Raw genomic sequence first — 144,179 nt, forward strand, 5'->3', positions numbered from 1 at the left:
CTAAAAATGTTCCCACATACCACTCCCACTTTTCATACAGTATGTGATGTACAAAAGAATGAGTCATAAAATATCTGTGTAAAGGTCTGTAATATTATGCCTATGGATAATCACTATAAAAGTTTCAGGTATGCCAAAAGATATTGGTAAAGGTAAATTTTTATAGTAATAAATATTTCAAATATTTAAATCACTTTTAAAACATTTGCCATTGCTGAAATTATATCCCAACAGTGTTTGTTGGCTCATAAATTGAAAAATTATTTTGGCATAAAAACTTCTGAGCAGAGCACCTGCTGCCAGCATCTACATCAGCTGGCACCTCTCCCCAGGTGCGCCAAATTTTGTAATTTTCAGTGTGTGCTGTGACATGACAATGGTTGGGAAGCCCTACACTGTACCATAGGCAATAAGACGTATGTGTAACATGAAGAATGTCAGGGCTTCTTCATTTAGATCTTTGAGTTTATTTTGGCAATAACCATGAAATGGTTCAACTATTCAAAGGGCAGACCTTTTCCTAAAAGACTTAGCATGCTCTGAGAAAAAAAATAAACTTGAAACTTGGAAGAGATTTTGTTCCCTGAATATTAAACATGTCAGCCTATGATAATCTAGAAATTTCTATGTATACCCAGATATTTAGTTAAAATTTTATACTTCTCTCCCTTACATATACGAATAATTAGTTTGTAATGACTACTGTAAGCATCACCAATTTTAATTTAAAATAATGGCAGGGGGACTTCCCTGGTAGTGCAGTGGTTAAGAATCCGCCTGCCAATGCAGAGGACACGGGTTCGAGCCCTGGTCTGGGAAGATCCCACATGCTGTGGAGCAACTAAGCCTGTGCGCCACAACTGAGCCTGCACTCTAGAGCCCATGAGCCACAACTACCGAAGCCCGCATGCCTAGAGCCCGTGCTCTGCAACAAGAGAAGCCACCACAATGAGAAGCCCATGCACCACAACAAAGAGTAGCCTCCACTCACTGGAACTACAGAAAGCGCGCGCGCAGCAACAAAGACCCAACGCAGCCAAAAATAATAAATAAATAAATTTTTAAAAATAAAAAATAAACAAGATAAAATAATGGCAGGCATTAGATGATCATTAATCTTTTTGCTAGTTTTTATTATACTATATAAGATTTGTATTTCCTGTGATCTGAGAAACATCAATATTCTATTTAAAATTTGTTCTTAAAAATATACAATATTGCACTTTAATTTTTGGCAGTTTAATTAAGGAACAGCTGAGTAAAAAAAAAATCATACAAGAAACTACAGTTTTTGTTTTATAATAAGCAAAGAGCTTTGTATAAAAGCAGAACTTACAGTAGTGCCAAATAAACCAAATATTTACAGTGTTGCTATTAAAGTCTTACCTCTAAAGGAAGATTCAGTGTATTGGATGCAAACATTACTAATCTAACAAAAGTACACTCTGCCTCCCTGCCTTCTGCTGAACAATTTTACGCTAAAGGGTATTCGTGTGAAAAGTTTTTGTAATTTCTTTCTGAAGAGAAAATACATGGAAAGTGTGCTTGTTCCTGAAGCATCAAAACTGCGTCACTAAACTCTTTCACAGTTTCCTACAAGACCTGAAAAATCTCTAAACTAAGAATCAGAATCCCAAGGTAAGCATGAGTTTTAGTTTTTCTGTAGATATCCTTTTTTACAATTACAAGTATACAAGTTAGTTGGTTTTTAGTATGATTTTAAGGTCAGCTTCCTGTACTTTTTCTAAGATACATAAGATACTGACTATGCATCTGCCTGAATTATTTTTAACTTTCGTTACATTGTAGTAAAACTGTATACATTTATACTGACCCATAATTTGCTATTCTACTTTTTAGTTCCCAATTAGGTAAATACTCTAGACAGTGCAATATTTTTTACTTATCAACCAATTAGGAAGACAGTTTTGAATAGCTATTTGCAAAAACAAATATCAAGATTTCGACCTACTTAACAATATATTAAATATTCAAAAGACCAAAAAGAACATAAATAAAACGTATTGGTAATATAAATACATGACACAGAGATATTCGCTTTTGGCACCGCCTTAAAAAACAAAATCCAGCAGTACTTTATTTCCCTTCAGAGCTTTGGGAATACTTAAAATTTCTAAATTTCTATTGAACTTTTACTTTTCCTCCAGAGGAAAAATAATTCATAAATTTGAACTGGTATTTCAAAGGCATAGGATTTCCTTTTGTTACTTCTTAATTTGATCTGCAGAATGGACAGTTACTCAAAGTGTTAGCTAGCAGCCAATGGGTTAACTATGCTTTTATATTTTAATCCTACCAAGAAATGATAATGTCAAACAGTGATTCATTATGGAAAGATATGGTTTCTTCTTAAACAACCATGTACCAATTGCATAGTTGTGATCTGAGAACTCAAAGTAGAGAGCTACGAAGGCATTAATGTATGTTAACTGAACTGAAACAGACTGTTAAAAAACAGTCTATCTTGGGTAGATGTTAGCATAAACCTAGAGGGAAAAAGAAACAGTCATTAGCAAAAAAGTTTTCTTTAAAAATAGGTTAATGCTAAGAACAGTAGCTTTTAAAATTTCTGTTTAAAAATAAGCTTAATAAACAAGAATACAAATTTTAATTCAAAACTTAGTTCTCTGAAATGCCCTATTTTCTCGCATACAGCAGAAAATACATTTTTCATAGTTTTTAACATTACACGTAAAAATGAGGCACTAGTTAAACATATTTGAATATATTCACACAAACAGGAGTTTCCATGTCATCTGTAGGCTTATATTTGCTCAATGGGTTCTTGATGGCAGACTGCTCACAAAAATAAGTCTTCTGAAGGAGGTGCGTAAGAGAAACCAACAAAGGCGTCGTCGGCCTCCAGTACGCTGGCGTTCACTATGGAATAGTCAGAAGACACACACACGGAATATGGAACTGTTTCTTCTGTAAACGCTGCATCAAAGTTCCTGATATCATCTGGTCCTGCCTAAAACGTCAAAAAGCATACTATTACTCACCTTACCTTACCTTTTTTCCCCTTATTTCAGTCCCTCATTAAAGCCCCTTCATGAATTTGTCTATTTATTCCTGGCAAGTCTTCCTACTCCATCAATGTCTTTGAAACATTTCCTGCTTTTCCGTTCCTGACTCTCATTATTCAGGTCCTTCTTACAGTTAGGGTTCTCGTTGTTGGGTGGTGGGGGGAGGAAAGATAAGGGTGAGGAAGGCTAGCGTGACAGGGTCCTCGCCTATGTTAATTTGAATCTTGGTTCCGGCAACTGACCCACTTTCTCTCTACCCATCACCACCTCTACATTTAGAAAAGGGGCTCAGGGAGGTTTTCAGGAGAAAATTTTGCATCTCCGCTTCCATAAAATGCCTGACCATCCAGTTTCTCATTCTGGGGAGGTTGAAGCCTTTTGATGAAGAAATGAAGGGACAGTAAGTAAAATTATGAAAGGTGACTCTTGTGCTACAGACGTCATTTCACTGAGCATTCGGCTGTGACACCCTTAGCTCTAGAGACCTAAAGGGACTGGAACCTGGGAAATGAAGCATAGTGGCTACTTAGGCTTGAAGGTAGCGGTCAATCTTCCTTCACGAATCTGATACAAGCTAATGGACTCTCCCCTTCCAATTTATTTACAGATTAAAACTGGGATACAGATTCAGGTGATTTACTCTTAAAGCCCATCTCTGAAGCTCTAGGTTATCTCTATTCTAAGAGGAAGGGAATCCTTAAAATGTTCAAGTCATCAAGTCTAACCGAGGTAAACAGGTTCAGAGCACATATATAAACCAAGGACACAGTTAGCCTGGTGGTCTACAAACAGCAGAGCAGAGACCAGGGAAATTCGGGATGCTAGATTCTTCCATATGAGAAATTCCCCAACAGAGGAGAAAGAATGCTAGAAATTATACTCATGTATATATAAAAAAGTCATCAGGACTTCCCTGGTGGCGCAGTGGTTAAGAATCCACCTGCCAATGCAAGGGACGCAGGTTTGATCCCTGCTCTGGGAAGATTCTACATGCTGCGGAGCAACTAAGCCCGTGTGCCACAACTACTGAAAGCCTGAGCACCCTAGAGCCCATGTGCTGCAACTACTGAGCCCAAACGGCACAACTACTGAAACCTGTGCACTCTAGGGCCCACGTGCCACAACTACTGAAGCCCGTGTGCCACAACTACTGAAGCCTGCATGCCTAGAGCCCATGCTCTGCAACAAGAGAAGCCACTGCAATGAGAAGCCCGCGCAACGCAATGAAGAGAAGCCCCCGCTCGCTGCAACTAGAGAAAGCCCGTGCACAGCAACGAAGACCCAACGCAGCCAAAAAAAAAAAAAAAGTCATCAAATTCTCATTTATAACCTTAGAAGCAAGGGCACTGGAACAAGACTAAGGTTTGAATTCTGGCTGTGAAATTTGTTAGCTGTAATTCTTTATATAAACTACCCTATCTCTGTGAGTTTACTGTGAGGGCTGGATGCGTTAATACATAAAATTCCCAAAATTTGACACGTAGAAGGTGCTCAATAAATGATGAAAAATGTTCCTTCACTGGACTTTATAAACATTCTGTGAACGCCCTGATGGCTCCTGGCCAGTACTGAGAGGGATAAAACTGTACAACTTACGTTAAGAGTGAGAGAAGACTCTCTCCTTAAAGCACCTGAGCTCGAATTCTAGGTCTGCAATTTTAACTTTAAACTTCCGGCAAGTTATTTAACCCTTTCTGTGCCTAAGTTAACTCATCTGTATTACGTGGAAAATAACGGTACTATTTCGTAGGATAGCTGCCAGGCTTAAGTAGAAGGATACAAGTACTGAGGGCAGCATAGGAGCTAATTTTTTGATCTTTGTTTGTTACATGAGAAATGGCAACACGTTAGGGTTTTATCTTGCATTCCTTAAATGTCGGTGAGTTAGAACATCTTTTAATATATTTAAAAAACCATCTGCATTTATTTTTCTGTAATTGAATATTTTGTGTCTTTTGTCCATGTTTCTACTGGTCGTGGTCTTTCTTCTCAATGACTTATAAGAATGCTTTATGTGTTAGGGAAATTTCTCCCAGTTTCTTCTTTGCAGTGTTTTTTCATGCAGACATTTCTAAATTTTATGTGGTCAAATTTATCAGTTTTTTCCTCTTACAGCTTCTCCGTTGCAGGTCTTGCTTTAAAAAGTTTAATTAGTTGTAGACCAGCAGGGATCCAAACGTGGAGGTGCCTGACTCCTCTGAAGTCAACACTGTTTCCATTTTCAGTGTTGCTTAGAAGGGGTCCCTAATGCTTTAATGAGCCTGATGACACGTTCATTTGAGGATAACTAAACTCAGTAAGACTTTCAATATAAAGGAGAAAATTCAATAATTCTTAAAGGTCCTGGGTTCCTACTGCAAATTCTAGAAATGAGGACAGAAATTATTACCAATGGAGTCACTTCTGAAACAGACACTTCTGGATGAGCTACATGAAATAAATCAGTCTACAAATATCGTTACATTTATAGTGTACAATATCACATCTATTAATTAATTAATACCAGCTATCAGCAATGTACTGAAACTGAGCTTGAATGAAATCTGAGTACACTAAATAATACTTTCCTGAAGTGATTTTCTTATCCTGCTCTAATTTTCTAAAAAAAAGTGTTTCACGAGCTTCACAGCAACACCAAAAAATTTTAAATAAAAGAAAAACAAATTCAGCTATGATCGTGTAATCTCAAATCAGTCTTGATTTATATTCTCTTCCCATCCTTACCTGTTACTTTTACTGCTGTAATCTTATGTCACAAAAATGATAATTATCATGTTTTCATTTAACATTATAAGGATTTTCCAAGCATCTACTCATTTTATATTTATTATCATTATTATCATTTACTTAACAAGAAAAGGAAATAGAGAGTAAGAAAGCATAGAAACAATAATGACTTTGGGATCAGACACAGATCTGAATCTCAGGTCTGCTACTTTTAACCAGCTATGTGACATCTCTGAATTTTCATTTCTTCATTTATAAAACATGTATAATAAGAACAGTAATAGCAGTAACTTGGTAGCTTATTTGAGGCATAATTTACATGTTGTAATGCATAAAAATTATATATGCCTACATATAGGAAGCTATCATTAGTAACATCATTATTGGCCTTCTGATGATTTATTAATAATCTCCCTAACATTATATATTTATTTCCAAACATTTCAACATTGTTAATCCTTTAAGTAAAATGTTTCCATCAGATTTAACAAGTCAAACATTATTTGACTTTTTTTATATCAATCTAGAAAAAAATTGTGCGTTAGTGTTACTTAAAATGTCTGTTGGTTTATAGGTATGAAAATGATGCCTCACAGTTACTTTAATTTGCATTTTTTTAAACCTGTTGGGCTTTCTTACACATGCTCTTAAGAAGCACTTCGCAATTACTTTTCTGGAAGATATTCTGATCAATCTAATGTAACTATAATCTTATGGGTCATCTTGAAGTTATCAGTTGTACTAGACATCCTGAGTGACATGTTTCATAAGTACTAGGTACTGATTCAATTTGATTCAGGTTAGATTTTGAGATCTATTGCTACAATTACGATGAGCTACAGTTCTATATTTCACTATTTTAGAAAGAAAGATTTGGATGTAAACATACCACATTAGGATTAAACGGTGGTGGAATCTTCTTTTGTACAAGATCAGTCCAGCTGAGTGATTCAAAAAAAGGATGATTCTGAATTTCAAGCTAGAATAGTAAAGAAACAGAGTTTTTACTAATGCTGAAGAATATATTAAGTATGCACTGAAGAATTTTATGAAACCGAACCATTTCTACTTTGTCCCTCAGAAGTTCTTTTTAGGGGCTTCCCTGGTGGCACAGGGGTTGAGAGTCCACCTGCCGATGCAGGGGACACGGGTTCGTGCCCCGGTCTGGGAGGATCCCATGCGCCGCGGAGCGGCTGGGCCCGTGAGCCATGGCCGCTGAGCCTGCAGGTCCGGAGCCTGTGCTCCGCAACTGAGAGGTCACAACAGTGAGAGGCCCGTGTACCGCAAAAAAAAAGTTCTTTTTAGGTACATGTTTATCTTATTCAATTTGGCCAAATGGTGTAGTGAAAAGACTCCCAGAGCAGACATGGGAGAGTTATTCAGAATGACGGATTTAAGTTACATCCTCTTCACAGTCATCGTTTCCTCACAGGTACAGTGGGGTTAACATTTCTGCCCTAGATATTTCATAGGTTGTTTCAAGAATCATTGGAAAATATGGAAATAAAAGTCGTATGAAAAGAATAAAGCACTACATAGGTACAAAGAATTATTATTACTGAAAGGGGAGGTAAAGATGTTAAATGAGAGTTTTTTACACAGTGGGGCAGGGGTAAAATCAAGGTGACAAGCTCTACTACCAAAAATGATTCCACTCTGGGCTGCTACTGTCAAAAGTCGGCACAGTATTGATTCTAGCTTTTCTTCCTACAAGGAGGCATGAGAGTGTATAAAAAGTAGGATCCAACCTAGTTTGATGGGTTTAAAAAGGCTTCTCAGAGAAAGTGGTATCTGACCAGAGTTCTGGAAGATAAGTAAGAAGCAGGCAGACAAAAAAGAATGAGGGGAGAACATTCCAAGCAGAATACAAAGGGCCTGAGGAGGCAAAGAGCTTAGTTTGGTCAAGAAAATGAGAGCCCCATATGGCTGCGGTATAGGAAAGGATTGGGATTGTCACACAAAGAGGATCTCAAGAGGTAAATGGGCTTATCACACTGGGTCTATGCTAGGAATTTTGGATTTTATTCTAGGGTCATGGGACTCCATCAAGGAGTTTTAGGAAGGGGAATGTCACAAATGTGGGGTTTTTTTTGTTTGTTTGCTTTTTAAGATGACTCTGACTAATGGGAGAATGGACTGGGGAGTCATGATGAGAAAAAGGAAAACAGCTACTATCGTGGCCACAGAAGATGACAATGCTAGGAAAAGAGTGGTAGCAGTGGGAGTAGAGAGAGGTGTCTGGATACGGGAAAGATCTAGGAGGCAAATATACTACGGTCTGGCTGTTTGTTGAATATGGAAGAAAGGAAGAGAGAAGAGTCAGGAATGACTCTCAGATTTCTGGCCCGAAGAGCACCGAAGGAAGACAGCAAGGGTTCAATTATGAACATGCTGAACTCTCCAGAATCCATGTGGTGGTGTTGAACAGGCAGGTATTCTTTGAGTTAGAGCTCAGTAGAGAGGGGTCTAGACTGAAGATATAAATGTCAGATGAAGACACAACCAAAGCCATAGGGACAACTGAGATTGTCCAGGAAGAGAGCGACAGAAGAAACAAGGGTCTGGGGCCAACCATAAGGAACTGCAACACTTAAAAGTCAGGGTGAAGAGGAGGAGCTTACAGAAGAGATTCTGGAGGAGGGCTCAGAAATATAGAGGAAAGCACGAGAGGAGTGTGTGCTCCTGCAGAAGCCCAGGAGAGGGCTGGAAGTTGAAATGCTGCTGAGAATGCAATCTGAGGAACAGAAGTACTCAACAATTCTAGTAACTATTGTGGGGTAGACTGAGAAATGAGAAGAGATTGGAAAAGGGAGAATGAATATAGAAACTTTCAACTTGGTTTTCTTTTTTTTTGTTTTTTCTGCGGTACGCAGGCCTCTCACTGTTGTGGCCTCTCCCGTTGCGGAGCACAGGCTCCGGACTCACAGGCTCAGCTGTCATGGCTCACGGGCCCAGCTGCTCCGCGGCATGTGGGATCTTCGCGGATCGGGGCACGGACCCGTGTCCCCTGCATCGGCAGGCGGACTGTCAACCACTGCGTCACCAGGGAAGCCCCAACTTGGTTTTCAAGTCGAAAACTTTCTAACTATTCCCTTGGCTATGAAGGGAGAAAGAGACAGTATTGGAGGATCCAGGACAAAAGAGAGCAGTTATCTGTGCAGAAAAAAGCATGCACAGGGGTTCCTTGCAAGGGATCAGGATCCAGTAAAGGCAGAAACCGACCTTTTCCACTATACTAGGAAGAAGGAAACAACTGGGGCAGTGCATGTAGGTCTGCAAATCTGATAGCAGGAAGCTGAGTGAGTTCTGCTCTGCTGATTCTATTTTCCCTATAAAATATCAATAGAAGGCAAGAGCATCTGGTAAAAGTGAAGAAGAAAAGGAATCTGGAAATTTGGAGAGAAGGTCTAAAATAGTTAATACACAGAGTAGGAGCATAAACTGGAGAAGCACTGAGGAGACTAATGACTAGACTTCACAGCACTTCCAATGTTCCCAGTTGTGCAACGGTCATCAGCACTGTTCAGCAGCCCAGGGGTGACAGCTGGATTCATCTAGGGTTGCAATTTCTGCCAACAAAAGGACCAAGAGACAAGGAGGTATGGAGCATTAGCAAGATTGCCCTGAAACAACGGACTCTGGAATCCAAGCTAGAGGGAAAACTGGACAGAGCTACCTGCTGCACTGGGGAGTGCAGGAGGGGAAGAGCAGCAGCAGATGAGTTTATTATTCACGGCTCAAGTTCAAGACTGGTAAAGAGCCCCCAAAAATCCCTGAGAAATTTTAATGAATTTTCATTAAAATTTCAAAGTTCACGTTCCTCAGTAGTTCATGAGTTCATTAACATAACACTGGTAACTGCACTAGCAATTAGATTACCCTGATTTGAAGGAAAAAAAAAAAAGCAAACCTGCAGGTCCCATAATTATTTCAAGGAGGTGTCACATTTAAATTCTCAGGAAAAAAAGTGGTTTAATGACAGTTCAAGCAAAAGGTATTACCACATGCAGTCAGAAGGCACTTACATTCTTGTTAAACAAAATGATCTAAAAGTTTAGGCAATCAAAAAATGCATGCCACGCATTTTTTTTAGAAGGGGGTAGGAAATTCTAATAAATAATAGGGTATGAAAGCTGGATATGGGGGATGAAAAGGACAGGATCAAATTGTTATGAAGATCAAATGAAATAAATGCTTGTACAGGAGCTTTAAACACTGTACAGTTCTATGTAAACACTGGTGAAAACTGTTGGAACAAGCATGCTTCTTTTTCATGGTGCTATTCTTTAAGAGCTGCATTCATCCCATTAAATACCACATAAAATAAGGATTTATCTTCAAATTATAAATAAGCTTAATAAAGAGGATACTGGGAAAGATGTACATACGAAGTCTTCTTTGGCACCGAGTCGGTTTTGCCTGTCTTTTTCTAGGAGTTCTTCCAGAATTGACCAGGCTGTAAGGCTCACTCCTGGCCTCAAACTTAGGGGCTTGTGAAGAATATTGTCATACATTTCAGCAACATCTCGGCAATAAAAAGGAGGCTGGGGGTGGGGGGGGGGAGAGGAGAAAGTTAGTACTAATTGAATTATGCACAGATGGGGTTAAAATAGTTAGATTTGGCCTTGATGTACAAAGAGCAGTCTGGCTGCACAAGTACAGAAAAGCACAGGCCTCTTTGGGTGTATGAAAATCTACAGTGTGGCTTTCCATGTGAAGAGATTTTAAAACCCAGCACGCTATAGAGCTTAATACATGTTCACGAAATGAATTAGGGTCAGTTTGTTCAATAACTCCTGCAGAGAGGTGTAAATTGTATATAAGTTGCAATAGGATCTGCTTTAAAGAAAACCACTACCAACCTCATCATTAGGCATAATGATAGAATTAGTGGAAATAGAGATTCAACACAGATCAAACAAATAACTTCTTGAGACCTGGGAATAAACTAATTTAAAAAGATTTCTAGTGGAGATGGAGACCTAACCTGTGGCAGTGACAGTGTCCTGCAGAATTAAAATTTTACTCTCACAGCTTAAAGACCTGAGGTACAGCTCCAACATGAGAATTAGCCAGTTAATTTTTGAGTTACAAGTTTAAAGTAAAAATAATTTTTAAAGTTAAGGGAGTTACAAGCTTGTTATTTTTTTCTTTTGTATAGGAAAGAAAAACTTCATTTTTTAACATCTAATTTTATTTTTAAATTGTTAATATAAGTCTCATTAATGAAGTGTGTGTTTCAAATGTTCCCCTTTGAATCAACTACATTCTATATGCAATGATAATATTTTATACTTTCAAAGTCCTCTAAAGAAATACAAAGGATTTGGAAATATCAGGCTGACGAATACCCAACACTTAAAGAAAGTAAGGTATAAAGTGGTTATCAGGTCTTCTAAGTCACCAGCATAACCAGAAAACTAGATCTTTTAACAAGCAGATCATGGTCAAGGGCAAAGAAGAGACAGCATTGGCTGTCATTAGGAATCTATCATTCAAAGTTAGCAACATGAGACAAAAGATGCTCTAAAACATACCTCAGGGACTGAATTTCACTGAGATCGCCTCCATTTTCAGGGGAAACACACACACACGTACACACACAGAGCAAAACAAAAAAGCCAAGGCCAGCTCAAGTCTCAGCGGATGGCAGATTTAGCTTAGTGGGAGCAGCAGTGTGGGTGATGAGAGCCTGGTCACCACCCTGAGGCTGCTGGTCACTCACGGGCCCACAAAGGGAACCTAAAAACTATTCTGAATGTTTAAAAAAGCCTAAAGAAAAACATACATTATTCCTGCAAGGATATGTAAGCTAATTAAAGTGCCTAAAATTGTTTGCTTTTGGTTGGAATGATGTTACCTCAGTGTAGTGAAACAATGTGACTCGTTAATCAGAAGCTCTGGCTAACTGTGTCTTTAATTAATAAAAACTGGGGAAACTGATTACACAGCACACATCACTTTTTTCCAATGAAATATTTATGACATGATGTTTATGATAAAGGGAATAAAGGGTTCCCAGTAATAAAAAAAAGCAGAGCACCAGTATACTTATTAAATCCTATAAAAACAAAACACGAGGCAAAACCAAAAGGTATTATTATCTTCTGAGAAATAAAATCTTTTTCTTTTCATCTTTTTGAAATTAGGCAGAGTGACTGGAGCAAACTGAATGAAAGTGGGTAATTTTAATGTTACAACTTGGTGTCTATTTCTTAAAAATGTAGTGGGATGAGAACGTTTGAAGTAGTGATTAGTATGATAGAGAAACACAAAAAATTAGTAAGAAAATGAAAAGTTTTTCTTTTTTGTGCATATCCCTAATGTGATTTTGGATTCATTTAACCAGGTTACTACTGTTCTGTTACTGTTAACTAAGTGTCCACGAGATTACTGAAAGAAAGAGAAAACCGAAATCACTTTTAACATACTAGAATCATAATGACAGAGGAGAAATACATACCAATCCATACAGCATTTCATACAGAACAGCACCAAGGCACCACCAATCTACAGTATTGTCATAGGGCTGTTTTCTGATTACTTCAGGTGCTAGGTACTATAAAAAAGATTAAATATTAGAGCAACTCAATAAATAGCTGAAGACAAAATCTAGGAATAATTGAGAAATTTAATAAATTTTAGGTGTAATATCACACTAAATTAAACACGTTATCTAGATTTTCAGTGGGTTGGGTATATTCTATACCAGGGGTTCTTGGGTGGCACTAGTCTTCAGAATCAACTGGGGTAATTTTCAATATACACATATTCAAGCATTTCTCCCCAGAAACTATGATGTAGTTAAGACAAATAGAGGCCAACAAATGTACAAACTGTAATACTAAGTAGGTAAAGTAGGTATTTTTTTGGAGGGGGAGTGGGGGGAGTCTTTCTCAAAATTAATTTTAGAAATTCTTATGGCCATTATTCATAATTGATTCTCCTGAAGAAAGAATTTTTAGTGTGGCAATTACAATTCATTTTTTTCTTTTTATTGAAAGAAAAAAGAATAAATTGCATTCTTATTTAAGAATTACAATAGCAATTCTTTAACATGTTATTTAGAAAAGTTGCTTAAGTTATTATATGGCTATTTACATTTCAAATTGTAAAACATTTAAACATCATCATTTCACACATATAAATGGTGAATTTGAATTTTAGATTCCAAAATACATATTTCCTCTTCCCACATGAAATATATATAAGGAAATACATTCTTAAGCTTTTTTATGTGATCCAAAGAAATGGCAACATATATAAAAAGGGTTTAATAATTTCTGATCATATTTAGGTTTAGATGACCAAAAAAACTTCTATTTCCCTTCTAAAAATTACAGGACTTAAAGATTTTGTTAACTATTAAATGAATATACATCCATGAAAAATGTTTCTTCATACATAAACCAAAATAGAATTATTACAAATATATACAAGAGCTAGGGTTAGATTAGCGAGAAAAAGGAAGAAAAAATACATTTCAAAGTAAATAGTTGTACTTATAGATACTTTAAGTTTCTCATCTTGATTAGAAATCTGATGTGAGCTATTTTATCACACATTTTTAACATATTTGCAATTACTCCACAATCTTAATTACTCTTAATTAATTGCAATTAAGATCACAATTAATATTTTAAAATTAGAACACTTTAAACTAAACGTATGTATGTGTGAAGTTAGAATAACAAGGCTTTCACATAAATTTTAAGGATTATTATTACTGTCTCAAACAGAAAGATATATTTTCTGCTAGTTAAAATGATTAGAGAATAGGATGTTCTGGTTAATAAATTCTGATTTGTAATTTTTTCCCCCATATCCACTGCTTTATTTTCTTCCATTAAACAATTTTTATTATAAAATATTTTAACCATACAAAAAGTATAAAAATATAACAGAAACCAATAGTGCTGCCACCCAAATATAGGCAATGTTAACATTTTGCCATATTTGCTTTAGCTTATTTCTTTTAAAAAACAGCTTTATTACGATATTCACATACCATGCCATTCACCCACTTAAAGTATACAATTCAATGGCTGTTAATATATTCACAGAGTTGTCCTAACATTACCTCAATTAATTTTTGGACATTTTCATCACTGATTCATGACTTTTTTGTTGTTTTAAGAATTAGAAATGTAATCAAATGTTTGAAGAAATCTAAGGTAAACTTTTAACATTAAAAACAAGCATAATTCATCTTTGTTGGGTTATCTGTGGTATCTCAAAATCACAGTTAAAAAAATATCAACTATCAATAAACTTTAAATGTTCAGAAGGGATGATTATCAGATATTTCCAGCTGGCTGGAAGCTGAAAATATTTTTACTCTACTTTTCTGATTTCAAATTTTATATATACAAATTTTATATATACAATTTGTGATTCATTTTAGCATTTTATACATGAGTACATGAATGAGACATATTTCTTACCTCTGGTGTCCCACAAAATGTTGTTGTGGTGTCAGAAATAGCAATTCCTTCTTTACAAAGCCCAAAATCTGTTAAGACAACATGTCCCTAACAAATACAGGGGCAGTAAGATAAAAGAATGCATGGACATAAACTGACACTTATTAAAACCACTGGATTTTGAAATAATCATAGATTAAAAGGAAATTGCAAAAACAGTACAGAGTTCCACGTCCCCTTCCCCCAGCTTCCCCCAATGCTGACATCTTATATAACTGTAGTAGTGTCAAAATCAGGAAACTGACTTTGGTATAATACTGATAACTAGACTGCCAACTTTAGAGAAACAGAAAGAGAAAAACAAATACCATATGCTAACACATATATATGGAATCTAAAAAAAAAAAAACCAATAAAAAGGTTCTGAAGAACCTAGGGCCAGGACAGGAATAAAGACGCAGATGTAGACACCAGACTTGAGGACATGGGGAGGGGGAAGGGTAAGCTGGGACAAAGTGAGAGAGTGGCATGGACATATACACACTACCAAATGTAGAACAGATGGCTGGTGGGAAGCAGCTGCATAGCACAGGGAGATCAGCTTGGTGCTTTGTGACCACCTAGAGGGGTGGGATAGGGAGGGTGGGAGGGAGACGCAAGACGGAGGGGATATGGGGATATGTGTATATGTATAGCTGATTTATTTTGTTATACAGCAGAAGCTAACACACCATTGTAGAGCAATTATACTCCTATAAAGGTGTTGAAAAAAAAAATCATGCACTAGTAGATTTTTAAAAGACAATACTTACTACTGAATCCAAAAGAATATTTTCTGGTTTCAAGTCTCTATCGAATTAAAAGGAAAGAAAAGGAAACCTGAATATGAACTGAAATAAAATAATAAAAAGACATTTTAGAAGTGAAATGTTTAAAATTTACCTGTACACTATTTTGATGGAGTGCAAATAACCCAATGCACTGGCAATTTCAGCAGCATAAAACCTAGCTCTGTGTTCAGGAAAGGACCGTTCTCTTTGTAAGTGAAAAAACAGCTGTAAAATTGAAAAAAAAAAAAAAGAATATTAAGATCATTCACCCATAAAGTGAAACAAATATATTCTAAAAATACAAAAACAGGATTTATTTTTGTTACTTTGAACGTGAGATAAAAATGCACCAAAGCACAGAACCGTGACTCCCCCTTGCCTATGTATCCCCTCCACCTGGCAATCATGCTCTCTTCAACCACAAATCTTTCCCTATCTGTGCTTACTGCTCACTCATCTCCCATGTACCCCTCAATCCTCAGTGTGGCAGTATCCTCATACCACTCCAGGCAACCTCCCTGGAAAAAATTATTAATGGAGACCAATGATTTTGATACTGTCATGTAATTATCTCATTGGGCCTTTTCTGACTGTTCTTTCATTTGAAAAAACCAAACACTATTTAGAGATCGTAAACTAGTGGCTGGAAGATCAAATCTAACCCACAGATATAATTTGTTTGAACCAAAGAATGTTTTCAGAAAAATCTAAAATAATTGGTAACATTTTAAAACTGGGAAATTTTTTTTTTTTGGTTAAAATTCATAGTTTTGGTTTCTTCTGGGGAAAAGAAAAGGGTGGGGGGAGCTCTGCACCATTAAGCCTAAATTCAATATGGTAGCAACTGGCTGGAGATCATTGGCAGCTGGACTCTCCAGTTCATTTCTTACACTTCCTCCCTAATTTTCAATGTATTTCTCACAACCTGTCCTCTAGTCATCAGGTTACCTGCCTAGGCAAAGTTTGCTCTAGGTCCTTACTCTAAGTCTTTGGGCTTCTAAAACAACAATCTCTCGTTGGGGGCTTTCTTCTACCTTGGACAGTTCCATCTCCGCTCCTTTCTGGGCCCTTATGCTGCAGGGATTGACAAATTGTCTGTCCTAGGTTTCTCCACTGTTATTCTTTCTCTGGATACCTTCCCAGGCAACTTAATCCATTCCAATGATTTTAACCACCACTCTATGTTGATGTCTCTCGTGTGGACAGCCCTCTGCTTGGAGCTTCTACTGCAAAAATCTGCTGCCTGCTGCTCTTTCTTGAATATTTAACAAGCCAACAAATTCAATTTGTCTAACCCAGAGCCCCTGGTCTTCTCTTACAGACTTACTGCCACTGCTGTATTGTCTCATTTAATGATATCACTTTCTACCCAGCCCTCTAAGCCATGGGAGGCAGCAAGGTAAAGTGGAAATAGATTGTCAAACTGAAAAGATAGTTGATCAGCCTTGGGTTCAAACCTTTTTGTGTGTAATTCATTTAACTTGTTTGATTTTCAAAGATTGTCCCCAATTGTTTCTTAGCCTCTTCTGAAAGGTGATGGTGAAGATCAGTTACAATAGATCCTGACAGAGTAGATAAATGGGGCTGACCTGGGATTCACCTCTACTGCTCCTTTACCCTTAGTCCCTATATCCAAAAAATGAATAAATTCTTCTGTTTTTATCTCTTATTTATTTATGGGATACTCCCCCCTTTTAACCATTACCACTGCTTTTATTAGCTGCAGCTTACTCTACTGTAATACTTTATTTATTGACCTTCTGATCACATCTGTCTAATACACTACTACTGATGAAAATTACCCCGAATGAAAATCTGATCATTCACTAATAACAGCTAACAACCACTGCTTACTAAATCAAAGGTACTATGCTAAAGACTATATGCTTGTATTATTCAATCCACCCACCTATTTTGAAGTAGGAATTGATGAGGAAGCTGAGACTTAGAAAGGCTTGTTTACATGCCCAGTATCATAAAACTTACTTGTTTATACTCTACCTGACTCCAAAACAGATCTGAAGTAGTATACAAAAATAAATATCACATGTTAAGGTTAAATGCAAATATGAACATTGGGGGGCAAATAACAGTAATAATAGGAAACACATAATGAAATCACACTCCTCTTGCCTCTGTCCTTTCTCATCCTTATTCCTCTTCTACCTGTTGCCCCATTCAACCCCTGCACCTTAACATTCTGTTTTTTCCCCCCATTATCTTAGTCAACTCTATCTTTTAGAAGACAAGCCTACTCCCTTCCACCTTTGCCATCCAGTTTAGGAGTAGTCACTGTGTAATAAGGGCTCAGAAGCAAAGTCCTAAAACAGCATTAACAAACCACAGACAAGCAGGAAACGTGCAGCCAGTATCCCACCTGCAGTTAGATTTCTGCACGACATTTCAAAGACATAGGTGGTACTTAAGAATGGGCTTTGCAGTTGGGATGTCCAGGTTAAATCCGGGGCCTGACAAGTACCAGAGCACAGTGATACTGAGAAAGTTACTTAACCTCTCTGAGCCTTAATTTCCTTACCTATAAAATGAGTATAAGAGTGTTTATCTCAAAGAGTTGTGATGATAAACTGATATAACACATGTAAAATAATTACAAAGTGCCAGGCCTCAATAAATTCTTGTTATATGTTAGCACTCCCCACATACAAATAAAACCACACCTTCAAGGTGGGAACGATGTGGGGTCATCCACATTCCTGAATCAGGGTGCATGGGGGATTCATAATCCCGCTTCTGAGGAGTCTTAAGGCGTATTTGCCATAGATGTAAGAGGTTGAATAATGATTCTTTTTATGACCATCCCCAAAATGATCTAGGTATGTCTGATCTTTCAGGTTTGTAGAATAGAAATCGGTCTTCTGTGTAGTTCCTTTATTCTACAGATAAGTGTACTATAGTAAGGTTGAAATACACTTCTCTCTTTGCTCTGGGATTAAGGGATGGAAGATCCTTTTGTAAAGATATAATAACATTTACCAGTTAAAATAATTTTTAGAGACATTTACAGGTCAGAGATCAAACAAATTAGAAAAGTACGAGGATTAAGAAGCAGAGGAACAGGGGGTGGTCAGCTGCCTCGATCCTGGAATCAGACTGAGCTCAATTCCTGGCTCCATACTTACTAACCCACATGGCTTGATCAAGTTACTTAGCTTCTCTGTACCTCAGTTTCTTTGTCTTATGCAACACAACTGTTGTGAAGATAAAATAATATGTATAAAAAGCCAGAGTGCTGGGCACATAAGGATGCTCAATACATGTTAACTACTACTGGAATTATTATCTTAGCAGCATTTCCCAAAATGTATTTCAATATCCCTCTGATCCAGAGTTTTGGGGAATACTGTTAATAGATTTGGTTCAAACAAAAAACGGGACTGTGTGGTAAAAAAAATTTTTTTAAATAAATCCAGGCTTTCAGGCATAATTTCTCAAAGTCTTTAACATGCTGAAACATTGTAACTACCACGAAGCACACTGTTAATCACCAAGGGGATATAACAGGAAACATTTTCCAAACTGGCTTCACCACAGAACCCTTTATTACAGGATCATCTCATCTGATTAATAGTTTGCACATTTTGGAAAATGACAGGCTAGAGTAATATTTATATGCAACTATTGAAACGATAATTACCAAAAATTACAAATCAAGTTTCATTCTAATGTTTCAGTATATATTCTTGCTATATAGCTCAGTGACAAAACTACCCATCAAGTCTGTAGCTTCGTATCAAGGTTCTTTTATGAACCTTCCCACCTACACCATAAGCTGCTTAGGAAAAGAGCTTTATGTCTCACTTCTCTACATTCTGCATTGTGCTGATTAGCCAGTGCTTTAAATACTGCTGCTACTCAACAAACAGCTGTTTATGCTGGGCTTTGCTTCCAACACTGATAAGAGAAACTTGAACTCTATTTTTTTTCTAAACATTATCAATACTAGAAAACTAATTATAAAACTCACCTCCCCTCCATTAATAAAATCCAGAACAAAATAAAGCTTTTCAATTGTTTGGAAAGAATAATGTAATCCAACCAAAAATGGATGTTTCACATTTTTCAAGAGCACATTACGTTCAGCCATAATGTGTTTTTGCTGTTAAAAAAAAAAAAAAAAGGTAAAAAATCAGCTTGTATTAGACACCAGAAAACAATTCTGTTAACTGAGAAAACGGGTTTAGGAGAAACAAAGCTATTTTATTTTACCTCTTTTCTGTTGAGAACTATCTTTTTCTGTAACACTTTGACAGCATAAAATTTTCCATCCAGTTTCCGTTTTGCAAGAAGAACCTGTTAAAGATTGTACCTACTATTAGAAATTTCAGTGTTTTGACAGGAACAATTCACTTATCAATAAGTCAATACTTAAATTTTTAAAAAATAAAGTCCACAAAGGACCTAGATAATGTGGTGTTTTTATTTTGAAAATTGAAAATTACTGAATTTATTTCTCCAATTCCACTTTTCCTTAGATATTTTAATAAAACCAAAAAGTGTTGATGATTTAAATGGCCAGGCATCATTTCTTTGTCACTTAATGTGCTAATGTTTGAGGTTTTTACTAAATTTAAGTGTCAAAATCTATACTGCTTGAGAACTGTGTGTGTGTGTGTGTGTGTGTGTGCGCGCGCGCGCGCATGCATGCTAGCCCTGAGTCCTGAAGAGTGTCTTTAGAAAATACTGAGGCTATAAATTTCATGTCTACATAAAAAAAGGAGAGGAAAATGGTTTCTAGGTGATCAAAATGTATTTTTGTTTTAACATTTGGGTTTCTCTTACAGGTTTCAAATTTAGAAGCACTCAGAGCAAGAAGCACCATGTATAGCTGAGATTCTATAATGGGCTGGGGTGCATGCAGACACTTCATGGATTTGAAGAAACTTAGAAGATCTTGCCCCAGAAAAAAAGGCAGACATACTCAAAGGTTTAGAAACAAATTTTAAGGGATTCAAGACACCCTACAAGTTGTGTAACTATTAGATGATATATTCTAAAACGTTTTGAGATGATCTGCCACTAGTGACAATGCTGGGCATTACTTTTGAGTACATCTGTGGTCTTCCTCACTAAAACCTGTAACCACAGTCTAATCATGAGAAAAACACCAGGCAAATTCCAAAAGAGATACACAATATACCTAACCAGTGCTTCTCAAAACCATCAAGGCCCTCAAAAACAAGCAAAGTCTGAGAAATTGTCATAGCCAAGAGGAGCCTAAGGAGACATGACAACTAAATGTAATGTGGTGTCCTGAATGGGACAAAAAAAGGACATTAGGTAAAAACCAAGGAAATCTGCATAAATGATGCGCTTTAGTTCATAATAATGGATCAATATTGGCTCACTGGCTGGAACAAATGTACCATACTAACATGTTACTAAATAGAGCAAACTGATGGCTTGGAAATTCTCTGAACTTTCTCTTTACTCTATTTTTTTTTTTTTGTAAATCTAAAAAGGTTCTAAAAAATAAAGTCTATCAATTAAAATGTTTGTTATTCATAAAAAAGGAGTCAAAACATCTTCGGGGTGAAAATGTCCTGAGTTCAATTGCTGGCATCTTTCTCATTTCTTAGGCTTTTGTTCTTTACAATATTTGACTCTGTTGAATGTTCCTTCCTTCTTACACTTTTTCTTTTCTCGGCAGCTCCCCACCGCCCTGAACTTCACTTCTCTACTCTGATTGGTTCATCTTTAAGTATATTCTAAGAAAATAATTCAAAGAATGTGGCCATTAGGAGGTACATTGAAGGGTAGGCATTTTTTCAGCAGATTGGTAGATGTGGAAAATAGGTGGTTAAGAAACAGATGGGCAAATGGAAAGTGGAACCAAGACCACCCTTTGTAGAAAAGCTTAGAATAAATATGAGATTTCCATTATTTATTTTACTTTATCATGTATATTTTTCAAATACATTGTGAATCTGTAGTTCTGCTTGCTTTTCCTTCTTTTCTGTATTCTGCTTTTCTTTGTTTTATTGTACTTTGTTGGTTTCCAACCATTTTGCAAGATTTAAAATTTTTATTAAACATAACACGTATATAGAAAAACTCATAAACATTACAGCTCGATAAATTATTCCAAAATGGGCACATTATGTAACCACTTCCAGGTTAAAACAAAACCAAACACTGACAGTAGCCTGAAGCCTCCCATTTGCCCCATTCCAGAAACTATCCATCCCTGTTCTTCCTCAAAGGTAACCACTATTTCCATTTGCAATAACACAGGTTAGGTTTTGCCTGTTTTTGAATGTTATGTAATTAGAATCACCTAGACAAAGTGATCTCTGCTTGACTTTTTTCACTCTAAATTATGTAATGTGCGTTCACGTGTGGCAGGCGGCACAGTCTTCATATTTTCATCACTGTGCAGAGTACTGCATTCTACAGACATACCACACACAATTTATCCACTCTCTCACTGACATTTTAGATTATGAACAATGATGCTTACGAACATTCTGGCACACGCCTTTCCTAGCACGTATGTGCTTGAATTACTGGTGGCTACATAGCTTGGAGGAGAACCAATGTGTCACAGGTAATGCATATATTCAGCTTCAGTATTTAACACCAGTTTTCACAGCATAAAAAATGAAACACACAGGAACAAATCGAATTAAAGATGTGTCAAAACTCTACACAGAACAGTATAAAACATTATTGAGAAAAGTTAAAGATGAATTAAATTAACAAAGGGATATGCCATGGTCACAGACTGGAAGACTTGATATTGTTAAGATGACAATTCTCCCCAAATTGATCTAAAGATTCAATGCGATCCCAAACAAAATCCAACAGAATCTTATGGAACTTGACATGCTAACTCTAAAATTTAATATTGATATGCAAAGAGCTAAGAATAGTCTCTTGAAGAGGAACAAGGAGGGGAAGACTTGTTCTGTTGGATATCAAGCTACATTTTCAAGACAATGTGGTACTCATGCAAGGATACACAAATAGATTAATGAAACAAAATATAAAATCTAGAAACAGAAATATAAAACAAAATCTAGAAACAGATCCACGCATATAGACACTGGATATATGATGAAGTTTACCATGCAGAGCAGTAGGGAAAGAACAGCCTTTTCAATAAACTGCGTGGGATCAGTTGAACTTCCATGGGGAAAAAAATGAACTCGACCCTACACCTCACATTATAAGCAAGAAGCAATTTCTAGTAGACTCTAGATCTAAACATGAAGTTTCCAAAAGATTAATGCTTTTTGTTTTTAACAACAGACTATCTCTAACATTCCAACAGACTGTGAGCATTTTGAGAGCAAGATCTATTTCGAACTTTCTATTGCTTATATTATTAGCACAATGCCCAGCATGTAGCAGGTGGCAAATATACATTTGCTGAATTAATGAACACACATGGGTGTAATTTTATGGTCGCAGTTTCTGGTCTCTAGGGAACTCAGAAAAAAAAACTACATCTAGATATACTGAAAGCTATGAATACAGCACACTATAATTAAACACATACATATTTATTTTTACTACAGATTGAAGTATAATGCAAAACATAACTTAAATATATTTGATGATTCTGACAACTCCACCTATGATGCTTCTGCCCTTAGGGATTCTTCTTGCTTGGTACGGTCACACTGTCAAGCTACGTGCTTCATCTGACATTCACTGCATGAAGGGAGACAGCGTCCTCAAACCTCCCTTTCCTTCTCCAACTGCTATTTACACAGCTGCTCACTGTTGTCTTTCCGGCCTCAACTTAAATAGCACCTCTTCAAAGAAGCCATCCTTGACCAATTCACCTAAATAGGGATTTTCCTCTCACTGACTATTTTCCTCTGTCTCTTGACTCTAGTCTTCATTTCCTTCGTAGCTCCATTGCTACATGTAATTATTTACTTGACTGCATAACTTTTAATTGACTATTTCCCCCACTAGGTTGTGAGCATCACAAAGGTATTAACCATGTTATTTTTGTTCAGTACTATCTAACTAGGCCCCAGAACAGTGCTTGCCACATAGGAGCTCAACAAAATCCTTATTCAACAAATAAATTTTGGGTTAGAATTTGAGTAGATGCTTAGTATCCTGAATTATTCTGTCAGTACTTTGAAGGCAGAGAAAGCATCTTAATTCCATAGCCTGCATACCAACAAGCCCCGTGGTCTTGCATGTATAAAGCATACATTCCTTAAGTACTTACTTACTGAATGAAAAAATAAAAACACTCTTACCTTGCCAAAGCTGCCTTTTCCAATAACTTTTAAGAAATCAAAGTCTGTTGGTTTAGCACTGAAATAAATGAACAATGACAAGAATTAGCCTCCTAGAAATGGAAAGATGTTAACTTTTCAACATTTTTTAGCACCTCACTCTTTAATAGGTAAATCTTGGGTACACTTCAGCATGATAACTCCAGCTTTCACAGCGGTAGTATCTCATCTTTAATATAAAATAGGTAATAATGAACAGTAATACTATCTACTTTCTGATTAAATAAGACATTTTATAATTTTATTTAAGCCTTGTTATGTTTGGCTTAAGAAGGACTTCAATAATAGTCTCTTTGGGAGAGAAAGATCTTTCTTTCTTTCTATCTATCTATCTATCTATCATTTCTCTATCGTTTTGAACTCAGGGTAGCAAACCACTTTTATTAACCATAAACCTCACCAATGCTCTTAATGAGGAAACTGAGTAACTATATAAGTTAGTGACACATTGCAAGGACTAAGTAGTCTGGTAATTATTCTGAAAAGGAAGTTACTAGCTGGAATACCTAGTAAAATCACTAAGAAGATTTTCTGATGGAGAAAAAAGTCATCACAGTGTTTTGCATACATATCACTTGTATGTTAAAGATAAAAGAACTCTCTACTTATTCTCGTGGATGGTAACGTAGGAAAGCCAGGAGTCCAGAAGGCAGAAGGTTATTTATTTGCACCTCAGGTACAAACAGCATTGGCTGTATACAGGCAAAAGCACGTGGCTGCAGAAAGATGAACTTAAGCAGCCACAAGAGCTGTTTTCTTTAACGTGGTATGAATTCCTAAGTTGTACTAGGGAGAGTGAAATAACTCCATTTAGATTTTAAACGTCCTTCAATTCATTACTGAAAGAAACAGTCAATTCAAACATAAGAGTAACACCAGGTCTGGGTTAAATAATAACAGGTCAAGATTAGGGAGATAAATACTTAACTAAGCTTAGATGTTTTTCTTCTTCAAGAATCTGCTCTTTGGACTAGTTATTTTGTTCTTTAATGATATGCTGAAATACTGAAATAATTTTTTGAACGAACGTAATAGTGAAAAAACATGCAAATCCCTCAAGCAGTAAACACGCCAACTGAGGCCATACTCAAGGCCCCACTGTTAACTGTTGGTGATGAACCCTAATTGAAAGCAAATCTCCATTTTGTGCTGCCTGACAAGCTCAATGCAATAATGATAGAAAAGATGCTCAAAACCAAATTTCCTCTTCCAGTTACCATCCCGTTTCTTTGCTGTCCTTTGCAGCAAACCCATCAAGTAAGTTGTCTAAAATCACTGTCGATACTTCCTATACCTCCTATGTCCCCTCCTATATTTCTCTCCTGAACTCTTTCCGGTCAGTCTTCTACCCACCGCACCACTGAAACTGCTCACAGAGGTCACCAATCACCTATCAGGGGTCCATTCTCAATCTTCACCTTACCTGCCCCAGCAGCAACATCAACAGAGTTATTTACTCCCTTTCTTCTCCTGCTTTTGTGACACCACATTCCTGGTTTTCCTACCTTACTAATTATTCTTTCTTAGTCTCCTTTACCATTTCTCCTGTCTATACTCATTCTCTAAGTGGACCAAAAGGGTAAGGGGAAGCACAGTGTCCTGTGATAAAAGATAGAATACTTCAGAATTAATCCAATAAGCCTGTGAGGATAATTACAAGTAAGGATAGCAACAATACATTCCTCTTCCAGCCCACAGCAGTTATCACTCATCTGTCAGGGCACTCCTCAAACTGAGCCAAGAAGTAGCCTTGGACTCCTTCTTTGTATTCCAGTGAACTGCTGGAGTTGACACTTAAGATGAAGTCCACATTTGTCACTCCTCAAAATGTTTCCCCTCTGCTCAAGTAAATCTGGGACTATGGGAGAAACTGGATAAAGAAAATTTAATAGCCTTTCATATGCTAATTTCCATCAAGACTCCTCTGGAACAAGCTGACTAACAACTAGGGTTGGAGTTGTGACACTGAGCACCAAGAGAATAACAATTTGGCCTCCACGGATTCTTTTGCCAGAGTACTTCCCAGGTACCTCCCAGGACTTATGGTCCCCACACACACACCAGGAAAGTAATAGTGGCAAAATAGCCGAACCCAATTCAACAATCTGTGGATTAAAAACTCCTCGGAGCTCTACTAAAACAAGGAGAAGCTAGAGCAGTAAATTAGGCAAGCATACGACAGTATTATATTCACTGTAACTATAGTTCTATTTCACAGGCTTCCAGTTAAACTGGTATAATTATGTACATCTGCACATTTGCAAAAAATCTTCCTCAAATCCAGTGAGATTGTTTGAAACAAATTAAACCTACTGAGGATTTCCAGATGGTCCCAGGTTAATGTTCTGTGAGGTAGAGTGTAGCTGTTGGGATGGAAAAAAAAAAAAAAAGAATTTAACATTCTTACTGGAGCGTCTTAAGTTATTGGTTAATGGATATTTTTTAAATAAAATACACATAACCATACCACAGATATTTGTCATATTAAAGAAACCTAAAGCCCTAATGCTTAATAAATGTACAGACTTTTGGAAAGATACACAATCAATATAAACATAATCATTTTAATGATAAATTTCAAGAGCAGTTGTAAGGAAAAAGGTAAGGCAGAAATCAAAGTCAAAGTTGGCAAATGAATGAAGTAAACTGGGGAAAGCTCTTTGGAAGAGCTGGGCATTGAAACCACAATTGAAGAGGAATCATTTTTTACATTAAAAAAATTGGTTAAAAATAGCTTTTGTTTTTAAATTTTCAAATATTTTTAATAAGCCATTATTAAAGGTAGGAAATGATAGTATGATGATGATTAAGACTGCAAATGCTGGGTTAAAGTTTTAATTTGAGAGGAAGTAAACTTATTTCTAAAGCAAATACATAAAACCAGGAGTGCTTTTCTTCCTAATTCCACCATTGTGATAGTATCAAATTTTTAGATAGGCTTTTCTCTTTACAACAGTTAACAAAGTAAATTTAATCCCTGTTATTAACATAGAAGCAAATCTTTACTCACCTAGTATACCATAAAGCCATTTAACTAATTAAAATTCTAGCTCACTAATAATCAACTAGAAATTTAACTCAAAATCCCAAAAGATTAATCTAGTGATCCTTCTACAGTGAGCACTTCTCACAAAACCCAAGTGTAAGTGAATTCTTCTGCACATAAATTCACTATGAAATTCTTTATACATTCAGAGAATTAAATCAGAGATGTCTCAAATATGTACACTTTTACTAGAGCTCTATATAATTATACTTCATATAAGCTATAGATATGAAGTAAGCTTTTAAAAACATCTCTTTAAGTTCATCAGAATCAACAAATTTTACCTAAGCAATTTCTTATTAGAGACATATGTCATATATATTCCCACTTAAATTCATTTGTAACTTATAGACAATCTCCAGAATACAAGTTATTTTTTTTAAATAAAGGGCAAAAGATCTAAAGTATATTTCGTATGAAGCAACAACACTGGCACCAACTTTTTAGTGACAAATCAAATATATTTCTTACTGACACCTTTACATGAAAAATCTTCATTTAATAAAATTTTAATCCACAGAAGACAGAAATAAAAGGAACCATAACCGTCTAGCTCAAGACAAAAAAAATATATAAACACTCCGGTTCATTAGATGAGATTTGTCCTGTTGTAGCATAGTTTTAACATGAAGTAATCTCCCCCTGCTCCCCAGTTTTTCTGAGGTATTATATAACTGACATATAGAACTGTATAAGTTTAAGATGTATAGCATAATGATTTGACTTATATATATCATGATTATGTTTAAATATAGTATTCTATACAATCTGATAATGTAATCAAACTAAGTTGTAATTTCAATACACTTATTCTTTTAATGAATGTACAGAGAACTGTATCATTTTTCTATTCAATGAACTTTTCTATAAGATGAAGAAAGTGAAGTAAATAAGTATGGATTAAACAATAACAAGGATAACCTGTCCCCTGAATTACATTAAAATGTAATAAGATTTAATTACTTGGCAAGTTTTTCTAATGGAGCACATTTCTGAAATAATAATGAAAATTTCTGAGGTATATAATTAGATAACTTTTTACTCTACCTATTATCTTTTTTTTTTTTTTTTTGCGGTATGCGGGCCTCTCACTGTTGTGGCCTCTCCCGTTGCGGAGCACAGGCTCCGGACGTGCAGGCTCAGCAGCCATAGCTCACGGGCCCAGCCGCTCCGCGGCATGTGGGATCTTCCCGGACCGGGGCATGAACCCGTGTCCCCTTCATCGGCAGGCGGAGTCTCAACCCCTGCGCCACCAGGGAAGCCCCTCTACCTATTATTTTTAAAGATTACATCTAATCACTAAACTGAAGTTGAGGTATATTTCTTAACAGAATGAACACTAATCAAGAGAATAAGTTTCTTGACTTCTCTTGGCCTCTGTTTTTTTCTCTATAAATAAGAAGGTCCAGATGCCTTCCAAGATATTTTCCAGCTATTAAATTCATTTGATTATCCACTCAGAAGTCCTTAATAAATAGTTACAACTGGGGCTTCCCTGGTGGCGCAGTGGTTGAGAGTCCGCCTGCCAACGCAGGGGACACGGGTTCGTGCCCCAGTCCGGGAAGATCCCACATGCCGCGGAGCGGCTGGGCCCGTGAGCCATGGCCGCTGAGCCTGCGCGTCCGGAGCCTGTGCTCCGCAACGGGAGAGGCCACAACAGTGAGAGGCCCGTGTACAGCAAAAAAAGTTACAACTGGGGTGCGGGGAGTGAAGGAACTGGATGAAAGCAGTCAAATGGTACAAACTTCCAGTTATAAGAAAATAAGTACTACAGATGTACTACATGATAGATATAATTACACTGTGTATGTTATATATGAAAGTTGTTAAGAGAATAAATCCTAAGAGTTCTCATCACAGGAAAAACATTTTTTTCTATTTCTTTAATTTTGTATCTATATGAGATGATATCAATAGATATTCACTAAACTTACTGTGGTGATTATTGCATGATGTATGTAAGTCAGATCATAATGCTGTACACCCTAAACTTATACCAGTGATGCATGTCAATTATACCTCATTAAAACTGGAAGAAAAAATAAATAAAAATAAAACTGATGCAGTTCCTAGAAATTTTAATTTAAAAAATAATAAAATAGTTATAACTGTAAGATGAAATATGGCTTTCTTTTTTTTGAAAAGGTTTCTTTTAATCAGTATTTTAAAACAGGAAAAGATCCTAGTCTAAGTTCCAGATTTTATGGATGAAACGAGAAACAAAATTTAGATTGAAAGTCAACAGTGGGAGAAGAGGAGCCAGAACCCAGGAATTTCTCTTAGTCTGGTTCTTTCTTCAAAAACCATTCTCCTACAGCAAGGCAAGACATTCTTTACATGATCTAAACCTACATACTCTCTACATGATTAACAAACAAAACATGGAAAATCACGGTTACATAAATTTTACTCTTTAAAATATTTTTTGAATAGTATTAAGATGTTTTTAAAAATCCATAACCTTACCAACAGACGATTTACGAATATTTATAGTACTTTCATATAGTCTTTGCATAACTTCGAAAAACTGTGATCACACTGTGTAAGTTTGCATAAAAAGTTTTAAACCCTGATTTCATTTAATGGTATGTCAAAACTTTAAATATTATCATCTTTAGAAATATTTTTTAAATGTACAATATATAGGGACAACCACTATTTGACTGATGACTATTCAAACTGATTCTAACTTTTCATTATAAATCACACTAAAATGAACATCTTTGTTCTTTTCTGTGAAGGGTTATTTCATTTGCATCAACTCCTAACTGACATGAATTACTTTCATGCTTGATACATGTTGCCAAATTGCTTTCCAAAAGAGTTGCATAAATTTCAACACCAGTAATGCCCAAGGATGCCCATTTTACCTTACCCTTATTAGTCCTGGCGTATTTTATTTACTTTACATTTTTGTTAATTTGGCAGATTAAAAAATCTCTCATTTAAAACTTTCATTTGCTACTGGCATCAAGGTTGAACATTTTCCCATATATCTGTTTACTAAGAGTATTTCTTCATGTCCCTTTTCCTTTTATCTACTAGGGTCCTAAATATCATTCTTTTCAAAAATCCATATGTATGAGCTTTTTTTACATAGACATTATTCCTTCTTATACTTTGTTACATGTTTTCCCAGCTTGTGGTTTCTCTTTTGACCGACTGCACAGATATAAAATTAAAATATCCTTTTATTGTCCTAAGAGCAACCATGTCACAGACGTAAGAGTTAAATCTGTTCTCTTAACTGAGAATCCTCTTAGAGCATCAGAGAAGGAAAACTACTACTTTCCAGTAGTCACATATATTTTTCAAATGAAGATTTTTAGCTGTGGGACAGTAATGTTTCAACTCATGACATTACCTTTTAAATCACAAAAACAGAATCATGACAAAATTAAAAGGTATTATAAAGACAAAAACGTACATCTCTGATTTTCATGTATATATTTAACAATAGTATTAGTCAATTTTAAATTATAAAGTTATTACATTTATATAATACTTGTAATTATACTTTTAATTGCTACATAATAATCCTGAGTTAAGTTATTGTAATTTACCTTTCTAACCTAACTTTCTAAAGTAAATGTTGAAAATATCTTCATAAGAAGGCACAAGCTTACAATATTTATCACAATTAATAAAAAAATAAGAATATCCTACTCTTTATTCTTTTCGGAAAACGTATTGATTATGTACATATAACTACAGCAATAAAAGTTAGTTGATACCAACCAGCCCATGTATACTGATTGCTCCACATCTCAAAACCTGACAATGCAGAGGAAGAGGTATGTAATATTCTGGTTGAAAAGGCCTTTCCTGCTGGCCAAAATTCAAAACAACAGTTGCAATGGTGATAATCATGATGAAGATATATGACGATCAAAAAGTAAGATGTAAAGCAAAGAAAGCAGAACACAAAACTTTATATATTGTATAATTAAAGTTAGGTAATTTTAAAAATTTCCACATATTAGAGAAGATAAGAAAGAAAATCACTAAAACGTTAAAAATTACTAGGTCTGGTTGCTGATAATATGGGTAATACTTCTAAATTATTTTCAAATTTTTCTTTAACATGTATTACTTTTTATTACAAAAAGTACTCATTTTATCAATTTTATAAGAAATAGTGATAAGTAAGAGGTATACACATTTGTTTTTATGTACTCTACAGAGTAGAAAATCTACAATGGATGAAATTACTTTGTTTTAAGTAAATGGGGTCCTAAAGTTGCCAATAATTTCATCTCTGGGGAATGGTATTTTTTTCTGTTAAAAAATACAATTCCTCTTACTACCTTCTGAGTACTTCTTTCATCCTCATCTTCAGATGGATCTGACTGATGTTTTGGACTGTCCATTTGAAGGAATGCTCTGACATCTGGACTAAAAACAAAAATTAACTTTATTATGACTTTGCATTTCTACAGCTTTTCTCCCCTTTAACATGAAAATAAAAGTAACTATAGCAGCATTTGCAGTAAGAAAGTCAAACAAAATCCATTAATAATCATTATTATAAAAGGAATAAGCAAATTAAGTTTTAAAACAGGGAATCCAATAAACAAATGGGCAAAGGTATCAACAGTCGGTTCACAGAATAGAAAACCCAAATGGTAGGGAAATTTATGAAGATGCCTAACTTCACTAATAATCATAAAAAAACAAATTAAAACAACAATGAGAAATTACTTTATGTCCACAAGCCAGCAAAATTTAGAAAGACACATAATACCAAAAGTTGGTAGGGATACAGGGAAAGGAACACCCTCATGTATTGCTGGTGAGAACGTAAAATGAGGCAACTTTTCTGAAAAGCAATTTGGCAATATTTGGTTAAACTGAGTATGCATTTTCCCTGAGGCCAGAAATTTCAGTTCTAAGAATAAACCACACACACACAAAAATTATGTACAGGTTCAGTGAAAGACATGTAACTAGGATACTCACTGCAATATTCTCTATAGCTCTGGATCAGAAGCAAAACAGCCATCTACCACTAGGGAAATGAGTAAGCAAGCTATGGTAACTGCCTGCAGAGAACAGCAGTCAGCGATCAGAAACAAGGAACCACAGCACAGCACCATTTACGTGTATATATTAAACACTCACAGACACAAAGCAACAGTCGATAAATAGATAACCAAAGACATATAACAAACATGTTGAAGTGGGCATCATCAGTGGGGATGAAGAAATGGGTATGAAGAGGAAAAAGATGGACTAAAAGAGGGGCCTTGCATGGACTAATGACAATCCTGAGGAATGATTAAATCTCTGTATCTGCGGTACCTCCTCCCAAATTGTTCTTTTTTTTTCTTTTTTACAAGTTGAGATGTGTTAATCCCAAAATCCTAATTTATCCTTCCCCTGCCCCCTGCCCTGCTGCTATCCCCTTTGGTAACCATAAGTTTGTTTTCTATGTCTGTGAGTCTATTTCTGTTTTCCAAATAATTTTATTTGTATCATTTTTTTTTAGATTCCACATATAAATTATATCATGATATTTGTCTTTCTCAGTCTGACTTACTTCACTTAATATGATAATGTCTAGGTCCATCCATGTTGCTGCAAGTGGCATTATTTCATCCTTTTTTATGGACAAATAATATTCTATTATATATACCTCACATCTTCTTTATCCATTCGTCTGTCCATGGACATTTAGGTTGCTTCCATGTCTTGGTATTGTAAATAGTGCCGCTATGAACACTGGGGTGCATGTGTCTTTTCGAATTAGAGTTTTCTCCAGATATATGCCCAGGATTGGGACTGCAAGATCATATGGTAGCTCTATTTTTAAGACACCTCCATACTGTTTGGGATTAACATATACACACCACTATATATAAAATAAACAACAAGACCTACTGTATAGCACAAGGAACTATATAGTCAATATCCTGTAATAACCTATAATGGGAAAGAATCTGAAAAAGAATATATATATGTGTAAGTGAACCACTTTGCTGTATACCTGAAACTAATACAACACTGTAAATTAACTATACTTCAATTTTAAAAAATGGTTAAAAAAAATGAGATATAATTGACATATAACACTATATCAGTTCCAGGTGTATGACTTAATGCTTCTATACTTGTATACATTGCGAAACGATGACCATAGTAAGTCTAGTTAACATCCATCACCACACAGTTACACACTTTTTGTGTGTGATGAGAACTTTTAATCTACTCTCTTAGCTACATTCAAATACGCTACCACAGTCCCCATGCTGCACATTACATCTGATGACTTATTTTATAACTGAAAGTTTATACCTTTTGACCACCTTCACCCATTTCGCCTACCCCCCAACCTCTGGCAACCACCAATCTGTTCTTTGTATCAATGATTATGAATCTGGGTTTAAGATTTCACATATAAGTGAGTTCATGCAGTACTTGTCTTCCTCTGACTTATTTCACTTAGCACAATGCCGTCAATGTCCATCCACATTGTCACAAATGGCAAGATTTCCAAAATTGTTCTTAATAATTAAATACAAACAATATACATTCATTGTAAGAAATTCAGGAAGATGAAAAATAGTTTTTAAAAAGGGGAGGGGCTTGTGGGAATGTAAAATGGTACAGCCAGTGTAGAAAACAGGTGGTTCTTTGAAAAGCTATACACAGTTACTGTATGACCCAGCAATTCCACTCTTCAGTATATACCCAAAAGAAATAAAAACATATGGGCACACAAAAGCTCACACACACACACATTCATAGCAGCATTATTTATAATAGTCAAAAAGTGGATGAATGGACAAACAAAATGTGGCATATCCACATAATGGAATATTATTCAACTATGAAAACAAATGAAGTACTGATACATGCTACAATATGAATGAACTTCAAAAACATTATGCTAAATGAACAAAGGAAGATTTAAAACTGTATGATTCCATTTGTATGAAATCCCCGTAACAGGCAAATCCATAAAAATAGAAAGTAGATTAGTGGTTGCCAAGGGTTGGGGGAAAGGGGAAATTAGAAAATATAGTTTCTTTTTGGGTTGATGTTAATATTAACTTAGACTTGGGTGATAGAATAAGATAGTGATGTGGTTGTACAGCATTGCAAGTATACTAAAAACCACTGAATTGTACACTTCAAAAATAGATAAAATGGTGAATTTTATGTTATGTGCATTTTATTTCAAAAAAAAAATTTAAAGGTGGGAATCTTCATTCTTAACACCCCTACTATATTTGTTTTTTCTCTGCACAGTTAGATCATGCTATATTTTAAATATTTTACTGTTTTTCACCTAAAAATACAATGTATTCAATACATCAAAAGGTCTTTAACATGTGGTTAAAAATTCTTTGTTAGCAATCACTTTTGATAGATGTATGATGCTGTATTAGGACACACTAAAAGTTACTCAGTGGTTCTTTCACTTTAGGATATATATATGTATTTTTTACATATATATATTATATATATATATGGCTTCCAACTTTTGACTGTACAGCTTTCACTACTATAAATAATGCTGCAAGTGACAATCACTGTGTACAACACTGGAACTGCATTTATGATTTTCACTACAGATTTTGAAAAAGAAAAGTATTTGCTCTGAACTATAAACCATTTTTAGGCTTTAAGTAGTTTGTTAAGCTAATTTCCAGAGAGGCTGTACCAATTTCTACTCTCCTAGCAATACATGAACATCCTGAAGACTTTCTCCAGCCTTGATTAAATGTTAGTTTATATCAACATCTCTCATAGTCTGGTAAGTGAAAAATAGTATTTTAAAGAGACGGAACTCAATTATATTAGTAATTAGAGAAATGCAAATTAAAGCAACAATAAGATACCACTACCCACTCACCAGAATGGCTAATGATACTAAGTGTTGGTGAGGTGACCCATGTGATCTCGTACACCGATGGTGGAAGTGGAAATTGGTACAATCACTTTGGGAAACTATTTAGCATTATCCACTAAGATTAAACATATACATATTCTACAACCAAAAATTCTACTCAGAGATACATCAGAAATGCTTGCACATGTGCAGCAAAAGATATGTTAATGTTAACATTACTCATTAGAGCCAGAAAACAGAAATAACTCAAATGTTGATCAGCAGAATTGTGGTATATTCATGCAATGGGGTATTATACAGCAGTGGAAATGAACAAACTACTGTATAGCTATATGCAGTAACACTGGTGACTCTCAATTGTTGAAAACAAGCCAGATATAGACCATGTAATATATGATTCTATTTATATAAAGTTCAGAAACAGGGCACATTAATCTATGCTGCTAAAAATCAGGAGAGTAATGACCTTTGGGAAGGAACAGACATTGAGAAGAGACATGTGAGGGGCTGCAGGGGTGCTGGCAATGTTCTATTCCTTGGCCTGGGGTGGAGAGGGGGGATAACTCAGATGTATTCATTTTCTCATAATTCATTAAGCTGTACAATCATGATTTGTGTTCTTTTCTATATGTGTTATAATGCAATGAAGCTAAAATAAGGTGTTTTGCTTCATCTGCATTTCTTAAATAGTAAAGAAATGTTCAGCTTCTCTGGTAATTAATCAGCCATTTGCATCTCCTCTTTTGTAAACTGTTAATGTGTTTTGTCTTTTTTTTGGTGCCTTAGGTATGTATTATCTGCATGAGCTCTTTTATTAAGTATATTTATCTACTGTCCTTTATCATGGGAAACTTTTTATATTTTTGGTTTTTAATTTCACTTGTAATTTTTGGAGGTCAAAAGTTTTTATTAATCAAATTTGTCATTATTTTACTTTGTAATACATCATTCACTACCAATATCCTCAGAAAACCCTTTTCTACCCAAAGGTCAGAGAAATAATATTTTGTTTGAGTTTTTAAATGATTTTAAATTCAATTTTAATAAGTTATCTTAAAAATAACCTTCTCTCTATTGAAGTAAAGCTATTTTTGAAGCGCATATCCCACACATAATAAGAACAGACACATAGATGGTGTTCAAGATACACTTGCTGATTGGCTTCTCCTCTAACTCTCTTAAATCTGTACTATTTTATAAACAGTTTGATGTTCAAATGAAGAGTGTGAAAATTAACAAAGTTCCATTAACAGATGAGATCCAGAAAATGTGAAATGTCACTTTTTATTAAAAAGAAAATGTCAGTTAAACATTAAGTTGAAAAAAAAAAACCTCTTGGTTATTTACCTTGGGGTGCTGAAAAATGTCCTCTACCTTAAACAGAATAGTGGTAGTTACAAGGTGCATACGTATGTAAAACTCTATTGGGTAGTATACTTAAAAATTGTGTATTTTATAGTATGATGTTAAAATAATCAAATTGGTTTTAGTTGAATTTCAATACCAAATATAACATCTTTATAATACTACACTTCTAGATCCAAAATGAATACTTAGAATTTAACATATACTGTCAGAGGTTCTGAGTAACACTGTTCAAAATACCAGGAGAAATAATAAACACCACCGCCATTTATTCCACACTTATTCTATGTGAGGCTCTGTCAAAGAATGAGACATATTCAAGCTCTCAATGTACGAATTTCAAACAGCCAGTAATATGCCAATTCGAAGTAATCTCAAGTGCATATAACAAGAGTTAAACATTAGAAGGGTAGATCTAAGCTGAAGATAACATAGAATTTGTCCTAGGGAAAAGACAATAATGTTTAAAAAATAATTATACAAAGAGCCAAGTAATACCAGGCTCTCTGCTAAGGAACACACCAGACACAAGAACCCTGAGTTCAAGGATCCTGCCCAATTCTGTGCTCCTCCACCACCTGCTGGGGGCTCTGAGTGGAAAGTCGGCTGCTCCCCTTTGCGGGGGCTAATCCTAGAGCTACAGCAGGTGCTGGACCTCCCCGTGACCCTCGTCCTATCTGTGAGCATCAGGGAAAATGAAACCCAGAGCACTGGGCAGAAGACCTTGGTCACAGGAAGTCCAGCTCCAGTATTTTACTAATTTAGTAAATTAAATTAAGTTAAAAAAGGTCAGAGCACCTGCTCAGAAGATAGAAGCCCTCTATAAACTATAAAGAACTATAAAATGGTAATAATCGTTCTGAGGACAATTGCTAAAAATACAGTCCTTCAATGTTGTGATTCTGAAAAGACTGTTAAAAGGTGTCATGACTGCATCAATGTCCACAGGCAGCCTTTACATCTACCCAGACAGGTGAGCTGCAGAAATGTTCCCCAGATATTCTCCTTGGTCCTCTTTATTCTTCTTAGAATGTTAATACTTTATACATACTAAACAATATAAGTAACATACATGCGCATAACAAATCACAATAAACATAATGAACACCAATGAACCAATTACCAGACTCAAAATGAAAATACATCCCAAACCATGGATCTACCTATACCTTCCTAGGTATTTCTGATATGACCCACCCTTCTGCCTTCACAGGAGCTGCTGGCCTACCAGACACACATAGGGCTGGGAAAGCGCCCTCGTGTTAAGTGGCTGCCTGGAAGGTTGTGCTGAGAAGGCCTGAAGGCCTTGTCTGGGATGAGAGAACGCTGACCCAGGTCGCACAAGAAGTGGTAGCAAGTGTGCCTGGCCCTCGCCAACTCCTTCAGCTTCATCTCCTTTCTGTAAACTTACTCTGTGTTCCAGTCATTGTGAAATGTTAATACGTGAGCATCCTGAACAATTGCAGGCTCTTTGTAGACTCTGTTACAAGCACTGCTCCCTTGGCCTAGAATGCTCTCCCTAGCTTTTTTCTTGAAAGACTGCACATCCTTTAAGTTCCAGGAAGCCTTCCTTGACACCCACCCACCCCAAGAAGAGTTGGCCACGTTTTCCTCTGTTGTCTTCCAGACTTTTTTCATAAAACTTTCTCTGCTTTAATTGCTTGTTTCTACACCTGTTTCTCCCACGTACCTGGAAGCCTATGCCTCTGGAAGGTAAGGATAACACTCATTTCTCTTTTTATTCCCAATGCACACAGAAGTACATACGAAATGCTTTCTCAATGCACGAATAAATATAACATCAAATAATTAGCAAAATGTTTTAACTGTGCAAATTCCTTTCAAGTTTAATCTACAAAAGAAAATACAAGTACAGTATGAAGAAAGAAAATAACTAGGGCCTTGAGTTGATGGAGAGAAAAGAAGATTAAGAATACCAGAGGAAAAATTCTTGAAGAAGATTTCACAAAAATATACAGCACAATAATATTCCACAGAATGTATAAAACCTGGATCAGTAGCTTATTCAATAGTCTTAGGTTGGGTTTCAGTGCCTCCTTAGAACACAATGAAAATTACTTACTGGTTGTAAAGTTCTGGATGCCTAAGTAAGTTCTGAATGAATTCATTCAGTCCCGCTCTTCTCTGTTTAATAAAATCTGTTAAGAGAGACAATACTATTATGATTATTTATATCAGACTGTAATTATCATCAATACAGTTATACCAGAATACACAAGCACAAGATAGTGAATTTTGATTAAGAAGTTATTTCTTAATTCATGTTTCTTGATATACAATAAGGAATACTTACAAATATATATTTCTTAAATCTGTAAATACAATGATTATAAAACTAAAATAAAGCAGGTAGGACTTCCCTGGTGGCACAGTGGTTAAGAATCCTCCTGCCAATGCAGGGGACATGGGTTCGAGCCCTGGTCCGGGAAGATCCCACATGCCACGGGGCAACTAAGCCCGTGCGCCACAACTACTGAGCTTGCACTCTAGAGCCCGCGAGCCACAACTACTGAGCCCGTGTGCCACAGCTACTGAAGCCTGTGCACACAGAGCCCGTGCTCTGCAACAAGAGAAGCCACCGCAATGAGAAGCCCGTGAATCACAACAAAGAGTAGCCCCGGCTCACCGCAACTACGCGCGCAGCAACGAAGACCCAACGTAGCCAAAAATAAATAAATAAATTTATTAAAAATAAATAAAATAAAGCAGGTAACATATTCCCCAAAAGAAAATGCTCCAAAAAAATGCCTATTTTAGGTTCTAAACAGACTCACTACAAAACGTGGAGACACTTTGCTTTGTCCAACTCCTCGTGTACTACCAGGTAATGAATAAGAATTAACACTATGACACTGGTGGCTGAAAAATCATGCTAACTTAAAAACAAAAAACAAACGAAACCAAGAAATACTGAAATCCTTGCAACTGGAAATGGTGATTAACTGGTTGAGTATTACCAAAACTCTGCTGCTAAAAATAGGTTTTTATTTTGTATAAATCGATTTCTCTTCAAATAGCAGAAGTTAAAATTGAGAAATAAAAGTGATTTTCTATGTAAGTCATTGAAGGCTAGCATCATGCCTGTAAAAAATTTTTTCTAACTTTAGCCCTTAACACAGTGTCTTGGAATGTACTTAACTGATGTTTGTGAATGAATAAAAAAAATACCGAACAAAATGATTACACATTCTAGCATTCACAGTCTCCAAATTTCATATGCCCCATCCCTTATTTAACTCAATTGTTTTGTTACTTTGTAATTTTATTTTTCAGTAGTAAAGATAATCCTGTTTTGTTTTTAAAACTACCAAAAAAACGTAATTTATATATTGATTCCAAGATCCTATCAGCAAAAGGTTTGATATTAAACTATTTAGAATATAGAAGTATAGCTAATTCTGTGTATACTCTACAGAAAGATCCTTAAATTCAAAACGAAATTTTAACTTAGAAAAGTATAGGCAGAAATAACCCTTAAAATCTGCCTCAAGTATGTAAAACTTATCTTACAGAGGTTGGTAACCACCAACATAAAGTGGAAAAAAAAAGAAAAGAAAATGACACGCATGGACTTAGAAGCTGCAGCATAAGAACTCAGAAAGATGTATGGAAAAACTCTATATGGTAGCTGTCAAACACGAGGTTAAATTAAAAGGACAATTTCTTTCTTCACGCTCTAACTGTCCCATCTTTGGCCAGTGAAAGCCCCATCAATTGGGCTCCTGTGTCCTTTTGATAAAGCCTCAGTATTCTTGTATAGCTTCTTTGCTTTCAGGCCAAGATATCCTAGGACCATCTTGTACATTTCTTGCCCAGCACCTGGAACTGCCATGGAACTGTGGTTCCTTTAAGGGGGAAATGGTATTTAGAGATTACAGCCTGGATGCTAAGGGTGTTTGCTGCTACTTATTTGTTATTGTTTTCAGGCATTTCCAGTGGAGAGCACTGGGAAATATGTATTGTTTTAGAAAGAGAAAAATAAATCATGATTTCATACTGTATTCCCAAGTTTAAAATTACAGGAATTTTTACTTAAAATCTTTGATTTTATATTTGTCTCTTTCCTCTTCTGCTTAAAATTTTGGTTCTCATGACATTAACATAATTACAAAATAACTCTATATTATCAATAAGACTATTGAATGCAGGATAAAATTTCTTTGTACACTTTTTTTTTTTTGCCACGAGGAATATAAAGCTGAGTTTCCATGTTTTAAAGTCACTTAAAGTAATTATTCTCCATGTGTTTCACCACCAATCAGAATACAGTTATATTTTTTCCTTGTTTATTTTCAGTTGTTAGAGACTTCAATATTGTTGCATTTGTTTTTGTTTTTAAATTGTTTAAAATATGCAAAGCTGTGCACAAGATTCATCCAGAGAGGTCTAACATCCACCTCTGTTGTCTCCAGTTGGCCTCTCCCTCCTTAAGGTCATCAGTTTTTAGTTTTTGATTTATTCTTCCATTATTTCCTTTTGAATCTTCACATCCTTTCCTACACAAAAAATATACACTGTCCACAACCACACCTTGTTTTTTCCACTTAACCAGGTATTCTGGAGATCACTCCACAGTAATGCACAATGAGCTTTTTCGTTCCTTTTTACAGCTGTATCATATTCCAATACTGGAAGGATGTTTCAGTTGTTTCCAGTTTTTGCTATGAAAAACAGCATCACGATAAACAGTCTTGTACATACATACATCATTTCCGATGCAGTTTATCTTTAGAATAGATTCCTAGAAATGTGATTTCTTGGTCAAAGGGAAATGCATATATAGTTTTGCTAAATATTACCAAACTTCATAAGGTTTGTACGACTTTGTATTCCCACCAGCAAAATATGAGAATGTCTGTTTAGTCAAAGCCTAATAAAATGAACATCCTACCAATCTTTGGTTTGTTGAGTATGACTCAGATCTGATCTCCCCAATGAAAGGCTTTCCAAAAATCTATAACATACAGTCTACTTCACTGTTGCCAAGTCATATACAACATGCTCAGGATTGATTTCAAAATGTTCTTCAATAAAAATCAATTTTTAGTATCAAATAATTAATCTACCAAACATAAATACCACAGGGCACTGTCTGGTATTTTGCCTTGAACCATGAAGTAGCAATGCTGCAGGTCTTTATCTCTTTGCCTCCTTCCCTGGATAAAATGATTCTGACTTTAGGGTTTAACTAAGGGCTCCAGAGAACTCTAACCCAAGTTCAAGCCTCATGTTAATCACTAACATGTAGTTTGAATCCTCTTAAATGTCTTTCTGTCACTTCAAATTAATTAATTCTCTCATTCACCCAGGCCTGACACTTCAGTTATCTCTGATTCTCTTCTCTATATGTCTCCTTTACCTAAGCAATCACCAAGATTTCTTACAGATTTTTCATTAAAAGATTTCCTACACGTGGCTCAATTTTTAGCCCCATTTCCACCTGAGTTGCAGCTCTCATCACCTAACTTGAGGACTACTGGAATATTCCCTTAACCAGACTCCCAGTCTCTATCTCGTCTTCCCTCTGCTGTGCCTACTATACATTATACACTGCTGGTTTCACATCATGTCGCCACTTCGCTCAAATATCTCTAATAGGGCCCCCATGTTGCCCTCACGATGTTTTTCAACCTATGCTCCACAGACATACTTCACTGCTACACCAACAAAGCAGCTCCGTTTTTATTTGTTCTACACATTACATTTTTCTGCATCAGATTTCACTAGGAAAAAAGTGTTCTACAGCTAAAAACAAAACAAGAGAACAAGAATACAAAAGCCACTGGCCGATAAAATCAATTCATGGAATGTATAACTGGCTTTGCTGTGCCAACTCAATCGTCTCTTTATTAATGGATTCATGTATTCAAGTAACATTTATTGAGAATCTAATATTTATTAGGCACTATAATTAAATAAAAAAGATACAGTATCTACCTTCATAAAATCTATAGCCCAATAAGACAAACTGGCAATAATAATAAAGTGTGCTAAATTCTCCCAAGAGAAAAAAAGTCTACATAAATTAGGGGAAGTGAAAAAGAACAGGGGAAACGAGAAGCCTCTCCAATCCTGAGGTTCAGAAAGTGTAAAAGAATAAAGAGTCTCCAGCTGAGAGGGTTACAGGGGATTCCAGTACCCTGGGGGGAGGCGGGGGCGGAAACTCAGTTTTAATTACAGCAAGAACGTGAAAGAAATAAGAAGACAGAGGATAAAGGAGTTTGTTCATCGCGGGCAGAACTGCACAAGGTATAGTGAAAAGGTCTGGGAGGAAAAGGAATGGTATAAGGTTAGGTTGTAGAGAGGAAGCAAGATAAGCCATTTGAGAGCTCCTACATAAGGAATCACAGGTCTGATGGGTTACAAGGTTACAAGCAAATTAGTTGAGGAGGTAAGATGGTGGGGAGGGAAGAAACTCGATAGCATGTCAGGATCCACCTGTGGCATAAACAGATGCCTTTCTGCATAGAATTTCTGGTGGATAGAGACTTCTATCTCTCTATAGGTCACCATTTGTGTACTGGGTTAATTTCTTCTAGATTCTAGTAAAAAAAAAAAAGTTTGAAGTTGAGGCTTCAGACATATATACAGCCTCCAGATTTCTGAGATCCTATGTGTCATTAGGCTCCCCAAGGGTGAACAATAGGACATTTTCTTGATATCCCATTCAGAGGCCTGCAGGGTGCCGTGTACAGAGTACACATTTAGTAAATGTTTCATGGTTAGAAAAGTACTGCCCATTATCCTTAATAATCAATAGATTTATCTGAAGCCAGACTGCTTGAATTTAACTTCCAAATCTGACTTTTACTAGCTGTATGCGACCGTGGGCAAATTATTCAACCTGTGCCTCAGTTTCCTTACCTATAAAATAGTGATGATAATAATACCCACCTCAAAGGGTTGTTGTGAGGACTGAATGAATTAAAACATATAAAGTGTTTAAAAACAACGGCTGGTACACAGTAAGCACCTTCCTGAGGCATTATTTTCATAGAGCATGAGATCCATTAGCTTTGTAACGTTGTACTACTATACACTGCAATGAATATGTTAACTACTTTTTCAAACCTCAACCATCACTTATGGCTGGTCTATGAAGTTACTGCTTACCTGGATCAAAATTATCACCAAATATTCTCTTGGCAGGAATCTTCAGGGCCATAGCAGGAAATTGTTTCCTTAACTAGAATTGAACACATAACATTATATGAACTTAATTTTATAGGTCTTCCAGGTATACATGTACCAAAACAAAATACAATCTGATTTTCAAAAAAATCCGCCATAAGACATACCTTTAAGTATATCATGATCAAATGTACAATATTAAATTATACCAATAAAATACCATTAGTCTGACTAATCCCATTTTGTCCCAATAAAACACTTAGTATCTTTGTGACCTGGAATAAGTTACTTAACATCTCTGAGCTTCAGTTTTCTTGTTGGAAGATGGGGATAATCTTCGCACTTACCTTAGTGATTTGTTGTGAGGCTTAAAGAAAATCATCTATGTTAAGTGCTTAGACTAGAACCTGGAGTATAGGTTTTGAACACGTTACTCATTGTTTTGTTACCTCAGGAGATGTGATGTTTGTGTTCTAAGTGAACACACTGACAATTGTTTTCTGAGAAAGCTGATGAATTCTGCTTTCAATACCCTCTGCTCTAGCCTTCCTCCTATTAATAATTGTTTCTCAGATTTGCTTATCCCCAGAGAAAGAAAAACTTCGTCCTGAAGAAATTAAATTTGGACAGTAAAGCCATAAAAATGGGTAAATGCTTATTTTTACTGTAAGCTTGATGTCAAAAAACCACACATACACAGTCTTACCAATCCTTGCATTCCTCTAGTAAATTTAGATGTTTTAGAAACAACAACCAAACATACACTATGTATACATAAACACACACACATTATATATATACCTCCACTGACAGGAAATACAAATAGGAGAATGTATTAATCACTCTACACCATAAGCATGCTCTCAGCAAAATTCAGAATGAAAAATCTGCAGACAAATGACCCTGTTTCTTTCAACAAAAAATTGTAAAAAAAAAAATAATAATAAAGGAAAGGGAGATGGAGGGGAAAACAGTGATTAAAAGACAGGTCATAAAATCAACTATATTTCAACAAAATATTTTTTAAAATTAAAAAAGTTAAACAAAAAAATAAACTTATAACAATGTTAAAAAAAAGACACTTCAGGGCTTCCCTGGTGGCGCAGTGGTTGAGAGTCCGCCTGCCGATGCAGGGGACACAGGTTCGTGCCCCGGTCCGGGAAGATCCCACATGCCGCAGAGCGGCTGGGCCCATGAGCCATGGCCGCTGAGCCTGCGCGTTCGGAGCCTGTGCTCCACAACGGGAGAGGCCACAACAGTGAGAGGCCCGCGTACCAAAAAAACAAAACAAAACAAAAGACACTTCATAGACTTATCAACCAGTTTATATGACATTAAGTATTTGACATTAAGGCATTATTGTTAATTATTTTTAGATGTGATAATGATATTGTATGTATATTTTTTAAACAATCTTTATCTTTTTAAAGATGTATACAGAAATATTTACAAATGGAAAGACATGATGTCTGAAATTTGCTTCATAATTCAGTGGGCTGGCTAGGGATAGAGATGAAACAAGAATGGCTGTGTACGGTAATTGCTGGAGAGGATGGCACATTACATTATTTTCTCTATTTATACTAGTCTCTCTACTTCTGTATGTGTTCAACAAGCTTTTAATAAAAAGCTTCCAAATGTAAACTACAGTCATAAATACACATTTAAACTGACAGTTAACATTTTACAGATTGGAAATTTCACTTTTTTCTTTATTCTAAAAGGAGCATAGGGAAAGAATTTGTGTTTTCAAACTTGGAGAAATCCAGTCCAGGTTTAACTTCACTTCTGTAGTTTCAAAGAACACAACTGATACCATTCCCCTGTTTTTTTCTTAGCTCCTCACCACAAAAGGCAGAACTGGAAGGAGTTACATAAAAAGAGAGGAAGACACATAAAATGGGAAAATAAGAAAAAGATGAAAAAAGGAAGAGAAATACAGGAAAAATGAGGGAGATGGATGGTAAAGACTCAACTAACATTAGGGAGAATTTTCTGCAAAAAGCTTAACATGGGTTGCTTGATGGAAAGAGAATTAAAGTGATCATGTGGGAGGAGTGCCCCCAATAAACTTTCCTACTTTACCTTTATAACTAAAGATACTCAAATATTAACACCTAACTTTCATGACTTAAGGAAACACAGGAAGTTGTGCAGCTAGACAACATTTGATTCATTCTGGCCCATTTAGGAAGTAATTTACCTCTTAACTGAGATATGCTTACCTTCCCCCATATTTAATATATTTTACAAATGATAACCCATAGACATATATCCATCTAACATTATTTTTAAAATCAAGAGACAGGGATAAGAAAACTGAAAAAGTTAACTTTTAAAATATGAAACAGTTTTTTCTGGAGGATGCCTAATAATCTACCATTTTAAAAATAACAACATGAGGAGATTGCTATTTATTGTTAGAGCAGAAGAAATTTAAATTTGTGATTTGAGGCCCAATTGCTTTTTTTTCTTAACTGAAGCAAAGCTTGGAACCCAGAGCTGTCTCAATAACCTGGGGTCTCTAATGACCAACACAGGCAGTGTCCTCTGGTCTCCTACGTATGCATAACCTTAAAAGCAATGCTCTCCACAAACACTGGTCCCTGTGTAAGATCTGGCCTGATGTATTAAAATGACCATGGTGCTCTAGCTTCCTATGGTAGAAACTGTAACTGTAAACACTGGATGAAAAATAATATCTGAACTATGAATATATAAAACAGGTTTTAGTTATTTAAATAACTAATGATCTCAGGTAACTGTCAGGCTTTTGAAAGTCAATATTCATTTCAGCTGTGTTAGCTACTTAAAATCTGGAACCTTAGACTAATTTCTAACAGAGAATGAAACCATGGAAGGTAGGTAGGCTTATGACAGACTTTCAGACCTAAAGCTTATAGTTGGGCAATTTAACCACAAAGAGCATGATGATTAACAATTATTAGAAAGGTAGGTAGAAAGGATTTATTTCTAATCTCCTATGACACTGAAATGTATTTTAAGCTGTACATTTAGTTTTTATATCTTCAATAGTTTATCTGAAACTTCTCAACAGTCCTCTCTCCACCCTTTTTGGTAAGAATTCCAAAGTCAGGATGTTTTGAAGAACCCCTTACCCTTTTCTGCTTATCTGATATATATAAGTATTATTTAATTATCAAATAAATCTCATTTTCCAGTTTTCTCAGGTGTTTTGTTTTAAATAAAAATCTTGTAGACTGACTGTTACTTACAGTGTTGTAAAGCTTATCGAACTCCGCATATCTTCTGAAGACAAACCACTCACTCCTGCCCACTGAAACCAGAACTTTATAAACCTGTGGAAATAAAAAATAACAATAAAATTTGATCACAAAAAAAAGCACATTAGCTATTTACATATGCAAAAAACCTGCTTTCATACTCATGAAACTGATATTAGACATTACTATTTATATGTGATTCTCCAAGATACAGAAGTATACCAACTGAAACACTTATTTTGTCTTGTTGAAAAGTGTTTTATTTTTAAAATGTTATGAAATATTTCCATAGTTTTCAGAGAATAACACAATGAATACCCATGTACTCATTATTTAGATACTCTGAATTCTAACATTTGGCCATTCTTGTTTCAGATTTTCTTCTCCCAAAATAAAACATTATAGTTTCAGCGGATGCCATTCTGCTCTCTTCTTCCCCAGCAGTAACCACTACCACGAAATGATAAAGTATTTTCAAAAGGAATGCCTGGAACACAGTAAACACTAAATTATTAGTTCTCCTCCTTTCAGGGCATCTTTTACACAGTATTTTTCAAACTAAGAATTTATCCTCAGATTTCCTACTACCATCTTAACCTGTGTTTAATATTTTCATATATACATAATTTCACATAACCACAGTCAACAACCCTATGAGGAAATAAGCAGAATAAACATTACAACCCCCATTACAGATGAGGAAATGATGGCCCCCCAAAGTTAAGTAACTTGCCCAAGTTCACAGACTTGTGAGACTAATCTAAATCTTCTAACCCTCCATGCACTAGAACAAGTATCAAATCAACAGTTATAATACAGAATTAACTCTCATAAGTCGTCCCACAGATACTCTCAGAATATAATTCAACATACCAATGTACAGAAAACAATTTGGAACCCCAAAGATCTTTTATAATTTCTAAAGAGAAAAATAACAAGGATCCAGGTATATGAGGAAAGGTTCACTGATGTATGGCTTGGGTTATCAATCTCACTATTTTACAGTGAAGATTAGGGGAAAGAGATATTTACAATACAATTGTCCATAGTCTGTTAGATAACAGAGTAAACCAGGTTTATTTTAGAAGATGGGCATACAAATATGTATAAACTATCCTTTCCCACAAAAGACTGGAAAGCTACACTCACCAGTTCATAGTTAGATAATACTGTGAAGAAAGATCTCCCTGATACTGCATATGATTATAATGTAGGAATTCTGCAGTATTGTTGAAGATATGGTCACATTAACAGGCCCCTAGTACGAGGGGCCCCAGAACGTAAAGCCATATCCCCCTGTGAGAAAGGGATCAGGTCTCACCTGGAAAGTGAAGCAAAGTCATTGTATCAGTTACCTGGATAAGTGATGAATCACTTAAGCAGAGACAAAAAGAGCATCCAGGCACCCTACGTGAGCTACAGGGGTAAGAGGATTTTCTGGTGTTAACTAAGAGGACATCAAGTTGTCCTAAAGGAAGCTACTGGGTGTAAGATATCAGAATCGTTTATAAGATGACACTGCTCCCAAGGGAGAGAGTGCAGAAGTAGAGGAAAAAGAACCTAGTCTGGGTGCTGACAAAAGTTGAGCCATGTTTTTAGGAGGAGACTACAGATTTATCTCCTACAGCATTCAGGATCAGATAGGCCTGGAAGCAGGCCTGCTACCAAAGGATCAGATACTTAGGTTTATATGATTACGAGATTCTTGAACAAACAGCAGTGTTTGTGCTGACTTCCCAGCGGGATAAGTTGGCTTCCCATAGATACTCAAGTACAGCCAAGATGAGAACCCAAACCTAGGTTCCAGGCCAAAGCAGTTCTGCTGCAACTCTATTTACAGGAGCTTAAGATAAAGCCCTGTAAAGTTATTAATTGGCAGGATGATTTATGAACAAGGGCTTATTAAGTAAGTTCTAATAAAATACCAACAGGCAAAAACAAAACCTCTTCAAATTTTAAAGAACACTCTCATTTGCAAAAATGCACAAAATCTCACAGAAATAGTACAATAATAACAGTACAATAAATCTTATTAAGTTTTTCAAAAAAATATTTCCTTATTGCCTGTCTTGCCTCACCAGAATGTAAGTTCTTTGAGAGCAAGGGCTGTATCATTCTTGCTACCCACTGTATTCCCAGTGCCTAGAACAGCCCTGGCATAAGACAAGAAACTCAAGGACAATTTGTTGAGTGGATAAATGAAAGTATAATTTAGACTTGGTTTAAGTCAAGACATCCTAGAACACAGTGCATTTCTCTGTAAAGTCGTTTAAAAGACACACGAAAACTAGAGTATAAAAATATTATTGAGGGGCTTCCCTGGTGGTGCAGTGGTTGAGAGTCCGCCTGCCGATGCAGGAGACACGGGTTCGTGCCCCGGTCCAGGAGGATCCCTCATGCCGCGGAGCGGCTGGGCCCGTGAGCCATGGCCACTGGGCCTGCGTGTCCAGAGTCTGTGCTCCGCAACAGGAGAGGCCACAGTGGTGAGAGGCCCGCGTACCGCAAAAAAAAATACATATATATATTATTGAATAGTTAACGCAGTGTCTATTTTTGTTCCCCAATAATACACAGACATGCTGAAGCTGGACAGAGTCTGTGCTGGGTGGGGTCGGGTCTATCTGTGTTGAGTAGAACCAAGTTTCCTGAGGACCGGGGACTGTACTGCAGTGATCAGCAACTAACATGTGAACTTAATCCTACTTTTCATTCAACTTCAATTCAACAAATACTTACTGAACCTCCATCTCTGTTCTAGGTACTGGTGAAACAACAGTGCGGGAAGTTCTTGCTTCAAAGAACAAATTCAGGGAAAGCACACATAAATAAACCCAAGCTATGTCAGGTGGTGATAACTGCTATTAAAAAACTACACAGGGTAAGCAGGACAGAGTGTGAAGATGCTGTTTTATATAGGGTGGTCAGAAAAACCCTCTCTAACAACAAGGCAACATCTGAGCATCTGAAGGAAGGAAGTGAACAAGGGGATCTGGACAGAGCCTTGGAGAACTCAGGGGACACCTCTGGGGACAGCTGGTAAGAGTGACACTATAGGCCTCCTCGACCTTTTCACAGAAGACGTGGAAATACCTCTACCACGAAAAACAAAAGGACACCTGAGATAAGATAACCCATCGCCTGTATTTGCTATGTATGAATTTCCATCAAACTTGGCAGGAGGTTATGCCCTTGAAGGAGAGAATGGTCCAAAGGTAAAAGTAAGGAGAGGGAAGGAAGGAAAACTTCACACACTCCACTATCTCATGCTAAGTATACCGACCTCTTGTTTACCATCAATATGATGTTTCTAAAACCGGCTTATACGAATGCGGAAGAAGCGCTGAAGGTACTGCTGCAACATCTGCGGAGAGGCAAATGGCCAGACACACACTGCAATCTCTCTGCTCTGGGCTTCTCTGCAGGTGTGGAGGTATGCTTATTAAGGAAGGGAGAACAGAAGACGGAAGGGCTGTTTCCAGCTCCTTGTCTGAGGCTCTGGGAGAAAACCACCATTGGGGGGCCCCACCCCACCTAGTTAAGAAGGCAGAGTGGGGTGGTCCAAGGGTTTAGTTTAACTCCTCAGCTTTCCTCAACTCCCATGTGACATGGACCTGAGATGAAAGTCACTTGTCATGGCACTCAGCTGGCAGGGGCCGGGTGACCCCCTGGTCAGAGACCAGGGTAGACCACCTGAGTCAGGAGAAGGTGGAGGGCACGCAGAGCTTCAGTGGGGTCTACAGCCATCACGCGCCAAGGGGAAGCTGAGTCAGCAGTCAGTCACCACGACCCTTGCCAAGCCAACAAAGCGCAGATCACAAATCAGTTCATCAACTGCAGATGCCAGCAGTGGATGCCAACAAAATGCCCAGGACTGGCAGGTCAACCACAGCTGGATGTCTGCCAGACCAGTCACTCTACACCTGGAATGGCAAAGATCTAGACAATGACGAGAATGCCAAGCCTTCACCAGGCTACCATGAGGTCAGTCATCAACTGAACAAACACTGTGAAAGGGGACACCTCTCCTGCCACAAACCATGAATGCCAAGTTGGAGAAGGAGTGTGTGTTCAAATAAGAGAAAGAGAGCACAATGAAGATAGGCTGGGCATTTTTACTTAAAAGAACTGCTTAGGGCTTCCATGGTGGCGCAGTGGTTGAGAGTCCGCCTGCCGATGCAGGGGACACGGGTTCGTGCCCCGGTCCGGGAAGATCCCACGTGCCGCGAGCGGCTGGGCCCGTGAGGCATGGCCACTGAGCCTGCACGTCCGGAGCCTGTGCTCCGCAACGGGAGACGCCACAACAGTGAGAGGCCCGCGTACCGCAAAAAAAAAAAAAACTGCTTAAATTTTAGCTCAAACTGTTGAACAGAATTGGGTTAAATGAATTTCTTCACACTGCTCAGTGGGTGGGGCTTTACAAGGAAGGCCAGATCAGTTACAGACACGATAAATGACATTTTTTTCAGGGAGAGGAGGACAGCAGATCTCTGTATATACTAACAAGACTACTGGAACTAAATACAATACATTTCATTACACTAATTAGAAAAGTGACTATTCTCCAAATAGCAGTCACTGATACACTGACTCAGCCAAATATTCATTGTGCTTATTCTTTATAAAGTCCTACAGTAGATACCATGGTGATAAAAAGTAAAATTAGAAATGGACTTTACCTTTATGGTGAAAAAATGAGTTAGAATACTCATTTAAAAATATTTTTTAAATGGAGATAGAAAATGACAAATGTCTTAAGAAAGATACTGTGGAAATTTCAAGACAGTGGTTCTTCACATGGGATCAATGAATTTTGGAGTCCATTGACCCCCTGAGATGTGATGTGTCACAGAACCACGTGTATGCACATTCTCTGGTGAGATGGTCTATCAGACAGTTTCACAAGTTTCTCCAAAGGGAGAGGTAAACAGACAAAACTCTGCACTAAAAAAGGAAATTGTATTCCATTATAGTACACAGAGAAGACTCTGGAGGATATATCATTTGAAAGATAAGTAAAATCTGCAAAGTCTGGGAAGGCCATTCTAGGTTAAGGAAGAACAGCAGAATTGGAAATATTCTCTACGTTCCATTTTGTTCCATATGCTTTACATTACATACTTACAGTAAACCTCTTCTTTTTCTCTCTGTGTTCATCAGAGCTGGGAATGCTTACACTTGGACAGCTTTCCTTGTAGTCCATGGTATAATCCCTTTGAGTTTACTGCCTCAAAAGGACACCAAAAAGTGAGTCCGAAGAAATAGTCAGCAGAGGACAAACACAATTAGCTAATCCAAAACATAAAACCTCTTGAGGTAATGTTCAAATTCCATCATGCAACCTTAACCAACAGAAAAAAAAAAAAAAATTAGCAAAATGATTTTAAAATACCGTGATTTGCCATTCCTTGCTCACAGAACCCATTTTATGCTTATTCTGCCAGGAAGTTACCTTTGATCATAAGTCTCAGCCCAGGTGAGAAACACAGTTTCTGTTATGTCCCTGTCAATAGCTAAGTCACAATCAAACATTTACGTCCCATCTACCTTCTTTTCTACTAAGAAACTCTGGGAGTTTATACACCATGGCTCATATGGACTAAGGGCTCTCAACTAAAAGGACTCTAGTTTGATGGATTTAAGAGCAGGGTTTTTCAAAGGATGGTTTTCAAGCTTCTAGCATCACGATGAACAGGTGAAGTTTGCTTCAGATTAGGAACCTGTATGGTAAGCTAATTATTTACCCCCCATTTTACAAATGAGGCAACTGTCACACAGACAGGTTAAATGATTTGAAGCCAAGCTGTCTGGCTCCAGGGTCCTGACTCTTACCCACTGTGCTAGGCTGCATTTTAACAACTATGGATAATTCTTAGGCACTGGACCCCTGGTCAGAGATATTACAGTAGATCTTCATACAAAACAAATACAACTATGCTAATATTATCATCCCACCCACGGACAAAGGGCTCAAGATGTCACACTGATGTCACCTTTGCTACACACAGTAGCCCACAGTCTCCACTGACACCAAATAATACCTTTTAAAGGGTTAGTCTGCCAGGTTCCCTCGGTGATTAATTTCAGGAAGTCACTCTGACTGATCTAACATTTGCAAATAAATTATATTCAAGTAACGATTTCAAATATCTATCAGCAGACATCAAATAATCAGGTATAATGAAATTTAACTGATTACAAAGGTGGTTCCTTTGAGATGATTCAAAGCCTACTTTGTTGGATTTGCTGCTGGAAATGCAGTCAGGAAGGATTTATATGCAGTTAAATTAGTTGTTAGAAAACATGGTCCCCTCCTAAGCATTTGTTACAAGTTAGAGTACCCTAAAACCCCACAAGAGCAGCTTCCCCCCCCCCTCCACTAGACCAGGGCACCATCTTGACAAGAGCCTTGTCCTCCAGGCACAGTGCTCTTCTGCTAAGCAATCAGAGCAAGTGGAACCACAGCTCTTCAAAGGCAGGTGAGCCCTGTCCAGGAGCCCCAGGACCCACACCAGCGCATTCTGCTCCATCTGCAGCAGACATGATGAGAGGGTGAAGGTTATGGTGCTACACTAGCCGCACCTGTCCCTTGAGAATGTGGATCCAGGGGGTGGTAGGGCCTGCTGGTACTACATTTACGTACGCGCTTGAAAGCCTACTGTGCCTTACCGTGCGTGGTCCGGAGGAGCAGAACTAAAGGAGAACATCACGCCTCAGGCCTCCCCTATGGAATGGACATTAAGATATGACATTAAGTGGCATCAGGAACAGACGAGGGAGAAAGACCTGGGGGGGAAGGATAAGTTGTCCACACAAGGTGCCCAGGGGACATCTCAGCCTACGTGGACAGCAGGCGGTTAAGTGTAGAGCCCAGCACTCAAGGCGCACACTAAAATCTGGGCCAGAAATACCAGTCTGGCAAGAGTGCTAAATGGTCCCCATTTGCCCTTCCAGATCCAACACCACGCTTCTCCCCCCCGCACGGCCCAGAAGGCGGGCCTCTGTGGACCTCACACTGAGGCAGCCTGCCTCCTGCCCTTGCCCTCTGGCTTCTGGTTGGGTTCATCCAATGCGAGGCACTAGCAGGAGATGGAAGGGTAGGAGGTATTTAGTTCTCCTCCTCCCTTTCTAACAGGCAGCGGTTTCTCCACCCAAGGCCACAGTCCCCACCAGGTGACCCCTCTCCCACAGCTACAGTTAAAGGCCTGGGAGTAGTACGGCTTCCAAACACTGTTAGAAGGGGTGCTTCACCACGCCCTGCTGCTGCTGCTTCTGTCACCTCTGCCCACAACAGCTTAGTAAATAGTCCCTTTGTTCGAGTCCCTTCAATTACTCAAGTGTGTCACGACTGATGCAGTAACTGCTACCAAGAATGACCCCAGGAAACAGACCCTCAAAAATGGGATGCATGTTTGATGCATCCTGATAACCTTCCTATAGAGGGAGGGGAGGGGAAACTGATAATCTGGCACATAGTGATACCAAGATCACTCAAATTCCCTGTCCCAGGATGAAGTATAGGTGGTGAGCAAGGTGCTGTAAGTCCAAGAAGATGATGAAAATGTTGATTTCAAAGATTGTGACATGGGCTGCGGCTGCTTCTGATGGTCTCTGAGAATGTGCACCAAGCAAACGACAAATTGAAAGTTATGAATTCCCAAACAGATGAGTGGAAAATCTATGGCTGTTATAAAGGAGTCCTTTTTTTCTAATAGCTGCTAATCTGACAGGGCTAAGGATCAAGCCACAGTTTGATGATAAGGGCTGCAGAACCAATTAAACATGCAACCCTGCAAAGTCAAATGATCCTAAATCATGGATGCAGGCACTGGGGCAGATACAAATGAGGCTAAGAATGCTGAACTCCACATTCAGCTGAACATGTCTGTTGAAAGCAGCAATTTACAGCCCTCTGAGAAGACCCAGCCTCCTAACCCACCTCCCATAAAACCCTTTCAAGTAGTTTCACAAGGGGATGCCACTTCTCTTCACCACCTACTCCCACTAACCCCTCATGGCCTCCTAATGGGAATTAGGTGCCAAAAGAGCCCCGAAAGAAGTTCAAAGCCTGCTGAGAGGAGCCTAACATTCACAGGATGTTAGACCAAGGAGGACTGAGTGTAAGATTGCTGTGGCCCTACACACAGCCACAGATGTATCCCACCAAGCTTTCTCCAGACCTTACCTAAGAGGTACCAGCAGCCATTCACAAGGGTGACTGTCCACTGGGGAAAGAGAAATGCGTAGTCTTTCCAAGGGTTACCGCACACTAGCTCTGAACTGACACTAATCCCAGGAGATCTAAAACGTGGTCCACCAGTCAGAGCACCCATCTCACTCCAGAGAGGAGGTGAGAGATAAAGTCAACCCTGGTATCTCATGGTGGGTCCAAGGGGAGCACAGGCCCATCCTGGGGTTATTTCCCTAGTCCTAGAATTTTAGTGGAAATAGATATACTTAGTAACTGGCCAAATCCCTGCATTGATTCCCTGTTCTGTCATAAAAGCCATTAGGGAAGACAGGGCCATGAAGAAGCCCTTGGAACTCTCCCCCGTTTCCCTACAAAGAAAGCAAACCAATAACTATACCCATCCCTGGAGAAGCTCACAAACCAGTACCACTATCAAAAATTTGAAGGATGCAGGGGTGTTGGTTCCTATTACATCCCCGTTTGGCATGCCTGTTTACCTAGACCAAAGGCAAAAGACCTTAGAGCATGACTATGCATCACTGCAGATTTAACCAGATGGTGATGCCAATCACGCCTGCAATTCCAGATGGGATATTTTTGCTGGAGAAAATAAGCATAACCCCTGACATCTGGTAAGCAGCTACTGACCTGGCAGAGGGTAAGGGGAACCTAAAATAAGTACTAGAAGAAAAAAGGAATGATTACCAATTTGAGCCAAAAGATTAGCTACAGACGCAGAGACTACAGCAGTTTTGTTTTAGTTTTTTTCTGTTACGTTACACAAAGAACACTAGCAGTGCCTCCATGGGGGAGCACGAATGAACTGGCTGCAGTGACTAGAGGACCTTGCGTTTTCCGAGTTAGGAACGGGAGCTTTACGCCCAAAGGGTGAGTGAATGCTAACGGACAGAAAGAGGAAGACTGCGCTGGATATTCTCTATTTTCCTTTTCAGATCCATCTCCACCCTGCTCCACACCCCAGGGCACCAACCTCTAAAGCCTGCACCCCACAGGCTCCCTTGCCCTCTAGCTGCTGGTTGGTTTCATCCAGAGAGGCACTGGCAGGACACGGGGTGGAAAGAAAAGGATCAGGAAACAGAATTCCTCACCCTGCTCCCTCCTGGGCAGGCTGCTGCTTGGCACTTGCTGCGTTCCTCTCTGTAAGACCAAAGCTTCTGTCAGGAGATCCTTTCTTCTTCCTCCTATGACTACAAATTGTACAAATGTACAGTTCTCTACCTCGGGTCCTTGGACACGTTTAAATTATCTGAGCCTTAGTTTCCTAATCTAGGAAGTGAAGCTAGCAACACTTCATATGGTTGTTTTAAGGATTCGAGATGAGTGTAAAAAACCCAGCACTGCACAGGCAGTCAATAAACTGAATCAAGTACATTAACAACTTGTTTCAAATTTGTTTTTATTCCTTCATTCAACAAACACTTATTAAAGCTTTCACTATGCATTAAGCAACAGAAAGACAAAGATAAAATTCTGCTTGCAAGGAACTTACCTAATGGGGTTGAATGATAAGCAATATAGAACTTTCAATAGTTGGCTAAGTATGATTTTAGATGTATGCATGGTACACTCTGAGAGCACAGAAAAGGGACACAGATGCAGACTGTCATGTATCCTCAGTCTTGCTAAAAATAAAGCCAAGCAGGTATGGGAGCAGAAGTTTGAAAGATATCACACTTGCTTGCCTCAATTTTCTCTGGAAAAAGGAGCTAAAGTCATAGGTTGGAAATGAATATACTGCTGTGAAGAAAAACGTAGAAAGATTAAATCACTTGCCCTAGCTAGTATTCAGCAAATAGGCGATAGAGCTAGGGTTCAAACCAAACCTGTTCAACTCCAAAATCTATATGTATTAGTTTGCTGTACCACATTGTCTCTCCTTAAGAAAGATTTTCCTTTCCTTAAAACTAAATCAAACTGGCAACCTAACAATATTTAACATTCAGTGGCTAAGCAAGATTATAAACCAGACTGTGCTTTACTTGTATCAATCTGATTGCTCCTCACAACAGCCCCACTGAGAGGAAACCCACCAGAAAATGAAGCATAAAAAGATGAAGTAGGGCTTCCCTGGTGGCACAGTGGTTGAGAGTCCGCCTGCCGATGCAGGGGACACGGGCTCGTGACCCGGTCCGGGAAGATCCCACATGCCGCGGAGCGGCTGGGCCCGTGAGCCATGGCCGCTGAGCCTGCGCGTCCGGAGCCTGTGCTCCGCAACGGGAGAGGCCGCAGCAGTGAGAGGCCCGCGTACCGCAAAAAAAAAAAAAGATGAAGTAACCCACCCCAGGTAGTGGAGTCAGGATTTGAACCAGCAGTGGTCTGACTTTAGAACCTTTACCCATTATACCACACTGCCTCTCCAACATATATATGCTCTAAAGAGTCCTCTGGAAGGCAATGAAGAAGGTTCATAGATGTTATTTTTAAGTAAAATTTTGAAAAAGCAACCCTATTGCTGTAAATTTAAGGTATATTTATTCTGTAAAACTGAAGCAATTAAAATTCTGCAAAATCATCCAGTGGCCAGGCAGCCCAATAAAACAGAATGAGAAGAGGACTGATGTAAGAATCCCACACTAAGAAAGAATAGAACAAAAAGCTGTGTTCACGTGGGAATAAAAGTTGGGACTTTGGGGCAGGTTAATAGGTATGCAGGGCTTTTCAAAGAGGAACCAGAAAAGAATCTGCCTTCACTCTGCTGGAGAGTCACAAGATAATCTTGTACATTGGTTCCCAGGAGCAGCTGGCTTGCCTAGGGGTAGATCACATGGCTCTAAGGAGACGTAGTTCAGATACTAACCCAGAAAGGAAGAGCTAACCTTAACATCCAGCTAATGAAATAACTCAGACAAGCCCAACATAACAAAAAGAAGTGGGTCAGATGAGGATAGAACTTTCAGAAGCCAGCTGGATCTTAGGAGTGAGAGTGCTTGGCAAAGATAATGTAACAGCTAGTAAATATTGTATTTATAGTGGTTCTCAACAGGGGAACATTTGGCAATGTCCAGAGACATTTTTGGTTGTCACAGCTTGGGCGGCTGCTAGTGGCTACATGTCAAGGATCATGCTAAGCATCCTACAATGCACAGGACAATCCCTACAACAGAAAATGACCTGGCTCAGAACGTCAGTACTGCTGAGGCTGAGAAACTAACATTTACTGAGTACTAACACCAGGCACCGCTTTATGTGTTCACATGTAACACATCACTTACTCCTCACAGAAGTGTCATTATTCCCATTTTACAGATGAAGAAACCTAGGCTATCAGCTCCACATCCTCACACCGCTTTGGGTGGCAGCACTGTGAAGTGAACACGGCTCTGACCCAAGAGCCCAGTGTGAACATGCTGCCTCTCAATTTCCTATGGTACTGCTGCACACACGCCCTTCTTCTAAATCACCTCTGGAGAAACAAGAGCTGACACCAAGTGTCCATTAGCACCTGGGTTATAGAGAGAGACACGCATAGGAAAAGCAGCTTTCAACTCGGCCACTAGGAGGGGTCAGTGCAGCACAGAGTGTCAGAAGTGCTGCTGAAGACATCACCCATCAACATCTCACCAACAGCTTAGTACAGTGCAGGCTGGGGGGGGGGGTCCCATCACAAGGACGATCAAGGGCTAAATTATGAAATAAAGACAATACAAAAAGGGATGCTACCACAGGATTTTTTAAAGCATTAATAGATTTATATTTTTAATTTGGGGCCTGTAAGAAGTAGAAATATGAAAAAAAGATGAAATTTCATGATAGAAAACTGTCCAAATTCATGTTATATTAAAATTTTTTTGATAAATATTGATTAAAATAGATGGATATTAGTTAAGGATTTCTTTTTTTTTTTTTAAAGAATTTTCCCCTTCATTACCATGCCCATCTTCTTGTCCATTGTATGCAATTATTGTCCTGGATCTTCTCCATCTTTGTTTCAGACAGCCAAAAAAAAATGTTCATAAGAAAGTCAAAAGATTCTTCGGCTTTTCCCTCTAAAATATAAGCAGAGACATTCTTAACTCCATTTCCTTCACAATCATGAAGACTGTTTGGTACTGACTAGTGGGCCCTACCCAAATTACAAGGTAGATACATTTATAATTATCAGTGTCCACTCAACTAATATGGCAGAGAAGGGTCAGTGATTCATACCAAAGCACAAAGGGAAATTAAGAACAATCCTGTTCCAAAAGGAAGGCGCAGGCCTAGAAGAGCTACAGATTTTCTTCATCCAGGGGGACAGCACTGGATGCTGTGTGTTTGGAAACAAGGATCCAAAGGAGGGAGCCGACAGAGGCAGTCGAGGAAGAGACAAAAGAAAATCTGTGCACAGGCTATGGGCATGGCATGGGGACTGGTATGAGAAATGGGAGATGGGGACTGACCCAGAGAATAAGAAAAAGAACTGGGGGTGGGATGAGGGCAGGAATTATTCCCTAGGAGGGTACAGGTCAAGCAGATAGGTTTCATTTTAAACTATATTAAAAGCATCTTCCCAGGACACTCTTAACCCCAAGCTAACTGGTTACTTTATTGAAAGTTTACTGTAACAGTATATAATCTGTATCTGTTTATTTCCCCCTCACAGAATACCAGCTCCAAATATATCTGAAATGTTTCAAGAGAAACAAAGCACATCTTTGTCACATCTGTAAATTAAGTTCATTGCAGAAGAGGTGAAAATTCTAACAGGATCTGCCGATGGAAGATACATAGTAACCTTCCCACACATATCACATGATGAATCCGTTACAACTTTTCCTGTTTTCCTTCCTTACTCCTATATCCTTTCTCTAATTCCCACCCCACCCCCTCTTTGATTTCTCTCTCATTCTGTAATCACAAAGCAGTCCTAGTTTTTCGTAGGTTTATTGTACCTCTTACTTGAGACATCTTTTATTTATCCTAATTCTCGATAAAGAAAAGTGATATAAGAATCAGAAATAAAATCTGTGCAAAATATCCAATGGGGAGGCACAATACAGAATAATCTGCACCCAACAATTTGATAGGGCTGTTCCAGAATCTGGACAAAAGTTATGTGAGTCTGTTGGTTTTCTGAAACTGGCTGCATTTTATTAAAGACATCTGAGGAAGGGACTGAGTGAGGAGGTGGAAGTAACTGCTGACAGTCCCTTGTTCTCCAATACCAAAATCAAAACAGGAAGAAACAGGAAGGCCTGAAACTTACCGCAACTAACATGCCCCTCTGCTGGTTCCAGAACAACAGCGCAAGGGTGTAATTGCAGCAGCAATGCTCTGCTCTACTCTCCTTGGCCTCCCAAGGCCACCATCTTGGGTTCCCCATCACCAGAACGCCTGCCCTACTTCCAGCTTCCCAAGCTTTCCCACTGAGAGGCACACTACCACATAGAACACTTCCAAGGATGACTCCCTGGGGGACTGTGATCACTGGCAGAGAGATGGGGGGATGGTTGACTACACGAGGCAAAAGAAAAGTGAAGGGGGGATTCACATGGAACCACCAGTGACAAAATACTGCAGGCCACAGGAAGCCTAGGGTAAAGCTGCTTCTGACTGGGGAGGTTGGGAGAATTCAGATTGAGGAGGTATCAAAAAATCCAAAAAACAAAAACCTAACTAAAAAAAAACCCCACAAAAAAAAACAATCACCATCACATCTCACAGAGTCTCTTGGGAGCACCTCCAACCTGGGATCTCTGCTCTGTTCTAACCCCCTTCCAATCCATTCTTCCCACAGCAGACAGAGTGATTTTTTTAAATCACTGTAAATCTGATAATTTCATGCCTTTGCTTAAGCTCTTTCCAGAATCACCAATTTCTCCCCCTTTACTAGATCAATTCATTACTATACATACTAATATGCTAAAATACCTTAATAAAATTCTCCCTAAAAATACAGATTGATTTATTTAACAGATACTTACACAGTGCTTACCATGTACTACAGATATGTAATTAGTCTATGCCCCAACTTTCATTATTTACATGAATGATCCTATCTGATAACACCCTTAACTAAGGCGTTTTATAAACAAGGAAAACTCAGGGTAAACACAGGTGTATAACAGGGTGATATGGATACTTTACTTCAAAGCAAATATTTGCTTTCAAGATTCTGCTTCTGACAGTAAAACTTCACTGGTTAGCACATTAGAAGAAATTTCCCAAAGGACAAAATTTACAACCAATTACAAATTCAAATTATCATACACTTTAAATATAAGCTGTAGTATGTTAGCTTTAAATCCTGACCTACGTTAGCTGTTGTCAGTAAAGATAATATGCAGAATTTTACCTTAAAGTTTCAGCATTTCAAAAATTAGGACTTAACTCAATCAAATATGGGCGGAAGATCTAAATAGACATCTCTCCAAAGAAGACATACAAATGGCCAAAAAGCACATGAAAGGATGTTCAACATCACTAATTATTAGAGAAATGCAAATCAAAGCTACAATGAGGTATCACATTACACCGGTCAGAATGGCCATCATCAAAAAATCTACAAACAATAAATGCTGGTGAGGGTGTGGAGAAAAGGGAACCCTCCTACACCGTTGGTGGGAATGTAAATTGGTACAACCATTATGGAGAACAGTATAGAGGTTCCTTAAAAAACTAAATGCAGAACTATCATATGATCCAGCAATCCCACTCCTGGGCACATATACGGAGAAAACCGTAATTCGAAAAGACACATGCACCCCAATATTCACTGCAGCACTATTTACAATAGCCAAGACATGGAAGCAACCTAAATGTCCATCAAGAGAGGAGTGGATAAAGAAGATGTGGTACATTTACACAATGGAATATTCCTCAGCCATAAAAAAAGAATGAAATAATGCCATTTGTAGCAACATGGATGGACCTACAGATTGTTATACTGAGTGAAGTAAGTCAGACACAGACAAATATATGACATTGCTTACATGTGGAATCTAAAAATCGTACAAATGAACTTATATATAAAACAGAAATAGAGTCACAGATGTAGAAAACAAGCCTATGGCTACCAGCAGGGAAAGAGGGGGGGATAAACTGAGAGACTGAGATTGATATATACACAGTACTATATATAAAATAGATAACTAATAAGTACCTACAGGGAACTCTACTCATTACTCTGTAATGACCTATATGGGAAAATAATCTATAAGAATGGATATATGTATATGTATAACTGATTCACTTTGCTGTACACCTGAAACTAACACAACATTGTACATTAACTATACTCCAATAAAAATTATTTTTAAAAACCCACAAAAATTAGGATTTATATACATATATTTTTTCCCTACCAACTCTTTCCTGTCAACAGAAACTGCAGATTCATTCCAGGAATGGTAAAATAAATTTAGATGATACTTGTAAGAAAATAAATTAGGCTAATGGGTGCCCTAGAATGGGAAAACCCCAGTTGAGGTTTGGGAGGCAAGAGAAAAGAAAAGAGAATTAAATTGCAGAAGTGTCTACACAAGTTCCTGAAACAAGTTTTAATCTATTAGAAAAAAATCACAAGTAAAATAAAAGCATTCACTCAACTGGAATATGTGCAAGCGTATGTTTATAATGAAATGAAGCAAAACATAGTAAACCAAATGCTGATAGAAGACTTAATAAAACTGAAAGCTTCAACAAGAGACAAATTCAAGCATCTTGTATCTATCACCTTTCTCTGAAGAGTTAAAAGCTTCTGGCATATATCTTCTCCATATATCCAGAAAATAAATGACGAAAGAAATACGAACATTTTATTAAACAATGAAGGGAAAGAAGGTAAACTATTCTCCACAGATCAAAAAAGGAAGAGAATGTTCAGTCCTACCAGCTCAGAAAACAAAGGGAGACAGTATTATTCGTGCCTAGAGATGCAAAAACAAAATAAAGCTTAGGAATAATTCCTCACAAGAAAATCCAAAGCTGCAGATGGCTCCATGAAGTCTGTCTTGTCCTAATGGTTTTCTGAGTGAGTTTATGTATTTTTTAAATTTAATTAATTAATTAATTTTTTGGCTGCGTTGGGTCTTTGTTGCTGCGCCCGGGCTTTCTCCAGTTGCGGCGAGCTGGCGCTACTCTTTGTTGCGGTGCGCGGGCTTCAGCAGTTGTGGTTTTCAGGCTCTAGAGCACAGGCTCAGTAGTTGCGGCCCACAGGCTCAGTTGCTCCGCGGCATGTGGGATCTTCCCGGACCAGGGCTTGAACCCGTGTCCCCTGCATTGGCAGGCGGATTCTTAACCACTGTGCCACCAGGGAAGCCCTGTGTATATTTTTTAAACTTGTGCCTGTCCACCTTCGTGGATGTTGGGTTTGTTGCTCTCCCTGTACTTACTCCCTTCTAAAATCCAGACCTCAGTAACTTCATTGGAATCTTTTTAGGACTGAATGTCACCTGCCTTCTTCCTGAAGTGTCTATATTGTAGAAATGATGGTTGAGGCTCAATATTTAATGACTTAAAGACCCATTAAGGAGAACTTTAAGTTCACTTTTATTTAAAAAACAAATAAGTGGGTGCATATCTTATTTTTCCTCAAAAAAGTAACTGGAATTTGTGTGTGCATGCTTTCTGTCCTCCAGGAGCTTATATGTAGCAAAAAAGAAAAGACAAATGCCCAAAGAATTACAATTCAAGGTAGAGTGTGATAAATTCTTAAAAAGGCATGAAAAGTCACTAGAATTCAGAGGAAAGCAATACCACATCCAACTGAACTTATCTAGGTATTTGGGGTAGTGGTAACATGTAAGGGAGGTTTTGAAGCCTGGACACTCAAAAACAGAAAGAGCAGCATAAGTTCTCGGTACAAACAGGTTAACAGTCATTAGTCTAATTTGTCTGAACTCCTGCCTACTTGGGGGAAAAGGCGGACTCATTAATAAAAAGAGAGAGAAACTGTCATGAAGCAACCTTGGGATTTTACAGGGTATTACCATTAAAGCCTTATTTTACTTTCACATTTACAAGCATAAGTTGGAAATCACTTTTCTTATATACAGGAGATAGAGACTGTAAAAGTGGATTTGAGATCATGTTGCAGAGAACTCTGAATGCCAGATTTCTCACTCTGGATTTCATTCTGCAGATAAGAATGTGAAGGCAAACGAAAAGGGAGCTGGTAGAGCTGTAGGTGTAGAGGAGGAAATGAAATGGAGGAGCGCCTGAAGAAATGGGAACTTGGTAACTACTGGAATGGCAGGTTTGCAAAAAACTGGAGAAGTCAGTAGCTATTTGCACATGGAGTGCCAAGTAGAAGGAGGACTTAACGTTGCCTCAAGGTTTTATTCCTGGGTAACAGGAGAAATAACCAGAAATGGGGAGAGGGTGGAGCAGGGCAAAATGAATTGTGAATTGGCTTAAGTACTTACTAGCCCTAGTTGGAAATGTCTGCATGTGACACGCTCTGGTGCCAGGCATTGTTTCCAGGCGCTTAAGGTACAGCAGTGAACACAAGAGGCAAGCACCCTGCCCCCGTGGAACTTACCATCTAGTGGCAGACAAGAGATAATAGACAGATAAATAGACAAATACATATTATAGGAAGAGTAGGGTTTTATGGCATTTTAAATAGGAGGGTCTGACTGAGATAGTAACATCTGAACAAACACCTACAGGTGAGGGAGTGGCCTCTACAAGGGGCCAGGACAAGTCAGCAACTAACAGACCAATATCTCCAAATGATTTCACTCCATGATGCTTTTGAAGTTAGCAGCAACTGCAACATATCTCTTACAGGAGGGGACCCAGTCCTATTTCCTTGGGCTAGCATTCCATGCCTATCTTACCCAATCAAGAAAACGTCACTAATAACACAATGATAACAAACTGCCTAGAAGGTCAATTTATTTATACTGGCTGTTCACATTCCCTACATGAGAGAAAAGGACTGCATAAAACAACAAAACCAAAGCACTGTTAGAACATGTTTGTACAAAGCTTAAGAAGACAATCCTCTTGTTCTCAAAGCAATCACTGATGTAGCAACTTTCAGACTTGTGATTTAAATCAAAGGTGCTGAAGAATGATTATGAATCATGCAGTTAAGCTACCAAGCAGGATGTTGCTGAGAGAAAAATTATTCACAGCACCATAAAACTGTCAAAAATAAAAACATTACTATTATCAACACAAGAAGTAATATCATCCTTTGCTTTTATAATTTGTTGCTCAGCAGAGCTGAATTCTGGTCTAAGCCCTGTCATTTATTGGTTTTGGGTTTTTGGGCCTCATCCTTATTTATAAAGGGCAGCCCATCTGATTTTTCAGATTCCTTTCAATTCTGAGTTTCCATGTGACAGGTTACGATTCTTATGATGTTTATTTAGTTTATGTATTTGGGTACTCTGGTTTACCTCATTTTGCAATAATATTACAAATAAGCACCCACCCAAAATAGTACAACTTATAAGTTCTGTATAAAGTGATATGAACTTCTTTTCAAGCACCAGAGCTTGGTGCTTAAAATGAGGCTACACTCACTGGAAAAGTGCTGCCTTTCTTCATGCCTCTTTCAGAACAACCTTGAAGACTGAGGTTTCTGTATCATTTGAGAGTGGCTTTGATTTGGAGCAAGGTAGGTGGATCACGTCTCTAGTACAACAGAAGAGTAATGAGACCTTTTCCAGTGGGACTCAGTCTTTGAATACTGTTCCAAAGGAATCCCCAAGCAACAGCTCTGCAGAAGGTTTTTCTTTCTGCAGCTTTGAAGATTAATGCCCATCTGACTGCATAATAAAGAAAACAGCCAAAGTTATTGTGGACTATGAGGCAGACACTAAGTAGTAACTCATTTAATCCTCATAAAAATCCTATAAGGCTGCATCTCTTCTTATTCTCATCTTTCATATGCAGAAGCAAAGTCATAGATAAGTTAAGCAAATTGCCCAAGTTTTCACAATTAATAAGTAGATTCAAAGCCTGCTCGCTTAATCTCTACAATCCACTGCCTGTGTAAACCCTGGTGTCCTTGTTTAAATAACAGTCCCATTACCAGTCGCACTCTTCCTGCAATCTGAATAACACGAAGTCAAAATAAAGCCGCATCGTAAGTTCACTACCGAGTTCTCCTCCAGTCCTGAACCACAAACCAGAAATGTATTTTAAAGAATACAAAGTCTCTGAGGTCTCTCGAGATTTGTGTGGTGCGTGGAGAGGGGGTGCTTCCCGGAACTAATGAGGTGAACAAGTGCTGCAAAACTAGAGCCCGACCCGGTCTCCCTCACTCGGGGTACTCACGCCACGCGGCCGCCAGCCAGCGTCCTGCGCTCCTACTCCGCGCGGAAGTGGCACCGGGGCCCGTCCGGCCAAACCACACCTGCCTCAGGCGCGCGCCCGCGGGGTGCCTCCACCTGGCCCACGCGGCGCAGGACCCCCTGCCCATACTTACCTTCGGGGACCCACGCCCGGCGTGTGGCGAGCGGGAAGCGCCGCCACAGCTGCGCCACACTCCACCGGGTTCTACGCCGCGCCTCCCGCCCCCAGCGGCGCGCGCCGCGCTCGCTGCCCGGGCCAGACCTCCGGGCCCCGACTCCTGCGGCAGGGCCCGCCCCCACCAATCAACGGCGCCGTCTGGGCCGTTGGCCCCGCCCAAAGCGTGGAGGCAGGGCTTTTGCTCACTCAGCTCCGCCCCCGGCTCGCTCCGGGGTCTGTGCTTCGGAGAGGAGCTGTAGGCAAGGGTGCCCCTGGGAACGGCCTGCGGGTGTGTGACCCCGAGGGAGGAAGGGCTGGATGCAAGCAGAGGGAAGGGATAAAAGGAGAGAGACAGCCGTTGGGGTAAGAGGAAGAAAGGCTTGGGAAGGGGAAGAGAAGCCACTCTCCCCGGGTTCCAGCTAAGGTGTAGGACTGCGTGAGACATCTTAAAATAACGGCGTTCACTTAGGGCACTGACTAATCTCATTGTCTTCGGGCAGGGCAGGAGTCACACACGGATTCTGGGTTCCATGCGTGAGAAGTCACAGGGAATGGGGTTTAGAGGGGCAAAGAAAGGAAGTAATTCCTTTACTGATCTCCACCACACAGCCTCTTTGTTTTAAAAATTGTGGAAAGGACTCCCAGTAAGAATCCTCACTCCAGACTTAAATAAACGTTAATCATTCCCTCTCCCTTCAAACAGCTCCCCTCATACAACTTTTCAAGAGAGCAGACCTGAGTTTGTCATTAATGCCCATAGGGTACGACTGCAAGGTTTGCGACGGCGTGTATGGATAGAGAAAAAAATCAGACTACTGGAAAGGAATTATCTTAACTATTAATTTATTTGATTTGGGAAGGTGAAAAACGATTTGAGGAATCAAGTCAATAACTAATTGAATTATGGTGGGGTAAACACAAGACTCACTTTGCCAGCAAGCAGGATTGATACACAGTAACCTTTGCTAGAAGAATTTCAGAAAATAATGCCAAGAGGCCAGCCTAGCTGTGTGGCCTGAAGGAAAGTCACAATAAGGAAGTCCTCGATTTCCTTATCTGTAAAATGAAGAGATTAGGCCAGGTGCCCTCATGATCTCTAAATGCCCTTCCTCACTCCACGTCATCCTGCCAGGTTCAACAATTAAAGGAGGAGGACCACAGGGAAAGCGCTGTCCAGTCGGGAGCCACACAGAGAAATCGGGAATTTTTAGAAAAAGCCTCAGGGATCTCTGGTATCATTTCATTCAAGCTCTCCTCTCTGACTTTTCTATTTGTAATAATAATAACACTCTACTCCTAGCTCAAAACTTCAGGCTCTTTTTCCCACTCAATCCTCACATTTAGTCACTAGGTCTTTGGTTTTCTCCAAAGAGAGAAAACCAAAGAAAACCATTTCTCTTCAATGACCCTTCTCATTTTCACTGTCATCTCTGTGCAAAGTACAAATTCAAAGAACTCAGAATCTTGCATCTGACCCCTACCTACTTTTTCTACCTAATCTCCAACCACTCTCTGTGTACACATTTGTCTGACAGACTGTCTCCTCACTGTACAGTATCCACAATGTAGAGTCAACAATCCTGCCGCTGCAAACTTAACAGCCACTGCTTCTCCACTCAGAATACCTCTCCTCAGTCCTAGCTACCTGTTGGGACTATGATAGCTCAGCTCAGGGACCTCTCTATGCAATAAAACTGCTATAATGCTTAGAATCTGTACTGCTCCACTTGGCACTTAGCAAGAACTACCTTGTTTTGTTTTCTCTCTTATTTATCATATTTATCTTCAAAACTAAACCATAAGCTACTCACTGGATATGCCCAGGTTCCAGCCAATCCAGGAAGAAAAAGCTATTTTCAATATCTCAAAAACCCTAAAAGAAATTATATGTTCATCAGCAATTGGGCTATCCAGGTTACCCACAACAGCAAGATTCTCTGTTTTTGTCTGAAATTTTACTGAAGTAACACCAATTACTTCAAGTGAACCAAAGCTTTGATGGATAGTTATACGTGACTGATTCAAAAAACAGGAAAATAAGTTATTAAATAAGACTTGTTTTGAAGACTAAATCTTTGAGATTCATGGAGGTACATAAAAATAAAAAGTAACCTACCCATTCTTTGTCACCCCATTGCCCAAACAGGTGATAAACCCATAGTAAGTGCTTAAAAATATATTCATCTGACTATGGTTATTTTCCATTTTCCTTAAGTCCCCTCTCTCCCTTGCTGTAATTAAAATACTGGTCTTTTCTTTTTCATGCAGATAAAATAGTTGGAGTTTCCCCTTCTAATTCCAAATAAACTTTCAAGAATAAGATAAACAAGAATCACTCAGTACTTCTTGGAGTTGGACTAGAAAGGTTTTTAGTGTTCCAGAAATAAACCCTCGATTCACAGTAAATTGCCTGTGTTAGGGGGCCCTACATACTATTAAGCTCTTTAGAAAGTAAAATTTCCTTAACTGCAACCTTGCCGAAATGACACAAGTAGAAGCAGAACCAAGTTTGCAGAATGACTAGCAAGTAAGAGTGAAAACTGATTTGCAATCTATCAATGGCTCCTTGTGTTTTGAAAATGTCACTGGCATGTTTAAAGGAAGCCCCAGAGCTCTGAGGTCTGGCCCAAACAATCTATAAATCACTAGTCACAGCAAACCTTTCTAATATTCTGGAGATTTAAGAAGTATTAAATAGGCAGACTAAACAATAGTCACACTTCATTTTACAGAGTGGTTATACCAGAGGCTTTTGGTTAAAGACTCTTGGAACTTTTCCTCTCCTCAAAGTGTGAGGTGACTATTAAGAATAGAGCCTTGAGGGAACTTCTGAATCCAGCCAAGATGGAGTAACAAGAACCATATTTGCCCTCCCACCTAAACCAACAACAACAAAAATGAGCCAGACAAAATAAATAAAACAACAGTTTTTAAGATATTAGATGTCATGCAGTAAAGGAGAGTGATCCCTCAGGGATGGGAAATGAAGAAGGTTTACCCCAGCTTACTACCTTCAGAGACATTACAGGCCATGACATAGGAAAGGGGAATCGCAGGAGAGCCCAGCAGATTCCCTGAGCTGAGGAGACGGAGCTGTGAGTTCAGGGAGAACAAGATGGTTGGAGTTCACAGGACAAAGTATGGGAGACATAACAACAGAGGATCCCAGAGATCTGCAAAGGGTCCTCCTCCTCAAGAATTCAACAGAGTTGATCAGTGCATGCATGTGAGGAAACTACCCAAGGCTGAGGAAAGAACAAACCATTGAAAGCATGAGAAGGAACAGTACTGGGCACTCGCAGAGGGACAGGAATAGTGGCTGTTCACACCAGGCTGACTAGAAAACCTCCCAATTCAATGCGGAGAGTACTCAGAAAGGTCTTGCCTTAGTACTGGTTAGGCCTAGGCCTAGACTGGTTAGTTAGGCCTAGACTAAATGCTGCTTGGATGCCACCAAAAAAATAAAAGATCTGAAAGGATCAAACTATTTTAAAGCAATTTAACTGCATCTGAAGTTAAAATGCAAACATCTTTACAGGAATACAAAAATATTCAGCACCCAACAAGATAAAATTCACAATATCTGCCATTCAATCAAATATTACAAGGCACAGCAAGAGGCAGGAAAATATGACCCATAATGAGGAGAAAAACCAATCACTGAAACTAACCAACAACTGACACAGATGTTAGAACTAGCAGACAAGGACATTAAAACAGTTATTACAATGGTAATATACTTAAAAAATTAAGTAGAGACAAGGAAGGTAAAAATTTTCTAAATCCAACTTCTACAGATGAAAACAATCTCTGAGGTGAATAATACATTGGGTGGGATTAACAGAAGAGTAGACATTGAAAAGGAAAGGATTGGTGAGCTTGAAGACACACAACGGAAACTTTCCAAAATGAACTATACAGAAAAAAAGAAAAGAGAATCAATGAGCCATGGGACAAGTTCAAGCAGCCAAATATAATTGTAATTAGAGTCCCTGAAGGAGGGTTGGGGAAGGAGATCAGAAAAGACGTGTGAAGAAATATGACTGGTATTTTTCAAAATTTGACGAAAATTATTAACCCACAGATTTGACAAGCTCAATTAACCGAAACATTAGGAACATGAAGAAAACTATACCAAGACATTTCATAATGAAATAATTAAAAACTTGTCAGTGATAAAGCAAAAATCTTAACAGCAGCCAGAGGAAAAAAGGCAGACTATGTATGGAGGAACAAAGGCAAAAATGACAGCAGATTTCTTGTAAGGAATAGTTCAAGGAAAAGATAGTGGAGCAACATCTTTGAAATACTGAACAAAAAAATTGTAAGCCTAGAATTCTATACCTAGCAAAAACATCTTTCAAACCTGAAGGAAATACAAAGATTTTTTTCAGACATATAAAAAAAAAAGCCAAAGAATTCATAACCAGCAGACCCACACTACAAGAAATGTTAAAGCAAGTCCATCAGACAGAAGGAAAATGATTCCAGGTTTCTGGAAGTATAGATGTGCACTAGGAATGAAGAACACTGGGAATACAGGTGATAAGAACACTGGGAATACAGGTTTCCCCTGCTATCCAAAAGTAGAGTCTTCCTATGAAAGCTTTCATAACCCAAAATGGTGTAAAACTAAGTCAAAACGATATTTAGAAAGAACAACACCGAACGACTTAAACTGCCTGATATTATAAAGACATAGTAAAGCTATAGTAATCAAGACAATGTGATCATTAGAACACACAAATAGATAATTACAACAGAATAGACAGTGAAATAGAGCTTTGTGACCTTCGAAAGAGAAATTGCCTAAAGTATCACAACCACTCAAAAATAAGACTTAAATCCAGGTCTCCAACTTTAATTCCTGAGCTCTTTTCACTGTAACTGCCTTTCTTATCCAAGCTCATGTCTTCAATTTTCATCTCCATACAGTTGGCCACAATACATTTACCTGAAGCATGACCTCTTTCCCAACTCTAGTTCCAAATTTCCAGCTACCTGCTAAATATCTCCCCGCCAAAATAAATAAATTCATAGTTTTCCCTTCAAGCATATTCTATTAATATTACCTCCTAATTAGTACCTAATTCTATTAATAGTACCTCCTTTTACCAAGTCATACAAGTTCAAAACCTTGATTCTTCTGGGACTTCTCCCTAGATCTTCCCTCCCTTTCCCATTTAGGTTCTCAGAGCCTTTGATAATTTTTTTTTCTTTTTTTCTTTGTTTTGGCCACACCATGTGGCTTGTGGGATCTTAGTTCCCCAACCAGGGATCAAACCCGGGACCACAGCTGTGAAAGCACCGAGTCTTAACCACCGGACTGCCAAGGAATTCCCGATAATTTTGTTTTCTTAGGCTAGAATAGGCTAACTCCTCATCATTCAGGTCTTAATTAAACAGCTGTCCCTTAGACAGCCCTCTCCTATCTAAAGAAGGCCTTCCTCTGTTATCTCTATCATAGTAGCTTGTTCATTTTCTTCATACAGCATTGATCACAGTTTGCTCTTTATTTCACTGTTTACTGTTCCACTGTACCTGCCCCATTAGAGTGCAAGGTCTATGAAAGCAAAATAACATATCCATTTGTTCACTATAGCATCCTTAGTGCCTAGAGCATATAATAATGGAGTGCAAATCATTAAGTGAATGAAGAGATTTGTTTCAAGTCTGACTCCACAATCTCTCTGGCAATTGTCCCTCTTCACTCCCACAGTTTAGGTCCAAGCCAACCTGTTGTGCTAATTTTCTAATGGTCTCCTAGTGTCCTCTCTTGTTCTTTTCCTATTCATGTTGTAAAATGCTGTCTAAGGAGAATTCTAGTCATGTCATTTTCTCTGTTCAAAAATCTTTAATAATTGTAATGTAATCTCTATCAAAACTCCAAAAGCCTTGTTTTGCAGGAATGGAAAAACCGATCCTCAAATTCATATAGATTTTCAAAGGGCCCTATATAGCCAAAACAATATTGAATAAGAACAAGGTCTCACACTTCCTGATTTCAAAATTTATCACAAAGCTATAATAATCAAAACAGTGTGGTTCTAGCATAAGGATAGATCTATAGACCACTGGGATAGAATTGAGTTAATAAATAGACCTATACATCTATAGCCCACTAATTTTCAACAAGGGTGCCAAGATCACTCAATGGGAAAAGGATAGTCTCTTCAAATGGTGCTTGGCCAACTGGGTATTCGCACGCAAAAGAATGAAACTGGACTCCTACTTCACAACATATACAAAAATTAACTGAAGATGGATCAATGAACTAAAAGAGTTAAAACTATAAACTCTTGGAAACACAGGGATGAATTTTCACAACCTTGGATCTGGCAATGGATTCTTAGATATGACACCAAAAGCAGGAGCAATAAAAGAAAAAATAGATAAACTGGACTTCACCAAAATTAAAAATGTTTGTGAATCAAAGGTCATTATTAGGAAATTAAAATGACAACCTATAGAGTGAGAGCATATAACTGCAAATCATATATCTGATAAGAGTCTAATATCCAGAGTAAAGAACTTGTACAACTCAACAACAAAAAGATAAATAACACAATTAAAAAGTGGGCAAAGGACCTGAATAGACATTTCTCCCAAGAAGATATATAAATGACCAAAAAGGACATAAAAAGATGTTCAACATCATTAGTCATTAGGGAAATGCAAATCAAAACCACAAAGAGATACCACTTCACACGCACTAGGATAGCAATAATCAAACAAGTAGAAACTAAGTATTGGTGAGGATGTGGAGAAATTAGAACCCTCATACATTGTTGGTAGAAAAGTAAAATGGTGCAGCTGCTGTGGAAAACAATTTGGCAGTTGTTCAAAAAGTTAAACAAAGAATTACCACAGGACCCAGCAATTTCACACCTAGATATATACCCCAAAGAACTGAAAACAGGTACCCAAATAAATATTTATATATGTATGTGAATAGCAGCATTATTCAAAACAGCCAAAAGATGGAAACAACCAAACGCCCATCAACACAGACAAATTGTGATACAAATACTCGATGGAATACTATTCAGTCATAAAAAGGAATGAAGTGCTGATGCATGCTACAATGTGGATGAACCTCGAAAACACTGGGCTAAGTCAAAGAAGTTAGACATGAGAGTTTACATCCTGAATGAATCCACTTACATGAAATACTCAGAATAGGTAGATTCAAAGAAACAGAAAGCAGATTGGTAGTTGTTAGGGACTGAGGGGATGAGAGAATAGGCAATAACTGTTCAATGGATATGGGGTTTAATTTGGGAGTGACAATAATTTTTTTAAAAATTTTTATTGGAGTATAGTTGATTTACAAGGTTGTGTTAGTTTCAGCTGTACAGCAAAGTGAATCAGTTACACATATGCATATATCCACTTTTTTTTTTTAACATTCTTTTCCCGTATGGGCCATTACAGAGTATTGAGTAGAGTTCCCTGTGCTATACAGCAGGTTCTTATTAGTTATCTATTTTATATATAGTAGTGTGTATATGTCAATCCCAATCTCCTAATTTATCCCTTCCTCCCCTTATCCCCTGGTAACCATAAGTTTGTTTCCTACATCTGTGACTCTACTTCTGTTTTGTAAATAAGTTTATTTGTACCCTTCTTTTTAGATTCCACATATAAGTGATATCATATATTTGTCTTTCTCTGACTTACTTCACTCAGTATGACAATCTCTAGGTCCATCCATGTTGCTGCAAATGGCATTTTTCATCCTTTTTTATGGCTGAGTAATATTCCATTGTATATATGTACCACATCTTCTTTATCCATTCCTCTCTTGATGGACATTTACTTTGCTTCAATGTCCTGGCTATTGTAAATAGTGCTGCAATGAACATCGGAGTGCATGTATCTTTTCAAATTATGGTTTTCTCTGGGTGTATGCCCAGGAGTGGGATTGCTGGGTCATATGGTAGTTCTATTTTTAGTTTTTTAAGGACTGAGGATGACAATTATGTTTAAAACTAGACAGAAGTAGTGGTTGCACAACACTATCAATAAATATACTAAATATCACTGAATTGTGCACTTTAAAATGGTTAACTTTATGCTATATGAATTTCACCTTAATTTTTAAAAAAACACCTTAATGATGACTGAATAAGATCTTATCAGCCTAGCCTCCTAGATCCTCTATATTCTGACCATCATATGACCTTACTTCCCCTTCATATACCCAGTGCTCCAAGCAAAACGAGTCCTTTCCTTTACATGCAACACAGACTTCATTTCTCTGCATATGTAAGTCCAACTGATCTTTCAAGGCATTATTCAACTATAAGCTCCTTTAAGATTTTCTCATACTTTAAAAAAAAAAAAAAGATTTTCTCATTCTTTTTGTGGGGATACTCTCTTTCCTGTAAGTTTTTATGAGCATTTTATCTGCACCTCTTGTTTTCTAACTCAGAGTATTTATATCTATATATCCTCTATTAGCCAGTAATTGCCAGCAAGATCCATATGTGATTCGTCCTCTTATTCCCAGGCTCCTTAGGATACGCTTACACAGAGCAGACACCTAAAAAGTTATTGAAGGAAAAAGATGAATAGAAAATGAATTTCTGCATATGAATCCTCTTGGCTTTCATTATAGGACTAGAGGTATGTTTTATATTTTGTATCTGTGAATATATTTGACTCTAGAATGTCTAAAACACTTTGAAAATCGCATGGGGTAATATTACAATTTCCTGATGAAATGGTTATAAAAATATTTCTGAACACTAATATAACTAGAATTACTTGTATCCTTGACAATAATTGCTAATGTTAACAGTACAAGTCATAATAATAATAGCTAACAGTTCTATAGCACATATGTGCCACACTCTCCAAGCACTTTATATATATGGATCCTCACAATAAGCCTATCAGCTATATAGAATTATCACCCCATTTTACAGGTGAAGAAACAACTACAAAGTCAAAAAGCATGTCCAAATGTCACTTAGCTAGTAATTGGTAGGCTTGGGATTAGAACCCAGGTACTTTGGTTCCAGAATCTATGCTCTTAACCACTATGCTCTATCACCTCTCTACAATAAGTTTTACTGTGCCTAATAAAATGTCTTTGAAAGGTCAATGAGTGCCCAAGAAAACATTTCCTGATATTACAGAGTAGATTAATGTGAAACTTTCACTGTTTTCCCAGACTTTGTGTTTGAAATTTTGAGATGACTAATAACTTTTAGAAATAAACTTGATTTCACTATACTGAAAGTATAATGACTAAGAAACAAAGTTGAAGCAGGGACACAATGTAACACACAATTAAAGATATAATAATGAATGAACTATAATAAAGGAACACAATGAAAGTATAAGTACAACAATGGGACTGTAGACCTGAAATATAAAGGAGCCTGAAAATTTCATAAAGAAAGTCTTCTGATAATATAATTTTTAAAATGTGAATTTCTGTATCTCAAATTCCAATATAATTCTTATGTAAAACAGTGCTTATATATCTTTTTGCTTAAATGCATGTTGGTTTACATACATATTAATGTTATAGTGAACGGACCTAACTCTATAAAAGAGAATTGGTAACCTATGATGTAATTATATTCAAGTCTCATATAGCAGTGGACCAAAGAAAATAAAATTTGATATACAACAATTAGAGGTTGTTCATCTTAGAGAGGAAATAAAATCTTTGAATTTGACATCCAATTTAATCATTTTTCTCAAGCCTCAAAAGTCTTTTCTATTAATCTTGTATGCAGAAAATCATCTTATTAATAAGGTACTGAGAAATTTTATTTGACACTGGAATTTGGAAGAGGCCTTTGGGTTTAAATTTGTCTGAAATGATTTATATGATATGGTCAGTAACTTTTAATCCACGATTTATTACCCATATTTCGTTTAAAATGCTGCCTAATTCACATTCCATTAATTGACACGGAGATTACAAGGACATTTTTATGCATTCCTTTGTACGCTAAGGGGGGACATTATTTTCCACCTTATTTTCATGATTCAATAGACTATGTCATAAATAGGTAAAGTTTTTTTGTTTTTTTCCAGTATGTATCCCAGAGTTCAGCACTAACAGCTTCATTCATATGAATTTACCTTTTAAGATTTTTTTAAAATTAATTAATTTATTTATGGCTGTGTTGGGTCTTCATTTCTGTGCGAGGGCTTTCTCTAGTTGTGGCAAGCAGAGGCCACTCTTCATCGCGGTGCGCGGGCCTCTCATTATCGCGGCCTCTCCCGTTGCGGAGCACAGGCTCCAGACGCGCAGGCTCAGTAACTGTGGCTCACGGGCCCCGCTGCTCCGCGGCATGTGGGATCTTCCCAGATCAGGGCTCGAACCCGTGTCCCCTGCATTGACAGGCAGATTCTCAACCACTGCACCACCAGGGAAGCTCAACCTTCTAAGATTTTATTGTAAGTTCACCTTTTACCTAATTAAAACACTTGCAAGCTCTCTTCCTTTGTAATTTTTCTCTATTCATACCAAATTTACATCACAATAACATATTTTTTAATAATAGAGTAAGAGAAACATTAAAAAGGTGATGCAACATCCCAAGTCATTTACAGACAATGAGGAAAAAAGGGAAGAAGAGAAAGACGACTATTCCTGATTCTAATTCCTTGGTCTGATATAATGATTTATAAATTACTAATTATTGATTTAGCTAATATCTGCATTAACTGAAGACTAACATTTTATTTGGCAAAGAGTATAATAAAAATTCAATTTAATTTAGTAAGTACTGATTACCTAAGATGCACACTGCTCTCCATTGGGCCCTATGTATAGTACATTAAGTGTATAAAATTTAAAAATCTTTTAATCCCACCATCTATTGTTGATAGAACAAGAAACAAATGTTATTAAATATATAAGTTAGGGGGCTTCCCTGGTGGCGCAGTGGTTGAGAGTCCGCCTGCCGATGCAGGGGACACGGGTTTGTGCCCCGGTCCGGGAAGATCCCACATGCCGTAGAGCGGCTGGGCCCCGTGAGCCATGGCCGCTGAGCCTGCGCGTCCGGAGCCTGTGTTCCGCAATGGGAGAGGCCACAACAGTGAGAGGCCCGCGTACCGAAAAAAAAAAAAAAAATATATATATATATATATATATAAGTTATAGAGTGACCAATGGAGTACTTAAAAACGGTGATCTTACTACAGTGATGGGAGGAGGGCGTGCTGAGTGAGCTCAAGTCTCATGTATTATATGTAATTGTAGTTCAAGGATAATGTTCAAAGTTGACAAAAATCAAGAAAGGTATACGTTCATTATTTAGAGATATAGGAAAATATAATAGCAAGTAAAAGCAAAGAAGATTAAAAATGGCTCCTTCTCAAAATTAACCAAAGAGACCTAACTAAGCTGATTAGAGGAATTACTTCAAGTGACTTCAAAACCAAGCACATTTCTAGTAGGAAAAACCCTGAGGATAAAAGAAACAAACAAACAAAAACTTTAAACTCTATTCAAGTAATCATATTGGTGGGATAAATAAAATGAGTAATTATCTTCGTGTCTTTAAGAACCAAGAATTTTGTTGTGGGAGAAAAGAGGTATAGATGGTTTTTTTAAAAAAACCAAAAAAACCTACAGTACTGAATTTCAGTTGGAAGTAACATTATATTTTGTATTTTACCTTTAATATAATATATACATATATATGTATCAATATTACCCAGCTCTGGCACAGAAAAGGCCTAAAATCAATGACCATTCCAGTAAGTGAGCACCACCTGCACCTGGAGAGTGGTCTCTAAATACTTCCCGCTAAAATGAATTAGGGCTCCTTGTAGAATTGGTTGATGTGGAGCTAGGGCAGGAAATGTACAAAATGAGCCTGGAATGTCTTAACTTCCTTAATCACTGGTATGATATCAATGATTACTCGAGTCACATCAAAGTCTTCGGAGGCCAACTCAAAGAGTTAACCAAAGATGGGAAAATAGAGCCTAAAAAAGAATAATGACTATGATGAACTGAAACACACTGAATGTTAAATCCAGGAGTTTACAGAGATACTAAAAAATACAAAACAAACCTCATGGATTACATTTGAATGATGCTAAGGAAATAAATCATTTTTTTTGAAAACTGGTAAATAAAGGGTAAAAAAATCAAGCCTTTATCATGCCTTTCCAATATAAACTGTACCCCAAGTTAACCAAAGAGTTGATGAGGGGAAGTTTTTCTTTACAGAATTTCAGCTAATGAATAAAGAAGAACAGAATTTAAATACCACCATTTTGTAACCCCTAATGAATTAATGCATCGAGGCAATGATCATCAATAGCGGCTCACCTCATAAAAGAAGAACCAGCCAGACATTTTATACCTCCTGATGGAAAAACACACCAGCATTCATGAAGTATTCTTGCCAAAAATTCTGAACCCAAATCTCACAAATTATTAGCTCTAACTTCCACTGTATAGGCAATTCAGGGATCAGAGGTACATGATAAATGATATTTCACGGAACCAATCAATAAAATTTAGTGGAAAATTCTATAGGACAAAGGACCTTGTTTCTTCATTACACAAATTGTGAAAGAAAAAAGTAAGGCAAAAAACATAGATTAAAAGACTTAACATTGTAAAACAACTATACCCCAATAAAAATTTTTTTTAATTTAAAAAAAGACTTAAAACGATACATCAGCTACCAATTCTAATGTATGCATATTATTTAGATCGTGATTGGACTAAACAAACTGAAAAAATTATGAGGCAATTGGGGAAATTTAAACATCTGATTAAGAAATCATTGTATTTTTTTCTTTTAGGTATGATGATGTTATTGTGTTATGTTTTTTAAAGAGTTTATATTTTAGAGATAACACTGAAATGTTTATGGATGAAATGACTTGATGTCTCAGATTTGCCTCAAAATTACATATATGATGGCGAGGGAGCGATTAGCTGAAATAAGATTCAGTCATAAGCAGATAATAGTTGAAACTGGGCAACATGTTTATGGAAGCTAATTATACTATTCAGACTAGTTTTGTATATGTTTGAATTTTCCTATAATAAAAAGGGTTTTTTCCTTAAAATAGTGTTTGCTTCAGAGGAATGGTGAGGTGAGAGACTTGCTTTTTCATTATAAGCCTTCCTGTACTATTTTAAAAAAAATTTTAGATACATGCATATATTTCATGTCTAAGGAAAGAGTCCTATCAATAACGTAGGAAATACCCATACAGGGCTTCCCTGGTGGCCCAGTGGTTGAGAGTCCGCCTGCCAATGCAGGGGACATGGGTTCGTGCCCTGGTCCGGGAAGATCCCACATGCCGCGGTGCGGCTGGGCCCGTGAGCCATGGCCGCTGAGCCTGCGCGTCCGGAGCCTGTGCTCCGCAATGGGAGAGGCCACAACAGTGAGAGGCCCGCGTACGGCAAAAAAAAAAAAAAAAAAAAAAAAAGAAATACGCGTACATTAAAAATTTAACCAGTCCATGATGATTTAGTTTTAAACTGAATGGTATACACCAGGAGTTTTCAAAGTATAGTCTATGGGACCCCTGGAAGGTGCTAAGATCCTTTCAAGCTATTCTCATAAAACACTAAGATGTTATTTGCCTTTTTCACTGTGTTGACATTTGCACTGATGGTGCAAAAGCAATATAGCAGCTAGAACTGCTGATGCCCCTGCATGAATCAAGGCAGTCACACTGCCGTACTAGCATGCACTGTATTCTCTACTGTCACTCATTTGCAGTTTAAAGAGAAAAAAGCCAAGTTCATTTAAGGATGTCCTTGACAGCACAGTAAAAATTATTAATTTTATTAAATCTCAAGCTTTGAGTACAGTTCTGTGACAAAATGGGAAGTATGCATAAAGCACTCTGCTGTACACCAAAGTCTAATGACGGTCTGGAGGGAATGCCAGTCCCTGCATGATTGTTGGAGTTCAAAAAGCTGAACTAGCTGCTTTTACATAGAACACCGTTTCTACTCAAAAGGACAACTGACAAACGATAATATTTGCCAGACTTGGGTACTTGGCAGACATCTTCTTGGAAATGAACAAAGTAAGCCTATCACATCAAGGAAAACAACTCAATGTATTTGTTGGCAATGATAAAAATTCAAGCTCTCAAGTAAAACTTAAGAGTTTTGGAAAATTTGTTTCTGCCACTATGAGCTTGACTGCTTCTCTTCTCTGAAAGATTTTTCTGATGCACTCAGTTGGTGATACTAACAAATATGATTTTAAAACTACTGTTAAAATGAAATGTATCAACATTTGGAAGATCTTCATAAATCAATCAGTAAACCATATTTTCCAAATGACTAATGCATGAAGTTACAAAACCATGCATGCATCAAAGATCTATTCAAAATGTAAGAGGACTGTAGTGGGTGGAATGGTGGCCCCCAAAAGGATCACGAGATGAGATCATCTGGATCATCCACGTGAGCCCTAAATCCAATGGCAACTGTCCTTAAAAGAGACAGAAGAGAAGACACTGAGACACACAGAGGAGAAGGTCCTGTGAAGACGGAGGCAGATGAACACCAGAGGTAAGGAACGACTGTCCTCTAGAGTCCTTGAGGGAGAATAGCCCTGTTGATACCTTGATTTCAGACTTCTAGCCTGCAAACTGTGAGATATTAAATTTCTGTTGTTTTAAGCCACCCAGTTTGTGTTAATTTGTTACAGCAGCCCTAGGAAATGAATACAATGACCATTGGATTTTAATGTAACTGAGTACAAGTGTATTGATATGGATTCAGAGCCCACGCTACAGCTAATCTTGAAGAAACTACCACTTGCCAACTCTTGGTATAGTACCAAAGAAGAATCTCCACATTTTTCTGAAAAGGCTACTAAAATATCCCTGCTTTTTCTCACTACATATTTTTGTGAGGCCTGATTTTTACACATACTTCAATCAAAACATATTGCAACAGTTTGAATGAGGAAGCAGGTATAAGGGTCCAGCTGTCTCCTATCAAGTCAGATACTAAAAAGATATGAAATGTATAAAATGATGCTAATCTAATTTTTTTAGTTTTGGGAAAAACTTATTTTTCATTAAAAATATGTGTTTAATATGCAATGGGATTATCTTTAAAAAAGTTTTTTAATTTCTCAGTTTTAACTTCTTATATAGTAGATATTGATAACCCACATAAATACTAACTCCTTGGGCTCCTCAATAATTTTTAAGAGTGTAAGTGGTTCTGAGACCTTCCTGTGAAAACCACTGGTTTATACAATCAGCAAAAGAGGACAAACTAGGGGCCTGAGAAGTCAGAGAGGTATCATGTATGTAAGATTTTGGCTATTTTGAACTACATATTGGACTTTCAGCGGCAGGAGGAAGGCTGAGAAAGGTTCTTTTGTCAAAAGAACACTGCCAGTATGTAATGCACCTAGAAGCAGGTCTATGCATGATAAGGCCAGGGGAGAGTGGGCCTCAATAAATATGTAATTTTACATATCCAGATTAGTATTACCTTTTTTTAAAAATTAATTTATTTTACTTTTGGGTCTTCGTTGCTGTGCACAGGCTTTCTCTAGTTGCAGCGAGCAGGGGCTACTCTTTGTGGCGGTGGCTTCTCTTTGTTGCGGTGGCTTCTCTTGTTGCGGAGCACAGGCTCTAGGCACTTGGGCTTCAGTAGTTGTGGCATGCGGGCTCAGTAGTTGTGGCGCACAGGCTTAGTTGCTCCGCAGCATGTGGGATCTTCCCAGACCAGGGCTCGAACCCGTGTCCCCTGCATTGGCAGGTGGATTCTTAACCACTGCGCCACCAGCGAAGCCCAAGTATTATCATTTTAAAACAGTAGATGCATGACTGTTTAAGAACTCTTCATTTACCTTTGGAAATATGTGACTTGAAAAGATGTTTGATTTTGTAAATGTGGGTGACATGCTAGTCTCCTTATTCCTTATGCTGCAAGTAGATGGAGTGAGTCCTTTTAAATACTGAACCAGCCAACCGCAGTCCTCCCCAAGTCTCCCTACGTTCACTCCACCTGAACCCTCACACAGCTACTTTTTGCTTGGTGTATTAGTCAGCTAGGGCTGCCATTACGAAGTACCACAGATGGGGTGGCTTAAACAACAGAGATTTATTTTCTCACAATTATGGAGGCTAGAAGTCCAAGATTAAGGTGTCTGCAGGGTTGGTGGCTTCTGAGGCCTCTCTCCATGGCTTGTAGGCAGATATCTTCTCCCCGTGTCTTCACATAGTCCTCGCTGTGTGTGTGTCTGTGTCCTAATTTCTTCTTCTTATAAGGACACCAGCCATATTGGGTTAGTGCCCACCCTAATGATCTCATTTAGCCTAAATTACCTCTTTAAAAATAGCCTATCTTCAAATACACTCACGTTCTGAGGTCCTGGGGGTTAGGACTTCAACATATGAATTGGGCAGGATACACTTCAGTCCACAAAACTTGGCTAACTCCTACTCACCCTTTGGGAATCAGCCTGAATCATACTTCTTCAGAGAAGCTGTCCTTGACTCTGGACTTATGTTAGGGCCCTTGTTACACTTAAATAGCATCCAATACTTATCCTACATATCATTTATCACACAAATGTAATTAAACACACAGTATAATTGTTTTATTACTGTCTCTCCTGCCAAACTCTAAGCACTGCGGGGCAGGGGCTGTGCGTGCCTGACATCCCAGGGTTGCTCAGTGAGTGAGTCAGGGAATGCTGTGTGTCACAGCATAGAGCATTTCATCAGTTAAAGCTCTAGGTCTACAAGGCTGCCTGGGAAGCATTCTGAGTACTGAGGCAGCTGCCATCCATAATGTACCAGCAAATCAGTAATCTTGGTGGTAAAGTCTCCCTGGCTTTTAATCCCACTGGAGCGCTAGGGTAAGGGGGTGCAGACTTAACCCTAGCTCTGGCTCAGTCATTAACTAGCAAAATAAAATATGATGCAATGTTCCTTCACTTTGCTTTATCTCTCATTCCTCATCTGTAAATGCAGAAATTATCTAAAGTCAAAACCTGTCACAATTTACACAGAAAACCCCTGATCGCTGAATATCCCAAAGATACAAACCAACTCTGCCCCATGCTACTGGGGGCCCTGTCTGCTTTTGATGGGAAGGTCAACCCCAGCTTTTAACAGCCAATTCTACCGAAGCTCTGGGAGACCCATCTCCAGGCTTCTGAAGTTTTCTCTCACGCTAATCAAACAAAGCTTTAAGGAGTCACTACCACTTTCCAAATCTTCAGGGTCTCCAAGGAGTTGGAGGAGTTCAGGGGGTTTTAAGTCTAGGGCCACAATTAATAATGGTCTTGCAACTTGGTTAGGAATCTAGAAGTGATATCTACGACTTCCAGGGGAAAATGCATTTGAATTCAGAAAACCAGAATACAAATGAATGTCTAGAATACTTCTGGAGTATGGACAAGGGGTGGGATCACATTCTTTCCTTTTATTTTATTTTGAAGTCAGGAAAGTATGTAAGGTACGGAAAAGTCTCAGCAATTTAGAGTCTTTAGCTGTCCTCTCCTACACATTGCCTAACCATGTATCTTGACTACCCATGTGACTCACCTGGCGATAATAACACCACAGAGGTTGTTGTGAGTGTCACGTGAAGTCACATGTGGAAATGTATTAAGTACATAGGTAAAGAATGAAGGGCTCCATAGAACCTACAGAATTCTGGCTTCTGCCTCTTAGGAACTATGTAGCCTTGGGCGGGTATTAATTTCTTTGTGCCTCAGTTTCCTCATCTGTAAAATGGAGATAATAACAGTAGCTATCTCATTTTTTTTTTTTTTTTTTGCTTTACACAGGCCTCTCACTGTTGTGGCCTCTCCCGTTGTGGAGCACAGGCTCCGGACGCGCAGGCTCAGCGGCCATGGCTCACGGGCCCAGCTGCTCCGCGGCATGTGGGATCTTCCCGGCCCGGGGCACGAACTCGTGTCCCCTGCATCGGCAGGCGGACTCTCAACCACTACGCCACCAGGGAAGCCCAACAGTACCTATCTCTTGTGGCTGTTGTGATAAGTTTGTAAGATACTTAGTGCTTGGAACAAAGGAAGCATTGAGTAAACGTTAGCTATTTCCTTTAATGCTTTGTAATTCTCAGAGCTTTTCCACATTCAACCATCTCAAAAACCTGTGATTTCCCACTCTCCTCAACCTTCTCACCCCTCTTTCTTCTCTCCCTCCCTCAGCACTGTCCCAGTCTCACTGAAAACAGAGAGAACACCAGACTTTACCTCTTTCAACACCCCTACTCCCTGAACCGCTGTAGTGGGAGCACCTGGGGTTTCTTCCCCAGGCCCTGCAGTAGCGTCCCCTTACCTTTCTAGAAAAAGCTACTTGTGTTTCTCTAAAAACCAAATGCTGCACGCTTTCTCTGCCTAAAATGTTCCCCCCTCTCCTCCCCACCCCTGGGGAGTTGGACTTGGGTTAACTCCTACTCCTTCTCTGGAGTCATTACACCGTCTCCGTGACAACTTTCTGACCATCTTCTGCAAACTGGGGAGTGTCCCCTATGTCTATTTTTTTACAACCTCAGAACCTAGCAGAGCTGAGCCATGTAGAGTAACCAATTGCTCCTGTTTGCCTGGGACTGTCCTGGTTTTAACATTGAAAGTCCTGCATCCCAGGAAACCCTGCAGTCCCAGGTGGTCACCCTACTTCACACTCACCAAGTTTTACTGAATTAACACAGCCCACACTTGTCTTCTCTTCCTCTTCCACTGTTCACTCTTCCACCCATTGTCATCAGCCACCTCCCCAAACTGCTTTCATACATAGCACAGTAGTCTCCTCATGGACAAATCTACTGACACTTTATAGTCCCTCATGGACTGACCTCTCAATAAATAAGATTTAATAACCAGAGATTATTCATATGGTATACCTGTTTTATCTTATAGGAAAGCAAGCCAGTATTAAAATATCCGCCTTTACAATGGAATACTACTCAGCCATAAAAAATAATGAAATAATGCCACTTGCAGCAACATGGATGGACTTAGAGATTATCATACTAAGTGAAGTAAATCAGAAAGAGAAAGACAAACACCATATGATATAACTTATATGTGGAATCTAAAATATGACACAAATGAACTTATCTACGAAACAGAAACAGACTCACAGATATAGAAAACTAACTTATGGTTACCAAAAGGGAAGGGGGGCAGGGATAAATTAGTAGTTTGGGATTATCAGATACAAACTATTATATATAAAATAAACAACAAGGACCTATTGAATAGAACAGGGAACTCTATTCAATATCTTGTAATAAATTATAATGAAAAAGAATATATATGTATGTATAACTGAATCACTTTGCTGTACACAAGAAACTAACACAACATTGTAAATCAACTATACTTCAATTAAAAAATAGTAATAATAAAGTAAAAAATAAAATATCCACATTTATTGTTTGCGTATACATGGAGTCAAGGCACCATCTTACATGTTGTTTACATAGTTCTAAATGTCATGCCATACTTATGATTATATAAATATAATCACACAAAAAAAGCTCAATGATTGTTAAATGTTTTCTAAATAAGAAGTTTCCAGAAGTCATGACTCATGGAATTAAAAAAAAATTACTTGAAGTAATAAGAAAAGCAGTTCTCCTTTTTCATGAAATCCAAACAAGAAAACAGGATGGTATTTTAGGAAACTCGTAATTAATGATTTTTCTTTTTCTTTTAAGCTCTGAAAATATAAGTATAAAAATGACCTAGAAAAATGAATAAGTAAAGAAGTACTTAAATTTATTGAGTATTTATTTTTAATCAAAGAACAAGATTTTTAAAATATCTTAATAGTGGAGGCTTTCCCTCACCCCTTTTTAAGACTAAATGTGAACCAACCCTCATCAAAGAAAGATGCCTGCGAATTGCCTATGTGCATATTCCTCTCTCCCACTGAACTCTGCCTACTTCTATGAGGGCAAGATTGGATCTTGTTTCTTACTGCATCTCTAGCACTTAGATAAACAGGTGGCTGGCCCAAGCAAGGGCAAAAATAAATGTCTTAAGTAGGGAGGTAGGGAGGAAGGGAAGAAACCTAAAAGAAGGTGAATTTTAGACAGTTGTAAAACAAGGACTTTTCAGAAGAGAGGGCATTACGTCAGAAATGCACAAAATTTCATTTGTAAAACATTCCCAGATGTATACAAAGGAAAGCACTGGCAATAAACACTAATTGTAAAGTTGACCATTATGATAGCTATTATTGATTCATCTTTTCTTGAATTTGTATAATTTCCAATATCACAGTGAAAAATTACTTCAGCATCTTATAGTCCATCTTACTTCCAAACAGTAGAATATGTATTGGGATTCAAAACAGGCTGAATGAATAGAAAATTCCTTTTTTTGTCCAAAATCAAGAAGTCCAGGGGCTTCCCTGGTGGCGCAGTGGTTGAGGGTCCGCCTGCCGATGCAGGGGACACGGGTTCGTTCCCCCGTCCGGGAAGATCCCACATGCCGCGGAGCGGCTGGGCCCGCGAGACATGGCCGCTGAGACTGCGCGTCCGGAGCCTGTGCTCCGCATCGGGAGAGGCCACAACAGTGAGATGCCCGCGTGCCGCAAAAAAAAGAAGTCTGAAGGCAATTTTTTCACTTTTCATTTTCAGACATTTACACATACACCCCCCCCCCCCAAAAAAAACTACTTCCAGGCAGTGGCTGATATTCAGTTATTCAGTTGACATACACCAGTAGAGTCATCCTGTTTTGTACATATTCAATAAAAGTTAGCCATTATTATTAATATTACACTCTGACTTCTGAAATTGACTATCTATATTTTTATCTTATATTTATATATCTATATCTCCATTTCTATGTATAAACATATCTAAATAATCTGGAATGCCTCACTTCCTGACCTTTCTGAATAAATCAATTATCTATAAATAATTTCAAAAGCAAACAATTTTCCTAGAAAAATGCTAAAATTGATGCAAAATTATCAAACCACTGATTTGAAATAAATTATCTCAATCTCAAATCCTCCTTAAATTCAAAGAAAAGCAAATGGATTTTTCATGAAATTCAGAGATGAAGCAATTTACCTTGCACCTCCACTTTTGTTCATGTGCAATAAGGACCATGTATAAGAAGTCAGTGTTTGTACTAGCCAAAAAACTAGCAATGACCCAAAAGTCCATCAAGAGAAGAACAGATAACTAAATTGTGGAACAGTCATATAATGAGATATTATACAGAAGTGAAAATTAATGCACTACATCTGCATACATCAACATGGGTGAATGTCATCAATGTTACTTTACTATGTTAAAAGTAAGTATCAGGAGAAATTATTCCATTTGTATAAGTTTCAAAAATGAAAAAAATTCAACGATTAGGGAAAAATACAAATGTTGCAAAAACTAGTTTTATAAAAAGTCAAGGGAATAATAAATACAAAGTTTTGTCATGGTTACTTGTGGGGTGGAGGGTGGTGAACTGAATTGGGGAAGTGCACATGGGGAATCTAACGTATTGCTAATATTCTGTTTCTTAAACTGGGTGATAGATACATGAGTATTTGTTTGGTTGTTATTCTCTATACTATGTACATATGCTATGAATTGTCTCTTATATGTGTTTAAAAATACGTTAAAAAAAGGAATGAACAGTTTACAAAAAATATTTTAAACAATGCAAATCTAAGTCCACTATATCCCTAGAATATTAAATCTTTTATTTTTTTTAAATAAAAAAAGCATACATGGAGATTTTTAGTTTAATAAAAAATGGATCTATAAAGCTATATAGTATTTACCTTCAAAATTTAGAATAAGTCTTCCAAATGCAAGGAACAGCCCAGTAATAAAAATAATTTTTCTAACAGATGAAACATCAAATTTTGCCAATTTAGTTATATGGTAACCAAAGGTAACTAATTTCAGAAAGTATATTAAAAAATAATATTCTGAATAATACAAAATGGATCCATCCCTTACTCCATATTTTCTTCACCATTCTCTCATATGAGCGTTTATGCAACTAGAATACTTAGTGAGAGTATCACTGGAAATAATTAATAGCAAAGTCAGAAATCCCTAATGGCCAACTCTGACATGATGGGTTTCAAATTGATGAGTCTACCATCTTTGTAAAAGTAACCCAGACAAATTGATGACAATAGTATGTAGGCAGTTTTCACAATTAAAATTGATGAGCGTGCTCTGTCTACTTGTCAGAGTAGAGAGTTTATTGATCTTAAAATCAGTGGTGTTAGAGGAAAATGCAAGTCAGGGCAGGGCTGGACTGATCCTATAGGTCCCTAGCGTGAGTGGGCATTAAGTCAGGTCCAGGAGGATCGTGATTCTGGTGATGCCAGTAACAGTCTGGACAAAACATGCCCCACAGGCAGGATGAGCCCAGCATATTTATAGTACAGTAACAATAAAAAGGAAGAATCTATCAAGGCTTGACATATTCATAAATTTTCCTTGGTAATACCCAAAGCCTAAGTAGCTTGGCAAATAAATTATTCCCAAAATTTACAGTTCCCTCCACCAGTTCACCATTGTTTTTATAGGTTGCTAATTCAGCACAGACGGGATCAACTCTTTAGAAAGCTCTGAGCACAAATAAATACTACTTTAGTGGCAGTGGTTTTCGGAATTTACCAAAACTATCTCCAAATTAAATCTCCTAAGAATTAGTAAAAGAAAGGAGCTGTATTATATAACTTCCAACTGGTAGTTTTGACTCAGCAGAACATCCTGAGTAAGTAGGATGCAAGTAGGAGGAAAAGGCACTGTGCTAGATGCTTTACATACCTCAACAGAATGAGCTACCATTGATGGAGGCAAGCCCCGTGCTAAGGACTTCACATGCATTCACTCATGGAATCTCTATAAGGAAACCTTATGAACTCCATTTTACAGATGGGGAAAATGAAATATTAAGTAATTTGTTCAAATTCACGTAGCAAATGGCAGTGCTGGCACTCAAGTCCAACACTTATGCTTGTGTTCTACCTGCCATGTTATGCTGTAAAACACACTGCATTAATTTTTGATAAAGACTGAGCAAATCAAACATATTTTTAAAAAACTGAATTGCTAAGTGGCTAAAAGTTTAAAAGATAAGAGGCTTTTTAGCTTTATCCTAAAACAGCACACATGTCAAAGAATGTGTGGAAAACAGCATGCCAATGAATACTTACACAAAGATTTCATCTTCATAAATGCATTAACATTGATTAATTAGGTCTCAACATACCCATGTTGGAGAAACATCAGCATATCCCTTCCATTTTTAATGATGTATACAGAGGAACTTGTAAACTGAAAAGTTCAGGAAAGAACTCTTGTTTTAAAATGTTGGCATAAAGAAGTTTCACCTCTTCCTCTCAGAAGTCATCTCAAAACAGGGAAAACACAAAACACAACAAAAACGCCATCCTACATGAAGCAGAAAGCCTGTGGATGAGTGGGAAATGGGTGCAGTGGCAGAAGGTGAAACCTGAGAGCCTGAAAGGGGACACTAGGTAGGAGCCAGCTGACCTAACCTTTAGGTCCCGAGAACAGGCTCAGGCTTTGGGGCAACAGGCAGGAAATGAGAGGCTTCTTATGTGGGAAAACTGTATGGTCCTGAGAAGAGGGGCTGCTGATGAAATCTGTGATGGTCTCTACCTTTAACAAGTTCTACCAAGATACACAGAACTTTTATTCTGTTTTTAATATATTCTTTTAGTGTCTTACTCTTAAATAATTATCAGGCACTTAAGGAAACCTCTAACATAAAGGACCAACATTAAAAAAAATAAATAACTAGACTACATTAAAAACAGAAAATAGAATGCTAGGAGTAGACAAAAGGTTTTCATCTACCAAAAAAAAAACAAAACCACTTCATAGAGACAGAAGATATTACATGAAAGATTTTTTTTAAAAAAAATAATCTTAAAAAGCACAATTAGAGAATAATAAAGAGCTCTTGGAAAGTGATAATGACAGCAAAAACAAAAAATTCAATGGAAAGGTTGGAAGAAAGTTGAGGGATTCTTATAGAAAGTAAAACAAAAATACCAAGAGACGGACAACAGGAAAACAAGTAATAAATTTAGAGACCAATCCAGAAGATCATACTAATCAAAGATCTACAAAGAGAAAACAGTGATAATGAAATTCGCAAAGAAATTTTTTTCTGAGACATGAACAACACAAATTCCAGATTTAAAAGGTACATTGAGGGGGGACTTCCCTGGCAGTCCAGTGGTTAAGACTCTACGCTTCCATTGCAGGGAGTGCAGGGTCGATCCCTGGTAGGGGAACTAGGATCCCACAGGCCACAGGGCATGGCCAAAAAAAAAAAGGTACATTGAGTACCTAGCACAATGGCTGAAGAGAGGTACCTCCTAAGGCAGATCATTGTACAATTTCATTACAGAAGGTACCAAAAGATCTTAAGAGCTTCCAGAAAGGAAGAAGACGTTCCCATACAAAAGTTCAGGAGTAAGAATGGCATGGCTTCTTAATACCAACCGTAAAAACTAGAAGACAGTGGAGCAATGCTTTTAAAAGTCTGAGGGAAAACAATTTTCAACCAGAAAATTCTTATAGCCCACCAAACTATCACTCAATTGTGAAGGGAGAATATAGGCATTTTCAGATTTCATGTACTCCTTTTCAGCAAGCTACTGGACTATGTGCTCTACCAAAATAACAGAATAAACCAAAAAAGAGGCAGCAAGGGATCCAGCCCAGGTAAGAGAGGCGAAGAGAATTCCCAGAATGACAGCTGTGTGGTAGCAGTCCAGATGGGAACTGGAGTACAGAGGACTCCTAGAGGAAATTTCCAGAGGGGAAAATGGAGATTCCAATCTGCTAGACTGAACTGTATGGGAAATTCTATGTCAAGGCTGCTTCCTAGGATTTAGGAAGAATTAGAGAAAAGTTCAAAGAAAATCAACACTTATGATGAACAAAATACCCTAGATACTATATATAAAGTGGAGAGGGTGGAGAATATTTAGAGCCTGAGTGAGAAATCCATGTCCTAAAGTAATATATAATCTAATTGGAGAGTTAATTCATAGATAAGATGTGAACCAGTGTTTTTCAAACTTTTTTGACCAAGAGATAGCTCTTAGTATAATGAGCCAGCACACTCATATATATCTATTACTGCAACAAAAGTATCACAGAACAAAAGCATTACCTCTTCTTATATACAACATATTTTGACATTTTCTCTTCTGGTCTATTTTATTCCAGGTTTTAAGTGATGGTCACAACCCACTAAATTGGCTTCACGAGTCTCTAATTGGTTGCAACCCACATTTTTAAAGCACTGCAAGAGACTATGGTATGTTTTATTAAAAAGAAAAAAGAAACACTCTAGAAGGAGTAGAGAACTGCAGGAGGCAAGAAAGATAATAAGAAACCAGAGACTTGATAGAAGAAGTGTGTGAACCGAGCTTTCTAGAAAGCAACATAGTTTGACGAGCAGTGAAAGGGAAGAAGGTTAAGCCAGGTGAAGGGAAGGTAATAAAGACTTAAAATCAGGAAAACATAGGATGTGCTAAAGGTATGGCAGAGCAAAGGCTAAATCTGGATGAAGGAGAGAAGTAGAAAATAGAGATAGAGAGGTAGGTTGGAGACTAATCACAAAAGGCTTGAACACTATGCTAAGGAGTCATGTGATTCTAATTGCAATGGAGATCCAAGCCGCGGATCCAAGGATCCAAGGAAGTGCTCCAAGCACTGGGGAGGCTGGTGGCGGGGTGGGAAGGTGAAGATGAGAGTGGGGGGAGGAGTGTGCTAGCAAACTGTGGGGATGTCTATACCATCTCAGTACCACATTAATTTTACATGCATAAAGATTACATAAATTAAAAACAACATGATATGTGACTAGAAGCAGCACAGTCAGCAAAACAAAAAGGAACCTATTCTACTCATTCTGATTTGTTTTCCTCAAAGAAGAAGCAAGTCTCTGATAGGACAAAGAGATCTCCTTTCTTTTCCCTCACGGTCTACTACAGTAATACAGATAGCTCCTTGTACTGTACCTGAGTTCCAGCCTTAAGAAAGTTCTCTCACTTTCTTGAGCGTGCCAGGCTCTCTTCCTACTAGACTTCTGCACCTGCTGTTCCTTCAGCCTGTAATGCACAGCCCATCAACTGCCATCAAGCTGAATGTCACTGAGCCTGTGAAGCCCTCCCCGATCCCACAGCTGGGTTAGGTGCCCTTGCTGTGGGCTCCTAGAGGGGCACTTTACACCCTATATCTTAGACCAGAATCTCCATGAGGGCAAAGATTATGTTGATTTTGATTATCACCAAAGCCCCATTCAATGGTACAGTGCCTGGCCCGTAATGAGCATTCAATAAATATTTAGTGAATACAAAGTTTTCGTTTAGTTTACTAACATATAACTTTAAAGTCTATAAGCTGATGCCAAAGCCTAGATTTGAAAAGTCAAAATCTGCTCCAAGGAAGAACAACCAGTCAAAACTTCCTGCCTACTCTGCCTGTGAAGTAAACTGGTCTAACTGCATGGACTGATTCTGTAGAAGCGTTGCCCAAAATTAGGCTGAATAGGTAAGATGGGGTGAGGAGTTTGGACTTGAGCTAATAAAGAGCTATTGTAGGTTAAGAAAGGTAGGCATGCAATTAGAAAAGGGCTTTAAGAAGATTAGTCTCTCCTGGTATGTGGAATAGAATGAGGGTTATTTTTTTCCTCCATTTTGTTTTTAGCCTGTTTTTAAAGATATGAGGAGATGACCAGACTGACATGAGCAATCAACTACAAAGGCTCAGTTTGCACAGATGAAGTTTAGTATTCATTCATGCAACAAAGATTTTTTTGAGGTTCTGCTATGTTTTAAGAGCTGTGCTATATTACAGTCAAATAACTTTATATACTCTAACCTGACATTTAATGAAATAAATAAAAATTATTGAGCGCCAAGTCACAGTAATGTCAGCATTCTGGTGTAGTAAGGGGAGTCTTCCTGAAATGGCTGAACTTATTATTTTCATAGAACCAAATCACATTTTTCTAACTCTTTTCTTACTTTGTTGGTGCTCCTGTGTCAATAAATAATGTTAATGACAACTATGACTCCCACCTCTGGAATAAGCAGAAGCCCTGTTGAGGGTGTCTCAGAGCACCCAAGACTTCCTTGTGGGCTGCAGGAGATATTTCCAAGACAACAGAGTGTTAGGATAGAAGCATCCAGAGGTTACAGTGGAAGCGCAGGGTAGAGGTGAGTGCTTAATTTTGGGGAGGCAGTGTAGGGAGGAAAATGAAGGTTAAGGAAGATGCCCTAAAGAAGGCGGCTCTTGAGCTCAGTACCACTGACAATTAGGTAAGTTAGTGAACAACAGACGGACACACGGGTGCATAAGCATAGTGTGCGTGGAAGTAATTACTATTACTGGAGCTTTGGAACTGAGAGCATGAGTCCGAAAATTCCAGTAGATAAGAAGAGGTTAGAGGATCACCGTAAGCCTGACAAGCCATGCCAAAGACCTTGACTTGATACTACAAGGAATGAAGAAGGTATTTATATGTAGGAATGACAATGGTCAGATCTTCGCTTTAGGCCACTTTTAAAGCAATATGGAGAATGAATGGAGGGGGGCAGAAAAATTTCTTAAAAGGGGGCCACCGAAAAAGGCAGAAGATGATGAGGGCCCCAACAGGCTATAGCAGACTTAGAACAGATGGGACAGACTTGAGAAATATCCAGGCGATAAAATTAGGAAGCCTTTGTAAATGACAGGATGTAGGCAGTAAGGGAGACAAAGTCTAGAATGCCTCTCAAGTTTCTGGGTGGATGGTGATGCCATAAATTGAACAGGGATGATAAAAGGAAGATGAAATTGGTGAAAAGTGGGGGTAGGGCATCAAGAGGAGAGTAGATATATTTTGTTTTACACATGTTGAATTTGAACTACCTGCAGGGTAGCACTATGGGAAGCTGCTTATCTAGTAGTAGGCAACGGACATATCAGTCTGAAGGGCAAGGTATAAAGGTCAGGAAAGGAATCATGGACTTGGGAGTCATCAGCACAAGAGGCATGTGAACCAGGAAGAGTAACTTTAATCACCCATAGAGAGGGAGTGTAGCTCAAAGAAGGCAATGGGCTGAAGTCAGACACCTGGAGACACATTGAGGGCATGGGGTTATCACCTTGATCATCTCTAAAGAATCCTTCCTCCAGATTCTCCAGACCTCCTCCCTTAGGAGGAGCTTAATGACTTTGTGAGTCCAAAGGAAGACCACAGCTTCTTAGGACTTAATGAAGGAGAAGCTGTGGTCTTCCTTTGAAGTAATTAACAAAAAAAGAAAGTTAAGGCCATAAAATTTTATCCATTCAGAATGTTATCAATTACAGACATTTACTGAGTTACCTACCATATCACAAGCACTGTGTTAAGTGCTTTACAAGCATTGTTTATTTCAAACCCTATGAGTTATGTCCTATTACTATGCCTATTCTACAGGTGAAGAAACTAATTTATAAGTGACGAATGAACACCTATTTGAACTATGGTCTGGGTGAATCCAGACCCCCATTCTTATCCACAATTAGTATAATCTCTCACAGGAGCTGAAAATAGATGAGTCACCAGAGGCAACCTGCTACTTCTATACACAACAATGCTTGTCAATGACATTCATTCCATTTTATAACATACATATTTTAAATAAATATTTTATTTTTACGTATGATTACACTAAAGCTTGACTAAAGGTTCTATTAAATGCCACAGTCCAAAGACTCATTCTGCTTTAATTATAAGAGAAACATAAAAATTGAAACCTGAGTGGTAAACTTTAATGACAGACATTAAAAGAAAATTGCTTTTTAAGCTGAAAATGTTAAGTCTGTAGCTAACTACCTCAGATGAAATGAGAAAGTGCTCCTTACTTTTTCACAAGGAAAAGTAAGTCTGAAAGTCAATACTATCCACTAAAATAGGGCTAGATCAGGTGGGTCCTAGAAAGACTTAAGAGCAAATGCTGACCAGGGTAGAGCAGAATTACCCTACAAATACCTAGCCTTCGACACAATCACTTACCCAAAACCTTTTCCAAGTGTCCCAAACTTTATATTTTAATGATTAGAAAGTGCATGAGAAGAGACTTCCATTGAACATATACACCACCCTTTTCATTAAGGATTTGGGGAATCTGTCGTTTTAGGAGAGCTGTACACCTGACAGATCCTCCCATTTTTGTACATACTTACACAATAAACCATAATGACTCATTACCAACATCCTCAGTGTTTCGCAACTTGTTTTCCACTTTTCCCTCCTTTTAAAACTGAACTTAAGGCAATGTACACAGAATTACGGTAAATGAACTTTAATAGTAAGAGTTTAAAATTTAAGAAAAGAAAAACCCACAGGACACTTAGATGACTTGCCTCCTGGTTTTCCCATGAAACCTCAAATGGATACTTAAAGTGTATTCTTTTAATAGAGGCAGAAAAAAATTTAGTTCTCATAACTTCAATAATTTTTAAACAAGGTATACTATTATATTGTGATTTATATTAAGATTAGCTACAGATATTGATATATTTCGTCCATCTGTTTCTGGCACAGAACTAAAACCCTTAGAATTTCCTAAGTGATAAGAGAAATAAAGGTGAAATAGGTATCTTTTGTTATTCATATAATAAGCCTCTTTCAGTCACACCTAACTTTATGTTAACACAGTGACTTAGAAAACCCCTAGGTAATTTAAGGCTGGGAACTGGTTGCTAGGGCAACCAATCTGATTAGTTAGAAGGTTGGAGCTTTTAGTTTCCCCCACCTCTGGGGAGGGGAGATGGGCTGGAGGTTGAACCAATTATCAATGGCCAATGAGTTAATCAACCATGCCTACATAACGAAGCCTCCATAAAAACCCAGAAGGACAGGCTGGGAGAGCTTCCAAGTTGGTGCACCTGGAGGTGTGGAGAGAGTGGCGCACCTGGAAGTGCCCTTGTCCTTTCCCACATACCCTCCCCTAAGCATCTCTGCCATCTGGCTGTTCCTGAGTTAGATCCTTTTATGATAAACTGGTAATCTAGTAAGTAAGCTGTTTTCCTGAGTACTGAGAGCCACTCTAGCAAATTAATTGAAACCAAGGAAGAAGTCGTGCGAAACCGATTTATAGCCCTTGGTGAGAAGCCCAGGTAACAACCTGGACTTGCGATTGGCAGTTAAAAGGTAGGGGTGCAGTTATTCAGAATTGAGCCCTTAACCTGTGAGATCTCCAAGTAGACAGTGTCAGCACTGAGTTAAATTGTAGGACACCCAGCTGGTGTCTCAGAATTGCCTGGTGTGGGAAAAACTACCACACATTTGGGAACCGGAATACAGAAACGTCAGAGTATTGCATGCAGTGAGTGTAAAGGAAAACAAAGTTTTGATTTGATTTTGATTCCATACAGCATTATTAAAGCCAGGCATTGGCTTCATTTAAAAGCAAAGGTGGGACTTCCCCGGGGGTCCAATGGTCCAGACTTTGCGCTTCCAATGCAGGGGGTGCAGGTTCAATCCCTGTTTGGGGAACTAAGATCCCACATGCCACGCAGCGCAGCCGAAAAAAAAAAAAGAAAAGGTGACCAACCACAACAATTCATTCTCTGTGACACCATACGTCAACATTTCAAAATGGTAAAAATGCTCCTGAAATCTACGTTATCATTAATTTTTTTATTAAAAATCACACAGACCCAGAAGACAAATATAACAAAAAGCAGCAATAGTTTCTCCAACAGCCTCTCATGATCTTAGTCACACTCCCAACCTACTTTTCACTATGATTCCTGCAGTGAATTCCACCAGTACATTTAGAATTTTTGCAAATTAAGTTAGAAGTACTTGTTCACCTCGATTCATCCCTGTGAATGGCTGTGTGGAACTCTAAATTTAAGTACAACCGCATTACTGTTCTCTGATTAGTGCAGAATAATTATTGGATTCATGGCAATGCCAAGCTAAATGACACTGCAAAGAAACCCTTTGTTTTCAAATAAATCAGTGGTTGGCTTTAGATAATGCTCTAAAGAATCTTATTCCTGTAGTGTACCCTAGTTAAAATTGTAAAAGTTGAGAACAAAAACAAAAACTTCCACCTCTATTAAAAGAATAATCTTTATTTAAGGCTTGTTTTTTCTATATGAATTTAATAGAACCATAGAATTTTAGAGGTAGAAGAACTTTGGGTAATTTACCGTCAAAGAAAATAAAGTCACTTGCTAAGGATCACTTCACAAGTTAGTGGCAGATCTAACAGTATAACCTAGGCCTTCTAAATTCCCTAGTCTAGGCTACTAAATATTACAGAATGTTATGGACAAGTTAATATCAGCCAAAGTTTATCAAGTTCCTACTTTGTGCCCTTAACTATGGCAGGCATTTTCACATCTCTCATCTCTTCCCTAAGTCAGCTAAAAGATTTAAAAAGACTTGATAAAAGAATCACATCCACTCCTTTGGACATTCAGTGTTGCCAAAAGAGAATATGCCACATGAACTAAATGGCAAGAGGTAATTCAATTACTGAAATGACTATACTACTGAATAGGCTGTGTTCCAACAACACACTTCACTCTCAGGAATTTCCCTCCCAGAGGTAAATAAGGATTTAGAAAGCCTAGGAATGCATTTCTGGGTACCAGCCCCTCTGCCAAGGACCAATAAAGACTTCTGCAGCTACCTCCTCCTCCTTCTACTTCTATACTTTTTCAACTATCACATTCTTTTTGATTCTTCTGTAGTTGTTGTTTGTTCTCCAATTAATGCTTTCTCCTGATCTGCTGTCCCCCGCAACCCCCTGCCACCATAATCTAGAAATGATGTAGCATTTCTCCTCTACGTTCTGATCCGTTCCTTTTATCTACCTAGGCCAAATGGCCTTCCAAAATGGTCACTGTTAGAAGACAGGATTCATTAAATGAGGGATCACTCTTACTACAAATACAGTTTTTTTTTAAAACAACACTAAAATGTGTTTTTTTTTATAATTTCAAAACAATAGTTTATTTTTTAAATACAGAATAATTTCTATTTGTGCTGCAAGGCAAAGTCAAATATTGTCTTTACAAACACATGGTGCTAAAATGCCCAAGTATTTTTAGTTGAGGAAAATAATTTACTGGTATTCATATGTAGATATTTTTTTTTTTTAAAGAAGATGTTGGGGGTAGGATTTTATTAATTTATTTTATTTATTTTTGCTGTGTTGGGTCTTCGTTTCTCTGCGAGGGCTTTCTCTAGTTGTGGCAAGCGGGGGCCACTCTTCATTGCAGTGCGCGGGCCTCTCACTGTCACGGCCTCTCTTGTTGCTGAGCACAGGCTCCAGGCAGGCAGGCTCAGTAGTTGTGGCTCACGGGCCTAGTTACTCCGCGGCATGTGGGATTCTCCCAGACCAGGGCTTGAACCTGTGTCCCCTGCATTAGCAGGCAGATTCTCAACCACTGTGCCACCAGGGAAGCCTGATATGTAGATACATTTTAAATTGCCTCTGCTAACTGGATTTCACATGGCCTCTCTACTATTGCAAATTTTTTTTTTTTGTGGTACGTGGGCCTCTCACTGTTGTGGCCTCTCCCGTTGCAGAGCACAGGCTCCGGATGTGCAGGCTCAGCAGCCATGGCTCACGGGCCCAGCCGCTCCACGGCATGTGGGATCTTCCTGGACCGGGGCACGAACACGTGTCCCCTGCATCGGCAGGCGGACTCTCAACCACTGCGCCACCAGGGAAGCCCCATTGCAAATTTTGAAATGTGTATTTCATAGAATTCTTGGAGGTACGGATCAAATAATGTTACCATGAAATACCAGAAAGAAAATTTAACCATTTACTAATTCTGGTTACCATGAAGATGTAGTACTATTTGTTACTTTTTTTGGAGCTGTCATCTCAACCACACATTAGCAAATAAACTTTTAATTCCTAACAAATAAGTTGATCAAACAGGAATGTTCATTTATTTGAGATGAGTGTCAATACAGTTTCAAAAACATTCCAGAGCACTTTACTAGCAAATCCTATCACATATAGACAAAAGAATCATGGACCTGAGAAAACAGCACTGAACTAAAGTTACATTTAAATTTAAAATTTGAAAGTAAATAATTTTATAACTTAATTCTGTTTAAATAGCCCACTAAAACAACATTATAAGTTTGCATTTGAGTCTTTTATCTTTATAGCAACTTTTCATATTTATACCAATATGAAACAGTAAAATAATGTTTAAAAATATTAAGAGGAACAACCAGGAAGAAGATTAATAAGGAAAGAGAAGATGTGAACAACACCATAAATCAACTGGACCTAATAGATATCTCTGGAATATTCCTCCCAACAAAAGCAAAATACACATTCTTCTCAAGTGCACATAAAGCATTCTCTAGGATAGTCTATATATTAGGCCATGAGAAGGCCTCATTAAATTTACAAGGACAGAAATCATACAAAGTATGTTCTCAGAAAACAACGGATTTAAATTAGAGAGCAATAAATTATTAGAGAGATGCAAATCAAAACTACAGTGAGGTACCACCTCACACCAGTCAGAATGGTGATCATTAAAAAGTCTACAAATAACAAATGCTGGAGAGGGTGTGGAGAAAAGGAAACCCTCCTACACTGTTTGTGGGAATGTAAGTTGGTGCCGCCACTGTGGAAAACGGTATGGAGGTTCCTCAGAAAACTAAAAATAGAATTACCATATGATCCTGCAATTCCACTCCTGGGCGTATATCCAGACAAAACTCTAATTCAAAAAGGTACATGCAACCCTATGTTCATAGCAGCACTATTCACAACAGCCAAGACATGGAAACAACCTAAACATCCATCGACAGATGAATGGATAAAGAAGGTGTGGTGTGTATATACAATGGAATACTACTCTGCCATAAAAAAGAACAAAATAATGCCATTTGCAGCAACATGGATGCAACCAGAGATTATCATACTAAGTGAAGTAAGTCAGAAGGAGAAAGGCAAATACCATACAATATCACTTACATGTGGAATCTAAAATATGATACAAATGAACCTACCTATAAAATGGGAACAGAATCAGGGACATAGAGAATAGACTAGTGGTTGCCAAGGGGGAGGAGGGTGGGAGAGTGTTGGATTGGGAGTTTGGGATTAGCAGATGCAAACTGGTATATGTAAAATGGATAAACAACAAGGTCCTACTGTATAGCACAGGGAACTATATTCAATATCCCCTGATAAATCATAATGGAAAATAATATGAAAAAGAATGCATTTATATGTATAACTGAGTCACTTTGTTGTACAGCAGTAATTAACACAAAATTGTAATTCAACTATACTTCAATAAAACGTAAATTTAAAAAAATTAGGGAGCAATAACAAAAGGAAATTTGGTAAATTCACAAATATGTGGAAATTAACACACTCTTAAGTAACCAATGAGTCAAAGAAAAAAAAAATCACAAGAGAAATTAGTAAATACTTTCAAATGAATAAAAATGAAAACATAACATACCAAAAATTCCAGAATTCAGCTAATATAATGTTTGGAGGGAATTTTATAGCCATGAATGCCTATATCAAAGGAAAAAAAATTCAGAATAACAGCCTAACCTTCCCCCTTAAGAAACTAGAAAAAGAAGAGAGCTAAACCCAAAGCAAGCAGAAGGAAGAAAGTCATAATGATTAGAGCCGAAATTAATGAAAGAGAATAGAAAAACAATAGAGAAATATCACTGGAAACAAAAGTTGCTTCTTTGGAAAAAATTTAACAAAATTGGTAAACCTTTACCTAGACTGATTGACAATAAAAGAGAAAAGACTCATTACTAAATAAGGAATGAAAGAGGGAACAACACTACCAACCTCACAGAAGGAAAAAGAATTTTAAAAGAATACTATGAACAACTGTATACCAACAAATTAGATAACCAGATGTAATGAACAAATTTGTAGAAAGAAAAAAGCTACTGAAACTAAGTCAAGAAGAAATAGAGGGCTTCCCTGATGGCGCAGTGGTTGAGAGTCCGCCTGCCGATGCAGGGGACACGGGCTCGTGCCCCGGTCCGGGAGGATCCCACGTGCCGCGGAGCGGCTGGGCCCGTGAGCCATGGCCGCTGAGCCTGCGCGTTCGGAGCCTGTGCTCCGCAGCGGGAGAGGCCGCAGCAGTGAGAGGCCCGCGTACTGCAAAAAAAAAAAAGAAGAAGAAATAGAACCTATCTGAGTATATACATAACAAGTAAAGACTGAATTAGTAATCTGAAAAAAAAAAAAAAAGTCCCACAAAGAAAAGCCCAGGTCCAAATGGCTTCATTGGTGAATTCTACCAAATATTTGAAGAAGAATTAATATAAATCATTCACAAAATCTACCCCCCCCCGCAAGAAAAAAGAAGAGGAAGGAACTAACAAGGCCAGTATTATCCTACCAAAACCAAATGAAGATATCACAAAAAACAAAAGTTATAGGTCAATATAGGTGCAAAAGTCCTCAATAAAATACCAGTAAATCAAATCAAGCAACATATAAAAAGGATTATATACCATGGCCAAATATGATTTATCCCAGGAATGCAAAGTTGGTTTATCATCTGAAAACTAATCAATGTAATACACTGCATTAACAGAATAAAGGACAAAAAACACACAATCATCTCAATAGATGCAGAAAAGGCATTCGACAAAATCTAACACTCTTTAATTATAAAAGCATAACAAACTTCAAACAGAAGAGAATTTCCTCCAACTAATAAGGGGCATCTACAAATAAACCACAGTTAACATCACATGTAATGGTGAAAGACTGAATGCTCTTCCCCTGAGATCAGAAATAAGACAAACATATCAGCTCTCTTCATTTCCCTTTAACACTGAAGGTTCTAGCCAGAGCAACTAGGCAAAAAAAAAATTATAAAAGCCTTTCAGGTTGATAAGGAAGACTAAAACTATCTCTATGAGCAGATGATATGATGATACAGCTGTCTCTTGGTATCCATGAGGGACTGGTTCCAGGAGCCCCTGCAGATACTGAAATTGGATGCTAAAGCCCCTTATATAAAATGGAATAGTACATGAATACAGTCCACCCTCTGTATCTGGGGATGCGAAACTCCCAAATATGGAGGGTTGACAGCGTAAAAAATCCTGATGAATCCACCAAAAAACTATTTAAACTAACAAGTTCAGCAAGAACGAAGAATACAAGATCAATATTCAAAAATTGTACTAATATAATGTTATATAAATTATACTCGATTAAAAAATCAATTGTATTTCTATACAGTAGTATGAGTAAACATTAAATGAATTAAAAAAACAATTCCACTAACAATAGCATCAAGAAGAATAAGATACTTAGGAATAAATTTTAACAAAAGAAGTGTAAGACTTGTACACTGAAAACTACAAAACATTGTTAAAAGAAATTATAGAAGGCCTTAATAAATGGAAAAACAACCAATGTTCATGGATCTGAAGACTAAAATATTGTTAAGATGGCAATACTCTCCAAACTGATCTACAGACTCAATGCAATCCCTATCAAAATTCCTCGCCATTTTTTCATAAATTGACAAGCTGACCCTAAAATTCATATGGAAATGCATTTGACCCAAAATAAGAGAGTAATCTCGAAAGAGAACCAAGTTGGAGGACTCACACTTTCTGGTTCCAAAACTTACTACAAAGCCACACTAAGCTAAGATAACGCAGTGTGGCACTGGCATTAAGACAGAGCTTTCCACTTATACGCAGAATCTAAAAAATAAAATAAAAGATTGAATACAAAAAAATAGAAACAGTGTCATAGATACAGAGAACAAACTAGTGGTTACCAGTGGGAGAGAAGTGGCGGGGAGGGGAAAGATAGGGGAAAGGAATTAAGAGGTACAAACTACTAGGTATAAAATAAATAAGATAGGGCTTCCCTGGTGGCGCAGTGGTTGAGAGCCCGCCTGCTGATGCAGGGCACACGGGTTCGTGCCCCAGTCCGGGAAGATCCCACATGCCGCAGAGAGGATGGGCCCGTGAGCCATGGCCGCTGAGCCTGCTCTGGAGCCCGTGCTCTGCAACGGGAGAGGCCGCAACAGTGAGAGGCCCGCGGACCACAAAAAAACAAAAAACAAAACAAAACAAAAAACAAAACCTAAAAAAACAGATCAACGATCTAAAAGTAAGAAATAAAACTATAAGGCTCTTAGAAGAAAACACAGTAGTAAATCTTTGTGACCTTGGGTTAGGCAATAATTTCTTAGATTAATGGCATGACACCAAAAGCACAAGTGACAGAAGAATAAATTAACTGGACTTCATCAAAATTAAAAACTTTAGTGCTTCAAGGGAAACCATAAGGAAAGTGAAAGAGAAAATCCACAAAATGGAAGAAATATTTGTAAATCATATAATATGCATCCAGAATATGTAGAGAACTCGTACAGTTCAGCAAAAAAAGACAAATAACCCAATTAAAAAATATCTGAAAAGACATTTCTCCAAAGAAGGTTACAAATGATCAATAAGCACATGAAAGATGCTCAATATCATTAGTCATTAAGAAAATGAAAATCAAAACCTCAATGAGATACCACTTCACACCCACTAAAATGACTAAAGTCCAAAAAGACAGACAATAAGTGTTGGTGAGGATCTGGAGAAATCTGAACCCTCTTACCTTACTGGTGGGCTTGTAAAATAGTGCAGATACTGGAAAACAGTTTGGCAATTCCTCAAAAAGCTAAACTGAGTTACACATGACCCAGCAATTCTGCTGCTAGCTATACACCCAAGAGAAATGAAAGCAGATGTCCATACAAAAAACTTCACATGAATATTCACAGCAGCATTACTAATAACTGCCAAAAAGTGGCAACAACCCAACTGTCCATTAATAGATGAATGAATAAGCAAAATATGGTATACTGATAAAATGGAAAAATTTTCAGCAATAAAAAGACATGAAGTACTACATGCTACAATGTGGATGGACCTTAAAAACATTATGCCAAGTGAAATAAACCAGTCACAAAAGACCACATATCATAAGATTCCACGTTGTTGTTTTTTGTTTTTTTTTTGGTCGCGGTTCGAGGGATCTTAGTTCCCTGACCAGGGACTGAACTCCGGCCATAACAGCGAAAGCACCAAGTCTTAACCACTGGACTGCCAGGGAATTCCCATAAGGTTCCACTTTTTATGAAATATCTAGAATAGGCAAATCTATATATACAGAAAGTAGATTCATCATTGCCACAGGCTGGGGGGAGATGGGAACAGGTGGACAGGGAATGAGGGATGAGTGACTGCTGATGAGCCCAGGGTTTCTTCAGGGGATGATGAAAACGTTCTGGAATTAGACAGTGATGACGTCTGCACAATTCTGTGACTAAACCACTGACTTGTGCACTTTAAAAAGATGAATTTCATGGCATATCAATTAAGTCTCAATAAAGCTGCTTTTCTCTTTAATGTATTGTATTAAGTGTAAGAGACTCCACTGTATGCTATGGGTTTATTTTGTCTTCTCCATTCACTTCCTGTGACATTTTAAACTTTTCTTGTCATTTGAATTTCCTCCGTATCTTTCTCACAATCTTTGCCCAGAACATAAATATATTTTATTACATAACAGAATCATAGGAATTCAGACCTAAAATGTTCTTTCATTCCTACTTAGTTAACAAGAGCTCATCCCACTATCTGCCAAGACACAATATACTTGCGTTAGCTAATACCCAACGTAAATCAGCAAAATGATAGACTGTACTGGCTGATGGCTCTATTTCCAAGGATTAATATTAATAGGGCTGGTTATCACCATTAAGGGATTTCAGACTATGACAACAGCATTTGTCAGTGTTGGCAGAGTTCATTGGGCACTGGTTGCTAACAGTAGGAATTCGACAGCTCTGCAGATCAAACATAAGACATTCAAATTCTATAGGTTAAGAAAATTTAACATATCCAGCAATTAAATTCAGAATTTTAAGCTCTTTTCTGTTAGGGAAAAAATATACGATATTTAAAACATTTTCAGTCAGCTTCCTTCCTGAAGCCTGGCAGCAGTTCCTAGATTAAAACATTAATATCATCTCAGAACCATAAAGTAAAAATGCAAGGCCAGTTTTCAAAACTCATTTAACCATTGCCTCATCAGCAGATGGTAATCAGAGTTACCTGTAAATCATTTCTGCCTGTTCTTTCTGATGAGGGGCTTTGAGGGGAGTCAGCCTTTACCCACTTCTCAAAAGCACAGGGGACCCCCTGGTAAAGCCAGGTAGACCTGATCAGATCAGCTCTGCCCCGTGTTGGCCACACATGGCCACCTTCAAAGCCTCACTAAACCCTAATGTGCTCATCTGTAAAATGAAACTACCACCTACACCACGGAGTTATTATGAGTATTTAATGAAATAAAGTCTCTAAAGCACCCAGAACATGGTAGGTACAAAATAAATATTAGAACTCTTTGCTCTTCAAAAACTACAAAAACTGTGCTGAACGAAACTATTTGGTTTAGCTTGTACTGAAAAGAGCAGAATTATCTGAAAACTAAAAGTAACCAACCTTTATTTTCTAAAATCACCAAACCCACAATTTTTAAAACTACTTTTACAGTGGTTTATATATTCACCTGGTTAAAAAACAAAGAAAATATAAAAGACTCAGTGAAAAGTCTGCTTCCCACTCCTGTCCCCACCCACCCAGTTCTCATTACCCAATCCCCAAAATAGACAGAAACACTGTTAATCTCTTATGTATCCTTATTTATGCTTGGACAAAGCGAAAATATATTTTTTCTTGTTTTTCTACACAGAAGTAGCAACTTATATATATCATTCTACATCTCAAAGGCAAAATTTTATCCTAAAATGTTCCAATGAAAGTGTGAAAATGAATAAAGGAAACTTTATTTAAAATAGAAGCAAAAATAAACAAATGGAACTACATCAAACTAAAAAGCTTTTGCACAGGGCAGGAAACTATCAACAAAATGAAAAGGCTGCCTACTGAATAGGAGGAAATATTTGCAAACGATATATCTGATAAGGGGTTAATATCCAAAATATACAAAGAACTCATACAGCTCAACATCAAAAAACAAACAACCCAAATAAAAAAATGGGCAGAGGACCCAAACAGACACTTTTCTAAAGATGACATACACATAGCCAACAGGCACATGAAAAGATACACAACATCACTAATCATCAGTGAAATGCAAATCAAAACCGAAATGAGATACTACCTTACCCCTATTAAAATGGCTATCATCAAAAAGACAATAAATAGGGACTTCCCTGGTGGCTCAGTGGTTAAGAATCTGCCTGACAACACAGGGGACACAGGTTCAAGCCCTGGTCCGGGAAGATCCCACATTCCACAGAGCAACTAAGCCCATGCGCCACAACTACTGAAGCATGCACGCCTAGAGCCCGTGCTCCACAACAAGAGAAGCCACCGCAATGAGAAGCCTGTGCACCACAATGAAAAGTAGTCCCTGCTCGCCACAACTGGAGAAAGCCCGCATGCAGCAACGCAGCCAAAAATAAATAAAATTTTTTTAAAAATGATGTTAATGTTAGTAGGAATTTGAAATAAAGGAAATCTATGGCAGAGACAAAAATCAAGGGGGAAAAGGGGCATAGTCTTATAAATCTCTTAAAAACTCTTCTCTGCTAAAATATTGGAGAATCTTAACTTCCATTAAATAAAAAAAATCATTTCCTACAGACAAAAAAGTAAATTAAACCAAATATTCATGAGAAGACAGAGTGGGGGTAAAAGGAGATGAATTAGAAAAAAGAAAGGTACTGATGTCAAAATGGGCTAAAAAAATGTAAACTATGCACAACTATGTACACTTAGAACAACAAAACCAACAACCATTTTTTAAAAATTATAGTATAATCTTAACTTCTGAGTGTTTATTAACAGTGGTCCAGGTTCAAATAAGCAAATAATACAGTGCTTTCATGTTTAAGGCATCATCAATTTTAGCACCATGTTGTTTGGAAGCAGAATAAAAATGTCTTCTCAAAATCTTTTTCATTCATGTTTATGAAAAAATAGGCCTTTACTCTCAGTGTAACCTAAGTAGCTATTGCCTTGGTACTGAGCTCCTCATAATGTTTGGCCCAAGCACCTTTACAGGTGAGCTGAAGTTGGTATGAAGTCAGCTACCTGGGCTTGATCCCCAACATGCACGTTTTGAGAGAGTCCCCAGGGACACCTTAATATTCCTGCAGCCAGCATTGTTTCTTCTCTAATTCCCAAGGATGGAAGGCTGGTCTACATGTGCTTCTCACCAATACATTTCTCTGCTGATGAAAGTCTGGAAGAAAAGGGTTTGGAACCTTGATACACCATTTCTCAAAGACTGCTAACCTCTGGTCTCAGATAACCTTCTTAGTCTTCAACTTATTTAAAAACAAAGAGATTGTTTTTAAACCAGAGATCTAGAACTTCAGATGTATTTCCTAAAAGAATCAGTGATTTTACCCAGAAGTGAGCTTTCAAGACCAAAGCACACTCTACTCAATCTAACATCTTCAATGGGGAAAAAAAATAGCACAAAACAATGCTACTGCAGTGACATGAACTAAAAAATATATATATAAACGGTTTTAAATTTTATCATACATGCCAATGCTTAAGGAAAAACAGCTTATTTAGAGGCGAGGAGGTGGGTGGAGACTTCTGTGGAAATTCTGAAAGAAATTACTGGGTATTCTCAACTACTAGTTCTTTATAATATCTACCTTTCCTCCCAAACTAAAAGCTTTCCTTTTCCTTATTAAAGGCTTGTTCTTAACTGTATCACCATGATTAGTATCTTCTTTGCTCAAGACCAAAATGAAGAGAGTGCGATGGAGAAAGGACAGAGAGAAATTTTCTTAAAGCAAAAGCTGGAAGAAGAGGAAAAAAGAACAAGGTTAAAAGGGGGACTAAGCTCTCAGAAAGTGGAGGAAAGCCACAAAAGGATATAAGAGAAAAGTGTGGGCGACAGCCTGTGCACATGTGCTATGGGAGAAGAAAAAGGGTGTGGAGAGATTAGCCCAGACAGATGCTGTCTGGAAAAACTGGTGGGGTTAGTAACTAGAGAGTTGTATGCATGAAATTATACTAAATCAAGTGTTACTAACTCTGAGATAGCCTATAATATAAGAGGATCACAAGAAACTTCAAGGTCACCTATTCCTACCATTGGAGGGAGCTTTGTTAAACCAATTACTCCAAACAATGTACTTATCATTAGGAGACTATTTCAAAACATCTGAAGTTCAACTGTTCTAATTTTTAACTGAATTCAACATTTTTTCCTTCGTTCAGGTCCATTATTTCTGCTTTTCCTTTAGTGATCATAATCTATGATATATGAATATTCTATCATTTCTCTTCTTAAATATCTTGTATTTTAGATGTACTTAGAATATTGACTGACCTCCATCAAAAGGATATATGCTTTTTGCTGATCTGAATGGATTTGTCCATCCACACACCCTTACCTCATCCTCTTTATGAGCAGTAGTATAAATTTCCAGTAGTGTTATCCAGGTTTGGGGAATGGCAGGTGGCCAGGAAATGTAGTAAAATAACTGGTTCAAAAGTGCCTGGAATCTATGACGTTGGTTGACTAAATAAACATGATTCTCTAACCAACAAAGCAAGCCCGCATAAAAGAAAAATTTTAATGTCATTGGAAATATGGATATGCACACACAAATGAAAGTTTAGAAGGATGTACTCTAAAATGCTAATAGTGATTATTGAGTGGTAGGTTTACTGATGATACTTATTTTCTTTTTTCTTTGAATTTTTCTTAAAAATATTACTTTGGTGATTTAAATATTTTTAAAAGAACATATAGATAATAGAAATACAAAATGGATAAATTATTAACTACAAAGTGGAATACTATGCAGCTGTCAAAAACAATGATGTAGGGGGTTTCCCTGGTGGCACAGTGGTTGAGAGTCCGCCTGCCGATGCAGGGGACACGGGTTCGTGCCCCGGTCCGGGAAGATCCCACATGCCGTGGAGCGGCTGGGCCCGTGAGCCATGGCCGCTGAGCCTGCGCGTCCGGAGCCTGTGCTCCGCAACGGGAGAGGCCACAGCAGGGAGAGGCCCGCGTACCGCAAAAAAAAAAAACCAAAAAAAAAAAAAGTGAAATGAGAACAAAGATTCCACTATAAGAAATGCAATAGGTAAAGGAAAACAGAGACACTGAGTCCCTTAAAATAATGTGGGAGCTGTTTCTGTCAGGAATAACGTGTTACATAATTTGAGTTTCATGAATCAGCAGTTTAGTCAGTAATTTACATGAATTTTTTTAAAAGAGAAAAAAAAAACCAACCCTGAGGATTGGAAAAGGTAAAGTGGTTTCTGAACAAGGAAGGTTTCAAAAGTATTTTATTCCACCCCCACGCAAAAGAAGGCTGACAGGCAGATGACTTGGTCTGGCTTCATTAAGGGTTTTCTACCGTCTAGTATCCCTCATGGGAAGGGCCACTCCACCTCTCATTTTTCTTGATAGCCCTTCCCAATTCCTCCCACTAGGTACTGGCCATATTGACCTCTCTCATTGAAAGTTATCCATCTGGAGGTAACATACTTTAGGATACAGAGTTATACTTGAAGGATAAAAAGTTGAGGGATTTTTTGTTGTTTTTTAAAAGACCCTTTATATTAAAGTAATTGCAATACTTCAAAAAACACAGTAGTGATGTCAGACACTTCAAAACAAATTACAATACCTATGGTCATTGTATGTGAACTTGATCATAAATCTAGGTAGCTGAATCATTTCACTTACATTGAAAACCTACAGTGATTTGTAGTCCTTAAAAATGACCTTAAATGAGCAGGGAGAGACAAGAAAGCTGTCAACACAAACACGAAATCTATGTGTCCAATCTTAACTCTCTCCAATTCAGAGGAAAAAAGTAGGATGTTTGAGAAAGGAAAAAAAATAACAAACCTATTTGTTTTTTCAAAAACCAGAGATGAGGGACTTCCCTTGTGGCCCAGTGGTTAAGACTCCACGCTCCCAAAGCAGGGGGCCCAGGTTCAATCCCTGGTCAGGGAACTAGATCCTACATGCTGCAACTAGAAGATCCTGCATGCTGCAAGGAAGATACTGCGTACTGCAACTAAGACCCCACGCAGCCAAATAAATTAATTAAAAAAAACAAAACAAAACAGAGATGCTAAATCCCAAGAAATGAGTCCAAAGGGCATTCCATCTCATCCCTTTTGTAGAAAATATGTTGTGGCAGATACTGCTTGAAATAACAGAGAAACATTGGACTAGGCCTGGCAATCTCTTAGGCACAAATCAACTAAAGGGTTTGAGAGGCATAATGTTTTGAAATAGCAAGAAATCTGAAGTCATTGGGAATCATTTATTCCACAAATGTTTATTACAGGCTGGCATGTGCCAGACACTGTCCACACACCTGCTCTCCATTCAAGCTCTGCCTCTTACCAGCTGTGCCACCCTGGATAAAGCATTTTAATATTTCTATGCCTCAGTTTCCTCATCTGTAAAAACAGGAATAAAAAATGGCTACCAACCTCACAAGGACCCTCTGAAGAGCAAATAAGTATACCTGGAAGGACTTTGTAAACCATGAAAGTGTTAGTTGTCATTTGGCTGAATTGAATTCATGAATGTCTGTATGCCATAAATTATATCAGAGGAAAGTGAGCCTTCCTGCTTCTAGAAGACACTTCATAATCTTATTAAATAAGGCTTAGAGTGTCATTTAATCACCTCCCTGGAAATTTAAATATATGAAACAGAGAGAGAAAGCTAGTATGACGTGCAGATTTTGACATTAGATTCATAATCACCATAATGACAAGAACCGTGTTTGTTTTATTCACCATTTTGGGTCTCAATCTGGCCATCAGGCCAAGGCACTCATTTGAAGAGGACACTTAATCCTGGAAAATATGCTCTCTACATATCTGCAAATCACAAAATGGTTACCTAGAAGGTTGATCCATCAATTCAGTGTTACCTGCAGCAAATGGCAGTAAAATTACAAAGCATTATTTGTTACATTGATGTGTTCAAACAAAAATGTTCTATTTTATGGTACATTTCAAGTTCAGTCTGACCCTAAAATATAAGCTACAGTCAAATAAATTGTCAATCATATCGGGAAGGAAACAAAATTAGCTTCAGTGCAGTGGCACTTGAAGAAAGGGGGAAGTTCTGGTCTCTCCAGAGTTAGCTAAGGATGGGCACTATGGCAGATGAGAAAGACCATGTTACGGAAGATGCTGGGGATGTGGCCAGAGATCTGCAAGGAAGAGGTCTCACTCCCATGGCTCCAGACTCCCTTCCCCCAGGGAGTGGAGGGGTGGTGGCTTGCTTACAGGACTGGAAACAGAGAGCCAGAAGGCACACCCAGTCCTAAAATATGCCTGAAACTTCCTCTAATGTTTCTAGCTCTTGCAATGACATTCAGGGAACTGAAGTATGCATAGCCTCCTTCGTTGTTAGAACTGCTATAATTTAACATTTTGAGTTAATATTTAAAAAGCACTTAGAAAGAGCCTAACACATGTAAGAGCTATCTAAGTGTTTGATAAATAAATAAAGCACTTCCCAGATTGGCCAGGTGAATTATTAACCTAGTGACAAAGTAGAGAATCAAAATACACAACGATCTACTATTTTTTTTACCTTGATAAAGCTTTGGAAACTGTCGTGCTCTGTATTTATTGCTGCACCTCAAGTGTACCCTACAGAGTCTTGTGCAGAACTGAAATTCTAATCATGGTTCAGAGATCACTGCAAAATTAAATAATGAAAGAGTTTAAGTCTCAAGAGATGAATTCTCTTTTCTATCTTTCCAAGTAACCACCACTGAAAAGGACAGAGTCTAAAAATCTCAAAGCATTTCTAGATGGCACATACCAATGCTAAGGTGGGAATCTATAGAGCCAGATGCACTTTAAAAGGCATAGAAGGGGTTCAAATCACAGGGAACGTAAAGGGCAGCCACGCACGGAAGTCGCAGACTACAGGTCCGCTGACAACAGGTTAATGATTTCCATGCCCTCCGCTCCCGAGGCCTCCTCCATCCCGGTTGCTCACAGATGACCCGCATCCACTCCTGACCTCAGGTTGTGGCGTGGGTGGGATCTCCCACCCTCCGGTTCCTGGCTCCTCTACGCCCCGAAGCCGCTCACGGGTTAACAACACCCGCCCCCCTCCCCAAGACACCACTCGGGCGTTTAGGAATAGGAAGGCAGAATCTGAGTTCACCTCGAGGAAACAAAGACCACAAAACTCTCAGAGCCGAAGACTGGGCCGGGGTCATGGCTCTTCACCTCCGACCAACTCGGAGGTTTCCAGGCTGAGGGAGGGCGCTGCCAGGGGACCCGGGAAAGTCACGTTTGCTCTGGGAAGAGGCAGCAGGCGAGGCCCGGGCTCCCCTCGCCCCGCCGCGTCTCACCTGCCCGAGGGGCCCGACTGCGGCCCGGAAGCGCACGGACCCTGCCGCCCGCCCGCCCACCCGCCTCGGGTCCCGGCGGCTCCGCACCTACCCGGCTCCGTGGTGCTGCCTCCCCGCGCGGCGGGCGCAGAGCCGAGCGCACTCGCGCTTCCTCCTTCCCGGCAGGGCCGCCGGGCGCTGGCGCTTCCTCCCTGACGTGTCACGGCGGCCGGCTCCTCCCGCAGGGTGCGCGGAGCCGCCGGGTAGAGCTGGGCGTCCGGCCGTGCTCCGGGTTAGGCGCCGGCTCCCGGTTGCGGGGCGGCTGGCGCCGGGAAGGAGCCGCAGGCTGAGCTGTGCCCCCGCCGCGGAGACCCGCTGTCCTCCCGCTTCCCCGAGAACCCGCGCGAGAGCCCCGGCGCAGCGCGAGGTCCGGCCCCTCGCCTTGGGCGCAAAGTTCATAGGACCCCGCGGGATCCCGCCTAGAGGCTCAGACTCTTCATTTGTTTCCCGCTGCTCAGCTTATAGTGACCAGTGCCCAGGGGTCCAAGAGCGGCGTGGGCCCTAGCGCCCGGGCTCGGCGGGGGAACTTGACCCTGGCGCGCAGGGAGCAGGACCGCCGGACGCCCGGAGGGACAAGAGACGCCCGGGAGTGGCCTGGAGGGCATGTGATGGGGTGTAAACTGGACACTCAGAGAGGTGAATAAGTATCCAGATAATTCAGGGGAACAACTATGCTTCATTTAGCATTCTCTGAACAGTTTTCTACTTTTTCATCAGCAGAGTTTTGGCCTTTGTAAGACAGGAGAGCGCTTTCACAGATTGGCAGATCCTTTATACAGAGAAACTTCCTTTCCACACCTCTTTTTGGATCCTCTGTGTGTGTGTGTGTGTGTGTGTGTGTGTGTGTGTGTATTGGCATTCCATTAATCTCCAGGCACACTGTACAGCTTCTTATTACTCTGGCTATTTAAATATAGGAGTTGCATTTTAGAGCCATATGAATCTTTTTTTTTCCAAATAGGGTGAAGAGAGGTACAGAATGTGTGCGTGATTAAATGCGTGTGGAGTGAAGTGGTCAAGATTTTGAAGTAGAGTGCTGTTTGGTTTTGCCCCACAACCAGTTAGGTTTTGTCAGATGTCGCTTGAAGATAGACTCGAACAACTATTTAAAGAATCCCACGTGCATATCGTATTTCAGATTTTGAGTCAATGACCTATACTTTAGCTCATATGATTCTAGAGAACTTGCCACAAATCTATGAACAAACGAACTAATAAAGGTAATTAGAAGAACTGATTTATGTGTGGCTTCCCTAAATTCAGGGGACATTTCCTTATATTTAAAATATTCAAAAATTTAGTCTCACAGAAAATGTAAGAATATTCATTTCTGATGTCAACATTGTATGGCCTTCTTCTTAAAGAAAATGGTTTGTGAATCAAATACTTTTATAGTTCAAAACATAATAATCCTACAAAACTTTCTAAACAGTGATATTCAGTGGCATACAGAAATGGATATAAAATACAGTGGATTCTAAAATCCAGTAGATACTAATCAACACATTGCCAGTGGTCCTTTATATGTTTTTACCGTGATCCATACAAAGCAATCCACACAATAAATCACAGAGAAGCTAGAGAAGTTCCTCTCTTGAAACAAAATCAATAAGTGATCAGTGATATCTCTTAACTAAAGCCATAGTCACAGTGCTGAAAAAATTCTCAGACAAAAGGAACTTTTGTGACAATGAACTCCAAGTGGAATCATATCATTCTCACTTCAGAGACAAATACCTGGCTATCACCACTTTTCAACTTCTTTTTTCTTTTGTTTGAAAAACAAACATCTGGGAACCATTATATTTCCAAGATAAATTTGTCCTCCTGCCGTGTAGAATACACACACACACACACACACATAGACACACACACACACACACTCCAACTCCCACAAATGCATCAAGACAGAAAAGCTGGCGGGTGACGTTCAACGGATAAAACGTTGGGTATTTTGCCTTTATAATCTGAGAGCTGCAATTTAATAGCTTGATTGCTCAGAACACTAGAGGTCATAAATATATTCACAAACTATTGAAGGGTTTTTTCACTTAAAATTAAAGGACACACTTTAAGGCTGATCATTTTGATCAATCATATTCACCTATAGATATAGATCACATCTCCTTTTTCCTTTATGTTTCCAATTTCTTTTAAGTTTACACTGTAAAACTTGTTGAATGTTCAGCAATATCTAGTTGATGTTTATGCCTTTATAAAAGGTTTCATGTAAGTACATTTTTTAAATAGAGAAAGTTTTTTGTTAGACTCTGGATTCCAATATTTTTTTAAAAATATGATTCAGTTCATGCAGATTGGGCAAATATTGTGTTCATCTGTTATATCTATAATGTAGACATTATGAGCACAAGCTTTTGAATCGGACAGACCCAAATTTAAGTTGTGGCTCTGCCACTTTCTACTTCCGACAAATTATTTCACCTCTGCGAGCAAAGGTTTTGTCAGGAATGTAAGGATGATAACAGTGTTTTTTTCTCCTCAGTAAAACAGATAGTAATAGTGCTTATCTCATGAAATTGCTATGAGGATCAAATGAACCTAGTAGAATGACTGGAACATATTATCAGTTGATTGCTATTGTCATCATCGTTATTGTTAGCTCTAACACAGATATAAAAATGCCAGTATTTCATCTGCACTACTATAAAGAATGATCAGTTTTTAGAGTTTTGGGATTTTTGTAGAAGTCCTAAAAGTAACAGGAAAAAATCATAAAAGAAGTACTAAGATATAGTTATGTTCAGAAGTTTAGATAACTGGACTGTCAATACTGTAAACTATTGACCCAAACATAAAAAAAAAAACAAAAAAACCCAAAACAAAAAACTACCTAACCAGGTTATACAGTATTTCTTTTTAAATAATATGTTATAATGAGATGAGTGCCTGTTGGTGTTTTTTTTTTTAAGTGAGTTCTGGTTTATGATCTTTTTTTAAAATTTATTTATTTTTGGCTGCATTGGGTCTTCGTTGCTGCACACGGGCTTTCTCCAGTTGCGGCGAGCGGGGGCTGCTCTTCGTTGCGGTGAACGGGCTTCTCATTGCGGTGGCTTCTCTTGTTGCAGAGCACGGGCTCTAGGCGTGCAGGCTTCGGTAGTTGTAGCACGCGGGCTCAGTATTTGTGGCTTGTGGGCTCTAGAGTGCAAGCTCAATAGTTGTGGCGCACGGGCTTAGTTGCTCCGCGGCATGTGGGATCTTCCCGGACCGGGGCACGAACCTGTGTCCCTTGCATCGGCAGGCGGACTCTCAACCGCTGCGCCACCAGGGAAGCCCAGGAAAGGTGTTTTTGATTCATGTTATTTGCATAGTTTTTATAGCACCTTTTCTTTCATTCTACTACAGACTCACCTACTTAAGTGGGTCAGACATCATGAGTTGTTGCTATAGTTTCCAGCTATGTTTATCCATTGATATACCAACCGTAATATACCACAACTTCAGAAAAGAGAAAGCCATTTTTATTGGGAAAGTCGTTGAAGGCATAGTCCTAGCCATGAATTGGCTCAGAAAATAATTAACAAGAAAAGCCTGCTGTAAAAATAGGTGAGAATATGAGTTAAAATGACCAATTTATTGAATTTTTTGAGCAAAGCAATTTAATAAAGCAATGCAAAGTATAGTTAGAATAACTGGGATCCTCACGGGAACTGAAACAGACCAGTTTATACTGCCTTAGCACAAAGCAGAATTACCCTGTTTCCTTGGTTCAGAGCATGCTCATTTTGTGTGTTGCCTGTGGGAGTGGCTCAAAGCTCAACATCTTTCTTGGGTCAAGTTAGCCATGTTCAAACTCAAAACTGAAATGCCTAAAGTTCAGGTGTGTTTTGTAATAAAGAGAAAACTCTATTTTAAAGCAAGACTATATTAGGGTCAAATATAAGGCTTTTCAGGACTTCCCTGGTGGCGCAGTGGTTGAGAGTCCGCCTGCTGATGCAGGGGACACGGGTTCGTGCCCCGGTCCAGGAAGATCCCACATGCCGCGGAGCCGCTGGGCCCGTGAGCCATGGCCGCGGAGCCTGCGCTCCGCAACGGAGAGGCTACAACAGTGAGAAGCCCGCGTACGGCAAAAAAAAAATAATAATAAAAAATATATATATATAAGGCTTTTCAGATCACAGAACTTTCTTACTTTCTATACTAGACTCATAAGAAAAACCAAGGGGAAGTGTTAGGAGATCAAACCGCCTAAACTGCTAGCATCAGCTTTTTGATTAAAAAGCTGCTAGAAATTGCTTTAAATCTTGCTAAGAACATTCCATTATCTGAAGTAAAACTATTCTCCTTCCCTATTAAGGAAATCTCATTATCTTCTGATCTAGTTATTATGAGCATCAAGAACAAAATAAAAATTGCCCCCTTTTTCTTTCTCATTTTCCCTCTTTGTTTTTTTCTGTCTCGTTTGGATAGTCTGTTATGTACATAAACTGTGTCTGTTGTTAGTTGACAGTAGCTTATTTACATAAGTCCTGTCAGCATTTCCTGTGTCCCTCAGAGAATCATATTAGGCCTTTGAGCTCAAACCTACTAGGTAGACTTTGAAGATAATAATTATTTTAGTTAATTATCAGTATAGAATAATAGCTTTCTTAAACACCATTCATTTGGTGACTCGGTTATTTACTGTTAATTATGTGCAATTAATGATTGAACCTGTCTCAGATGGCAAAGTCTTAATAGCCTTTGGCTTAAAGAGATGCATGCATTGCTGTTATTTCCTCATCTAGTTCCCTAAGGTATCTGTGTCTGGCTCAACCAGATATGTCAAAGGCTTAAATGGAACTTAAAGGACTATAACTCTTCATACACCAGAACACCCTTAAATTCCCTAGGTTTTCTAGAATAAACAGCTTCAGTTCTTTTAACTTTTTCTACACCTCTTTTTCTTTCTCTCTTTTTTTAATGTTTTACAATTCTTGTACAACTTCTTTCCAAATTCTCCACATTCTTTTTTAGATGAGATGCCCATTATGAGACATGGAATCTTCTTTGAAACGATTAGTATAGTGAGAGCATTCTCTCAGCTCTTCAGTTGACACTCCTATAATGCAACTTAGAATTATTCTTACATTTAGAATTATATTTCATCATTAGACTTTAAAATCGGAACTCTAGATGCTTGTTTAGCATACTTACACTTCTCAAATTATATTTAAGAGGTTATTTTGATTATCCTATTGAACTCCTCTGCACCTGTTTTACCAAAACTATTTTTCCTGGATGATTTTCAATTTCATCACATTTGTTAAGACAAAAGACACCCAAAGTGGAGGGTACAAATCCTAGGAGTACTCAAGACAATTTACTACAGTTGAGAAAGAAGATATCCCAGTGTGTAACAGATCTTCCTCAACTTACGATGGGGTTACATCCCCAATAAATCTATGATAAGTTGAAAATATTCTAAAATGCATTTAATACACCCTACCTACTAGACATCATAGCTTAGCCAAGCCTAGCTTAAACCTGTTCAGAATCCTTACATTAGCCTACCGTTGGGTAAAATCCTCTAACACAAAGTCTACTTTATAATAAAGTGTTGGATATGTCATGTAATTCATTGAATACTGTACCAAAAGTGAAAAATGGAATAGTTGTCTTGGTCCAGAATGGTTGGAAGCGTATGGGTTGTTTACCCTCCGGACTGCCTGGCTGACCAGGAGCTGCCGCTATCCAGCGTCACGAGAGAGGATCATAGCAGCATATCCCTAGCCCAGGAAAAGATAAAAAGTCAAAATCTGGAGTTCGGTTTCTACTGAATTCATATTGCTTTCACACCATCGTGAAGTTGAAAAATCGTAAGGTGAACCATTGTAAGTCACGGACCGCCTGTGTTTGTTTTACCTAAAAAGGAAGAAATTAAGCTGTATTATTCAACATATGCACTGCCACTGGCATGCTCATACAGTTCTTTGTCAGTCATTCGTATGCTCTGCGAGGTATCCTGAGAAGGGTGCGCTTCCACTTGAAGGGAAACCTTCATTCATCCATCATCAGTGTGATGCAGTTTTGTGTGGTATAGGAAGTCATCGATGTGATTAATTTTGTAAAAACAAATCCTTTCAATAGAATCTATATAATATTTTGTACTGAGATGGGGAGTAATTGTGGAAACTCTTTATCTTCCATCATAGTATTCAAGATGCTTGGGCTTAAAAGCATTTGGAAAAATGTAATTTTGTTGCAAAAAACAGTGCATGTGTCCTATTAAAACTAATATATGCACGCTTAAATTTTGGAAACAATTTTTTATTTGTTTAAATATTTTCCAAATAATGGATTTCAGTGGGTCTTAAATTCATCTGTTGAAAAGATAAAATTCTTTTAAGTCACAGGCAGACCTCTGAGATACTGCAGGTTCATTGCAATAAAGTGAGTCACAAATTTTTTGGTTTCCCAGTGCATATAAAAGTTATGTTTACACTCTACTGCAGTATATTAAGTGTGCAATAGCATTATATCTAAAAAAAGTACATACCTTAATTTTAAAAAGACTTTATTTCTAAAAAATGCTAGCCATCATCTGAACTTTCAGTGAGCCGTAATCTTTTTGCAATAGGAACATCAAAGATCACTGATCACAGATCACCATAACAAGAACAAGTTTGAAATATTGCAAGAATTACCGAAATGTGACACAGAGCCACGAAGTAAGCAAATGCTATTGGAAAAATGGTGCCAATAGACAGGCTCAACACAGGGTTGCCACAAACCTTCAAGCTGTAAAAAGTGCCGTATCTGCAAAGTGCAATAAAGTGAAGCACAATAAAATGAGGTATGCCTGTAGTTTGCAAGAATTGCTGATTGATAGCAAGCAAAATGGAAATTTACTAGTCAAACTTCAATATAAACCTTTGTAGAACTGGTTGATGAGATCGAAAAATGAAAATGAGTACTTTAATAGATACAGTCAACAACAATGCATTTCTTCCATTTAAATCTAAATATCTTGTTGAAATATCTTTTCCAGTTATGATAGCTATTAAAATGTAGTATTAGAATAATCTAATCTTAGGACCAGATCTGCAAATCACTATATCATGAAGAGTTAAGCCAAGAATTTTAAAAAGGAATAACATACCAAGTAACAAAACATCAAGTGAAAGCAAAAGGCTCTTATACTATTAATAAAATACCATTAAATTATTTAAATATATTGATTATTTCATATTTTTAAATTTGGGGTTTATATTGTACTATGTGTACAATCTATTGCTATAGGTCACAATTACATAATTTATACAGGGGTGTGCATGCAGAAACATTCTTAAAGATGGGGTGCATTTTCAAAAAGCAAGTTGTCAATTACCTTTCGCCATTCCTACTCCTTTGTTTGGTGTCATCTAAGAATTTAATGCCTTTTGTTCTCTTCCTTCTTCATTCAATAACTATTTGTTTAGTGCCTAGTGTGTGCCAGGTACTGTGCTAGGTTCAGGGAGGTAGAAATTAAAAATATAATCCCCACCCAGATCAGTAGTTTAAATCATTTATGAAACGTATAAAAGGACCTATTCCCACGACTAAACTCCACACTATCACCTGCTTCTCAACTCCTTCCCCCACCTCCAAACCTGGCCTTTACATAGGTAATGATCCACCATGGATGGGGACTTGAATTTGAAACTTGTCATTTGAACACCTACTTAGTTTTTATGTAGTTTAAGTAAACCATTTATGACTTATTTTCTCTTCTAGATATCTGCAAGGTGCTTTTAAGGCACTCTTATGTAAATATAAATATTACTAATTCAACAAACACTTCCTCTGCAAAGCCCTGTGTTAAGACAGAGGGAAGTTTTGTTTGTTTGTTTGTTTGTTTAACATCTTTATTGCAGTATAATTGCTTTACAATGGTGTGTTAGTTTCTGCTTTATAACAAAGTGAATCAGTTATACATATACATATGTTCCCATATCTCTTCCCTCTTGCGTCTCCCTCCCTCCCACCCTCCCTATCCCACCGCTCTAGGTGGTCACAAAGTACCGAGCTGATCTCCCTGTGCTATGCGGCTGCTTCCCACTAGCTATCTATTTTACGTTTGGTAGTGTATATATGTCCATGCCACTCTCTCACTTTGTCACAGCTTACCCTTCCCCCTCCCCATATCCTCAAGTCCATTCTCTAGTAGGTCTGTGTCTTTATTCCCATCTTACCCCTAGGTTCTTCATGACCTTTTTTTTTTCTCTTAGATTCCATATATATGTGTTAGCATACGGTATTTGTTTTTCTCTTTCTCACTTACTTCACTCTGTATGACAGACTCTAGGTCCATCCATCTCACTACAAATAACTCAATTTCGTTTCTTTTTATGGCTGAGGAATATTCCATTGTATATATGTGCCACATCTTCTTTATCCATTCATCTGATGATGGACACTTCGGTTGCTTCCATGTCCTGGCTATTGTAAATAGAGCTGCAATGAATATTTTGGTACATGACTCTTTTTGAATTATGGTTTTCTCAGGGTATATGCCCAGTAGTGGGATTGCTGGGTTGTATGGTAGTTCTATTTTTAGTTTTTTAAGGAACCTCCATACTGTTCTCCATAGTGGCTCTATCAATTTACATTCCCACCAACAGTGCAAGGCTACAGTAATCAAGACAGTATGGTACTGGCACAGAAACAGAAATATAGATCAATGGAACAGGATAGAAAGCCCAGAGATAAACCCACGCACATATGGTCACCTTATCTTTGATAAAGGAGGCAAGAATATGCAGTGGAGAAAAGATAGCCTCTTCAATAAGTGGTGCTGGGTAAACTGGACAGGTACATGTAAAAGTATGAAATTAGAACACTCCCTAACACCATACACAAAACTAAACTCAAAATGGATTAAAGACCTAAATGTAAGGCCAGACACTATCAAACTCTTAGAGGAAAACATAGGCAGAACACTCTATGACATAAATCACAGCAAGATCTTTTCTGACCCACCTCCTAGAGAAATGGAAATAAAAACAAAAATAAACAAATGGGACCTAATGAAACTTCAAAGCTTTTGCACAGCAAAGGAAACCATAAACAAGACCAAAAGACAACCCTCAGAATGGGCGAAAATATTTGCAAATGAAGCAACTGACAAAGGATTAATCTCCAAGATTTACAAGCAGCTCATGCAGTTCAATAACAAAAAAACAAACAACCCAATCCAAAAATGAGCAGAAGACCTAAATAGACATTTCTCCAAAGAATATATACAGATTGCCAACAAACACACGAAAGGATGCTCAACATCACTAATCATTAGAGAAATGCAAATCAAAACTACAATGAGATATCATCTCACACCGGTCAGAACGGCCATCATCAAAAAATCTACAAACAATAAATGCTGGAGAGGGTGTGCAGAGGGAAGTTTCAAGGTACAAAGATGAACTGTACTTTCAAGGGGGATTTTATATCCTTGATACAACATATGAAAAATGAGAAAAACACCTTAATTTTTTCTTTATGCAATGTAGATTGCCTTCACTATTGACTGTATTCCTCAGTATACTGCACTTTTTAAATATAAATTTATTTATTTATTTTTGGCTGCATTGGGTCTTCATTGCTGCGTCTGGGCGCAGGCTTCAGTAGTTGTGGTTCGCAGGCTCTAGAGCGCAGGCTAAATACTTGTGGCACACGGGCTTAGTTGCTCTGCAGCATGTGGGATCTCCCTGGACCGGGGCTCGAACCCGTGTCCCCTGCATTGGCAGGCGGACTCTTAACCACTGCGCCACCAGGGAAGTCCCCAGTACACTGCATTTTTAATTACCTTACCACTTTTGCCTTGTGTTGTTTCTTCAAACCTAGTACCATCTGTTTGGAAGTTTTACAGGCATGGTATTTGATTTCAACCACGTCTTTCAAATTGCATCTCATTACTTGTAATTTTAACCCATGATTGGGGTAAATTATTTTTAATTGCTACTTATTTGCATTGGAGAACAATCATATGAAAAACAGGTAGAGGAAAATACTTCTGGAAACTAGATCATAGAATGATCCTATATGCTTAAAATGGAATCCTATACATTTCCCTAAATAGCAAGAAAATGTGGTGATTTGAGGTATTCAAGGCAAGAAACTGGATCACATGATTTCCTGAGGTCTTGTTTATTTTTAAACTCTGCAAATAAACAAAGCCCAAAGCTCACAGCCTTTGGAGGAACTTATACCCGTTTGGCTTTTTAAAAAGCAAGCAGTATTAACAGTTCAGAAACTTTGGGCATGGTATTAAAAGTCAAAATTTTTGGTATTAAATACACATGGTATTAAATACACAAAAGTCTGTGGTAATATAAAATTCCATTTAGAAAATGGTAAGCAGCACATAGAGGCAATAAGGAGACGGTATCTTTATTTGACTTTTAACTGTTATTTACTGACTATCCCTCCAACAGAAAAACCCAATTTTCACTATCATAAACATAAACATATCATAAACATTTTCTTAGAAAGTAGAAAGAAAAATACAATTTGAACAAATTTCAGTACAGTGTAGTGATTAAGGACATGGCTTTAGAGGAAAACAGTTCTGGGTTTGAATCTCACTCTGCTGTTTACCAGCTCTGGACCCAAGCACATCGCCTAACTCCCTAGCCTCAGTTTTTTTCATTCAGAAAAGTAGTTCCTACTTCATAAAGTTGTTACGATTAAGTGAGATAATCACACAGTAATAACACAATACATGGTAAAATTTAAAATTATATATATATACAGTTGACCCTTGAAAAACAAGGGGGTTAGGGGTGCTGACCCCCTACCCCAACCCCAGCTGAAAATACGTGGCTAACTTTTAGGCAGCCCTTCGTATCAACAGTTCTGCATCCATGGATTCAGCCAACTACAGATGGTGTAGTACTGTAGTACATACTTATTGACAAAAATGTGCATATAAGTGCAGGGAGACTGTCTTTTCTCCATTGTATATCCTTGCCTCCTTTGTCATAGATTAGTTGACCATAGGTGCGTGGTCACCTTATCTTTGATAAAGGAGGCAAGAATATACTGTGGAGATAAGACAGCTTCTTCAATAAGTGGTGCTTGGAAAGCTGGACAGCTACAAGTAAAAGAATGAAATTAGAACACTCCCTAACACCATACACAAAAATAAACTCAAAATGGATTAAAGACCTAAATGTAAGGCCAGACACTATCAAACTCTTAGAGGAAAACATAGGCAGAACACTCTATGACATAAATCACAGAAAGATCTTTTTTGATCCACATCCTAGAGAAATGGAAATTAAAAAAAAAATAAACAAATGGGACCTAATAAAATTTAAAAGCTCTTGCACAGCAAAGGAAACCATAAACAAGACAAAAAGACAGCCCTTAGAATCGGAGAAAATATTTGCAAACTAAGCAACTGACAAAGGATTAATCTCCAAAATATACAAGCAGCTCATGCAGCTCAATAGCAAAAAAACAAACAACCCAATCCAAAAATGGGCAGAAGACCTAAATAGACATTTCTCCAAAGAAGATATACAGATTGCCAACAAACACATGAAAGGATGCTCAACATCACTAATCATTAGAGAAATGCAAATCAAAAGTACAATGAGATATCACCTCACACCGGTCAGAATAGCCATCATCAAACAATCTACAAACAATAAATGCTGGAGAGGGTGTGGAGAAAAGGGAATCCTGTTGCACTGTTGGTGTGAATGTAAACTGATACAGCCACTATGGAGAACAGTATGGAGGTTCATTAAAAACTTAAAAATAGAACTAACATATGACCCAGCCATCCCACTACTGGGCATATACCCTGAGAAAATCATAATTCAAAAAGACACATGCACCCCAATGTTCATTGCAGCATTATTTACAATAGCCAGGACATGGAAGCAACCTAAATGCCCATCGACAGACGAATGGATAAAGATGTGGTACATATATACAATGGACTATTACTCAGCTATAAAAAGGAATGAAATTGGGTCATTTGCAGAGAGGTGGCTGGATCTAGAGACTGTCATACAGAGTGAAGTAAGTCAGAAAGAGAAAAACAAATATCATATATTAACACATATATGTGGAACCTAGAAAAATGGTACAGATGAACCAGTCTGTAGGGCAGAAATTGAGACACACATGTAGAGAACAAACGTATGGACACCGAGGGGGAAAAGTGGTGGGGGGTGGGGGGGGTGGGATGAACCGGGAGATTGGGATTGACATGTATACACTAACATGTATAAAATGGATGACTAATAAGAACCTGCTGTATAAAAAAATAAATAAAATTCAAAAAGAAAAAGAAACATGTACCACAATGTTCATTGCAGCACTATTTACAATAGCCAGGACATGGAAGCAACGTAAATGTCCATCGACAGATGAATGGATAAAGAAGATGTGGCACATGTATACAATGGAATATTACTCAGCCTTAAAAAGAAGTGAAATTCAGTTATTTTTAGTGAGGTGGATGGACCTAGAGTCTGTCATAGAGAGTGAAGTAAGTCAGAAAGAGAAAAACAAACACCGTATGCTAACACATATATATGGAATCTAAAAAAAAAAAGGTCTGAAGAACCTAGGGGCAGGACAGGAATAAAGACACAGATGTAGAGAATAGACTTGAGGACACGGGGAGGGGGAAGGGCAAGCTGGGACGAAGTGAGAGAAGCATTGACATATATACACTACCAACTATAAAATAGCTAATGGGAAGTAGTTGCATAGCATAGGGAGATCAGCTCTGTGCTTTGTGACCACCTAGAGTGTGGGATAGGGAGGGTGGGAGGGAGACGCAAGAGGGAGGGGATATGGGAATATACGTATGCATATAGCTGATTCATTTTGTTATACAGCAGAAACTAACACAACACTGTAAAGCAATTATACTCCAATAAAGGTGTTTTAAAAAAAAGAAATAAACTATCAATATTTCTAAAAAAAAAAAAGTGGAAGAGGGAGGCAATAGAAGAGAGTCAGAGAAAGATGCAACTGTGGAAGAATGGTCAGAGAGATGCAACACTGCTGGCTTCAAAGGTGGAGAAAGGGGCCAAGAGCCAGGGAATGTGGGTAGCCTCCAGAAGATGCTGGTAAAGGCCAGGAAATGGATTCATATATGGAGCCTCCAAACAAGAGCGCAGCCCCGCTGACACATTGATTTTAGCCCGGTTAAACCCATGTCAGACTCCTAACCTACAGAACTATAAAATAATACATTTCTGTTGTTTTAAGTCTCTCAGTTTGCAGTAATTTGTTACAGCAGCACGTAGAAAACAAATTAGATAGATATATCAGGAGCTCTACAAAAGATGCAGGTAAGTGTGGGCATATGGAGAATTATCTCTGTTTTCCCCAGTTTTGGAAACCATGCTAACTCAAAAACGTTTTCATTTTTGTTTTCTTTATATAACTAGTTGCAAGGGTCTGATGTAGCATACCATAAGATTATCCTCCAGGTAGCACATTATGTACACATTGCCTTTAATCTTCATAACCACACCATCATCACCATTTCACAGATAAAGAAATGGAAGTTCAAAGGCGTCACCCAGTAGGAAAGTGGCAGAGCTAAGTCCATGCGAAGCCCATGATCTTACTAGAGCACCACAGAACCTCCAATGTCAACAGATAATGCTGGGTGAAAGGCATCAAAGATCAGGTGTAGAAGAGTTTACAAACTCAGACGCCTACAGCACCTGGAAGGCACCATGGGTGCTAAATATCAGAGGAGGTGAAAGTGAGATGCAGAATGGCAACTGACAATCAGTCTTAGTGCGAGGCAAGCGGGGCATGACCTCTCTACGGGGAATGGCTGACGGCTGCTACCAGCTGATGGCTGCTATGTGACAGCACAGGCCCAATGTTGCCAGGTTGATTCAATTTTCAATAAAAGCTAGCAATATACATTTTCATCTGAAATGGCATAATGTCAAAACACTAGGAACAGGGAATTCCCTGGTGGTCCAGAGGTTAGGACTCTGTGCTTCCACTGCAGGGGGGCTGGGTTCAATCCCTAGTTGGGGAAGTAAGATCCTGCAAGCTGCACGGTGCGGCCAAAAGAAAAAAAAATGCTAGGAACAAATTCAGGTTTTTTTTAAAAACACTGTGCAAGCCAAATATCAGGCAAATCTGCCTCAGGGGTTGTCAATTTGAGACCACTAGCCTAGACCCTAGGGACTAGTACTGACCCAGAAGTGGTCCATAGTCAAGCTACAAGAGAGATGTGGAAAGGACTGGACCAGATTTTGATTGAGGTCCTGAGAAAGGACGGTGCCCTAATCCAAGAACAAGGGAGGCATATTCTAGGGCATTGAGGCACATCCGAATATGTGGGAATATGACTCAACTTCTCCACAAAATCTTCTTAAAGAGACCCGTCTAACCAATAATTAAAGCAACTCTAAACATATTAACTTACTTATTGTTTTCCCCTTTCCTCTTTTCTAATGTAGAAGCACTTTTGGGTGAATCTTCTTTGATAGGTATGTTTATCTGCCATATTTCTGTATGTGATAATCAGTAGCCAGATTAGATCAATTATTTTAACAGAAAACAGCTTAATTAATAATGTGAATCCATTTTATGTATGTGCAAAAAGTTGACATATCATATTATCTGTAGCATAGGAAGAAATGGCATAAGACTTTGAAAATATTTATGTATTCAAAATAGTACACTACCAAAAAAAGAAAACTACAGTTAAAACTTACTAATACACATTTGAACTAGAAAGCTCTGATTTGGACAAATGTATAATGATGTGTATCCAACATTATAGTATCAAAGAGAATAGCTTCACTGCCCTAAAAATCCTCTGTGCTCTGCCTATTCATCCCTCCCTCCCCCCACCCCTGGCAACCACTAATCTTTTCACTGTCTTCATAGTTTTGCCTTTTCCAGATTGTCATACAGTAGGAATCATACAGTATATAACATTTTCAGATTGGCTTCTGTTACTTAGTAATATGCATTTAACACCGCCCACCCCCCCAACTTTTCATGGCTTAATTGCTCATTTCTTTTCAGTGTTGAATAATCTTCCGTCGCCTGGATATGCCAGTTCATCCATTCACTTACTGAAGGATGTCTTGGTTGCTTCCAAGTTTTGGCAAATATGAATAAAGCTGGTATAAACTTCATGTGTAGATTTTTGTGTGGACAATGCAGTTTTACATTCATAGTCTGAATATAGAGCAAATTTTCTAAGTCAAATTCTAACGAGCCAAATAGAGCACACCAAATCACACCATTTATCAATTTGACTGGTAGAGATTTTCCTTCGAGTACACAATGAAACCACAAAAGCTATAACGTTATGTGAGGAATAAAGAACTCTTAAACTGATGATTTTGACATATGTTTTGAAGAATTCTTTAATTTTGTCATGTCCCTCATCTTCTTTCTGCCCCATCCCTTCCTAACACTGAGCATACTTCACATACACAGCAGATCAGTGGATGCTATAGCCAGGTTGTCCGTTTGTTTCTGTTTGTATAATGGGGCTCTGACACTTATGAGCTGCATGACTTGGAACAAGTAAATTCACATCTTTGTGCTTCTTCCTCATCTAAAGAACAGGGATTTTAATTAATTAATTTATTTTTATTTTTTTAAAACGTTTTATTTTATATTGGAGTACAGTTGAGTAAAAATATTGTGTTAGTTTCAGGTGTACAGCAAAGTGCTTCAGTTATACATGTACATGTATCTATTCTTTTTCAAATTCTTTTCCCATTTAGGTTGTTACATAATATTGAGCAGAGTTCCCTGTGCTATACAGTATGTCCTTGTTGGTTATCCATTATAAAACAGGGATTTTTTTTTCAAATGTTTTCCTTTTCTGTTTTGTTTAAATTTTATTTATTTTCTTGGCGTGTTGGGTCTTCGTTGCTGCATGCGGGCCTAGTTGGCGGCAAGCGGGGGCTACTCTTCGCTGCAGGACATGGGCTTCTCATTGCGGTGGTTTCTCTTGTTGCGGAGCACAGGCTCTAGGAACGTGGGCCTCGGCAGTTGTGGCACACGGGCTCAGTAGTTGTGGCTCGCAGGCTCTAGAGTGCAGACTCAGTAGTTGTGGCGCACAGGCTTAGATGCTCCGTGGCATGTGGGCTGTTCCTGGACCAGGGCTCGAACCCATGTCCCCTGCATTGGCAGGCAGATTCCCAACCACTGCACCACCAGGGAAGTCCCAAAACAGGGATTTTTAATAGTGCCTACCTCATGGCTTAAATGAGTTTATATTCACAAACTCTTAGAAGGATACCTGCCTGGTTACATAAGTATTTGTCAAATAAAATGAAGGATATGTACATGGATCTCTTGTGTGAATGCTGGTCTCACAATTCTGTACACAGTTCTGATGAGGTTGTCCTGTTCAGTCAAACTGTCAGGTCTGTGATTTAATTTTACCCTCCTTACAAGCCAACAAGTTAGCTTATCAGTGTCTCACAGATGCTGGAAGAAGACACGAGACAGCTGAGTGAGAGAAAAAGAACTTTATTATTCACAGCACATCAAAAAAAGAATGAGCATCAGAATGTCTGCATCAATTCCCCTTGTCTCCAAGTTCCACACGGGTGACATGGAGGGGCCCAGAGAGATGCCACATGTGCAGTGGGTTTGTGTTGCAGCTGGGGAACAATAAACTTGGGGAACCCACTGCTTTTCTAGCAAGCAGCAAGCTAAGCCTGTCCTTTGTCCCAGAAGGAGATGTTACTTCATCCCTCAAGACTGCCCACTGCAAACCCAACCACAAGAAATGGCTTGCATACAGTGGTGTGGTAGAGAGCCTCCAAGACAGCCCATAACGGTCCCCAGTATTCCCAATACTTGCCTCCCAATATTCATTCTTTTGTGTGACACCCCTCCCTCCAGCTGATTGTGGGCTGGACTTACTGACTCACTTCTAACTAACTGAATACAGCACAAGAAATGGGATGTTGCTTTTGAGATGAGGTTATAAAAAACCTGGCTTCTGTCTTGGGCACCATCTTATGCTCTCTCACTGACTCACTCTGTGGGAAGACAGCTGTCATGTTGTGAGATGCCTTACAGAGATAACTGCATGGCAAGGAAAAGATGTCTTTGGCCAACAGCCAGGTGAGTGAGCTTGGAGGCAGAATCTCCTCCATTCAAGCCTGGAAATGACTGCAGCCTTGGCCAGCACCTTGACTATAGCCTTGTCAGAGGCAAGGCTGCAACCCTGCGCCAGAGGCACCCAGCTAAGCCGTGCCCAGATTCCTCATCCACAGAAACTGTCAGAAAATAAGTGATTGTTGTCTTAAGCCTCTATGATTTAGAGTAATCTGCTATGGAGTAACAGATAAGTAACACAAGCAGTCAGGACCTGGCATTCTGGGCACCCTGAGCAAGACATGCAGGCGCGTGAGAGATAACCATCTCCCAACAACAGGGTAAAGCAACAGCCCAGGGGTCAGCAATGCTATCTTCCCTGAAAAGGGCTGGCATGCTTAGTGTCTGGCATGTAGGAAAGAGGCAGATACCGAGACTGGAAACTAGAATTTGGAAGGAAGCCCATAGCTGGAACTAGCCTTACCAACCTTGGAGCTATTTTTGAGATTTTTTGCTTGCTTGAGGACATGATGCGGGGTAGAGAAAACTGGTTCTGGTTTGTACATGTAGTGGAAAGCAAGGTAGGGAGGAATCCTTTTACAGTGTCAAATACTGAAACGCCTGCACTGCATTCAATGAACCAAATTATTCAGTTGTATATTACTCCCTGTACTCACTTGTCTTTTGTTCTTCTGAAGCTCTTTGTAAACTTTTGTTTAAATATTTTCCCTGGTCTAATCCCTACTCCATCGAATTGAGAGTCAAATGCTTGAGCCACTATGTTAAAGGGGAAATAGTGCCCCCTGGAGGCCAGAGTGGCAATGCTCAGAGACCCCAAGAGGCAGGAGAAGCTAGGACAGGCGAGGGAGACGGCAAAGTTCTTGAGAAAATGCTAGGAGAATATGTGATACTATTTCAAATCTCCTTGATCTAAAGCCTTTAAGAAATTGGCACGAACATTTTATAACTATGTGTGGTGACTGATGTTAACTAGACTTATTATGGTGCTCATTTTATAATACATGAATTATAACATTATACATCAATTAAAAAATTCATTCTAAATAACTAAAAAACATTTTTTTAAGAGAAGGGAATTGGTATGGAAGGTTTTTTATTCTTGACTTGATAAAGAGCTTTTCTTTTTTCTTTCTTCCTTTTTTTTTTTTTGGCAAAGAGAGAGTCAACTTTATATGTAATGAAGGGCCAGACAATAGTCATTAAGAACATGGTTTTGAAATATGACAGGCCTTCCTTTTGTTAGCTGTATGTCCTTGGGCAAGTTGATAAATCTGAGCCTATTTCTTCATCTGTAAAGGATAATATCTTATTACATTATAGTGAGGATTAACTGAGATTGTGTATATAACATCCTTAGCACTTGGTAAACAGTATTTGAAAGCTGCTATTATTATTAACTATTACTACTACTAGTAGTACTACTACTACTATTCAGTACATTAATGAGATGATGTGTCCCATGTAACCACACTTAATATACTATTCTACATGCTGGTAATAGAATTTTCAGATAAGAAGTATTTACAGGAGACATAAATTAGAATAGAGGAAAGGAAGACTCACTGGGTAAGAAAACCCAAGGACCTTTGTAAAGGTACAGGGGAAAATATAATCTTTAAAAACTTTCTATCCAATACATTTAGAGAGTTGTTACAAATATATAATTAACATCTGTTGGATAAGTAGTCAAGGAGATGAAAAAGCAGTTTAACAAGTATGTTATTAAATGGCTTATTTATTAGTTAATAAATGCAAAATAAAACAACTTTCAGGTCTCATATACCTTTTAAAGTTTCAAATGTAAATGAAAATGGAAAGAACGGATATTGGAGAAGACACAGGGAGAAGGCACTGACCATGGAACACAACACACCTGACTTCGCCTCCTACCAGCTGTGAGCCCACATATGTCACCCTCCTTCTCTGTGCCCTATTTCCTTATCTGTACAGACTGATAGTAACAGCATCTTATAGACTTGTCATGAGGATTAAATGAGAAATGACACAGAAAGCCCAAAGCAAAATACCCAGCTCTCAACAAAGAGTCTCATCATCCTTGTTGCCATTACCTTCATCACTGCTACTGATGTGCTGATGTTGTTACAGGTAGAATTGGAAAGGTAGGAGAGCCCTTCAGGAGATTCCTCAGAGCACTATGCAGTAAGAGCTATGAAGTCACACAGCCCTTTAATCTGTTTTTTCCATTTGCGGGAAGAAATTTAGAGGGAAAAATTACCTGATTAAAGATGTTTATAGCTAACTGTGACCATCAAAATTAGGAACAACCTAATGCCCAGAAATGAAGGAGAGGTTAAATAAACAAAGTATATTAATAAAAGATATTAGATACAAGAGGAATATATATAAATCATAGTTTTACTGTGTATCAGCAAGAACCAGATCGAAAATGTAATGGAAAAATATCCCAGGGCTTCCCTGGTGGCGCAGTGGTTAAGAATCCGCCTGCCAATGTGGAGGACATGTGTTCGAGCCTTGGTCTGGGAAGATCCCACATGTCGCGGAGCAACTAAGCCCGTGCTCCACAACTACTGAGCCTGAGCTCTAGAGCCCGCGAGCCACAACTACTGAAGCCTGCGTGCCTAGAGCTCGTGCTCCGCAACAAAGAGCAGCCCCCGCTCAACGCAACTAGAGAAAGCCCGCACGCAGCAATGAAGACCCAACGCAGCCAAAACTAAATAAGTAAATAAATTTAAAAAAATATCCCATTCATAATAACCACAACTATAAAATACCTAGAAATAAAATTAACAAGAAATGTTCAAAACAGTTTAAAAATACTACAATGTTTTATTGAAGGACGTACAAAGATCTCTGTAAGTGGAGAGTCATATCTGAATAAGAAGCCTCAATATTTTTTAAAGCCAATTCTCCCCATATTGATCTGTAAACTAAATATGATTTTTATCAAATTCCCAATGGAATTTTTTAAATTTAAAAGCTGATTCTCTAGCTTATCTAAAAGAGTAAATGTTTGAAAATAGCCAAGAAATTTTTGTAAAACAACTGTAACAAAATAAGACTTGGTCCACAAGACACTGAAAAGAACTATAAAACATGGTAAATAGGATAGTGTGGTACTGATCAGGAAAAGATAACTAGAACAGTGGAGTGGAACCGAGTCCAGAAAATAATAAGTATAATGGGTTTATACTTAGAGGGTTTCATACATGCTCAAGGTGGCATTTCAAGTCAGTAGGAGAAGACTGGATTATTCAATACAAACAGCACAAGGATAACTGGCTATCCATAAATTACTGATGGTTTAAAGATCTAAATGTAAAAAACAAAACGATAAAACTGTAAATATATATATATATATATATATATAATATCTTTATAAACTTTGGGTAGGAAAGAAATTCCTTGGCCTGAAACAAAACCTAGAAGCCATGATGGACTGATTAAATTACATAGAGATTAAACACTTTTGCAGAGTCCTGCCTTTATGTACATCCTTCTCCCCTAGGAATTCCTAGGAGAGCAATAGCACTGGGTGGCAGAAGAGCGCTGGGAGGGAAGTACAGGGAGCCTGAGAAGGGCACCCAGAAGTCTTTTGCTGTGCTTTGCTTTGATCCTGGGCATTGCTCCCTTCTCAGAAAAGCACAGTGGATTTTCCACCTGGAGTTTTGATAGGTTTTTAAAATGTATTCTTAGCTTCTAGTATTTTAATTTTAAATGAAATAAAAATTCATTTATACCCTCCCACAAACACCAACATAACTTCCATATAGCAAAAAAGACCATAAAGTTAAAAGATGAATGACACACTGAGAGAGAATATTTGCAAAATGGGCAACAAAGGGTTATTATTCATAATCTATAAAGAGTTCTTTTAAACAATAAGAAAAAGAAAATAACCAAAAGAAAAATAGGCCAAGGATATGAATAGGGAATTCAGTGAGAAATACAAATTGCCAATAAACAAATAAGCATATGTTTAACTTCACTACTCATCAGAGAAATGCAAATCAAGCAAGACGGCTTCTTAACCTACCTGTATACAGGGAGGGACGGGATGGTGTAGTCAGGAGGAAGGCAGGCAGGCAGTATTGGGGTGCACTGTCTGGAGAGAATTTATTTTTAAATTTTTTTGGCGAGCTGCGAGGCACGGAGGATCTTAGTTCCCCGACCAGGGATGGAACCCACGCCCTCTGCAGTGGAAGGTCGGATTCTTATCCACTGGACCACCAGGGAAGTCTCTGGGGAGAATTTTTTAAACATAATAAAACATATCATTATGCTCCAGCAATTCTAAAATATGTCACTGGTAAAATGTCCTTTTTCTGTTCCAGGATCCATTCTCTTATACCACACTGTGTTGAGTTGTCATGTTTCCTTATTATTTTCCAATATGTGACAGATTCTTAGTCTCTCCTAATTTCTCAGGACATTGACACTTTTGAAGAGTACTGGTCAAGTTTTTTTTTTCTGTTTTTCTGGTGACCTATAAATCCTATTATTCTTTTATTATTAAAAATTATTCCAGGATCAGACACAACTGAAACTGTGAACTCCCTGAGTGCAGAGACAGTATCTTTTCACCTTTCCATCCTGGTCATCAAGCATAGCGCGTGATGTACATCAAGGTCTCAATAAATGTTTGCTAAATGAATGGATGAACCAACACTTGGTTCAGCTCCTTGTCCTTTATAACTCCTAGAATATTATCTGCCAGTGTTAATCTCGTTGTTAGTGTAGTTTGTTTTGGTTTAAGTTGCTTTTGCTACTTAATGACTACAAATCTTTCCTAATTGAAGACTGAATGATGAGGAGACATCAACATTTTCTGGCCATTCGAGTGCCAATTCGATTAAATAAACATTTATTGAGTTCTTACTACATTAAGAAAGTCTAGGAAGATAAATAAGATATGATCCCTACTCTTAAGATAGTTACATTTTAGTGGAGGGTATATAGTTGTACACAATAGCTATAATACAAGGAAGGATATGATAAATCCAAAGAGCTATAGGAACACAAAGAAAAGAGTGACTAATTATCAGTGGACCACGGGAAAGATCATCCACTGACCACCCAATTCATCCCAGACAGTATGTCAAGGCTCCAGCCCTTACCTATGGCTGGTGTCTGTCTGGCCTGGTCTTCTACACACTTACATCTTACAGGGATCCAAAGAGGGCAGCTGAAGCCACAGTAGCTGGTTGGTTGAGGATTTAAGGACCCTGGTTCCCAACCCTCTCTTTCATCTTAAAATAACTAATATGTATCTCTGTCAAACGTCTCCTAGTTTAGGGCCTGATCCAAAAGATACACCCAGAATTACCCAAATGTTTGATTTGGAATTATACCTTTGCTTTGAATCTTCAAACTAGTAAAGATTCAAAATGATTAGCATGAGACAGATATTAAAAAATCTTTTTAGATTTGCAATAATATTCATACACTACAATCTGTTGAAACAACCAAGCCAAAAGAACCAGTGATCTAATTCTGGTTACTGCAGGTAATAAGTTCTCAGCTTCACTGGCAACAGATGCTAATTATAGCAAAGAAATCAAAGGTGAAGGCAGACATTGAGGTGAAGAAAACATGCATTGTTTGGTCACTGCTTCTTCTGCGCATCCTTAAAGTGGAACCAAATCTGGCTTTTACGAAGCTACCTCCAGTTTAACTATTTTTAATTTTCTAATTTCTGAAATAGAGAAGACTGAGATTAGCAAACAAGCTTTATCTTGTTTTTTTTTTTTAATGCTTCAGAAATGGTGCTATTTTCAGATTCTATTTAAGAACAGTAGACAAATCACAGCGAGTAAACAGGTCAAGAACCTGAGAAGGCTGAATGATAAAATTAAAACATTCACTCATGTTTAACAGTCTGTGTATGCCTGCCAAGCATGGTGTGTTTATGGTTCACTGTACCGGACTGTATGCCAGACACTTCAAAGAACATTCCAGAGAGATGGGCTGACTTACTGGAAGTTGAAAGGCTCAAACTCCACAGTTTGTCTTTTTTTTTTAACTTAAGAGTTTTTATTATGAAATATTTAGACATTTTACAGGACAACTAATCCAGTTTCTACAACAAGTCAATGACATAAATTTTTTTAAAGGAAAAAAGGAGGGCTTCCCTGGTGGCGCAGTGGTTGGGAGTCTGCCTGCCAGTGCAGAGGACAGGGGTTGGAGCCCTGGCCGGGGAAGATCCCACATGCTGTGGAGCAGCTGAGTCCGTGCACCACAACTGCTGAGCCCACGTGCCACAACTACTGAGGCCTGCGCACCTGGAGCCCGTGCTCCGCAGTGGGAGAGGCCACGACAGTGAGGGGCCCGTGCACCGCGACGAGGAGTGGTTCCCACTCACCGCAGCTGGAGGGAGCCCGTGCGCAGCAAAGGGGACCCAACACAGCCAAAAATAAATTAAAAAAAAAAAAGCAGTGACTTGTATTAAAAGAGACTTAAAAGGTCTAAGATGGCATGGATCTTATTTAGATTCTGATTTGAACAAACCAACTATAAAAAGACATTTTTTGAGACATTAAAGAAATTTGGTTATAGAATTGGTATTAGATGTTAGCAATAAATTTTTATGTTTTGTGAATATGGCTTTGTGGTATGTAAGAAAATGTTTATATTTTAGAGTTGGAGCCTTAATATATGAAGGGACAAAATTACATACTTGGTATTTGCTTTTAAATACTTCAGCAAAGGAAGAAAAACAAGTGACAGATGAAGTAAATGTCAGCAAACAATATTCATCAAGTAAGTGAGTAATTCCCAAGGTAATGGGAATTTATTATACTCTTCTCTTTTTACAGAAGTTTCAAATTTTCAAAATAAAAACTTTTTACAGGACTTCCCTGCTGGTGCAGTGGTTAAGAATCCACCTGCCAATGCAGGGGACATGGGCTCGAGCCCTGGTCCAGGAAGATCCCACATGCCACGGAGCAGCTAAGCCCGTGCGCCACAACTACTGAGGCTGCACTCCTGAGCCCGCGCGCCTAGAGCCCATGCACCACAACAAAGAGTAGCCCCCGCTCGCTGCAACTAGAGAAAGCCCGCGCGCAGCAACGAAGACCCAACATAGCCAAAAATAAATAAATAAATAAATAAATAAATAAATAAATAAATAAAAACTCAGAAATAAAAGGCCATATACACATGTGTACATATACACACACAGACACACATTCTTTAAAAAAAAAAGAAAACTTTTACAAAATACCCACACTTTAAATTGGGGGTGGGGTTATGGTTATAAATCTAGACCTTCCAGGCCTGTGAAGATGGTTATTTACAAACTGTGTAAGCAATTCTTTTATTTTTTTAAAATTTATTTATCTCAGCTGCACCAGGTCGTAGTTGCAGCACTTGGGATCTTCGCTGTGGCATGTTTAGTCGCAGCATGTGGAGTCTTAGTTGTGGCATGCACATGGGATCTAGTTTGCCGACTAAGGATCGAACCCGGGTCCCCTGCATTGGGAGCGCAGTCTTACCCACTGGACCACCAGGTAAGTCCCTGTATAAACATTTCTTTACAGCTGAAGTTACTTTAAGTCTGTTTTATTTGCCATTGTGGTTTTTAAACTCTCTGACAAGAGGGAAAAATAATCTGAGGTCACAAAAATCTTCATTTGCCAAAGTTGCCCTGAATGGTATCCCTGCTTCCATGTCTGACCTTCTTTCTCTACTCGTTCTCCACTTACTAGCTGGAGTTATATTAAAACCGTAAGTACAGTCATCTCACTCTCTGCTGAAACCCTTCAGTGGATTCCAATTCCTGGAGTAAAATCCAAAGCTGTCTCAAGGCTCACGCAGGCCCGCATGAGCCAGTCCCTGTGGGTCTCTCCTGTCTCCTCTTGGCCACTTATCTGTGCCCACTATATTCCCACTTCGCTGGCTTCTGTCACCCTCCAGTGGCTAAGGTCTGTCCTGGCCTGTGACCATTCCAGAGCTCGTCATTCCTCTTGGAACATCCTCCCCACCCATTGTTTCCTCCCTTATGGAAACAGTTCTTTTCTCTTTTATCAATTTTCACAATTTACTAGGGTTTATTAGTTTTGTGTCTATTTTTCCCACTCTTCTCCATGTGTATTCTGTTTACCACTGTGGAACGAACAACATTCAACTTTTGTTGAATTAGCTAAGAAACATTTTTACTAAGCTTCCAGTCCTGTTAAGTATCATTATCAATTTTGAAATTTAGTTTTGGAATATTGGAAAAAGGGAATATGGTGAATATTATCCAAAACGTTAACTTAGGGACTTCCCTGGTGGTCCGGTAGTTAAGACTCCACGTGTCCAATGCAAGGGGCGTGGGTTTGATCCCTGGTTGGGGAACCCACATGCCACATGGCGCGGCCAAAATAATTTTTAAAAAAAAGGTTAACTTAAACTTCAGAGGAATTAGGGTTGAGGGACCAGGGGGAATTTAAGAGGAAAAATATCAGAGTATAGCAAGTGGTGAGTAGGCTGCACAGCAATACCTTACACAGGGGAGATGTTGATGCCAGTGTGATTCCAGGTGTGTTTGAATTCATGAACTTCCATTTCCCTGGGATACCGTTTCCACTCAGCCAGTGCCCTAACTTCCATACTAGGTCTCTGCTGTGCAGTGAAGCACAGCCCTCACTAACGGGAAGGGTCAGGGGATGGGATCCAGACAACTGACCAGAATCTCTCACTTCCATGTCAAGGAGCAAAAGTTGGTAGAATACATGCAAAGATACACAGCTTTATACTCATAGGGAGATTTTAACACACTTCTCTAAAAATTGAAAGCTCATACATATATAATTTGAATAAGACAGTTAAAAAATATGAGCTAGAGGGGCAAGATAGGGGTAGGGGATTAAGAGGTACAAACTACTATGTATAAATAAGCTACAAGGAAATAGTGTACACCACAGGGAATATAGCCAATATTTTATAATAACTTTAAATGGAGTATAATCTATAAAACTATTGAATCACTATGATATACACCTGAAACTAATATAATGTTGTAAATCAACTATACTTCAATAATAAAAAAAAATGAGCTAGTGGACTGTATATATAACTGTACAACCATATGATTACTTTTAAAATTGAACACTTCCTGTTGCTTATGATGTGCCAGGCACTGTTGTAAGTCCGTGTGTAGCTATTGGCTCATTTAAAGAATTAAAGAGTATACATTCTTTCCCAGGTTATATGGAACATTTGTAAAAGTGATCAAGTACTAGGTTACAAAACAAGTCTCAACAAATAACCAAAAGTCAGTATCTACAGATCTAATCATTATGCAGTAAAAGGACAAAAACATGTAAGACAGCAGGTTCCCTGACAAAGGCGAGGGAAGGCAGGGAGGGGAGGGAGGGGATGACTGAGGAGGGGGAGTTTAGCTCTACCTACACGTTTTATTTGAGAGAAAGCAGGGAAGGAAGGAAAGAGAGGGAGGGAGGGAAATTTATCTTAAATGGCTCAGAAAAAAAAAAAATCTGCCTATGTAATATAGAGAGATGGGGACAAGCAAAGGTGGTGCAATATTAACACCTGGAAAACTGTGAAGGGTGTACGGGAATTCTTTGTAACATTCTTCCAGTTTTTCTAAACGTCTGAAAGGAAGTCAAACTTTTAAAAAGTTATAGCAATTATGGCAATCTCAGTTTATGGGTAAATGAGTGACACATTATCTTCCTTACATAAGTTCATAATTAAAAGATAAAAAGAAAACATTTAAGTCAAGCACAGCAAATCATTTATAGGAGGGACCCCTCGTGTCAGAAGAGAGGAGGCCATCGTTCACCCACAGAAGGCTGCCTTTGAGCCAATGAAACACGGTGCTCTCGGGGACTCTGTAAGCAGAGGGGCCCAGAGGTTGGTCCCCACTCTCCTCTGGAGCTGGTGACCCCATGCAGGGAACAATCTAGCTGACTCTTCGGCCCTGACTCTGCATCCCACTTATCTACAATTGGCGGGTTTTCTCTATGACAGGATAAATAAATTAATAAACATTAAAACACACCTAAAATCCGTCTACCCATGACTTAGTTTCTGTGCATGTATGCCAACGTTGTTCAGCTGGTATTTATACGATGCTGCTGTAAACAAAGCACTGTACTTTATATAGTAGAAAAGTATAAAAATAAATACAAGACTTAGCAAATTCTCGCCCCCAAAACCACAATCTAACAGTGGAAGGAAAGGCACGAGTGCCTGTGTGTGCCAGAGGTTACAGGGTCCACTTTCGTTTTTGCTGGCTCATTTCATTTTCATACCAATTCTGTGAAGTAGATTTCATTATTCCTATTTTATAGACGCGGAAGCCCAGAGAAGTTATTAACTAGCCCCAAATTGCACAACTACTAAGTGACAAAACCAGGAGTTTACCTCAGGTCTGTCCGACTGCAAAGTCCATGCTCTTTCTACATCACTAAGTTTATAAAAGTCACAAAAACATAAATACTGTAAGATTTCATTTATTCAAACTCTCTTGGGGATGAGTCATGCTGGATAGATGACTAAGTGAAAGGGGTATCCTCTAGGACAAAGAGCATTGTTCAAAACCTTCCAAGGCTAGAGCAGGATACTCCAGAAGCCTCTGGGGAAGAGGCTTTTTCTCCCTGTGTTTCTTTGCCCTCTTGGGCTTTTGGCATTTGAAGCCCAGCACACCTGGTGTCTAACTGACAAGGTTCTTCCTGAAAGCTCCAGCAAAGATCACTTTTGCCTTTTTGCTCCCTCAAAGTAAAAATGAGATAAACCGATAATTTGGAAATAATTTTAGTACATATTAAGGGAAAACAAAACAAGAAGTATTTACAGAAACTACAAGAAGCATAAAAATAGTTGGATTTCCAACACACAGTTTTCTGATACCAGATCGGGCCCCCATCCAGTCCTGAAAGTGACAACACTGCACCTTGGTCCTAAAGGGAGGTACCACTGAAGACTGTTTCTCATCTCATTACTCAGCATTCTGCTATCTCCCGGCCAGCTGGCTCTCAGTGTTTATCTTGCCCTCTAATGATTCATTCTACATATGGAAATATGTAACCTCCCTGAATTTTAGATTCCTCATCTGTATAAAGTGGGAATAAGAAAATATCTAACTTGGGCTTCCCTGGTGGCGCAGTGGTTGAGAATCTGCCTGCCAATGCAGGGGACACGGGTTCAAGCCCTGGTCTGGGAGGATCCCACATGCCGCGGAGCGGCTGGGCCCGTGAGCCACAGCTACTGAGCCTGCCCGTCTGGAGCCTGTGCTCCACAACAAGAGAGGCCGCGACCGTGAGAGGCCTGCACACCACAATGAAGAGTGGCCCCCGCTCGCCACAACTAGAGAAAGCCCTCGCACAGAAACGAAGACCCAACACAGCCAAAAATAAATAAATTAATTAATTAATTTTTAAAAAAAGATTTAAAAAAAAAAGAAAATATCTAACTCATAGAGCCCAAATGGGGAGATCACATAGGTATAATGGCACATAGTAAGCTCTATTATTTTTCTTTTCTTCCATCCCTGCACATATGCTGCATCATCATCACCATCCTTACAGTAATTATAGCTAACGGTTGAGCACTTACTATGTCCCTGGCACTGTTCTAAGTACTTGACATGCACTGACTAATTTAATCCATACCACAATCTCATGAGGTACGATAGGTACAATGACCACCTTCATTTTAGGAAGACACTGAGGCACTAAGAGGTCAAACAAGTTGCCCAAGTTCAAAAGCTGGGGCTCAATCTAGCCAGTCAGGCTCCAGAGCCAGTGCTTCTATCGCCACGCTACACCACATACACAGTGGACCCTGCTGTGCTGAAAGTTAGCCATTTAGACCGATGTGGATCCCTCCACTCAGTTTGCCTTTCTGGTCCGTCTTCATCCCCAACCAGGGGATATATATAAGCTGACACTAGAGCAAGAAGAGGTAGAAATGAGGAAACATTAAAAAAAGGGCTACGAGTGTATCCAATCATATACAGAGATACCATTTATGATTAAAGGAGCAGCTACTTCATAATCTTCAATATTGTTTGAATTCTTAGAGCAGGCATTTAATACTTCCAAAATCAATAAGGAACATGTATAAAGGTAGATTCATTTAGGGGGAAAAAATTACCAAAGATAAGTAACTTCCAAAGTTAGGGAGAAGGGATTGCATACAGGAGGGAGTTTTTTTGTTTGTTGTTTATTTTAAGGTCAGTTAAACTGCATTAAAACAATAACTTATCAGTAAATAGTGAATATTTTCCCCTATCATTAGGACAGTGATTAAGAATGAGGGTTAAGGGCTTCCCTGGTGGCGCAGTGGTTGAGAATCTGCCTGCCAATGCAGGGGACACGGGTTCAAGCCCTGGTCTGGGAGGATCCCACATGCCGTGGAGCAACTATGCCCGTGAGCCACAATTACCGAGCCTGCGCGTCTGGAGCCTGTGCTCCGCAACAAGAGAGGCCGCGATAGTGAGAGGACCGCACACCGCGATGAAGAGTGGCCCCCACTTGCCACAACTAGAGAAAGCCCTTGCACAGAAAGGAAGACCCAACACAGCCAAATAAATAAATAAATAAATAAAGCAAACTGTCAACAAGTAAAAATAAACACTATAAAAAAAAAAAAAAAGAATGAGGGTTACGAGCAGACATGGACTGAATTCCAGCAACACTACTTTACTAGCTGTTCGAACTTCTGTGTTTTCTCATCTATAAATGGGAATAATGATACCTATCATCTCCAGATACTGTTAGGCTTAAGTAAGACAGTAATAATTAAGGTGCTTGGTACAGTGCCAGATGCATCACGAGTACTCAAAATATTTTCCTTTTTACAACATCACAGTAATGGCTGAGGAGTATCCTATGGCTGTGCCAGGATTCATTTAACCAGTCCCACATTGTTAAGCATTTGGATCATTTTCAATATTATCAATAATAGAAACAACAGAAAAATTTCCTATACAGTTCCAGTTATTTAGTCTTAAATCCTATAAGTGATTTGATGGATCAAAGAATATCAACCTTGTAAACTTGTGACACACATTATCAAATTATTGATCAATATATAGTTTTACCAAGTGAATCTCCATGTTGAAGGTGACCTAGTCAACTCTTGCCAATAGTAGACATTATTTTAAAGAAATACACTAATATGCAGGCCCCCCAAAATAACATGTTGTTATTTTACTTATTAGACATTTTAATTTCTTCCTTTGTTATATTACAAAGCTCTTAGCCTCTAAATTAATTTAAAGTATGAGATTGGCAGGAAAATAGAAAAATAATTGGAATGGGTAAAAAAATTTAACATAGCATACTACAGACATGGCATTTCAAGTCATTTATGAGGAGAATTTTTCCAACGGTTTTCAAAGTACTCCCTGGAGCCTTCCCTGTAGGGAGGGTGAGAATGGGGGTAGGGAGTGTTGCCAGGTTGCAATAACTCTCATCCTTCCGCATTTGAACCAAATTTTAACTGTTTTACATATTGAACTTATTGGTAAGTCGATCTGAAGGGTTCTGGACCTGAAAACAAAACCAAAAACACATTTAATGCAAGGTTTGGGGACAACTGGTATTCTGCAATATAAAATAAAGAGACAAATTAAAAAGTTGAATCTCTCCCTCACATCATATACAAAAATACACATTAGCTGGATTAAAACATTAAATGGAAAAAACCTCCATATACTACCAGAAAATATGGGCAAACAATAAACTGTTTTTCAAGCACACTCATAAAAGTAGATCAAAATGAGGGGCACTATTTGCCTGTGTTGGTTTTTCCTAAAGTGTGTGCCTCTGACACAGATTCAAAATGGTTCTGTAGCCAAAGAAGTGTGGAAATGCTACATTGTCAATAGTAAGGCCAAGGGGTGCCTTAGGTCATTACCTCTATCAGCATGCCCAAACCAACCCCAAAATATATACTCTAAGTAAAACCAAAAAAAAAAGAATAAATAAATAAAACAGTGTGCAAAGAAAACAAACGTGACCTAGAACCTTGTGCTGCCAGCACTCTGGTCACTAAGCCCTTCCTCTCCCTAGACATTCCAGAGCTGTCACTGCTGTTCTCTGGAAAGAGTCACGTTGTCATCAGGATAGAAAGGCTCTGAGAAGTCCTACGGCAGAGAAAGAAAACTTAGTTTACTCAACATTTCCTAAACTTATTTGACTGTAGAACCTTTCCCTCAACGATACCTATTAATATCCATAGAATTTGTGGAGCACACCTTAGCAAATGCCAGGCTATATGAAAATTAATCTTCGAATGCAAAAATGCTGGCTGAGGCATCCTTGTCAAGGATATACTGTCCATTTATCACTCTCCTATGTTGTGATTTGCTGACATCTAATGCCGATGCTTTAATTTAGTACACACACATAATTTCTTCAGTATACTGCTGCCCACTGATGTAAAACGCCCCCCCTTGCAGACTGCCTTGGATTTAATTTCTTGTATGTCATCATTACGATGTATTTATATCTTGGAATACTATGAATTTACATACATGATTCACAGGGCTAAAAAAGTATGCTGGCTTATACTTTTGCTCTACTCTTGCCTATTAAAATATCTTATAAAACTATACATATGAAAAATGTGTCAAGTACTTCTTGCTCTGACTTTTTGTGTCATATTCATGGAAGGAACTGAATGAGACTGTGTTGAGGGCATAGAGCTAGAAGGTTCAGAGACAGGGGTCAGGCTATTCTACAAAAACTCAAAATTGCTACTGCAATGAAGATACAAATGTTTCTTTTAGTAAATTCTTGAACTTTCTTTTACCCTTCAGGTTCTAAATTGAGGGAAAAGAAAAAGAAAAGGCATTGCTAATATAACCGCAGTGATAAGCATTCTCCTGCTCCAAGGACAGTAGTTATTTCGTCCAGCCATTTAAAATTAACGTAAATTTAAATTGTAAAATGTTTGGTTTGTGAGTATTAAGATTCAACTTCTGATCTACATTAAATGTATCTCTGTATGTTTAATAATGTCAGTGCAAATGATACCTGTTTGCACAAAGTATTAATAACTTCCAAGATTTTTGCTTCTAGTTCAAGATAATCAGATCTCATATGTTCATAAAAATTCTGGTGCTACAAAATCCTGGAATGTCAATTT

At 38.3% G+C, this 144,179-nt stretch overlaps 1 protein-coding gene across 6 annotated transcripts; it reads right to left on the minus strand.

Annotated features, from left to right (window-relative positions):
• Positions 1-1,141: 1,141 nt before the first annotated feature.
• LOC114895388 (serine/threonine-protein kinase Sgk3) lies at positions 1,142-112,317 on the minus strand. Of its 6 annotated transcripts, none has more exons than XM_029222715.1 (18): positions 112,084-112,317; positions 52,636-52,690; positions 51,092-51,190; positions 45,961-46,044; positions 42,707-42,779; positions 37,656-37,731; positions 30,660-30,747; positions 25,620-25,669; positions 23,268-23,325; positions 19,255-19,338; positions 19,013-19,144; positions 15,140-15,252; positions 15,010-15,046; positions 14,219-14,305; positions 12,238-12,333; positions 10,163-10,318; positions 6,664-6,753; positions 1,142-2,992 (listed from the first exon to the last, which is right to left on the minus strand). In XM_029222715.1, exons 3-18 carry the CDS (start codon positions 51,167-51,169, stop codon positions 2,822-2,824), a joined length of 1,473 nt encoding a protein of 490 aa, XP_029078548.1. In that variant the 5' UTR covers positions 51,170-51,190; positions 52,636-52,690; positions 112,084-112,317; the 3' UTR covers positions 1,142-2,821. The 6 variants fall into 6 exon arrangements, with proteins under 6 accessions (XP_029078548.1, XP_029078549.1, XP_029078543.1 ...); XM_029222710.1 differs by having other exon boundaries at positions 2,611-2,992; positions 51,092-51,308; XM_029222712.1 differs by lacking the exon at positions 112,084-112,317 and adding an exon at positions 65,541-65,635 and having other exon boundaries at positions 2,611-2,992; positions 51,092-51,308.
• Positions 112,318-144,179: the final 31,862 nt, after the last annotated feature.

This window comes from Monodon monoceros, unplaced genomic scaffold (assembly GCF_005190385.1).
Source record: "Monodon monoceros isolate NGI ecotype Baffin Bay Population unplaced genomic scaffold, NGI_Narwhal_1 Super_Scaffold_14, whole genome shotgun sequence".
Taxonomy (NCBI): Eukaryota; Metazoa; Chordata; class Mammalia; order Artiodactyla; family Monodontidae; genus Monodon; species Monodon monoceros.

Excerpts from the sequence above, each read along its gene's own strand:
- LOC114895388 (XM_029222715.1), bottom strand. The coding sequence starts at position 51,169 with ATGGACTACAAGGAAAGCTGTCCAAGTGTAAGCATTCCCAGCTCTGAT. Across the intron at positions 23,326-25,619 it reads GGACCATCTGGAAATCCTCA|TGCTAAACCAACAGACTTTG; the intron begins GTAGGTTTAATT and ends CATTTATTTCAG. Across the intron at positions 6,754-10,162 it reads TCGGTGCCAAAGAAGACTTC|CTTGAAATTCAGAATCATCC; the intron begins GTATGTACATCT and ends TTACTATTCTAG.